Source organism: Lampetra planeri, chromosome 32 (genome assembly GCF_965212315.1).
Source record: "Lampetra planeri chromosome 32, kcLamPlan1.2.h2, whole genome shotgun sequence".
Lineage (NCBI taxonomy): Eukaryota > Metazoa > Chordata > Hyperoartia > Petromyzontiformes > Petromyzontidae > Lampetra > Lampetra planeri.
Window position 1 is genome coordinate 10,299,479 of NC_136138.1, and position 103,021 is coordinate 10,402,499.

The window sequence follows — 103,021 nt, forward strand, 5'->3', positions numbered from 1 at the left end:
AAATACAACTAAACTATGGTTTTGTTTCGATTTAAAGCTTTCGTGACTGCAGGGATTAATTTTCTTGGTTCTTTCGGTAAAGTCACGTAGAATGGAAATAATAAAATAATAAAAATAAAACATTAAATAATTCTCACGACGTTTCGGCCACAACGCAAGCAGCCGTCCTCAGGTGGAGAACAGGTCTGTCGAGAAGACAGAGTCTGAATGACACGCCCCAGGCTTGGAGCGACTATTTAAGCTGTTAAGTTTTAAATCTCACCAGCTACGGCCGACTGAGCCGCTCGCTGATTTTTCAGAATCGACCAACGCCACGAACGAATTTGCTCACCAACTGCAGGACACGGTCGTGGGTCTTAGTATCGATACACGGGGCGGCTTCGATTTAAATACAGCAACACCGCCAGTCTCCTTTCACGTTCAAGTGCGGTGCTGTGTAAGGGGCCGTCCATAAATGACGTCACGCGATTTTGGACGATTTTTGACCCTCCCCCCCCTCGTCACACGGCGGCACAAAAAGTCAGACACCCCCTCAAATATGACGTCACAAAGCTCTGCCACCCCCCTCCAAATAAAACATGCTTCAAGTCGCTTTAAACTATTGTCATTGTAGTGCGTATTTAATGTGGCGCTGCACTCCGATGTTGTAGGAGAAAACATGTATTAAAAAGTATATTTAATTAAGTAGAACGTGTTGTCTATATTCATTTAAAGTTGCTCATTTTGATGTGACGTCACATTTCTCAACCCCCCCCCCCTCCTCGTCACACATCGTCACAAATGTCTGCCACCCCCCCCCCCACCAGCTGCGTGACGTCATTTACGGACGGCCCCTAATTCGCGATGTGCGGTACCCGCAGAGACACTAAATCACCAACTCGTCGTCGGTCCGCTGCTCGATCGAGTCGCGACTGTCTTCCCACGCAGAGTCGGTCACTCGGGTCGTCTGACTCTGACCATACTTCACCACGCTGGTCCAGCACGCGCTGGTAAAGGGGACATCCCTCGGGAGCGGTACCGATGTTTGGTCGTGGCCGGATGTCGAACTCAGGTCGTCGGATTCACGGCTCGGGGCGTGCTAACCACTACACCACCGCCCCCCCCTCCCCCCGACGATCCACGTGGAAAACCACGACAACTCATCCGAGTTCATTCTCGCTATTCCCGTCTTCCCAGGTTTATACGAAGCCCTGGGAGGTTAGATGCATACCAACCGTGTGCCCTGTGTCAATCACGTTTACAAATCCGGTGACACGCGCACACGCACGCACGCCGGATTATTAGACGGGAACAAATTGCGTCTCGTCTCATGAGCAGAAGAACACGGCAATCACTGCACTCTTACTCTCTTAGCTTTTACACTCCCTGGAATCCCGCCTTCGTAATGCCTCACAGTGTACACAAAGACAAGGATCCCCCCGTATAGCCTTTAACAGGTTGTTGGGGCAAGTGCTGTTAGCGAGAAGCACCTGTGGAAGGCCGGCACGGCACACAAAGGGGGTGGGTGGCCAGCACCACGCCCGGCCGCCTTTCTCTCCCGACTGGCGATGTTTATACCTCGTACAAGGTACTAATTTGAGGTTGAGTCGACCTAGGGGAGGCCCAGGACCGGTTAAGATAATTGCCACTGGTGTTGGTGACCTTCTTTCACACCGTTCGTAGCCCTACCGGGTGAAGGACAACAAACTAAACACAAAAAGCAGTTCCAAATAAATGAGTTTTCAATTGAGATGATTTCAAAGTGCATCGCTCCAGTGGCGTCCTCATGTCGGAAGGAAGAGCGTTCCAGACGGCTGTGAGCGGACTCGGGTGGCCGGGTTCGTAGCGCAGCGCGCTAGCCACTGCACCACCGCTCCGGGCGACACACACAGGGCGCGTTACATGTCGTTACCTGTCGTTACATGTAGTGATACGTCGTTACCTGTCGTTACATGTCGTTATATGTCGCTGCTGTAAAACGGGGGCGCTGTATGAGCGCTGATGATGATGAAATCGTTTTGGAAAACACCCAGACAATGCACACCTGCCCACGTGGTCTACACGTCCGTGCACAGCCATGCTTGTCAATCCACTGCTGGATGAAGGCCTCCGCCAAGCCGTGCTGGTGGTGGGAGGCTATGCGACCATACTTCGCCACGCGGGTCGGTGCCGGTTGGTGAAGGCGGGTAGGAGCGCAGTCAACAGGAGTACAGTACAACAATGGATGGTTGCTTTACTGCCGTCTGCTGCCCCCCGGAAGAAGTAACGAAACCTATAACACCTGTTATGCACGGTGGGCGCCCATCACAAGCGTCCCCGCCCCCAAAACCTCCTGCGATGCCCTCACCCCATCCTCTGACTGCTGCTGCCCAAGAGCTGCCGGCCTCATCGCTCCATCTCTGCGGTGGTGGAGCTCTTCTCGGGAAGCGCCGATTTTGTCCACCCCCTCCCCCTCCACTGGCTGCCGTTCCGTCAGCAGTCTCGCCCGTTGGTGAGCATCATCACCATCATCACCACAATCATCAACCACCATCACCACTATCATCATCATCCCTCCCAACCACGATGCCTCCTTCCCAGAGCCCCGCGAACTTTCCTCAAGAGTCGCGTGGCGAGCAACGCGCCCGAGAGGAACGTCGTCTGGAAAGTGGCGACTCGGCAGAGTTCGCCGTGACGCGGCCGTGCAGGCGACGAGGACACGTGGCGATGGTGGCGGTGGTGGTGGTGGCGATGGTGGTGGTGGTGGCGATGGTGGCGGTGGCGATGGTGGTGGTGGCGATGGTGGTGGTGGTGGCGATGGTGGTGGTGGTGGCGATGGTGGTGGTGGCGACGAGGACACGTGGCGATGGTGGTGGTGGTGGCGATGGTGGTGGTGGCGATGTTGTTGGTGGTGGTGGCGATGGTGGTGGCGGCGGTGGTGGTGGCGGCGATGGTGGCGGTGGTGGCGATGTTGGTGGTGGTGGAGATGTTGGTGGTGGTGGTGGTGGTGGCGATGGTGGTGGTGCAGGGCTCGCGGTGCCATTCCGCTGCCTCCGAACGCAAGACCGCGATTACTAAAAGCAGCACCCATCAGAGTTTTGGTTAAGAGATATTGGCACTGTTAAGTGGTCTGGTTGTTCACGGTACATTGAGAGTATCCATTTCCCCCACGTGTCGTGACAACGCAGTTAGTTGATCGGAGTAAGTGTGGGTACTCCCAACTTATCCAAGACGCCTGGCCTGCGTGGAAGTTTAACAGATATCTGTCGAAAGGAGTTCTCCAAAGCTCCTTTCAGCGGAGGCCCGTCCGCCAGCAGTCCCGCGAGCAACGCATTGCAGGGCTGCGCCTCTATCTTTACCCTCTCATCATCACGAGACACGATCCTATACGGACATCACTTTCTGGTTGCTCCGAAGGAGAGCGGTTTCCCGAAACGTCGTGTTCATACCGCAGGTTCCTTGATACCGATAATACCAACTTGCGTATTCTCACAATGACTTCACTTAAAATCGACTGATGTATTCTACGATGCGTGGCGTCCCTGCAAGGCTCTAGGTGCTCACTCTGGGTAGAAATGAGAATGCACCGTGACACGTGCGACACTTCTGTTTGACGACACCGGCGAATCGCAGCCCAGCTCTCCCCTTTCGGGTCGTGCCGCGTGATGTCAGACGTTTCGCTCCGCGTGCTTGGCACCTACTTCAGGAAATTCACTACATCGGCAGGCTTACATCAAACGCCAGCAGCCGGCAAACCTTAAACGAAGGGAGATGGAGAGTTGCCGCCGTTCAAGTTTGCTGCCCGAAGAAGTTCCCTGCCAGCGCGTGAAGCGAAACGTCGGACATTATGCCGATGAACACGCTCAACACAAGAGCACAAGTGAACTTGGCTGGCGTTGTTAGATCCACGACTCATGCATTGCGCTTTGAATTATTCTCTACATTTTGTGTGTGTGTTGAACTTCTTTCGCACCGTACGTCGCCCACGGTGCTAATCGGCGGTGCGGCGGTGGGTGGGGGGGAACAAACTAAAGACAAAAAGCAGTTCTAAAGATTATAAGTTTTCAATTCGGATATAAAAGTGCATAGCTCCAGTGGATTCCTAATATCGGAAAAATGATGATGATCAAGGTGATGATTACGATGATGAACATGATTAGGACCACGACGATGATCACCACCACCACCATCGTCGCGATGCCGTTCGAGTAGAGGAAGCGGAACGTGTTGTCGGAGTTCAAGCGCGGCTTCGGGGAACGTCTCGAAGTGAAACCAACCGGGGGACACGTGACACTCAAGACGCCCTGCGGCGAACAGGGCAGCCACACGTGACGGTGGGGGGGAGGGGGAGCCAGCCTCGAGGGAGTTGCTCGCGACAGCTCAGTAAGCAGAAAGAAGGAAGTTGAACTCTCTCACCGCCCACTCGCAACGCCAGGTAGCCCCACGTCACTCGAAAGCCACCGCCAATATTCGGTTTCCGTTTGCAGGGGGAGTTGCAGCAGCAGCAGGGGCGGTGCCTACAGCTGCGGCAGCGGCACGGAAGAGAGAGAAAGGAGGTGGGGGGGAATTCTCCCATCCGCTCCGCCGTGACGCAACGGTGAAAACCGCTGCAGCGAACGCAGCCGTCTCTACTTTCGATTAGACGGGCTTTCCGACGGAGGGTTTCACCCGTGGACGATATAAAAGCCGAGGCAGGTATCATGGAGCTCTCAAAGCCAGCGAGAGGAGCTCAGTCGGTGGATACTTGGCGTGACTCTCCGCTAGCAACTCGGTTGAAGGCGACTCGCCCCGACTCATCGACACTCCGTGAACGCGATCGCGTCGTCGCCGTCGTCGTGGGTCACCGTCGCAGCGGCAACTTCTACCGCCAGCACTCACCAAGAGGATGGAAGCTCGCGGCTCGTGCGCGCTCCTGCTGTGCCTCGTGGCCGCAATGGCCCTGCAGGCGAACGCCAGGGCGATTGGAATGGACATCTGCACGTCGGGGTTTCTGAGCAGCGAGCACATGAAGCAACTCGTGAAGGTCGTGAATCAAGTAAGTGACGTCGCACATTGAATGAATGAGCGTCTCTGAGCCGGTTCGTCGTCGCGGTGTGTGAAGGATGGGCATTGCGTGGAGCGGAGCGCGCATCGCCAGAATCGTGACTTAGCCGAGCGGCAATTGCCACCGCTCCCCCAATTACCTCCTGCAGATAGCGGTTAATTGCCTCTTTTCCTGCATGAACGATCAGTCAGCCTGTATGGTGCAGCGCGTGCACTCCACGGGACACGTGCTCGCAGTACCACAGCTCGTGTAACTAACGCTGCGCTGTCACGTGTGCTGTGCAGGTCCCAGATGATCAGCACAACTTCAGGATCCTGCCCAACACGGATGAAATGCGTCACCACGTGGTACGTTGGCATTGCCAATTGCTCGGCTTCGCTCGTGTTCAACAATGCACCATCAATAATACATCGTCATCATCGTCATCATCATCATGCTGATGATTGTCACTTTGCTCACCGCGTCTCTCCCCTCTCTCCCCCGCAGCTGAAGCAAGACGAGACCAGCGTGTGCCTCTTCCGCAAGGCAGTGGCCGAGCTGTACGCGGCCGCCTTCCACGCAGCGGGAACTCTGCGGTTCATGAACAACACGGAAGCGAAGAAGGAACGAGGCACATTTCACAGCTTCGTTCGACCCAGCTGCGTGAGTCCAGAGGGCCACACCGCGCACTCACACAGACGCACGGTGCGTGGACCAGAGTTCAACTGGAAGGGATCTCAGATGTAGCTCTATGATGGCCACTTACGTGGGATGTTGAGCGACGGACTCCATCTGCCTCGACCATCCTGAGACAGTGATGGAAATTCCTTCTTTTTATGGCAGGCTTCGGTCGAATCCATCAGGAAACCACCATTTACCTTCAACAAAGCAGGTGCTCATGTTATTGAGCTCCAAGTGACGATGGGCTAAGAACGATACACGATTTTGGACAACTGCAGACTTAAGAGCTTCAAGGATTGAAGTTCAATTTTCTGATGTCTTGCACTGCTTGGCTCACATTTATTCTGTTCATGAGTGGCAGTGCCAGCCAATGCTCCGATTGTGACTCTGGAGGAAGTTACCCGAAACTTCTGCTGAATGAGAGTGAGGTTACGTTTGTGTTACACTTGACACTGACGTTGGATTCTTGGTTTTGTTTCAACAGGGAACGACGCAGGAAGGCGAACAGGACGCCAGATTCAAGAAAATCATGGCAAGACTCGCTGATGCCAAACTCAAGGTGAGCTTGACAAGTCCCTGCAGCAACAACGCGCACACGGGAACGCGTCCTTGAGGTTTTACGTGGTCAGTCAATTGCCTTGCGTCCATACTCTTTGGTTTTTTCGGTAAAGTCACGTGGTTAGAAATAAAATAAAACAAATAACGACGTTTCGATCGCAACACAAGCGGTCGTCATCAGGCAAAGGAGTCAGCCTCTAAAGGCAAACTGTTTAGAACGGTTTGTGGATGGGCGTAGCCCAAGTGTATCAACAGCACCAGGAGCATGGGCGGTGCACGAGTGCCAATGCAGCAACAATTCCAATGCAGCAGCAATGCCAATGTAGCAGCAATGCCAATGTAGCAGCAATGCCAATGCAACAGCAATGCCAATGCAACAGCATTGCCAATGCAACAGCAATGCCAATGCAGCAGCAATGCCAATGCAGCAGCAATGCCAATGCAGCAACAATGCCAATGCAGCAACAATGCCAATGCAGCAGCAATGCCAATGCAGCAACAATGCCAATGCCGTGACTTTACCGAAAGAACCAAAGAGTATGGATTCTTGCAGTCACAAAAGCTGCAAATCAAGATTGCCTGCCGTCCGTAAATACAATTGTCCGAACGGCGTGGCGGGGATAACTCGATGTGCTCACCGTGTCCGCCCGCGCGTTCTTCCCCGTCGACGCAGATTCCCTCGAACGAGGCGATGCTCCGCAAGGTGCTCCGAGAGACGGAGCTGCTGCCCATCGCGTGCACGGAGCGCGCGGATCGCCAGAAGCCGTCGGGCGGTCGGCGCAGAGGAGGAGGCGGCGGCGGCGGCGGCAAGCGGAAGCCGGGAGCGAAGAAGCAGCGAGGCGGAAAGCTGCAGCGGCAGGGTGGAGAGAAGCGGCCCAGAAAGTCCCGGCAGTGAGCCGCGCTCCGTCGCTGCCGCTGCTGTGCCAACACCCAGGACTGTGCATTCCAAAATGCGTCCGCGCCCGGCGAAGCACATCCAGTATACCTCTCGTTGTGCCTGCGTTTAACTCGGCACGTGCAGCGTGGGAAAGGTTGCCACCTGTCATGGTGTTCCCGGAATCGCCCCCTCCTTTTGAGGTGCAGCTGGACCGGCGAGCCCCTCGTTCGCACCGGGACATCGCACGTGGCGGTGTCGGGTCAGTGGCGCGGTGACCTCCGAGGTGGCAGCCCCCCGGCCCCCCCCCCAAGTCACGTGCCTAAACTTTCGTCCCGGACGCGATACGGGCCCAATGCTGCACTCGATGAACATTTTAATCAAAGCGAATTGTTTAAAAAAAAAAGTCCTATTTATTGTCTACGTTTAAAGTACAGTTACTATTTATTAATTGCATTGTTACTATTTATGACGTTTTGAGCCGAAGTATTTATTAAGCACAGTTTTTTTTATCAATTGCATTGTTCTTATTTATGACGTGTTGAGCCGATGATGAAACGTATTACTTGAAAAAAAATGTTGTTTAAAGTTTTTAAATTTCGATCAAATAGCCACGACGATATTTATATATTGATACGTGATCGGCCACGCGCCTTGCACTGCCGGTCACGCGCCTTGCACTGCCCAGACGCTTCGCATCGATGCAAAGAGAGCCCCCCCCCCCGGGGGGGCCGAGGAGTCGAACCCCCCCCCCCGCCCCCCGCGGGGGCTCCCTCCGCCCCCCAGCGGCGAGGCTCCCCCCGCCCCTCGGCGCTTTCTTGCTGTGGTTGTCCCCGCCTGATGACGGTTGCTTGTGTTGCGATCGAAACGTCGTGATCTGTCATTCTTCTACCCACGTGACTTTGCCGAAAGAACCAAAGGGAATGGATTCCTGCACTCACGAAAGCTTCAGATCAAGATCGCTCGTCTCTTGCCTCCCTCCCTCTCTCTCGAGCTCACGCGGTCACCCGAGCGCGCATCGCTTTAACATCATTCCTAATTCATTGCCTATTTATTAAGTACAGCATTACTACTATTTATTTAAGTTATTGAGCCGGAGGTGAAACATTAAAACGTGTTTTTTTTTAGTTTAACATTTTTTATTTAATGTACGATTTGTTTATTTATGTTAATTTATGATTATTTATGTTCATGTTAATTGCCGTATTTATTGTCGTAAACTGACCGCGACGGGTGTACGATCGCGCTGACAAGAGTGGTATGATGATGATGACGACGACGATGATGATGATGGCGATGATGATGATGATAATGAGTTGCTGCTGTTCGCGCTGAGCGTCACAATAAACACTGCAGCCGCCTCCTCTGTCGCGTCTCCTCCTCCCCGGTGCGAACATGCCGAGCGGTGCTCCTCCGTGTGGGACACAAAACTAGACAGTCGTCTATAAATAGACACTAGGCTAGGCAGTACTCTAGGCTAGGCAGTACTCTAGGCTAGGCAGTACTCGAGGCAGTACTCCAGTACTGCAGGAGCCTCCTGAGCAGGAATGTTGAGACTCAGCAAGGCTTTGGCAAATCAGAATATTTGTTTACAGCAGAGGAATCCGATGAGCTATCAAGCTCTTTATTCACACGTGTCCAGTAGGGGCACGGTGTCAGAACGTAACAACCACAACAATCAATACAAACACGCGCTAAGGGTGCAAAGTTTAGAACAGTTAAACACAAATTCCTATGAAGATATATACAAATACAACTAAACTATGGTTTTGTTTCGATTTAAAGCTTTCGTGACTGCAGGGATTAATTTTCTTGGTTCTTTCGGTAAAGTCACGTAGAATGGAAATAATAAAATAATAAAAATAAAACATAAAATAATTCTCACGACGTTTCGGCCACAACGCAAACAGCCGTCCTCAGGTGAAGACCTCAGGTGAAGACCAGACCTGTTCTTCACCTGAGGACGGCTGCTTGCGTTGTGGCCGAAACGTCGTGAGAATTATTTTATTATGTTTTATTTTTATTATTTTATTACTTCCCAGGTGGAGAACAGGTCTGTCGAGAAGACAGAGTCTGAATGACACGCCCCAGGCTTCGAGCGACTATTTAAGCTGTTTTGTTTTAAATCTCACCAGCTACGGCCGACTGAGCCGCTCGCTGGTTTTTCAGAATCGACCAACGCCACGAACGAATTTGCTCACCAACTACTGGACACGGTCGTGGGTTTTAGTAACCAATACACCGGTCGGCTTCGATTTAAATACAGCAACACCGCCAGTCTCCTTTCACGTTCAAGTGCGGTGCTGTGTAAGGGGCCGTCCATAAATGACGTCACGCGATTTTGGAGGATTTTTGACCCCCCCCCCCCTCGTCACACGGCGGCACAAAAAGTCAGACACCCCCTCAAATATGACGTCACAAAGCTCTGCCACCCCCCCTCCAAATAAAACATGCTTCAAGTCGCTTTAAACTATTGTCATTGTAGTGCGTATTTAATGTGGCGCTGCACTCCGATGTTGTAGGAGAAAACATTTATTAAAAAGTATATTTAATTAAGTAGAACGTGTTGTCTATATTCATTTAAAGTTGCTCATTTTGATGTGACGTCACATTTCTCAACCCCCCCCCTCCTCGTCACACATCGTCACAAATGTCTGCCCCCCCCCCCCACCAGCTGCGTGACGTCATTTACGGACGGCCCCTAATTCGCGATGTGCGGTACCCGCAGAGACACTAAATCACCAACTCGTCGTCGGTCCGCTGCTCGATCGAGTCGCGACTGTCTTCCCACGCAGAGTCGGTCACTCGGGTCGTCTGACTCTGACCATACTTCACCACGCTGGTCCAGCACGCGCTGGTAAAGGGGACATCCCTCGGGAGCGGTACCGATGTTTGTTCGTGTCCGGATGTCGAACTCAGGTCGTCGGATTCACGGCTCGGGGCGTGCTAACCACTACACCACCGCCCCCCCCTCCCCCCGACGATCCACGTGGAAAACCACGACAACTCATCCGAGTTCATTCTCGCTATTCCCGTCTTCCCAGGTTTATACGAAGCCCTGGGAGGTTAGATGCATACCAACCGTGTGCCCGGTGTCAATCACGTTTACAAATCCGGTGACACGCGCACACGCACGCACGCCGGATTATTAGACGGGAACAAATTGCGTCTCGTCTCATGAGCAGAAGAACACGGCAATCACTGCACTCTTACTCTCTTAGCTTTTACACTCCCTGGAATCCCGCCTTCGTAATGCCTCGCAGTGTACACAAAGACAAGGATCCCCCCGTTTAGCCTTTAACAGGTTGTTGGGGCAAGTGCTGTTAGCGAGGAGCACCTGTGGAAGGCCGGCACGGCACACGAAGGGGGTGGGTGGCCAGCACCACGCCCGGCCGCCTTTCTCTCCCGACTGGCGATGTTTATACCTCGTACAAGGTACTAATTTGAGGTTGAGTCGACCTAGGGGAGGCCCAGGACCGGTTAAGATAATTGCCACTGGTGTTGGTGACCTTCTTTCACACCGTTCGTAGCCCTACCGGGTGAAGGACAACAAACTAAACACAAAAAGCAGTTCCAAATAAATGAGTTTTCAATTGAGATGATTTCAAAGTGCATCGCTCCAGTGGCGTCCTCATGTCGGAAGGAAGAGCGTTCCAGACGGCTGTGAGCGGACTCGGGTGGCCGGGTTCGTAGCGCAGCGCGCTAGCCACTGCACCACCGCTCCGCGCGACACACACAGGGCGCGTTACATGTCGTTACATGCCGTTACATGTAGTGATACGTCGTTACCTGTCGTTACATGTCGTTATATGTCGCTGCTGTAAAACGGGGGCGCTGTATGAGCGCTGATGATGATGAAATCGTTTTGGAAAACACCCAGACAATGCACACCTGCCCACGTGGTCTAGACGTCCGTGCACAGCCATGCTTGTCAATTCACTGCTGGATGAAGGCCTCCGCCAAGCCGTGCTGGTGGTGGGAGGCTATGCGACCATACTTCGCCACGCGGGTCGGTGCCAGTTGGTGAAGGCGGGAAGGAGCGCAGCACGACAGGAGTACAGTACAACAATGGATGTTTGTTCTAGATTTGAAGCTTTCGTGACTGCAAGGATTCATACTATTAGTTTTTTTCGGTAAAGTCACGTAAGTAAAAAATTAGATTGAAAGTTAATTAAAGTAATAATGGAAATAAAATAAAATAATAAATAATTCATTATTTTATTTCCATTATTACTTTTATTAACTTTTAATTTTATTTTATTTCCATTATTACTTTTATTAACTTTTAATTTTATTTTATTTCCATTATTACTTTTATTAACTTTTAATTTTATTTTTTTCTACGTGACTTTACCGAAAAAACCTAACAGAATGGATGTTTGCTTTACTGCCATCTGCTGCCCCTCGGAAGAAGTAACGAAACCTATAACACCTGTTATGCACGGTGGGCGCCCATCACAAGCGGTCTGTCACGTGGCTATACAAACCTCGCTTCACTGCGACCTCTGCTTAACGATGATGATGATGCTGATGAAAAAAATTTATCAAAGCCACTTGAATTCGATTCACGGCTACCATCAGTGGCGAGTACTGTATGGGAACCAGGCGCTGACGCTTCACGTCACCAACCCGGACCACGGCACCTGCCCCCGACGACACTTGACCCATGAACTCGCACTCCGCCTGCCCCAAGCTGCACTGGGCAGCGTGCTCAAGTTTGGTCAAATGACCTCCAACGCCACCCGCGGATCCGCGCGGCGTGGGGAGGCCGTGACCCAGAGGCGGGTTGACAACGACGCTGGAAAAGGGAGCGAATTGAGAGCAGAAAGTAATTTTAAAGATCGATAATAATTATTATTATTACAACCAAACAGCGTTGTAACAAGTGAAGAGGTCATCATTAGCCATGTTCTATCGACTGCTGGATGAAGCCGTCCCCGTCCCCCAAAATCTCCTGCGATGCCCTCACCCCATCCTCTGACTGGTGCCCAAGTGCTGCCGCTCTCATCGCTCCATCTCTGCGGTGGTGGTGCTCTTCTCGGGAAGCGCCGATTTTGTCCACCCCCTCCCCCTCCACTGGCTGCCGTTCCGTCAGCAGTCTCGCCCGTTGGTGAGCATCATCACCATCATCACCACAATCATCAACCACCATCACCACCATCATCATCCCTCCCAACCACGATGCCTCCTTCCCAGAGCCCCGCGAACTTTCCTCAAGAGTCGCGTGGCGAGCAATGCGACCGAGCGGAACGTCGTCTGGAAAGTGGCGACTCGGCAGAGTTCGCCGTGACGCGGCCGTGCAGGCGACGAGGACACGTGGCGATGGTGGTGGTGGTGGCGATGGTGGTGGCGGTGGTGGTGGTGGCGATGGTGGTGGTGGTGGCGATGGTGGTGGTGGTGGTGGCGATGGTGGTGGTGGTGGTGGCGATGGTGGTGGTGGTGGTGGCGATGGTGGTGGTGGTGGTGGCGATGGTGGTGGTGGCGACGAGGACACGTGGCGATGGTGGTGGTGGTGGCGATGGTGGTGGTGGCGATGTTGTTGGTGGTGGTGGCGATGGTGGTGGCGGCGGTGGTGGCGATGTTGGTGGTGGTGGAGATGTTGTTGGTGGTGGTGGTGGTGGCGATGGTGGTGGTGGCGACGTTGTTGGTGGTGGTGGTGTTGTTGGTGGTGGTGCAGGGCTCGCGATGGTGGTGGTGGCGGCAGTGTTGGTGGCGGCGATGGTGGTGGTGGCGGTGGTGGTGATGTTGGTGGTGGTGGAGATGTTGTTGGTGGTGGTGGTGGCGATGGTGGTGGTGGCGACGTTGTTGGTGGTGGTGGTGGCGATGAAGTTGGTGGTGGTGCAGGGCTCGCGATGCCATTCCGCTGCCTCCGAACGCAAGACCGCGATTACTAAAAGCAGCACCCATCAGAGTTTTGGTTAAGAGATATTGGCACCGTTAAGTGGTCTGGTTGTTCACGGTACATTGAGAGTATCCATTTCCCCAACGTGTCGTGACAACGCAGTTAGTTGATCGGAGTAAGTGTGGGTACTCCCAACTTATCCAAGACGCCTGGCCTGCGTGGAAGTTTAACAGATATCTGTCGAAAGGAGTTCTCCAAAGCTCCTTTCAGCGGAGGCCCGTCCGCCAGCAGTCCCGCGAGCAACGCATTGCAGGGCTGCGCCTCTATCTTTACCCTCTCATCATCACGAGACACGATCCTATACGGACATCACTTTCTGGTTGCTCCGAAGGAGAGCGGTTTCCCGAAACGTCGTGTTCATACCGCAGGTTCCTTGATACCGATAATACCAACTTGCGTATTCTCACAATGACTTCACTTAAAATCGACTGATGTATTCTACGATGCGTGGCGTCCCTGCAAGGCTCTAGGTGCTCACTCTGGGTAGAAATGAGAATGCACCGTGACACGTGCGACACTTCTGTTTGACGACACCGGCGAATCGCAGCCCAGCTCTCCCCTTTCGGGTCGTGCCGCGTGATGTCAGACGTTTCGCTCCGCGTGCTTGGCACCTACTTCAGGAAATTCACTACATCGGCAGGCTTACATCAAACGCCAGCAGCCGGCAAACCTTAAACGAAGGGAGATGGAGAGTTGCCGCCGTTCAAGTTTGCTGCCCGAAGAAGTTCCCTGCCAGCGCGTGAAGCGAAACGTCGGACATTATGCCGATGAACACGCTCAACACAAGAGCACAAGTGAACTTGGCTGGCGTTGTTAGATCCACGACTCATGCATTGCGCTTTGAATTATTCTCTACATTTTGTGTGTGTGTTGAACTTCTTTCGCACCGTACGTCGCCCACGGTGCTAATCGGCGGTGCGGCGGTGGGTGGGGGGGAACAAACTAAAGACAAAAAGCAGTTCTAAAGATTATAAGTTTTCAATTCGGATATAAAAGTGCATAGCTCCAGTGGATTCCTAATATCGGAAAAATGATGATGATCAAGGTGATGATTACGATGATGAACATGATTAGGACCACGACGATGATCACCACCACCACCATCGTCGCGATGCCGTTCGAGTAGAGGAAGCGGAACGTGTTGTCGGAGTTCAAGCGCGGCTTCGGGGAACGTCTCGAAGTGAAACCAACCGGGGGACACGTGACACTCAAGACGCCCTGCGGCGAACAGGGCAGCCACACGTGACGGTGGGGGGGAGGGGGAGCCAGCCTCGAGGGAGTTGCTCGCGACAGCTCAGTAAGCAGAAAGAAGGAAGTTGAACTCTCTCACCGCCCACTCGCAACGCCAGGTAGCCCCACGTCACTCGAAAGCCACCGCCAATATTCGGTTTCCGTTTGCAGGGGGAGTTGCAGCAGCAGCAGGGGCGGTGCCTACAGCTGCGGCAGCGGCACGGAAGAGAGAGAAAGGAGGTGGGGGGAATTCTCCCATCCGCTCCGCCGTGACGCAACGGTGAAAACCGCTGCAGCGAACGCAGCCGTCTCTACTTTCGATTAGACGGGCTTTCCGACGGAGGGTTTCACCCGTGGACGATATAAAAGCCGAGGCAGGTATCATGGAGCTCTCAAAGCCAGCGAGAGGAGCTCAGTCGGTGGATACTTGGCGTGACTCTCCGCTAGCAACTCGGTTGAAGGCGACTCGCCCCGACTCATCGAAACTCCGTGAACGCGATCGCGTCGTCGCCGTCGTCGAGGGTCACCATCGCAGCGGCAACTTCTACCGCCAGCACTCACCAAGAGGATGGAAACTCGCGGCTCGTGCGCGCTCCTGCTGTGCCTCGTGGCCGCAATGGCCCTGCAGGCGAACGCCAGGACGACGGGAATGGACATCTGCACGTCGGGGTTTCTGAGCAGCGAGCACATGAAGCAACTCGTGAAGGTCGTGAATCAAGTAAGTGACGTCGCACATTGAATGAATGAGCGTCTCTGAGCCGGTTCGTCGTCGCGGTGTGTGAAGGATGGGCATTGCATGGAGCGGAGCGCGCATCGCCAGAATCGTGACTTAGCCGAGCGGCAATTGCCACCGCTCCCCCAATTACCTCCTGCAGATAGCGGTTAATTGCCTCTTTTCCTGCATGAACGATCAGTCAGCCTGTATGGTGCAGCGCGTGCACTCCACAGGACACGTGCTCGCAGTACCACAGCTCGTGTAACTAACGCTGCGCTGTCACGTGTGCTGTGCAGGTCCCAGATGATCAGCGCAACTTCAGGATCCTGCCCAACACGGATGAAATGCGTCACCACGTGGTACGTTGGCATTGCCAATTGCTCGGCTTCGCTCGTGTTCAACAATGCACCATCAATAATACATCGTCATCATCGTCATCATCATCATGCTGATGATTGTCACTTTGCTCACCGCGTCTCTCCCCTCTCTCCCCCGCAGCTGAAGCAAGACGAGACCAGCGTGTGCCTCTTCCGCAAGGCAGTGGCCGAGCTGTACGCGGCCGCCTTCCACGCAGCGGGAACTCTGCGGTTCATGAACAACACGGAAGCGAAGAAGGAACGCGGCACATTTCACAGCTTCGTTCGACCCAGCTGCGTGAGTCCAGAGGGCCACACCGCGCTCTCACACAGACGCACGGTGCGTGGACCAGAGTTCAACTGGAAGGGATCTCAGATGTAGCTCTATGATGGCCACTTACGTGGGATGTTGAGCGACGGATTCCATCTGCCTCGACCATCCTGCGCTAGTGATGGATAATTCACGTAATTTACATTCCTACGGGAGTCAGTCAAATCCATCAGGCAACCACCGTTGACCTTAAACAAAGCGAGAGCTTCAAGGGTTAAAGTTCAATATTCGCATATCTTGCACTGCTTGGCTCACATTTATTCTGTTCATGAATTGAGACTCTGGAGGAAGTGATCCGAAGCCTCTCACCGCCGCTTCTGGCAAGTCACGAGGGCGCTGCTGAATGAGAGGGAGCTTACGTTTGTGTTACACTTGACACTGACGTTGGATTCTTTGTTTTGTTTCAACAGGGAACGAAGCAGGAAGGCGAACAGGACGCCACATTCAGGGAAATCATGGCAAAACTCGCTGAAGCCAAACTCAAGGTGAGCTTGACAAGTCCCTGCAGCAACAACGCGCACACGGGAACGCGTCCTAGAGGTTTTACGTGGTCAGTCAATCGCAGTCCGTAACCGCAACTGGCCGACCGGCGTGGCGGGGATAACTCGATGTGCTCACCGTGTCCGCCCGCGCGTTCTTCCCCGTCGACGCAGATTCCCTCGGACGAGGCGATGCTCCGCAAGGTGCTCCGAGAGACGGAGCTGCTGCCCATCGCGTGCACAGAGCGCGCGGATCGCCAGAAGCCGTCGGGCAGTCGGCGCAGCGGAGGCGGCGGCGGCGGCGGCGGCAAGCGGAAGCCGGGAGCGAAGAAGCAGCGAGGCGGAAAGCTGCAGCGGCAGGGTGGAGAGAAGCGGCACAGAAAGTCCCGGCAGTGAGCCGCGCTCTGTCGCTGCTGCCGCTGCTGTGCCAACACTCAGGACTGTGCGATCCAAAATGCGTCCGCGCCCGGCGAAGCACATCCAGTATACCTCTCGCTGTGCCTGCGTTTAACTCGGCACACGTGCAGCGTGGGGAAGGTTGCCCGCGACATGCTGGTCAAACCAGAGGTGCATCTGTCCTGCCGAGTCTCTCGTTCCCACCAGGACATCGCAAGTTGCGGTGTTGCGTCAGTGGCGCCGTGGTGCCCCCCCCAACCCCCCCTGCTTGAGAGGTGGTCGTGAGATATTTTTTTGTAACTTTTGCGAGATTCGTGCCTGGGGCTTTTTTGTTTGTCAGCCTCAAAGGTGGCAGCCCCCCCATCCCCAGTCACGTGGCAGCCCCCCCCTCACCTCCAGTCACGTGCTCAAGGTATTGTCCCGGACGCGACACGGGCTGCACGCTAGCGATATTTTAATCAAAGTGAATTGTTAAAAAAAACATTGCTATGTATTGTCTATTTATTAAGTACAGTTACTATTTAACAGTTACATTGTTACTATTTATTACGTTTTGAGCCGATGTTTTTTATTAAGTGACTCTTTATCAATGACATTACTATTTATTCCGTTTTGAGCTGATGGTAAAACGTATTACTTGAACTTTTTAAAAGGTATAAATTTCGATCAAGTAGGCACGATGGTATTTATTTTTCGATTTAAAGCTTTCGTGACTGCAGGGATTCATCTTCTTGGTTTTTTCGGTAAAGTCACGTAGAAGGGAAGTAATACGGCTACTTGCGTTGTGGCCGAAACGTCGTGAGAATCATTTTATTATGTTTTATTTTTATTATTTTATTACTTCCCTTCTACGTGACTTTACCGAAAAAACCAAGAAGACGATGGTATTTATTATAAAAAGATATTTTATATGTTATATATTTATATATAAAATATGAAATGTTTTATATATTTATTAACAATCGCTGTTGTGATAATTTATGATAATTTAAGTTTATTTAATGTTAACTTTTGTATTTCTTTCTGTCGTGCGCTTTAACGCGACGGGGTGTTATTTTTTTTATCGCGCTGACAAAAGTGGTATGATGATGGTGACGATGATGATCATGGCGATGATGACGATGATGATGGTGATGATGATGATGGTGATGATGATGATGGTGATGATGATGATGATGACGATGATGATGATACGTTGCTGCTGCTCGCGCTGAGCGCCTCGTCACAATAAACACTGCAGCCGCCTCCTCTGTCGCGTCTCCTCCTCCTCCTCCTCCACCTCCGAGGTGCGAACATGCCGAGCGGTGTTCCTCGGTATTTGAACAGCAATAACCTTGCACGTGCAATCAATTAGGATCCGCGTGTCTCGTCTACTAAGTGCGGTCGCATCTTCACAGACGCCGAACCGCTACGGCGGACAGCCGGATCCAGCAGGTTGGGGGGGGGGGGTATCAATCTCACGTGGAGATATTCACTCTCCACGAAGGTTGTCCGTGCCTGGTGAAACGAAGTGGGAGGCCGTCCATAAATGACGTCACGCACCTGGGGGGGGGGGGGTCAGACATTTGTGACGATGTGTGACGAGCGGGGGGGGGGTTGAGAAATGTGACGTCACATCAAAATGCGCAACTTTAAATAAATATAGACAACACGTTCTACTTAAATAGACTTTTTTAAGAAATGTTTTCTCCTACAACATCAGAGTGCAGCGCCACATTAAATACGCACTACAATGACAATAGTTTAAAGCCACTTGAAGCATGTTTTATTTGGGGGGGAGGGCAGAGCTTTGTGACGTCATATTTGAGGGGGGGGGGTCTGACTTTTTGTGACGCCGTGTGACGAGTGGGGGGGGAGGGTCAAAAATGGTCCAAAATCGCGTGACGTCATTTATGGACGGCCCCTGGCGTCTCCAGGTTCGCAGTGCGGCGCTTACCCACTGCGCCACTCGCTCTGCGTGCGCTGCGCAGAGGCGGGCAGTCACAGGCGGAAGGAAATGAAGGTCTCGAAGCTGAACTGGAAGAGGTGCAGGCAGTCGACAGCACGGACGGCAGGGGGGGAGGACATATAAACGTATGGGCACAGCAGAGGAGAATGAGCGATCTCTCACTGAGCAAAGGTTGAGCACGGGAGAGAGTGCGTGGAGGGGAGTGGAGCGAGATGAGAGGGGAGAGGTAGGAGAGTGCGTGGAGGAGAGTAGAGTGTGATGAGAGGGGAGAGGTAGCAGAGTGCGTGGAGGGTAGTAGAGTGAGACGAGAGGGGAGAGGCAGGATAGTGCGTGGAGGGGAGTAGAGTGAGATGAGAGGGGAGAGGTAGCAGAGTGCGTGGAGGGGAGTAGAGTGAGACGAGAGGGGAGAGGCAGGAGAGTGCGTGGAGGGGAGTAGAGTGAGATGAGAGGGGAGAGGTAGCAGAGTGCGTGGAGGGGAGTAGAGTGAGACGAGAGGGGAGAGGTGTAGCAAACTCCCTTAGCCGACAGGCATTCAATTCCCACAGAGGTTCATGAAAGTTCATCAGCATGTTTGCTGACGAATAACCCGCAGCAACGTGTGAGTCAACAGCAAAACATATCGCACGAGAAATCTGTAGCCCTACCACACCGAATGTAGTTGTCATAAACACATCACACACACACACATCACACACACATCACACACACATCACACACACATCACACACCCTTCACACACACATCACACACACAACATCACACACACCACACACACACATCACATACATCACACACCCATCACACACACATCAAACACACATCACACACACATCACACACACACCACACACACACATCACACACATCACATGCACACACCACACATCACACACACACCACACACACACATCACACACCCATCACACACACACATCACACACACATCACACACACACATCACACATCACATACACACATCACACGCACACATCACACGCACACATCACACGCACACATCACACACACACACACATCACACACACATCACACACATCACACACACACATCACACACACACACATCACACACATCACACACACACACATCACACACACACGTCTCGCACAGCATCATCAGCCATGTCGTCGTCAGTTCTGCAAGAAGGGTCACCCCCCCCCCTTGCCCCTCTCGTGGTCACGTGATACCATGATCCATCTCACTCCTGCGCGAATATCTGATGTCGCGGCTCCATCTCCGTGGCGGTTGTCCCGTCCGGCGTCACCGCCCGTCCCGGGGCTGCGGATGCCAAACCTCCTTTCAGGTGCCGCGATGCCCCCTAGTGTTGTGCGTGGAGCAGAGATCACTTTGAAAAAGCATCTCTCGAAGGTAGCTCTGGGGTTTCCACTTCCAGTGGAGCCGTTCTGCGACACGGAGGGGCTGTCCTCCTCTCTCGAGAAATTCGAAATTGACGTTTCATCTCAACGACGCCTTCCACGCCGACTGACACGGAGGCGTGCCTTTGCTTGTTCCGCTGACAACGTGCGGCGGACAGATGGATGCACGTGTGTACGATGGACTTCTTTCGCGCCGTACGTGGCCAGCCGTGCTAATCGGAGGTGCGGGGTGCTCCAATCAGTTCGGGTGCAGGCATCCCGTGCCCGCGAGTGGACCATACCATTCCAAGATTATCCCATCGGCAAAATGCGGCTTGCTTACTAAATGGAACGTTCCATTTGCTAAACGTGGGGTGACGCACACGTCCGTCCGTACCTCCGGCCGCACCTTTTCACATCTCCCCAACACGTCAATGAAAAACAACACTCCGGGTTTTCTTTGCATTTTAATACCACAATTTTTTTTTCGTTGTTGTTATTCAGTTTAAAATGGCTACAATTTAGTGTCCGAGTTAACAAAGGGGATGACGGTGATAATAAAATCATCTGAACGCATATGCGTGCGCACGTACACACAACAACACCAACAACAACCGCCGTGCACCACTAAGTGGCGGTGACGTCACCACGGCGCCCGTGCCATGCTAGGTGCACTTTGAGGACTCGTGAAAGTGTCGAAGGCTCGCTGCCGGCCAGGAGGTGACGGAACAGAGCCCAGGTGCCAATGGGTTGACTGACTTGAGACGTCTGCCCGATATACCACCCTGTGCTCCCCACCGTGCCAACTTGCTGCGTTTTATCTGCCCGGCGCTCCGCTCCTTGTTGTGAGCGTCGCTTCTCTGCCCTCCGCTGCTGCTGGAGGGCGACTGCCTCCGACTGCCCGGCAGCGAACCTCCTCTGCCTTGTTCAGAAACAGAGATAAAGATCTCCCGTCTGGCCTTTAGCAGACTGTTTTTGGGGCAAGTGCTGTTAAGCGAGCGCCTCTACGAAGGCCGGCACGGCACGCGCGTGCGGTGCCTTGCGCGCTCGAATGAGCTCTACCGCCGATGGCTGTTGTACAAGCAGCAGAGTTACCGCGGTCATAACATTCGAGAAAATTTCTTTTTTACATAAGTGGGAAGGTTGAACCGCAGGGAAAACCACTTTTGACCAAACGGAAAAATAAATGAACACGAGTGCACACGCAGCAAAAAAAAATTATTCGGGTAAGGCGATGAGAACATTTCCGGGTTGCACTTTGTTTGTTTCTCAAGCATTGACGAACATGACTTGTACGATGCAACCTTTTGTTTACGAATGTTCATTAATACGATTGTCCATCTTAGAGATGCAATGATCCACTCCACCCCCCCCCCCCCCCCACACATAAACGCCGCCCTCTATCAAGTCAACGAAAACAAATTCACGATTCTGGGCCACATTTGGATTCAAGAATAGGACGGGTGGCTTTTCATTTTATTTCTTCCCCCATATTCTTACGTCATCATTACCGGCGGAGGCGCAGCCCTGCAATTGCCGACTCGCGCCACCCTGCTGGTGGAAGGGGCATTCGCGAAGAGTCAGCTCTTGACAGTCCGTCCGGTGGAGGGCCCTCTAGAGGGTGTTTTTGCCAACTCCTCCACCAGGATACGCAACATAAATTAAACAAGTCGGCAGTTTTGCTTGTAGATATGGTAACTTACATGCCTCTTATCAATGATAAAAACTGTCGCTGATGAATGCCGATCTTCAGAGAGAGCCACTCGACAGGATAATTTGACCGACTCATCCACGCTGCCCAAGACATCTCGGCAGAGGTTTGAGCGCGTAGCCTCACTTTAACAATAATAACAATTAACATGTATATGTAAGGCGCCTTCCACTCATGTCCCAAGGCGCCTTACCCCACCGCACACGCGTGAATCGATGTTTTGTTGGCCATCTCCTCTCGCGCAGTCTCGTGAGCGGAACGTTCCGTTTCGATCGCTGAATCCGTGCGTCGCCACGTGCCGAGTGCATAAGAAAATTGTTTGATGATGTTGCTACCACCGCTGCTGCATTGGCGCACAAACAACAACAACAACACGAACATTCAGCACGGTCGGTCAACAACGCGGCGGCCTTACGACGAAACGTATGCAACAGGCGACGTTTCAGGTAGTGGGACCGTCTTCAGAGTACGTGAGCAAGGGGCTCGTGTGCTCTGCATAAGGGACACTGCCTGAAACGTCGCCAAGAATATTCTGCCTCTGTTCAAAGTCACAGTGCTATTGAGGAACGCGTTGAGCATTTGGCTGCTGTGAATGTCCACGTGACAAGCCACTTCATTGGGCGATCATTTGTGGCCAGGTCGCTTCTGAAAAAATGCTATACCTGTCAAAATAAAAAAAATAGTATCGTCGTTTTAATAGTTTAATAGTTGGGGTTTGAGTGTGCGAGTGCACGTAATGGGCACGTGTTTCAAACGATCTGGACAATTTTGCGTCTGACATTCTGATCAGTGGACATGCCGCGATGACGTCACGTGTCTACTTGCCAACACAAGTGTGACGTCACCCGGCAGCTGTGCGCCGACGCTTTTATTTTGTGGCTCAAGAGCGCAGCGTGACGTCACAGCTGTATATATTTCATCTTCACGCCAATCCGTAAAAAAAAAAAACCCACTCGGATCGTCCAGAAATTTCGCATCACGGGGGCCTGATTTTGGGTTCAAATTTCCCGATGAAATGCGAAAATTAGAAATCGCCATGCCGAGGGTTCAACCATTGTGAACTGAGCTCCGTAGTGCATTTTGTTCAACATGCGAGAGAGCTCGCGTCGTGTTACGAGCCCGAGCGAGGGGCAATCGGAATACCGCACGGACAGCCACGCACGGCGCGCACAACACCACCACCACTAAATTGGCCGTGTCGGGTGGTGGCGGCTTTAACCACACATTTTAATTTACGCGATCCGACCCCAATCTTTTTTTTTTACCTGTATTGTGGATGACATTGGTCTCGAAAAGCCTGCCACGTGTTAAACTCACGCCAACCGCTGCCGCAGCGCGCCATTCTAAAAACGCCGTGACAATGAAACGAAAACATCGCGAACAAAGTGGTGGCGTGTGTGAAAGCCTACAGACTTCGCCGGCCGCCTTCACACGCGGGGGAAACCTTCGCAACATCAGTGGCCAGTGTTAGCACAGCAGCGGGACATCAATAATAAGAAGAATTATACACTGGTCAACACACTTTTTCTGGCATAAGGTATTCCAACGGTCTTAAGGTAATTTTGGGGTGCCGATTCCAAATCTGGCATCAGTTTTTGTCTATCACATCAGGTTTTTGAGATATCAAAAAATGCATTTTCAATAAAAACTGCAGAAGAAAAATATTAAATAAATGTGGATATCTACATAAAATAATATTATAAACACACTATCCTAAAAATACAGCACCATATTTTAACACTAAAGCAGTCACTGACTCGCAACAACTTGCAATCATAAGTGACAGAGTTAATTTCGGGTAAAATCAATGAAAATGGGGTATGCCGATAGCATAAAAATGAGATGTGATAGAGCAAATCTGAGATCAGATTTGGAATCAGCACCCTGAAATTAGTCTAAAACATCTGCAAAAGTCCAGGCCAGAAAAAAACTTTTTTTGTTGTTGACCAGTGTTATTGATATTATTAACAGGCCTTTGCCAATCTACTGCTAGATTAGTAACATCCCCATAACGTGTTGGTCATTGGGATTGTTTAACCATACTTCACCGCGCTGGTCAGTGGAGGAAGGTGAAGTCGGGGGGGTGGGGGGGGAGGAGTCCAGAAACCGGTTCAGACATCACTCGCCACGGGGTCGAACCCAGTGGCGCCTCCAAGTGGAAGTGCTCCAACTCGCTTCGCCACCACCGCTCTGGGAGGCTCGGCAAGCCGTGATCTCAACTCGGTGGCCTCAACTCGATCCTTAGCCTAGGCCAACATCGGCGGTGATTGATATATGGAGGACCGGTCCCACGCGACACACCCAGCGACCCCACCAATAGCCCACACACTCACCGGCGCGCGATGTCAAAATGTGTCCAGACAACCCCCACAATCGGTCCGCATGAGAGAGCTTCATTGCGAGCGGTGGGTGGACAAAAGCTCTGTAGACCGTCGTCATCGTCGTCGATGTTGTTATGACGCCAATGAAAGGTGTCTGGATTATCCTCGCTGGAGCCACATTTGGCAGAACGTCCAGCGATGTTTCCAGCCACGGCTTCGTAGTAGAGGACGCGCTTTACACGGACGCGGCCATCCCGGTGGTCAAAAACCCTCAGCAGCGAGGAGCCCGCGCCGCCGGTGGGCGGACACGCGAATGTTTTACTCTTCTCACTTCAGACGAGACACGGAACGATAGCTTCGGCTCGTGCGCGGGTCGCGGGGCTGGATTGCTACATCCCGGGATCATTCGAGGTGCCTTCATCCAACAGTGGAGTGACCATGGCTGAGTAATGACGATGATGACTTTACGAGCAGCTTCGGTGGGATTCTTTCGGTGAGCGACGTTGGTGACCCCCCCCCCCCCGCTATCTCAGAACCGCCACGTCGCTTCTCGTGGTCGTGCCGTGCGGCCTCTCCGCTGTTGTCGAGTTGTGCCGCGCTTGTCGTCGTTGTTCGACGTTCCACCATCGCGTCCACCGTCGGGGCGATCTCAGAGATCGACTCGTCGGTTAGGAGGCTGGTGGTCTCATCGCAGCCCCGGGCTGCGACAGCTCGCGCCGCGTCGATTCGTCGTCGGGCGGTCGTCGCCGTGGATTCTGCGCCGAGGATGGAGTCGGGTGGTCTGCTACGCTGCTTGTGGACGAAGGGGCATGGGCAGAGATTCACGCCAGCAAGGCGAGGGGAGGAAGGGGGGGATCTGGGGTCTGTCCGGGCCAGCGACCCATCCCAGAGAATATTTCCCACGCCCGGCACGCCGCATCCAGTACGCCTGTCGCTGTGTGACCGTTGGCCACCCAACGACCCGGAGAGTCTCGAGCAAGGAGGTCCCATCGCCGGGCCGCGGCGACCCTCGGGTGCTCGTTCGGCAGCGTCTAACCCCCGACCGGCGCCGGCGCGATGCCGGTGATGGCGACGCAGCTCGGCGACGCTAATCACCGACCGCCAGAGCTCGGCGAGACGACAGGGAACGGCAGGGGCTGGGTGGGGAGAGGGCGAGCGAGTGAAGGAGAGAGAGGAGAGAGAGAGAAAGGGAGGGAGGGAGATAGAGAGAAGGGGGGGGGGGGGGGATGGCCGTCGTTAGGGCTGGAGAGACGCGGCCCCGCCGCTGGACGCCGCGGGGACAGCGTCCGCGTTGTTGTTGGGGCCCTCGCTGGCGTCCAGCATCTCCTCGGAGAGGCTCACGGACATGTCCTGCGGCGTCGCCTCCTCCTCGGCGATGACCTCCTCCTCCCCGCGGCCGCCCCCCGCCTCCTCCTCTTCCTCCTCCTCCTCGTCGTCGTCGTCGTCGTCGACGTGGGGACTGCCGCCCGCCCCACGGCGGTGCCGGCGCCGCCGCCGCCGCCGCTTGTTGAGCAGCGGGTTGCTGGACTCGTCGAGCTGCTTGATGCGCACCTGCTCGTAGTCGACGCGCATCGTCGCCAGCGCGCTCGTCATCTCGTCCTGGAGGGCACGCACGCACATACACGCGCGCACAGACACGCACACGCATGCACGCACACACACACGCACACACATGCGTGCACAGACACGCGCATGCACGCACAGACACGCACACACAGGCATGTACGTATGCATGGCTTGCCTGGGTTAGCCGAACACGAGGGGGTTAGGGCTTTGGGTTAGGGGAAGGGTATTTTATACGTTGCACTTTTTGACTGCTTGCGATCTCCATGAGCGCCACCCGGGACCGTGATACACGGGGACGGCTGGCACGGACCCCCCCCACCCGCTCATTCCTCAGTTCATGACTCCCCGCGAGGATGGCCCGGCTCTACTTGTCACGAAGGGCACCCGCGGCCTGCGGGCGTGAGCTGCGTGCGTGCGCCACGGCACAGCTCACCTTCACCTCGTCCCACATCTCCCGCTCCTCCTGCAGCACGCGGCTCGTGTGCAGCGGGGTGGGCGGCACCTCCATCCAGCGCTGCGGGGCACGCGCACACACACCGCTCGCGTGAGTGGCCCCACGGGGTGCCAGGGTGATCGTCGTCATCGTCATCGACTCGGTTACTCTGACGAGTGCGGGGATAATGAACGCGGTGCGGTGCGAGCGCTCACGTTGATCCAGGGGTGGTTCATGAACTCGGCGATGGTCATTCGTTGCGTGGGATCAGTCTTCAGCAGCTGGCGGATCAGCTGCTTGGCTGTCGGGTGACAAAGCGGAACAACGTCGTGACGCGGCTCGGAGGGCTTCGCAGCCCGGAGGTCACCGGGTTTGACCTCTCCCCCGCGTAATAAAAGAACGGGCGGGTGGCCCCGGCGGTCGCCCACCACTCACCCTCCTCCGAGACGTCGGCCCACTCGGGGTTGGGGAACTCGTATTGGCCCATGCGGATTCGCTTCTTCATGCCGGGAGAGATGGCGAGCCCGTGGTTCGAGTAGAAGGGAGGAAATCCGCAGAGCCTGTGCAGAGGGGGGGGGGGGCGGGGCGGTGTCAGAGGTCACGGGGCGGTTTGGATTTACCGTCGTAACTTAGGGCGGTTGCCACCTCGGAGGTCCAAAAAAATACGTGGGACATACCGTGGAAGAAGAAAATAAGGTACGTAAATAAGGTGAGGCCTATGTGCGAATGCAGAATGTGTATTTATACTGCAGGAGGAATCCGATGAGCTATGAAGCTCTTCCTCACGGATGTCCAGTAGGGGCGGGTCAGAGCGTTACAACCACAAACAATACAAAACCACAATAGGATTGGAAAGTATAGGAAAGGTAAACAAATCACTTTAAAAACATATGCATTATTATTATTATCATCATGATCGTAATTACACTACTAACAACACCCGGGGCTTTCAATGTCCCGGTAAGACTTGCAGATTGGACAGGACAACAGCTGCCTCAACAAGAGCATGTTCCTGGGAAAACTAGGACAGGTGGCAACATCTGTTATTCTTAGCTCAGTGGATCTTACATGGTAACATGAAAATAATTCAGTTTTATTTGTATATATTTTTGAAGTGATTTGTTTACTTTTCCTATACTTTGTACTCCTATTTTGTTTTTGTATTTGTTTGTTGTTGTAACGTTCTGACCTGCCCCTACTGGTCATCTATCAGAAAGAGCTTTATAGCTAATCGGATTCCTCCTGCAGTATAAATAATGATTCTGATTCTGGTTCTATCGTCCAGGTAGCTGCTGTGACTGCTTTGTGGGGAGGGCAGCGGTGGTTGGCGTATGGATAGACTTGTCTCTCGTTTAGGAATGTGGAATTTCCACCATTCGCTCAAGTCTGCGAAATAGAATATGAGTACCTCCCCATGCTTCTTTGAGCATGAGGCCAATTTGAATGCAAAAAACAATCTCGATTTAAAGCTTTCGTGACTGCAGGGATTCATCTTCTTGGTTCTTTCGGTAAAGTCACGTAGAAGGGAAAAAATAAAATAATTTTAATCAAACATAATAAAATAAAAATTCCCACGACGTTTCGGCCGACTGCTTGTGTGGCCGAAATGTCGTGAGAATTTTTATTTTATTATTTAAGATTTTTTATTATTTTATTATTTCCCGTCTACGTGACTTTACCGAAAGAACCAAGAAGACAAAAAATAATGGTCACGTGCGATTGTTGAGAGTGTCTTGTTGCATCTGTAAAGGGGTAAATGGTGAGAAATGAAGAACAAAGAAGATGCAGAAAATAACCAAGAGAAGCATTACTCGAATAATGGGCCTGACAAACGCGTGAAAACGCACTGGCACCATCACCGCTATCAAACAATCATAACCGCTACCAATTAATCAATCAAATAAAAATTAACAAAACGTATAAAGGTGCTTGTACACGAAATATTGTGCACGGATGGCTCCCTTGAGTGTGTGAATTTTATTTAACTGCACGGTGAGAACTTCAGAGGCCCAGGATGAAGTTTCGCTCGCGAGAGCGGCCTGGGTGATTGGGGATCAAGCAGGAGAGAGAGAAAGAGCACGTGGACTCACAGGATGTACATGATGACTCCGAGGGACCACATGTCACACGACTTGTCGTACTTCTCAGGCCCCAGCACCTCGGGCGCTGCGCCCAGAGAGAGGGGAACACACGGCGAGACGGTGACGCGCGAGCGGGCGAACACGCGTACGTGCGTATGTTGAACTTCTTTCGCACCGTACGTAGCCAATCGTGATGATCGGAGGTGCGGGGGAAGGGCAACATGGGTTTCCCCCGAGGCCCCCCCCCCCCCCACGTACCCACGTAGTAGGGGGTGTAGCAGGGCGTGCTGAGCGAGTCGAAGGTGGTCGTCTCCTTGGCGAAGCCGAAGTCGGTGAGCTTCAGGACGGCGTCCGACTGGCGCGTTGTGTACAGCAAGTTCTCGGGCTGCTCGCTCGCCACCACCACCACCACGACAACAACAACAACAATGACGACAACAACAACGGATCTTCAGCTTCCCCGTTCTGCCTCTTTACCTGAACCCTTTGCAGGCGGCCATTTTTTTTAATAAACTTAAATCTGAAACGTAATATAACATGAAGTAATTGATTAAATATGGCAGGGGAATGGGTCACTATGGAATGTCTTGGTGACGAAAAAATGCACAAAAGTCAAACTCCATTGTTAAAGAATAACTGAGCGGATGGGGGTGGGGGGACGAAATCGACGCAGTTTACTCCATCACCTATTCTGCTTTACTTCAGTCACAATGTGTTAGTCATCGACCTGCCGTGTTTGCGCACAAAGACAAACACGGAACAACGGTTCTTCCTCTTCTTCTGCTTCACCCCCCCCCCCCCCGCTATAGGCGATCCGGGGCCCGGGGCCCCCCACTCATCTCCCCCCCACCCACCCCACCCTCACCGCCAGGGGTGCCCTCACCTTGACGTCGCGGTGAGCGATGTTCATGGAGTGCAGCGAGAGGATGGCCTGCCCGATGTCCCTCATCGTCTCCGAGGCCTCTGCGGCGAGAGACGGCGCAGCGCGAGCTGTTGATGTCTCAGAACGACTATAATCATTATTACTCCTATTACCGAGATCCCATTGTTATTATTGTTATTGCCAACATGTACGCGTGTATGTGGAACTTCTTTCTCGCCGTACGTAGTCGACCGTGCTCGTCGGTTGGTGCGGAAAAGAAATCCCACAACTCCGATTGGTGCGTTTGGCTACGCACGGCGCGAAAGAAGTTCAACGTGCATGCATATTTTACAGCCCTTTGTCAATCCACTGCTGGATGAAGGCCACCCCACTGCGTGTTGGACTTGGTGGCGGTCGTTGGAGCATGCTTCTCCGCAATGGTCAGGGCGGATTGGTGACGCGGGCGCACAGGACCGGCTTGGACATCGCTCGCCACTGATGCCAGCCGCGGCTGGGATTTGAACTCGGGTCGCTGGGTTCGTGACATATTGCACGCACCGCTGTGCCACGGCGCAGCGTGGCGCGGCTCACCTCGCTCCGTGAACGCCTGGTCGCCACGATCTTGTATCCGGCTGAACAACTCTCCTCCCTCCATGCTGCAGACACATCGCCACCGCCATCATTATCATCACCACAATCATCATCGATACCATCATCATCGCCATCATCATCATCGCCACCATTATCATCATGATCGCCACGACCATCATCATCGCTACCGTCATCATCATCATCGCTACTATCATTATCATCATCAGTTTAGTTTGCTGTCCTTCCACCGCACCTCGGATTAGCTCGGCTGCCTACGTGCGGTGCGAGAGAAGTTCAACATACACACATCTAGATCCTGCACACGAGGAGCAGATGTCACCGCTCCATCTCAGCAGTGAGCCACCCCCCTGCGGACGCGTTCCCCCTACTTTGACTGCTGCTCTGTCGTTAGCCTCGACCATTGGCCAATCGTTGAGCTGGTTCTTTCGGTAAAGTTACGTAGAAGGGAAATAATAAAATAATAAAAGTAAAACATAATAAAGTTCTCACGAGGTTTCGGCCACAACACAAGCAGCCGTCCTCAGGTGAAGAAACAGAGCTGTCGGAAAGACAGCATCCTAATGAACACCGCTAAGCTTGGCAGCGTATTTTTTATTTTATTATTTCCCTTCTACGTGACTTTACCGAAAGAACCAAGAATATGAATCCCTGCAGTCACGAAAGCTTTAAATCGAAATTTAATCGTTGAGCTGTTTTCTTGTCTGTGATGTTAGTTTTGTACGTATTCATCTTAAACTCCACTTGACGACCTCATTTAAAAATAAATAAGCTATTATTTAATTTCCTGATTGAGTAAACATCACGGACAGAGCTGAGTGGAGGGAAGGCCACGCTTGCCGATGCCTTAGAGAAAGGAGGCGGCTCACGTTTTCAGTTTTCATTTAGTTTCAGTTTCATTTATTCGGTATAGCCCTGTGAGCCATTCGGCTCTTGAATCGAGTGCAACCGCAACAAACAAAAAAACTAAAACATGAACAAGAAAACATCTTAAAGTGACTATGCGCAAACAGAAAAATCATGAGAGAGAGAGAGGGAGAGACATTTCGGATTATGAATTTATTTCTCCAACCCCACTGTTCAGAATGAAGAAGCAAAAACATCTTCGATATTGTCGCTCTGAATGAATTTTGGGGTCGGAGGAGGGGGGGCGATTCTGTTCCTCTTTTCCTCGATCCGGTCTCAGTGTCGCCGTTCCACCTCTGCGTGTGCATGAACGTGCACACGCGTACAAATATTATAACAGAAAAAAAAGAAAGATACGTAGGTGTACACGTTTAAAAGTTATATTTTAGGCTTTCACGACCAATATCGTGAGTAATACATCGTTTTTGCTGAAAAGCCCAAATTTAATCGCCAATATTTTCCCACGGGATGCTCTGTTGGGTGTTGGACGATTTTAGCTAAAAATTTACGTTTTACTTACACGACAATCTAACGCAAAAATAAACTCACTGTGAATCACGTGTCAATGTAGTAGGCTACTCCACAAAATAAAGCCACTTATTTAAAATTAAAAGGCGAGGGTACATTTTCGACTAACCTCACCTAATTTGTAACGCGCGTTGCACAACGATGACTAATTGTTACATCTCACACCGTGAAATCAACACTCTCCCCTTCCTGATATAAATTCAGATTTGCGTGACCAACATTGCCTGCCGAGGTGAAAATTGCGTGACCCTTAACCCCCCCCCTCCGCCCCCCGCAACAGAACACAACCTGGCGTGGAAATGCGTCGCGTTCAAAAGAAACGACACGCACGCACAGTGACCATAGCAGCGGCAACATTCGACGCATGCCGCGACTTGTTGCTCCGTAGCGAGGTGCCAATGTCGCGAGGGAGGTCTGACGCCGTCTGCGACGAGAGGGCTTGAGGAGTTTGCGAGCGAGAGAGAGAGAGCGAGAATTCGTGTCGTTTCGCGACTCCCCCGTTGAAGGAGGAGCGCAGGCCGCAGTGGTTCGCTTCGTGGTCCAGATGCCATCAAACACACCGACGGCGTTAAACAGAAACCATTCCTGCCCGTTGCCCCAAACGCCTAGACGGGAATGGCTTTTGGCGCCGTGCCTATTACATAAACGCAATTTTTCTACAAGCCTATTAATACTGCAAGAACAACAGCGATGGTTATCAACGAAAATCAGAGATTTTTTTCTCTCAAACATTAAGAAACACTGCGGCGGAGATTAAATTCCCTGCGGGACCAAAACTGCCGGAGCGGCTCCCGTTGCTGAGCTCACTGCTTGGTCAGAGGCCGCTTATCACTCGCTGCAGTGACGGAAGATGACTAAATTGTTTTTTTTTCTCTCGCTCGGCGGCTTCGAACAAATAAGGCAGCGGATAACCCGCGGTGCGCCAGCGAAATAAAAACAAAGCACCTAACACGGAGCCCTGCGTCCCGAGAGCGAGCGAGCGATGCACGCTGGAGGCCCATTGCCCGAAGCGTCAGCCGTCGCAATGCGTCGACCGATTTTGAACGAGAATCGTTGCTGAAGCGACACGTTGGCGCGACACTTGTGGCGGATCATCCCAGACGGATGATCAACAAAACGTTCCACCTCCGAAAAAGCTCCCGGCATGCAGAGCGAGACGTCTGCCTCAAACGACGCGCGGCGCGGTCCAGAATCACCGCGGCTACACAGCACAACTATTCCCGTGCCCCCCCCCAACAACAACCGCCCCCCTCCCCTCCAGGGCCGGATTAAGATGCTGTAGGCCCCTGGGCTACATGTACCGTGAGCCCCCCCCCCCCCCAGTAATATTTTCCAAAGGAAAACAAAGTTGAAGAAACATTTTTTGATTTAAAGCTTTCGTGACTGCAGGGATTCAGCTTCTTGGTTCTTTCGGTAAAGTCACGTAGAATGGACAGACCTGTTCTCCACCTGAGGACGGCTGCTTGCGTTGTGGCCGAAACGTCGTGAGAATTATTTTATTATGTGTTATTTTTATTATTTTATTATTTCCATTCTACGTGACTTTACCGAAAGAACCAAGAATAATTTTTTTTTTTAATATTTTTTTACAAGGCTAACAACAAATGAAATTCAGCGTTCGCAAATGAAATCACTTTTCACTTCATCTCTGGAGGGCCTCCAGCTGGCGGAGGCTGCAGCCCCTAAAGCCGCCACGCCTTGATCGGGCCCTGCTCCCCCACCCCTTCCACACACGCAGCAAAAGTGTCGCGGCGGCGGCAGCAGCGATCGTTCGCAGCCCCTCCGCGGCACTGGCGGCACGGCCACGCGGTGGGCACCGGTGGTGGGTGCAGGCCAATGGCAGAGCTAGGATTGAGAATAATATTAGGTGAGAATTATATTATATTATTATATTATTTTATTAGATAAGATTGTATTATTTTATTATATAAAATATTTTATTAAATTATGATATCATTTTATTATTTTATTTGATTATATTATTTTATGATGTTTTATTTTTATTATTTTATTATTTCCCTTCTACGTGACTTTACCGAAAGAACCAAGAAAAAAGAGCCAGGATTGTCAGGTAGGGGGGGGGGCAACCCCTCCAGCAATGAAAAATGATAGAGGAGTTGTTAGTAAGTTAGGAGTTGTTCGTAAGTAAGGAGTTGTCCCTTGCTTTTTATTCGATGCGTGTGTGGCGATGGCGCAGCATTCGATCGAGGGTCGAATTCGAACCGCTCTGTGTGATCGGCATTGCGCTCGCTGAAGGTGAATGACTTCAGGGAAGTCGTGTACTGTATACGCAACTGCGCACAATTCTGAGTCACTTATAACCGCTTTGCCGTTACTTATTGCCAATTGTGGACTCAGACTATTGTCCTATCATCTCATAGAGTCCCTGGCACGTAATAATATGCTACAATGTGGCAGTGGGGGTCGCAAAATGCCGATTTATTACTAATAAACCCCAATGATCCGATCGAAATTAGGGATTTCGATCGGATCATTGGGGGGTCACGTGCCACCCACCTCCCCACTGGCTCCGCCAGTGGTGCCGGCAGTCTTCTTAGTTCCTGTGGCCCATGAAAAGCAAACTGTTGGAGCTTCAGATGCAGTGATATATATATATATTATATAGCACGATAACAATAATAACTACAATAACTATTATAATTTAAATGTTGTCAGGATGCTCCTGCTAAGTATGTAGGGCCAATGATATATGTTTTTTTACGTATGTACATGTTTTTAAACACAAGAGAACACTGGAATACTTGGAGAACACCCACACAAAGACAAAGATCCCCCGTATAGACTGTAATAAACTGTTGGGGCAAGTGCTGTTAGCGAGCAGCACCTATGAAGGCCAGAACGGCACACGAGGGGAGGGGGTGGTGGGGTGGCCAGCACCACGCCCGGCCGCCTTTGTCTCCCCGGTGGCGATGTTTTTACACACCGCACCAGCTACTCATTTGAGGCTGAGTCGACCTCACGCACAACCCACACACGCGCACACAGGGGGACTCTGGCGCTCATGAAGCTCAGCCGTGTTCGAGCTCCATGCGGGGACGCAGTCGTCCGCGCTCTGATCCGCCGTGCACCACAGCGGCCCCAGTTCGATTCCCTGCACGACTAACATCAGTGTCGACGTCAGCCGCGGTGAAGTATGGTCAAGCAACCTCCACGACGACGTCGGCAGGACTTCATCCGGCAGTGGATTTGCCAAAAGACGGCAAACTAACATGATGCAAAGTCCATCATCAACGTTTTTGGGTTTAGATCGCGTTATTTATAAATGTGTCGTAACCCTCCACCACCCGACACGACCAATCAGTAAAAAAGTGTCACGTTGACAAAAGACGAAATAGTTCACTGCTTTAGCCCACCGGTGTGTTGAAGCGTGAAACCACAACAACAAAAAATTGTAAATGGTGTGTTGAAAAATTGTAAATGGAGTGTTGAAGCGTGAAACCACAACAAACATTTTTTGTAAATGTTGTGGTTTCACGCTTCAACACACCAGTGGGCTAAAGTAGTGAACTATTTGTCCTTTGTCAACGTGACACTTTTTTACTGATTGGCCGTGTCGGGTGGTGGAGGGTTACGACACATTGATAAATAACGCAATCTAAACCCAAAAACGTTGATTATGAATAATATTGGTCGCGAAAGCCGACGTGCTAAAATCATGCAAAGTGTCTCTGCTTTGAGAAACACCGCAAACCCCTTGAACGTTGCACGAACAAACGCTGCCTTAATCAGCGGCGGCGCAGTGAACGCCGCCACCGGAATATTTCCTTCGAGTTTCCCGCTCGGTAAGCGGCTGCTCGTTTTCGTGCGTCTGCAACTCGCTCCGTCGACGGAAAGTGAGACGACGTTCCACGTCGTTGTTGCTGGAAACGAAGGAAGACCGAGAGAGCGGCGTTGTTGCACGCAACTCGCGGCTCGCTCTGGGGGGGGGGGAAACAGCACGAGTTGACGAGATAAGCCGTGTGACCCCCCCCCCCCACAGTCGTGTGCATCTTAACCCCATTCCGTTTCATATTTTAACAGTCGTTTTTATTTTTGCTTCTGAAGTGGGCACGTGACAGCTCGGCCAGCTCGTCAATCCGCTGCTGGGTGAGGGCTTCCCACACGACGTTGTGGGTGGTGGTGGGGTGGGTGGTGGTGGGGTGGGTGTTGGTGGTGGGTGGTGGTGGGGTAGGTGGTGGTGGTGGGGTAGGTGGTGGTGGTGGGGTGGGTGATGGTGGTGGGGTGAGTGGTGGTGGTGGTGGGTGGTGGTGGTGGGTTGGGTGGTGGTGGGTTGGGTGGTGGTGGGGTGGGTGGTGGCGGGTTGTGGTGGGGTGGATGGTGGTGGTGGGGTGGGTGGTGGTGGGTTGGGTGGTGGTGGTGCACATTGGGGAGCAGGGAGTGGTCGAGCATCAGAAAGAGAGTGCAGTGCAACCGAGACTCCACTGCTTTCGCCAGCCCCACCCACGTGGCCCCGCAGCCTATCAACACCTGGCTTGTGGACAGGGTGCAGGGTACTTAAAAAAACACTTTTTAACACTTATGAGAATTTGCAACAACGCCACAATAAATGTTCCTCCGAGCTCTGGAGACCACCTGGAGAATATTCCAGGCACGTGTCGACAATGATAGCGAACAAGTGGAGACTCTCTGACTTTTTGAAGCTATTAACGTTACATTTGTTATCATGTTACAGTGTTATTATCCGTTCTCTTTCAATTAAAAACGATAGTCCCATATAAGTGTTAACATTTTTTTGAAGCACTCTGTATTTGATGCTTGCCACATCCCCCCCTGCGCATGGTAGAGTGCTCATTTTTTGGCTGAGTCAACCTAGGGGTGGACGAGGATGGCTAGGACACCACTTATTCACGGTATGGTGCACAAGCAGGAAATTGACCTGAAATGCAGCGTGAAGCTCTGACCACTACAAAGACAAAGATACCCCTCGTATCGCTTTAATCTGTTGGGGCAAGTGCTGTGAGTGAGCACCAATGAAGGCCGGCACGGCACACGAGACGGGATGGGTGGGGGGGGGTAACACCACGTCCAGCCGCCTTTGTCTTCCCCGTGGTGACGTTTACACACCATGGCACCAGGTAACCATTTGAGGCCGGAGTCAACTCATGGTCGAGATATTCGTCAGCGATGTTGCCAGCTCGGCATTGCCGACCGCTGTGTGAGCCCCCCCCCCCCCGCACGCACGCGCCACAAACGGCCGAACCCTCTTGAGGCAAGGCCCCCCCCCCCCCCTGTTGGCTCTGCGCAGCTCAATTGCCCCAAACTGCCACCCGTGACCGCTGCTCTCAGAGGGGAACGCTGCGTGGGCAAAAAGACAACCAACGCCCTCCACTCCTCCACCCCCATCGTGTTTCCAGTAAGCGATGGCGCCCGCCCGAGAGAAGGAAAGGCAAAAGTCTCTGCCTGGAAAATAACGCTCCATGGTGAGCCCGCGGCCCGGGCAGTGCAGCAGCTCCCAAATCCCGAGAAGCGTAGACCTCAAAAACCACACGCGGCCCCCAACCGCAGCGAGTGAGACAGCTCCAGCGTGACCCCCCACCACCCCCCGGCTCGCCATGGGGGTGGAGGGGGTGGAAGGGTTCTGCCAACAGTCAGCAGCGTGGCCGGCTTGGCCAAAGTTTGACGCATTTGCTGGTCCCAGGGGAAAGTGGGAGGGTTGTGGGGGGGGGCTTCGTGGGCAGGGACAAGAAAGCGAAATGAAATAGTCAAAGGTGGAAGTCATTCATAATAAACGTTTTTGGGTCAGATCGCGTTATTTATAAATGTGTCGTAACCCTCCACCACCCGACACGGCCAAACAGCAAAAAAAGTGTCACGTTGACAAAAGACAAATAGTTCACTGCTTTAGCCCACCGGTGTGTTGAAGCGTGATTGTCCGATGATGCTGAATGCAATTACCAGCGAAACGTCGTACTACTCAAAAATTGTAAATGTTGTGGTTTTAATGTTAAGAATTGGTTCCCCACCGCCCCACCCAGCCAGCATCTGCAAAATGTGAAGTTTTTGAATGTTTTTTTTTTATATTGGTGAAGTGATAACGACTTTACCCGTGTTGAGTTGAATTTCATTCTAAATATAAATGCAATCTCTTTGGGGTTTTTTTTTTGCTGCTCCATGAAAGGAATGATGTAGATCATCATTCCGTGCGGATACTCATATTCCCGATGTGTGTGTATTTTTGGTTTTGCTTGACGAATCTAATGATTCATATCCTATATGTGTACGTCGTGCGCGCCAATAGCACCATCACAATCGCTGCTGAGGAACCACAGACAAGCTGGGAGGGTGCCAGGTCGCGAGACGGAGCTAACAATTGCTCTTCATACTCTTTGTTTTGTTCGGTAAAGTCACGTAGGTGAAAACAAAATAAAATAAAAATATAACAACTAAATTAAACAGTGATTAAATAGTGATTTTATGTAGTTCTATTTTTATTTTATTTTGTTTTCAACTACGTGACTTTACCGGAAAAAACAAAGAGTATGGATCCTTGCAGTCACGAAAACTTCAAATCTAGAATTGCTCTTCAGTCCTCACTACAAGTCAACTCGTTTCCTAGCGTTACGTCACTGGGAGGGGGGGGGGATGTCCTTGAATTCCAGGGTCGCAAACATTACGCGAAGCGCAGAATTTCCCCCGTCACATAACGAGCGAAACATTTGGGTCTGAAAAAAATTTCACGTCCAGCTGAGTCGAGCGAAAAGGAGTTTCACAGCAGGTGGCGTGGCACGCGACCGGGTGTTGAACTCAAGTGACCGTCGATCCGAGTGCAGTGATGGCAACTACACAGCCGCTGTTCCCACCTCCCTCCCCCCTCCCCGCCGGATCATGCCAGAGCAGTCGCTTTCATTTCACGCCTCCGATTCCCTCGCACGGTTCGGCCACGTGCGGTGCGAAAGAAGTTCGACTTACACACGCGCAAGTAGAGAAAGGTCAGAGTGACTTTCCGCTCAAGTGAGCATTGATGCATCGGTACTCGTCTCCTGCTTACAGCCCTGCAGAGCGAGTGGTGGAAATTCCACGTTCATATGGCTGGGGCGCGTCTGTACAAAGGACAACCGCTGTTGATTCCCCCACAAATTGTGAGAGGATTATTATGAAACTCGGTTGTTTCACGTACGTGATTATTCCGTTGTTTAAATTTTTAAAAAACAGTTTGTGTGCGTATGTGCGTCTGCGCGCTTGTGTATGTGTGTGTGTGTCTGTGTGTGTGTGGGGAGCGGTATTATAGCGGTTAGCGCTACGCTGCGCTACGAACCCAGCTGCTGGAGTTCAATTCCCGCTCACGGCCAACACCAGTGACGATTAATTATCAGGACCGGTGCTGGGCCTCCTTCCCTAGGTCAACTCAGCCTCAAATGAGTACCTGGTGCGGCCGGGCGTGGTGTTGGCAGCCCACCCCCTCGTGCGCCGTGCCGGCTTTCATAGGTGCTACTCGCTAACCGCACTTGCCCTAACAGTCTGTTCAGGCTATACGGGGGATCTTTGTCTTTGTGCGTGTGTGCGCGCGCACGCTGCAAGATCTCGTGGAAATTTCTGATGCGTTTTTTGTTGTTTTAGGGGAAAAGAGATTAACAATCACGGATAAATATTTGGCGCAACGTTTTAGTAACGACGAGATCGAGATGTGTGATGCTCAATCTGAAGTGTACCACGCGGTGGAAACGTTGGTTATTTCATTGCGTAAAAAGTGTTTTACCGCAAGCAGTCGCAGCAGATTCCCCCCCGCCCCCCCCCCCGATTATCTCCGCTCTATATCTGCTCCACGATCTTCCTACTCGGGGGGGGGGAGGTGGAGGGTGGAGCGGTGGCACAGTGGTTGGCTCGCTGCACAAAGAACGTGGAAAACTTGAATTCGATTCCCGATCGCGGCAAGCATCAGTGCCGAGTCATATCGGAACCGGGCCAACCCTCCCCACCTCCCATTCGCCAATCCGCACTGAACCAGCGTGGTGAAGTATGGTCAAACCCCCCGCCCCCCCCATGAGCCACATGGGTGCGTGGGGGGAGGCGGTGGGGGTCTCCATCCAGCCTCGGATTGAGAAGGGCTGGAATTTGTTTTAGAATTAGAAAAAGTCTCCTTTGAACGAGACAAAAATTTTGTACAATTTTATTTCTACCTGTTTAAAAAAATATATTTAAAAAATGTTACGTATTTAAACTTCAAAGTTATACATGTGTATATATTAATTCTATATCACAGCACACGATAATTAAAAATAAAAGAGAGTATATCACTAATATGTATTTAATGTCAACGATATATTACATAACCTATTCGTACCGCATGTAGTGTTTGGTCGAATGAATTCAATAAAGGTACTCGCAGTTTAGCCGAGCAAAATATTGCAATCGGAGCAGTGAAAATCATGGGTTAGAAATCGTTTTATTCGGTAAAAAAACACACGTTTTTAAAACGGCAAACAACTATCTGTCACGCTTATACTCAAACTGAGTTCGTTCAACACTTCACCAAATTATAATTATTAAAAAACGGTATTCACGAAACGTTTTCAATCCGTCGTGTGCACGATCGCATTTTTTTTTTATCCACCGCAAGAATCGCTGCCTGTTATTCAGCAGTATTTAAAACTTTACGCTCGATCTCAATCTCATTCGTCGACTATTATTTCTTTCCGCCTTCGTTGCCTCTTGGTGCTTGGAACAACGCTACATCCCCGTCAACGATCGCCACTGCAGAGCGTGAGAGAAGGGAGGCGTTTCACGACTTCGTTTGTAAGCGCATATCTTGCATATTCCTGCTTCAACAACAATTTTTTTTTAATATATAACAAACAGGACGTCACACTCAAAACTCCTGCCAGAGTTCCGATTTCCAAACCGCAAGCGAGGGGCCCCTGACGCTAGCGGGAGGGGTATTTGCCACTGCTCCTTCCCACAAAGACAAAGATCCCCCTTATAGCCTCAACAAACTATTGGGACAAGTGCTGTTAGCGAGCAGAACCAGAATCTTTATTTATACCGGAGGGAATCCGATGAGCTACAAAGATCCTTGTTTTTACAGACGAAGGCCAGCAGGGCTATACCTAATAAATGAAATGAACTTGAACGGAGCCGTGCATCACGAATCGACGCAGGTCATCACGATCACGTGTCACGGCCATCGTCACCATTAGCACGATCGTCATCGTCGTCGTCGTCACCATTATCGCCATCGTCATCGTCGTCATCACCATTATCAGCAGCAGCAGCAGCATCGTCGTCACAATCGTTTCGCTATCGTCAGTGGAATCGGCACGGATCGGCATCTCTCCCGCAATGAGCCGCGTTTGTTTGTGTGCGTGAGTGGAGCCAGTGGAGCCAGAACCTTGTTAATCGCGCCGCAGTGCACCCCCAATGTTTAAACAGTGACTTAAAGTAACGATGTAACGACTGATTATAACAAAAAAAAATGGTTAAATATTGTGTAAAAATAATGACATATTTCGAAAAACGTTTAGAAAGCCGTACAGCACTTTACGTGGTACGTGAATGTTTTTGTGTACATTTGTGTACTGGATATGTTATGTGCTTGATGTTTGTGAAAATTGCGTATGTAACAATAATGATGATATTCACGTATTTGACTAGAAAAGGCCAAACGAGTCTCAAGACTGCGTTCATGAGGGTCTTGCATTGCTCGGCATGTTCGACCAATTCGATATACTGGGAATGCTGCGGTAGTATATCCATGTCAACGATACACTTTATGTACACAAACAACACAACGTGTTTAGATACTGCGACAGAGACGACATGCCCTGTTCACTATAGAAACACACTTACACGCTTAGCGCGCCCTACCTTACGATTGTAATACATTGTATGATTCATAATGTGAAGTTATACAACATTCAATTATTATGGTCACCAATAATCACGCACACCACCGCCGGTATCTGATGTGAGCAAGGCACGGCCTGTTCCCGAGCAGCCCAAAACTTCAAAATCGATCAAGAGAATCAGCAACACGGCCATTGGTATAGTCCCCTGTCCGTACGAACGCCAGATTATGAATATGCACGGGATGGCAACGAGTTTGTATCCATTGAGAGTAAAGTTAAGGCTCCGTGTCATATTCTTTGGTTCTTTCGGTAAAGTCACATAGAATAATAATAAAATATAGTGAAAAAAATGATGAAAATAAAATAATAATCAGAAAAACATTAATGTAGACTGTAGCCTGGTTCTTAATCGGAGTGAGTGTACTGGCAGTCTATAATGTAGACTCTAGCAATGGTTATTAAGTTTGGTGAGTGTACTGACAGTCTATAATGTAGACTGTAGCCTGGTTATTAAGCTGGGTGAGTGTACTGACAGTCTATAATGTAGACTGTAGCCTGGTTATTAAGTTTGGTGAGTGTACTGACAGTCTATAATGTAGACTGTAGCAATGGTTATTAAGCTGGGTGAGTGTACTGGCAGTCTATAATGTAGACTGTAGCCTGGTTATTAAGTTTGGTGAGTGTACTGACAGTCTATAATGTAGACTGTAGCAATGGTTATTAAGCTGGGTGAGTGTACTGACAGTCTATAATGTAAACTGTAGCCTGGTTATTAAGTTTGGTGAGTGTACTGGCAGTCTATAATGTAGACTGTAGCCAGGTTATTAAGCTGGGTGAGTGTACTGGCAGTCTATAATGTAGACTGTAGCCTGGTTATTAAGTTTGGTGAGTGTACTGGCAGTCTATAATGTAGACTGTAGCCTGGTTATTAAGTTTGGTGAGTGTACTGACAGTCTATAATGTAGACTGTAGCCTGGTTATTAAGTTTGGTGAGAGTACTGACAGTCTATAATGTAGACTGTAGCAATGGTTATTAAGCTGGGTGAGTGTACTGACAGTCTATAATGTAAACTGTAGCCTGGTTATTAAGTTTGGTGAGTGTACTGGCAGTCTATAATGTAGACTGTAGCCTGGTTATTAAGCTGGGTGAGTGTACTGGCAGTCTATAATGTAGACTTGTAGCCTGGTTCTTAATCGGAGTGAGTGTACTGGCAGTTTATAATGTAGACTGTAGCCTGGTTATTAAGCTGGGTGAGTGTACTGGCAGTCTATAATGTAGACTTGTAGCCTGGTTCTTAATCGGAGTGAGTGTACTGGCAGTCTATAATGTAGACTGTAGCCTGGTTATTAAGCTGGGTGAGTGTACTGGCAGTCTATAATGTAGACTTGTAGCCTGGTTCTTAATCGGAGTGAGTGTACTGGCAGTCTATAATGTAGACTGTAGCCTGGTTATTAAGCTGGGTGAGTGTACTGTCAGTCTATAGTGTAGAATGTAGCCTGGTTATTAAGCTGGGTGAGTGCACTGGCAGCCTATAATGTAGACTGTAGCCTGGTTATTAAGTTTGGTGAGTGTACTGGCAGCCTATAATGTAGACTGTAGCCTGGTTATTAAGCTGGGTGAGTGTACTGGCAGTCTATAATGTAAACTGTAGCCTGGTTATTAAGCTGGGTGAGTGTACTGGCAGTCTATAATGTAAACTGTAGCCTGGTTATTAAGCTGGGTGAGTGCACTGGCAGTCTATAATGTAGACTGTAGCCTGGTTATTAAGCTGGGTGAGTGTACTGGCAGTCTATAATGTAAACTGTAGCCTGGTTATTAAACTGAGTGAATGCACTGGCAGTCTATAATGTAGACTGTCATGCAAAGTAGCCCCATGCAAAGGGACCACTTCTCAACCACCGCACTCCGATTACAGACCCGCCCGCGGCCCCGTTCAACCTCCTATGCAAATTCTCGATCCGCAATAAAAGCTAATCTTCTAAGGGTTATGAAAACACAAACCCAGTTCTTGTTAAACGTAAACCAGCTGTTAACCTCGTTGTTGTCGCTGTTCCAACACAGCAGAGGATCGGCTGGCTGAGGGGCTACCGTTCTGCTGCTACATTCCTTGTGAATATTTGACGTTTATAGGAGTTTTATTTTTTTCCGCCGCTGTCGGGTTTCGTCGTTCCTCTGTACGATCAACGAATTCACGAAATGAACCCCGTCCAGTTTATTTCCTGTGCAACGAAAAAGAAGAAGGAAAACTAAAAACTTTTCCCCCACCACCATCAACGAAGCGACCGCCGGGAGTGAAATTTGTCTCCTCGATGTGCACAGACAAGTCAACGAGCGGCCAGCCCCCCTCGGTCGCTGCCGTACGCGACGCTGTTACACGTTGTCTAAAAACAACTCCACGGCAGGTGGACGTGTTTGTTTGTTGTTCTTCTTGGTTCTTTCGGTAAAGTCACGTCGAAGGGAAATAATAAAATAATAATAAAACATTATAAAGTAAAAAAATATTATTATTTTATTATGTTTTCTTTTTATTATTTTAATAGGGAAATAATAAAATAATACAAGTAAAACATAATAAAATAATTACTATTTTATTATTTCCCTTCTACGTGACTTTACCGAAAGAACCAAGAAGATGAATCCCTGCAGTCACGAAAGCTTTAAATCGAAAAGTGTTGTTGTTGTTGTCGTTGTAACCTCGTCGCGTTTGTCGAACACGCCGAGGAGCGAAGCGATGGCACAGCTCGTGTGGAGGTGTTGGGTGGATGATGATGATGGGTTTTGTTGTTGTTGAACTTCGGATCGTGAGAGGCCTGGGTAGACCGCGGCTCGTGATGACGACGATGACGATGACATATTTACGGGTGATTATTTTTTTTGGGGGGGGGTTTGTAACCTTGTAAACCAGCAACAAAAACAGCGTTCTTTTAAGCTGGCGACAACTTCAAGTGATTCAAACAGCGCCTTTTAGCGAACACAACACCGAGCGACGTTTCTCATCCAGATCGGATATCGCCGTCGCGTTACGCGCCCTGACATAAGGCGTCGAGTCACCGCCTAGAAAACAAACACAAAGGTCCCCCGTGTAGCCTCGGCAGGCAAGCAGCGCCTATGAAGGCCGGCACGGTACAAGACGGGGCGGGTTGGACAGCACCACCACGCCCGGGGCCGCCTTTGTCTCCCCGCTGTCGATGTTGTGCTGCAACACCGCCACGAAACGCGCTGCTGCTCGTTTCAAGGACAGAAGCCTCGCCGCAGAGGTCGCAAACGGGTTTTGATTCCTTACCCGTACCCGGCCGCACCAGGGTCGCAAATGGGTACCCGTACCTGTACCCGGCCGGGTACGGGTACCCGTTCCCTACCCGTACCCTACCCGAAATGAGTGACAAACGGTTACTCACCAGTGACTCACGGCCTACCCGTACCCGGCCGCACCAGAGTCGCAAACGGGTACCCGTACCCGTACCTGGCCGGGTACGGGTAGCCGGGTATCGGGTAGGGTACGGGTATCGGGTACCCGGTTGCGACCTCTGCCTCGCCGGCAAAAACGCACGCGAACAGAACCACGTCACAATTCGCCCGATGACGCCGGTTGATGTAGTTACCAGCGAAACGTCGAACTACTCAAATTGTAAATGTTGTAGATTTACTTCTCCAACACACCGGTGGGCTGAAAGTCGTAAACTGATTGGCGTTGTTGTTCACGTGACAAACCGTACCGGCTGTGTAGGGTGGTGGAGGGGTTACGACACATACTTACGCGATTGAACACAAAAACCTTTATTGTGAAGAACTCGTCTTCATTTCAAGCGTGGGCATACACCAGCAATTATATTATTAGCTAACAAAAACCCGTGCAGCATCTTCCATATGTGGAAAATTGCAAAAAAAACATTTGCATAGTATTACAGAAGAGGTTCGTGAACGTAAGTTCACAATTGTGACTGTAGGGATTCATCTTCTTGGTTCTTTCGGTAAAGTCACGTAGAAGGGAAATAATAAAATAATAAAAATATTACATAATAAAATACAATTCTCACTAAAATACAATTGTGAGAATTGTATTTTATTATGTTTTCTTATTATTATTTTATTATTTCCCTTCTACGTGACTTTACGGAAAGAACCAAGAAGAAAAAACTAAAAACTTATAAAGAGCAAGATTATGAAATATTAAATATAACCATCAAATAAAAGGAGCAACGTCAACTTGGAAACCAAAATGTCTAGATTTTCATAACGCAAACGGAACGTTTTTCCATTAACCTTAAAGTGGAATTAATTCCTTCGCAAACTAAACGACAGCTTAAAGTGAGACGTCGCCCTGCGTCAGCAGTGGGTCTACGTCACTGTGAAACAGAAAATATAAAATATACGATATAAATAAATATTTAAAAAATAATCTCCTTGATATTCTAAAACGACAACCTATGCATTATGGAGGATATTTTCACACCAAGTTCCAACGACGTTTTAACTTTTTTTCTTTCCCCGTTGCTGGAAAATGCCAACAATCACCGTGCAGCATCACGTGGTGGTCAGCCCTCGCTACGGGGCAGCTCCCGTAACCACGGTAGTTCGTGACAAACGATGACAATTCCCAATTCCGAGTTTTCTCTGCTTGCGACGACTCAAAACTCATCCGTTGATGGTGAATTGCCTCTTTTGCCGGGATCGGCAAAAGAAAAAGCTTACTGGAGTCGAATCACATTTTCCGCCAGATTTATGCAGAAATTATGCGTGTTTGTTTGTAAGAGATGATTGATTTCTTTTTTTGTAAACGCTGCTAGCAGCAAAACAACATGAGCTCGGGCACGTCGCGATTTTGTCCACAGCCTGATGTTATTCATAAAAGTCGATAACTCACAGTTGATTCATAGTTGACGACTGTAACACAATTCGCATTCATGCGTCGCGTGCTTCTGTGCCCGTCTGGAACGCTCTTCCGTCTGACATTAGGAAGCCACTGGAGCCATGCACCTTTAACTCATCTCGATTGAAAACTAATTTCTTTAGGCCTGCGTTTTGTGTTTAGTTGTGTTGTCCTTCCCCCGTGCCACTGATTAGCCCGATTGGCAAAGTACAATACGAAAGAAGTTCAACATAAACACATCGTAATGATCTTTTACTCAGCAGTGGCCATGAGCCTGTGTGAAAGTCCCTCCACTGCTTCTGTTATCTCTACCTCTCAAATTAACCCCGTGAGCCATGGTCTCTCCACTGCTGGATACATGCCTCTCCCAGCATCTGCCATCCCTCACGATCCTGCGATACGTAGAAATCCAGATAGCACCTGCACACGAGCCGATTCCGTCGCTCCATCTCCTCTCTTGTGATACTCTCAGACACGTCCCGTTCCTCGGCTTGGCATTCCCAAATCAAAACACATTCCTGCGGAGGGAGCTGGTAGGAACGTTGGTTTGCTCGGTCAATGGCCAGGGTCAATGGCGGCGTGCTGTATTCCGCAAATATGGCCGACTGTGAGGGCGGTCACAAGCCAGCGTGAGTAGGTTAAACGTTGAGTTGTATAAGGGCACCACGGGGTGACCAGCCCCTCCCCACCCAGCCCCACCCCTCCCACCCCCCACCCAGCCCCACCCTCCCCACCCAGCCCCTCCCCACCCTCCCCACCCAGCCCATCCCCACCCTCCCCTCTCCACCCAGCCTCACCCCTCCCATTTTTGGATGCACGACGGACGGACGGACACAATAATCCCTTGTGGGCTGGTGGAACCACCTCTGCTCTGAACCTTTCCCACCGCACCTCCCCTCCCACGGCCTCTGGTGCAGCCAGCAGTACGCACGGTCACACCACAACGGGCAGGGCTCACGTGGTGAGGCTAAATGTGGGTGGTACTTCCATCTCTTAAGACGTCTGGCCGGCATGGAACAGTAAGCCCTTCCGTCAGCAATTGCAGGACTGCACCTTTGACTTTTATTGATTGGATTTTTGCAAGGCCCTGACTATCACAAACTATATCTCTTGAGAACATGTTTTGCATCTTAGTTCATGCAAACCGGCTAGCCAGGCGAGGATATGTAACGAAATCGGGAGAATCTCAGTGGCACATTACGACGCAGAATCGGCTGACAGGCTCATCGCCTTCCTGAGCACCCCCTGGCATCTCGCAATCAGAATCTGTTATTTGGGCTGCAGGAGTCCGATGAGCTATGAAGATATTTTTCGCAGACGTCCGGTTGAGTGCCCGGTCATTCAGAATCGGCGCTCACACGGCACCGCACAGCTCATTACTTAGAGAGATTCCTTCGCCAACAGCGCCACATCACTCTCAGGGACTCCCAGTACGACACGGCCTTGGATGTAACGCTCGGGAAAGACGGCGCGGTGACTTCAGAGCCGGTGGCGGGGAACGTGCTGCCAGGCGGACGTGCGCCAAATTGCGAGTCGAAATGAGTTGAGAGACTACCCGCTTGAAGTTGCTCGAGGAGCTCCACGGAACGTCGGACATCGCGCCGAACGGCACGACCACGAACACCGATGCAGACGTCAAAACGAGTTTGACTGTGGATATTTTCCTCTCCAGAATCTGAATCTTGATTTAGCCTGGAGGAAAATGCAATCCGGCATATTGTTTTGGGACGTGTGTCCTTCGTGGCTATATATAAATAGTTGGGGAAATAAAATAAAAAATAAATTCCAGCCATTCTCAATCCACCTATGGACGAAGGCTTCCAAACGCGCTGTCGACCACGGGGCTGGTGTTATTCTTTTTTGTAACCGTACTTCACCACGCTGGTCAATGCGGGTTCGTGAAGGAGGGTAAACCCCTGCTTCTGACATTGCTCGTCGCTGACGTAAGCCTCGGCTTGGAACGTAACTCGGTTCTTGCCAGGCTAACAGCGCCCTGCGCGAAACCGCTACCGGCAATAATCGTTTGTGGCCACATGCAAAAGCCACCGCGGCACGAAGGGCTGCCCACACGTGCCCTGCCAGACATGGGGCGGCATAACCGAACTTTGCCCATGCTGGTCAGTGCGGGTTGGTGAAGGGTTTGTGATGAGGAAATACATTGATGATGTTAATAACAATAACAAGAGTGATTGGTCCACACCCGAGACAGCTGTCTCGGGTGTGGACCAATCAACTTCAAGGACAGTGCACATTATCAGAGTAATGTGTTTTGTTTGCATTATGACTGCAGGTATTGTGGTCTATGTAAACATGACTCCTTGTAAAAAAAGGTGTCAGTTTTGTTGCCAGATAGAAGGGTAAAAAAACAATTATCATATTTTTACTGGCAAATGAGGTTCCAATGGAATAGCAAGAGTCATTAGAAGGCCCATTTTTTTGTTTGGCAAACCGTCTTGGGAGAGGAGGAATACTACCCCAGACTTGACCCCACCACACACGACCTGACTGTCGATCGACGAACCGTGACTAAACAAATTATTTCTGCTGAGTGGACAGAGGCGAGGGCGACTTAAGAAATTTACACAATCATCTTCTTGGTTCTTTCGGTAAAGTCACGTAGAAGGGAAATAATAAATTAATAAAAATAAAACATAATAAAATACAATTCTCACGACGTTTCGGCCACAACGCAAGCAGCAAATCCTCATTTTTTTTATTTCCCTTCTACGTGACTTTACCGAAAGAACCAAGAAGATGAATCCCTGCAGTCACGAAAGCTTTAAATCGAAATTTGCACAATCATCTAAACTATGAACTGCATTTTATTTTACCAGGTAAGCCCCACTGAACTATTTCGCTCTTTTTCGAAGCGACCTGGCCACAAATGATAGCTCAACGAAGTGGCTTATCGCGTGGAAATGTATCGCAGCCAAATACTCTAAACGCGTGTCGATTGTAAATGTGGAGGGGAAAACTCGAGGACCTGGAGAAAAATCCACGCGACCATGGGGAGAAAGAGAGAGAGAGACCACGCAAACTCTAAATATACAACAGGCATCGGGGTCGTGATCGAACTCACGACCGCGGCACGAAGGGCTGCCCACGCCCTGCCAGTCACGACCTCCTGCATACCAGGCGAGGGAGTTAACATCTCTCCAACCTCGATTTAAAGCTTTCGTGACTGCAGGGATTCATCTTCTTGGTTCTTTCGGTAAAGTCACGTAGAAGGGAAGTAATAAAATAATAAAAATAAAACATAATAAAATAATTCTCACAATGTTTCGGCCACAACACAAGCAGCCGTCCTCACAGACAGACCTGGTCTTCACCTGAGGACGGCTGCTTGCGTTGTGGCCGAAACGTCGTGAGAATTATTTTATTATGTTTGACTTTTTTTATTTTATTACTTCCCTTCTACGTGACTTTACCGAAAGAACCAAGAAGATCTCTCCAACCGTAGCGGCGTGAAAATCTAAACATGCAAATCCGGCGTGCCGACCGCCACAGCGCGGCCGCGCGTGCGACGCACGGTGATTTGGAGGGTGGGGGGGGCCGTGATGGGCCGGTGAACTCACCACTCCATGACGATGAGCAGGCACGCCTTGCCCTGACTCGTGTTCTCGTAGACGTCCACGAGGCGCACAATGTGCGGGCAGCCCGAGGCGCGGGCGTGCAGCTCCACCTCGCGGCGCGCCTTCGACGAGTCGCCCACCATCTGGGGCACGGCGCCGGCGGACACGGCACGGAGCCCACGTGGGAGAGGGGAGGGGGAGGGGGAAGTCGGGTGGAGGTGGCAGAGGAGAGAGACAAGTTAGGGCCTGAATTCTCAGCGAGTTCGAAATGCGTAAGGTGGCCAGAACTAAGTTGTCGTGGAATGGAGGTGCGACGTCCCGGTGGCTCGCTCCAGCAAATAAAAAAAAACGTAATCTGGCATGAGAAACAAAGGGACCTTCAGCTTGTGACTACATGTTCCTGGAATCGTACTCCAAATTGTATAAGATAGGTTTGTTTATTTTCTTGTAAATCAAATACATTGGACATGTTTGTTGCTGGGGTTTTATGATTTGTTTTCCAGGAATCTGAATTGCAGATAACCCCAAAAGTGGATGAGTGCTGGTTCGTAATGGATGCTGACCCTAAGAGTCAACAAAGGTCGTTCTAAGACAGGGGGGAAATTCACCCGCGTACGAGCTTGGAGGAGGCGACTTTCCAATGCAAGATGGGGACTTGAAATCAGCACATGACACAGATACCGAGGTCTTTAAAGTTGACCAGAGATTAAAAGTTTTCCAACAGAGTATTCATGTCACATTGTGATTTATCGGCAACTGCCGAGTTTCTCAGCAATGCAGTCAACCAACTGGGGGGTTTTCACACTGGGCTGGTGGTGGCGGTCAGATGGCAGCAGACCAAAGGATCCTGAAATCTGTCTGTAGCGGAGCTCTGAAAGTTATCCCTTTGTACGTGTGTTTTTTTGCTCTAGGTGTTCCAATTTCCTCCTCCATGCTAAAGCGATGTAATGCGTGTAAGAATAAACCCATCGATTGTCATTGATTCCGACGCTCGCGACACACGCAGTGGCTTGACGAGGCGGTTTGTAAGTTATAAATGTTTCTCGTAAATTAGGTTGAGGCTGGCTGGCGTTGGAACGGCAGCCAAAGCAGAGATAATTCATCCAAGAGGAAGCTGACCGCAGGAGCTGGAGGGATGAGATCAGCTGTGAGGGATGGCAACAGTGTGGGGGGGGACCTTCATCCAGCATGGGACAGACAACGGCCAAACGACGATCAATCTCTTCCTCCGTATTCTTAGGTTTTTTCCGGTAAAGTCACGTAGGTAAAAAATTAATAAAGTAAAATAAAAAATAAAATAAAAATCACGACGTTTCGGAGGCAACACAAGCTTCCGTCTTCAGGTGGAACCGTCACAGCACGATAGCTGTATCCGTCTCACGACACATGCAGTGGATATATAGAGGGTATGCAAATTACTGTTGCCGTATTCTACTGATTACAAGAGGCTGCTGGAAAGTTAGATGTACCCCACACACTTACGCCCGTTGTCAGTGGGCATACGGATCTGATCACAAGCGCACGCACACACAGATACCTGATTGTAAAACGCACCCCCAACTTTTGTTTCAATAATACAGGGGAGAGGGGGAGAATATGCTCGTGGCAAATTAAAACAACGCCGTGTTATATTGTCAGAAGTGGGAGAAAGACAAGTGTTGAATGGTAATCAAGTAGTGAATACAGTTATCATTTTAATAGCCTCATTCATGATAATGGCATCCCACAAATTTTCACATTAATTATATACGAGGACCAAATCCAATATACAGCCGCTAGCAATCAAATTAAAATACTACAACCGAGCAAAATAAAATAAATGAATACACAAATTTAGAAACGGCATCAAAACAACAGGCACACACAACGACGAACAATTGTATCGGCTACCTCAATTGCAGTTTGTAAACGTCGACGAACAAATGCACCGCTTTTTGTGTTGCATTTATTTGTTTTTAGTTTTCTGTACTTCCCCACCTCACCTCCGATTCGCTGTTCACAGCGGTGTCTATCGCCGTTCTCCCCACGGGGGGGGAGGGCAGCATTGCGAGCTGAGTTCACCACTCACGGCGCTCGCCAGCAGGGGCTGCATGAAAGCGAGAGGCTCTCTGCGTGGTGGGGGCGGGGGGGGCTCTGCTGCCCGGTGTCTCGAACTTTGACCCCCGGCCCCCTACAGACATATACTGCCCGTCGAGATTTGAAGTTTTCGTGACTGCAAGGGTCCATAGTTTTTGGGGTTTTCGGTAAAGTCACGTAGGTAAAAAGTAAAATAAAAATAAATTAAAATGAAAACAACTAAATTAAACCACGACGTTTCTTTACCCTATATAATCACGGTTCTCTAAACAGCTCTCGTTATTCACTACAGCGATTTTGCTGTGGCGGTTCCACCTGAAGACGGAGGCTTGTGTTGCTTCCGAAACGTCGTGATTTAATTTAGTTGTTTTCATTTAAATTTATTTTTATTTTATTTTTTACCGACGTGACTTTACCGAAAAAACCATAGAGTATAAACTGCCCTGTATGCTGCTTTATAATAGTTAACATTCAATGCTGTGATGCAGTACTGTGATGCCGTACTTGTTATTAAAACACAAGAACTCGAGACGTGCCACTAACACTCTGTGCGTGGTCTTCAAGGGTGGAAAGAAATATGCAATAGGCGACGTTTCATGCAATGTGCCCTTCACAGGACACATTGTAATTCGGGGCCGTGCCGTCGCTGTGCGTATGTAATGCCCGTTACGTGCTCACACTCAAATGGAGCACTTCACCGTTGTGGAACTTGTTTAGTTTTACCACTGATACGAGCGAATAATTCCTAATCCGCTGACCGGCGTGGTGAAGTATGGTCGTGGGGGGGGGAGACCTTCATCCAGCAGTGGATTGACACCAGGGCTATAATTAATTCTAATGTCGTTATTGTTTCGCTATGCAGCCAACCCAACTGCAGTTTCTATTTAGAGCGCCGACATTTGATGGCACCGCCAAAACAGGTGGGATGCCTCCTGTAGCGTCACACGACCACACAGCCGTCAACACAGACGGTTCGCCCCGTATCCTTGTACAGGGAAATTCACTTTTCGGGTCCATACGGCGTACAGCCGTTTCAATACGGGCAAAACGAATTGTGTCTGTGTTCCTCCCTTGTGATGCGATTTTGTAGGATGAACGTTGAGATTTATAAGGCGGCACGGGGTGACCAACAAGGTCTGAGTTGGTCTGTAATAAGGTAGGGCACTGTGATAAGGGGTCGACAGGTATGCGAGCAGCAAGGAGAGGCTGGCAGACATCGCGAGAACTGATGAGTGCACAATAATGACAAGAATGAAGCAATTAGCCGGCCAAACGTGGAATTGTTGGGTCAACGTTCTCCAAACGTCTCGGACCACGCACAGACGTTGAGCCGACAACGTTGGGCCAGCATTGCCCTGTTTGCTGGGCCAGACCACGTACCGCCAGATAATGTGGATGCAGAACAACAACTGCGATTTCACATGCAGGTGATCAAGCCCACAGAACCGCGGCGCCAGGTTATCTGGGCTTGACCATCTGAACGTCACCGCTAGGAGTGTGCGTCGCCGTGAACGTCTCCTTCGTCTTCTTGGTTCTTTCGGTAAAGTCACGTAGAAGGGAAATAATTAAATAATAAAAATAAAACCTAATAAAATAATTCTCACGACGTTTCGGCCACAACGCAAGCAGCCGTCCTCAGGTGAAGACCAGGTCTGTCGAGGCGACGTATTTGTGGATCGGCGCATTGCGTCGCTGTGCGTCGTAAGGTCTGTTGTGGATGACCGCAGTTGCACACCAGTTGGGAAGTTGCCATAACTTACGGGAGAGTAGTCGTGTGTGTGTGTATATATAACGTAAGCGCTGACGAGAAGTGCTCAACGCTTCAAGCCGTTACCTTTTCACAAGAAATGAGTTGTGCATTATTCACTCGGGCAGACCACTCGCGAGTAGTAGTTAATACGCGCCGACTGGCACGCCGTCACAATGATTTACGATTACGGCCTTGCGTTTCCCAATTGATCCCTGCCTCGCTCACCCTTCTCGTGTCCAGGAACTGAAGTGGCACGTCACCGTGTGGAGGGGGTGGGGGTGGAGAGCATTTGATGTTGTTGGTGTCTTGGAGTAAAACTATCGCTGCACTTGCAATGCAGAGGTCACCGGTTCAACTCCATCCGATCTCCCAGCGCCGCAGTTAAGACAAAAAAGTTTTTTTTTCGTTTGAATCCACCCCCACCTTTGATCACCCAGCAGCTATAAATCGGTACGCCTCGCTGAGTCGATCGCCTGGTGGGGTACAATGTGGATCCTCACTCTAGCTCGATGCACTTTTAAATCTCGGCTGAAAACTAATTTCTTTAGAACTGCTTTTTGTGTTTAGTTTGTTGTCCTCCCCCCCCCGTACCTCCGATTAGCGCGGTTGGCTACGTACGGTGCGAGAGAAGTTCGGCAAACATACATATATACACACAGTGGAAGCCCTTCCACCAGCAGCAGCCTGAGCAAGTGGTGGCAGGGGCTTACACCGATATCGAGCGATTGAAAGCCATAAAGCGAAAACTTCCGTCCAAGATTAAAATCCCCAGCACGAGCGCTAACGGAGGAGGCGTGTGCCGATCGCTGGCGAGAGCACATTTCTGCACAACGTAAGAATAGCCCAGGACAAGCACGTGGCTAGTCAGTAGAGGTCAGCACAGTACCATTGAGCGAGGTTCCATCACATGAAATCAAGGCTCTCCGTGGTTTGCAGCTGCTTCGTTTGTTTGCCAGAGAGACGCGCAGGTCACGTGATTTACTAACGTAGCACGAGGCAGCAACGCCCGATCCACGTCACGTACGTTCTCTAATGACAAACGTGCCATGGTCATCATCAACTATGATGGACGAACAAGAAAAAGAAGAATCCATGTTTCTACTTCTGTATCTCAATGTCAATCCAAGCGTGCGTCTGTCCCTTCTGTGTGAGTCTTTTCCCATCGCACGCGTGCGGTTTTCTCTCAGTGCTCTGGTTTCCTCCCACGTGTATAAACACTCATTCATTGGCAGAAAACATCTTGACACACAGAGGACTGCAGAGCTTGGGCAAGCAGGAAGGCTTCACCATAGGCTTGTCTGTGGCTCCTGAATGATTTTGAGATGCTCTTTGCATGAACGCCGACGTCCTATATATAATGAAACATTATTATAATTCTTCTGGGTCCTTTCGGTAAAGTCACGTAGAAGGGAAATAATAAAATAATAAAAATAAAACATAATAAAATAATTCTCACGACGTTTCGGCCACAACGCAAGCAGCCGTCCTCAGGTGAAGAACAGGTCTGTCGGAAAGACAGCTAAAATAATTCTCACGACGTTTCGGCCACAACACAAGCAGCCGTCCTCAGGTGAAGAACATGTCTGTCGGAAAGACAGCAAGACAGCTGTCTGTCCGACAGAGCCACTGCTCTCGACGGTGTTTTGGTCAATTCATCCACGCCAACTGGACGTCTTGCAAGAGGATACGTAGCACAAATTAAACGAGCCACCAGTTTGGAATATGCTTAACGTTTGAAATTAATTTTTAAAAAATCTCAAGAGGCCACTTTGTCGCAGAAGGGATGCTGCGTTCACAAAGATATGGAACATTCCGTCTTGGTAAATGAATGAGAGCGGTTTTATTTGCTCCGTTCATCTATCCAACCTTTGCTCAAGATTTAGAAGCGGAAAATTGTGAGTTATGCTCACAATCTGAAAACAAAATAAGCAGCACACATTTCAAAGAACGATACATTCATTTTTATAGATATTTATACGTATATAAAAGCCCTGGACAGTGAAAATCAATGCGATGTGCTCAAAAAATACATTACACATGGAATACAAAATCAATGAGAGCAAGAGCATCACATCTCAAAAATCAAAATAAACACAACGGGATGTCTGTAAAGGAAGGTGTAACAGTCCTGATGCATAATTTATGGGAGAGGGAATGATCCATCGATTCATCAATTCAGATCCTAGGATCACCGTGTGTGCATCGAACCGCGTGGATATGAATCAATTTGTTATTTTTTTACTTTCCCGCGGCCACACCAAGGGTAGAGACGTAGAGTCAAGGATTCAATGGATGGATAAAGAAAAAGGAACAGGACATGGCAAGGGAGAAGAGAAAGAATGGGAAATAATCATAAAAGGGGTGGAAAAGGAACGGAGGCGCGGGAGCAGAGAGGGTCAGGAGAGATGAGGATCGGGCAGGAGCTTAACGAGTGTGGGGGCAAGGGGGTGCCCTGCCCCCCCCCCCTGGTGGCCAAAGCTACGAGTTGGGGTCACCTTGACAACTACCAACAGTGTCAAAAAACGAAAACGTATTTAAAAGGCGGTTTCAAATAAATTTTTACGAAATGCTTAATGATGTGATTCGACAAGAAGATCCACGATATATAATCGCCTGGGTGCGACCGTGCGAGACAAATCAAACATTGGGCCATACCTGACCGATTGCCGCACCTCCGAGCTGATAATGTCGTTACTACGCCACTGGGATCGGGAGAAAGAGGGCCTCAACGATGCGTGGAGCGGCGTCTGTTTTCACAGTGGGCGGGGCTGTTCTCACAGTGGGCGGGATTGTTTTCACAGTGGGCGGGGCTGTGTTTCATTGTGGGCGGCGTCTGTTTTCACAGTGGGCGGTGCTGTTCTCACAGGGGGCGGGGGATAGGGGAGGTATTCAGAGTTGTGGTGGCCACACACACAAGTCACGTGATTTAGGGGAGGCTTGAGCTGATGTTGATATACAGTAACTGTATAGACGTGTTGAATGCAATAATCTCTACGGCCACCAGAGGCATCACAGTCCACCACCATGTTAAATGCAGCAAAAGATGCAAACGCATAGGTTCTGTAATACTATCCAACGAGAGTTTGCATTTGGAAGCACGTTTATTTAATTCGGCACAATAACGTTACCTTCTGAGTCACAAAACGAGGTAGCGACACAACATGTGACGTGCCGATGCGAGATGATGTCATATGTGTCACCTATAGTGTGACAGGTGCATGCATAGTGTGTGACGCCATAGCCTTGAGCAGAGGTGGGACAAAGTCATTGTTATGCAAGTCCAAGTCGAGTCGCAAGTCATCAAATTCATGACTCGAGTCTGACTCGAGTCCAAGTCACATGACTCGAGTCCACATCTCATAGGTGGGACAAAGTCATTGTTATGCAAGTCCAAGTCGAGTCGCAAGTCATCAAATTCATGACTCGAGTCTGACTCGAGTCCAAGTCACATGACTCGAGTCCACACCTCTGGCCTTGAGAAACAAGGTTTACAAGCTATCGCTGGTTCTTTACAGCCGAGTTTTGAGAAACACTTTAATCACTCTACCTATCTTTCTATACGATAAGTCCCTAATATCAACACAACACACCCCATGTTACAGACAGACAGATGGACAAAGTCGGACATACCTGTCAACCCATACCCATACGGTTTACACCGCGTATTCTTGTACAGGGAGATTGAGTTTTCAGGTCCATACGGCGTACAGCCGTTTCAATACGGGCAGCATTGTGTCTTTGTGTTTCTCCCTTGTGATGATGGGGCTTGTAGGATGAACGTTGAGATTTATAAGGGCACGGGGTGACCAATGAGGTCTGAATTGGTCTGTAATAAGGCAGGGCACTGATAAGGGGTTGACAGCTATGGATTAGCATTGATCAACATTTGGTGGAAAGCGTGAAAACATTTATTTAATTGATCAGCGACTCTGAATCGCGGGGTGGTGGTGGTGAGATGTTAACTCTTTCGCTTGATATACAGGAGGTCGTGGGTGCAATCCCGACCCTGACGCCTGCTGTATATTTCGAGTTTGCGTGTCTTCCCGTGGATTTTTCTCCGGGTCCTGCGGGTTTTCCCTCCACATTAAGAATCAACGTCACGCGTTAAGAGCATTGAACCGCTGTAAATTTCCACGCGACAAGCCACTTCGTTGAGGTATCGTTTGCGATGACCAGGCCGCTTCTGAAAAAGAACTGCATACTAATAGGGTTTTCCCCCTTTTTTCTGGCAACAAAACTGACACCTTTTACAAGGAATAATGCTTACATTAACCACAATACTTGCAGTCAAATGCCAACAAAAAACAATACTCTGATAATTTATGCATTGTCCTTGAAACTGATTGGTCCACACCAGAGACAGCTTTCTTTAGAGCCCAGTCTCATACGGTGTTCGACCAGATGACGCCAAAAAACGCACAGTGGGCTTTACCTGGTCAAATAAAAATAGTTGAGTTTGTAGTTTGCGGCCGCTAGCTTCACGCCTCGGCCACCGCGTCGCGGGCGATGGGAAAAAATCCCTAAATATGGACAGCGCGACGGGCACGCGTCCGTGCCAGCCAACGAAGTGACATTGCCCGAGCCGCACGTCACCCAGCGCACGCACAACACACAAGCCTCCTAACGGCAGCGGGCATCGGGCAGGAAGCAGAAGGGCTCATCTCATCTCTTGAACGTCCGCCAAGCTCTTAGAGGTTTAACCCCTGCGCTGGCAGAATTAGCAGCAGCGGCAGCCGCGTGGGTGGGGGAGTAGCGGTGACGCCTGCTGTGCCACGTGGGGGGACAAGCTAAATGTGGATTATGATGTGGACGCTGCTGCTGCTACTGCTGCTGTGGCTGCTTTGCAGGCGACGTGATTCGACGAAGGGGCTTCTGTGTCGTTGTCTGTTGGTGACCAGGAAACTCGCCGCCCTTAATGACGCCGGTCGAGTTGATTTGGCTGTGCGATGTCCGACGTTTCGGCCCACGTGCCGGCCGGGAGCGTCGTCGGTTTCCGACAATTTACGAAGGGTCCCGTAGCAGAACTGCAAGCAGCTACAGAGGAGAATGATCGAAGTGGTTTGCGTTTGAATCATAGTCTTATTGTTTTAGTAAAGTTGATCCTGTATATTCATATTCTTAGGTTTTTTCGGTAAAGTCACGTAGGTAAAAAAATGTAATTAATAAAAGTAAAATAAAAATAAAATAAAAATCACGATTATTTTACTTGTATTAATTTAATTTTACGTGACTTTACCGAAAAAACCTAAGAATATGAATCCTTGCAGTCACGAAAGCTTCAAATCTAGAATTGATCCTGTATGCTGGAAGTCAGCTGTGGTGACTACGTGAATCGCCAGCACAGTCATTTCCTCCACTATAAATAAATAGTCTCATTCTGTGGTGCTCAGCACGGTCACCGACGATTTCTGAAACAAAGAAATCGCATCACGTGTGTTTGTTTAAATATAGGGCTGGCACAGCATAGCGAAATACGATCTCTGAGTGAGTCGTATTATACTCTTAGGTTTTTTCGGTAAAGTCACGTAGGTAAAAAATTAAAATAAATAACAAAAATAATAGAAAAAATAATAGAAATAAAAGTATTTCTTTTTATTATTTCTTTTTTACCTACGTGACATTACCAAAAAAAACTTAAGAGTATGAATCCTTGCAGTCACGAAAGCTTCAAATCTAGAATGAGTCGTTTTACTCGGAAGTGGAGAAGGAGGAATACAAGTGAACGAGGGCACACTCTTTGGTTCTTTCGGTAAAGTCACGTATAAAGATAAAATAATAAATTAAATAATGTAGTATGCTATTATTTAATGTATTATTTTATCTTTATACGTGACTTTACCGAAAGAACCAAAGAGTAATCCCTGCAGTCACGAAAGCTCCAAATTAAGATTGAACGAGGGCACACTTGCCCAACGGCTTAACGTTGAGCAAAGGTGACGCGATTCGCAAAGCGTTCCTCGAAGCGCGTCGCCAGAACGCACGGCGAGCTCCGACTTGTACAAAGTACTCGAAGCGCTGCGTTGCGTGCGTTGCGTTGCGTCACGGCTTCAACTTGCGTTCGAATAAATGCGATTGGTGACTAAAGAAGAGGCCGCGGGCGCGGGAGGGCCACGAGGACCGGAGTTGAGAGGCCGTGTCGGACTGCGAGAAGGGCTGCGTGCAGAGCGAGAGAGTGAGCGAGAGGTGGGGGTTTACATTAAGCAAAGTTATAAAAAAAATGTACGAAATGATGAACGAAGCAAAGTGCCGACTACACCGAGCATCTTCTTGTTTCCACTGATCGTAAAAATAAATAAATATATAACTAGAAAAGAGAGCCCCTCGCCGGACGGATCGCGGGGCTCGTCCCGTTGTTCTCTGTAACCCATCCAGAGGCCCGTTTTGTGCCGAAACAAGTCCAGACTTTTAGTGGCAGACCGGTGGCAGCCTCGTGCGTGGATGGCGAGGCTATGGCGAGGCTCACGTAAGAGCGTGCGCCTATTTTTTGCCTACGAGACCATGCCGTCTCGTCGGGCTGGGGAATGTGATTTTATTTTTAGTACCGGTCATGCATTACGTAATAACGTAGGCAAAGACGCAGCCCTGCAACTGCGCTTCCACGCCACTAGCGGCAGAAGCTGCCTCCGCCAGAGGCTGTTTGGGCGACTCTTGCAAGCTGACCAGAGGTCTCAGAGTACCCAAACTTCACCCCACCACACGTGACATACCCACGGATGAGACTGCTTCTGGGTGGACAGAGGCCGGGGGGAGGTTGAGAAACGTTGAGGCCGTTGTTTCAACAGCCGAGCAGGGATGGGATCGAACCGGTGACCTCTGCATTGCAAGTCTGGTGTTTTCTAACCATTACGCCATTTGTTAGTACTGCGCTGCATACACACACGCACACACATGCAAACAAGAGGAGTTGTTTTTTGCTACAGAGGAGATGGAGCCACAAAGATCATCTCGTGTGGCAGGTGCGCGAGGTGGATTATCAACATCGCGGGATCGTGTGGGATGGTGGCGGCTTGGGAAGGCCTTCATCCAGCAGTGGATTGACCATGGCTGCTGATGATGATGGAGGAGGATGATATGTACACAAATCATGGGGGGGAGGGGGTGAGAAGTCGTTCACACACCGCTGTGTTGTGAATTTGCTGAGCTGAGTTTGATTTCTGGCCACGGCTAACATCTGAGCCAGTCCTGGCCCCACGCAGCTTCACCAACTCGCGCTCACCAGCGTGGTGAAGTATGGTCAAACAATCCCCATAACTGCCACGGTGTGCGGAATCCTTGCATCGTGGATTCACAAAGAGCTGTAAAATATAATTGTTATTCTTTAACATATCAGATGCAACATGTAAAATAATAACAATGTTATTTTACAGCTCAACTTAAGACCGAAACAGGTAACCGTCTTCACAATTCCGGCTAATTGCCTGATGAAGGTGGTTGTAATTACCAGCGAAACGTCGTTACCAAATTATAAATGTTGTGGGTTTACTCTCCAACACACCGGAGTGCTGAAGTAGTGACTAATTGGCACGTTCTGTTTACGTGACAAACCTTCCTAACTGGCTGTGTTGGGTGGTGATGGGTTTAACGACACATTTATATTTACGCGATCGAACCCCCCCAAAAAAACCCTTTAGTATGGATAATACTGGTCGCGAAAGATATAACACGCACGCGGAAAACACGCGAATGTTGGTTTACGTTGGCCCAATGTCAACCAACGTTGACTCAACGTCAACCAGCGTTGCATGTTTCACTACGGGGCGATTGGGTCTGTGTACACGCGCCTGTTTGCCGAGCCGTCAAGCCCCAGTGTGGGGGGATATATCTCAAATCAATAATGCAGTAGCCATTTGACCGTGTCAGATGCCTAATTGACGCGTAAAGTAATTTAATCTGGGACGCAGGTGTTAACTTTAACTCCGCTGCTTACATATATATTCTTTTATTATTTCCCTTCTACGTGACTTTACCGAAAGAACCAAGAATAGTATTAGTGTTGTTATTGTCACTACTGCGCTTGGCTATATGCAGGAAAGCGTCATTAAATATATTTTAAAAAATCTCGGGAAAGGTCCTGCCAGTTTTTCACAGTAAAGGGCTGCTTCGTGAAATTCCAATTGAGCATTTTTTGCAGGTTTATTTTTCAGGCATTCGGATGCATGTGCCACTACCGGGTCCATTACATGTGGGGGTTGTTGTTTTTAAATCCTTTATATTAAGTTCACTTGCACGCTCGCTTGCTTGCTTACGACCGTGCAAATCTTTCGGTCGTTTTTTAACCCACTTCCCGTGATCCAACCGAGCTGACATTTTCCACACAGACTCGTTGTGCGTGACAATTAATGTTCGTGAAAATTTTTTTCCAAAATTTTACACTTTTTAGGACAAAAAAATTATATTTAATTACCAATTGCTTAATGGTGCCATGCAATCATCTGACCCATAGGTGGCAGCCATCTCAAGCCAGAGGACGAGAGGACTCTAGCCGCCACGCATATAAAGGATTTAGAGTGAAAAACTTTGTTTTTACGGGTTATACTTGTTTTTGGCATTAATCTATGGGAGAAAACTGCAGAACCTGGAGGAAGCACAAAGCCGAACGGGGTGGGGTGGGGTGGAGACAGATTCCACGCAGGAAGGCACCCGAGTCGGGAATCGAACCCAGGCCCTTTTCTTGCTGCGAGACAGAAGTGGCCACCACCGCAACCGCCCTGCAACCCATGTCCAGAGGAGAAGACGTCACCTCGGTAAAAACTTTCCACGCCGGAGGACGTCGCCTTTTATCGGCACGACATCCCTGCATGTGCCATCGACCCTATTGCTTAATCGGTGGTGCAGATTTAACCTCGTCGAGCTCTTACAACTACTCTCGATAACCAGCAAAGGGTACTGGAGCTCCGCACACTTGTGCCAAACTTAGTGTCACACTCCATCCATCACTAATGATGTTTGTCTGTTAAACTTTTGCACCGTACACGGCCAACCGTGCTACTCGGAGGTGCGGGGAAAGGACATCATGACGGGAGCCCATTGTTTCTCAATGTTTCCCATGAGACTTAAATCATTTGAGAACTTTACGATGACCCTGCCATAAGCGGGAAAGCAATCACACCTTTGGGTTGTAATTTGCGGGGGCTGAACTCCATGAATGTCGTTGTTTTTTGTTAATGTTTTATAGCTATAAGCACAGACTAGATTTAATATGCGCCACATAGCAATCTTCTAGCACATTATAGAACATCAATAGAATCTGCATAAGCCACGACTGATCTTTGTCGATTTTACAACGCACTGAGAATGTACTAAAGTAGCAATGACAAATATGCAATCATTATTTGGTCTTTAAAGTCGCGGTTCAGAAGAACTCACAAACACCTTGTGAAAGACCCAACGTCGATGATTCCCTGGATTTCATCTTCCACGAAGCTGCTCATGGCCCACCCTCAATCGCATCCACAGGACAAAGCGTGGCAGTAGATGCGTATAGCTGATGCCACAAATGGGAAGTAAAACAAAACTTTGCAGCAGTGCGCGACTGTGGTCATCCAGAACAGACCGTAACAATGGATAACGACGCGATGCCCCGATCCACAAATGCGAAGGAGACATCGTAACAATGTATAACGCCACTACTTCTGACGCTGCGGTTATCTGGGCTTGACCACCTGGATGTGAAATCGTAGTTTGTTGATTCTAGATTTGAAGCTTTCGTGACTGCAAGGATTCATATTCTTAGGTTATTTCGGTAAAGTCACGTAGGTAAAAAACTTAAAATTAATAAAAGTAAAATAAAAATAAAATTAAAATCACGACGTTTCGGAGGCAACACAAGCTTCCGTCTTCAGGTGGAACCGTCACAGCACGATAGCTCTATCAAGTAACTTGATACAGCTATCGTGCTGTGACGGTTGATACAGAAATCGTGCTGTGACGGTTCCACCTGAAGACGGAAGCTTGTGTTGCCTCTGAAACGTCGTGATTTTTTTTTAGATTTTTATTTTATTTTACTTTTATAAATTTTTATTTTTTTATTTTTTACCTACGTGACTTTACCGAAAAAAACCTAAGAATACATAGTTTGTTGCTCTGCATAGACATCAGCAGCTGTATGAAAGACAGAAGAAGAACAATAAGATGAATAAGAAGAACGTCACAGTTGAACACACTGCATTTGCAATCCAGAGGTCGCCTGATCAACCTCCCGGCACGGCAGTTCAAACACCGGGTCAAGTTTCTCTACTCTGTCTGCCACTATAAATGGACAGCACCACGGTTAGTCGACCGGCAGGTCACTTACGGCCAGGTAAAGCGTGGGTATTCCCGCCTCTTCCAAGATGCCTAGTTGGCGTGGAAGAGTAGGCCAACATTCTCACCAGAGGGTCTCTCTAGAGCTCCCTCTAGTGGAGGCCCTTCTGTCAACAGGGGGTGTAAGCAAGACATTTCAGAGCCGCACCTTTACAATTTCAATTATGGGATAACTATGTGCATATCCTAGATTTGAAGTTTTCGTGACTCCAAGGATCCATACTCTTTGGTTCTTTCGGTAAAGTGACGTAGGTGAATATAAAAAAATTAAAAGATTTAATGAAAAAGATTTATTTTAACTTTCGTGACTTTACCAAAAGAACCAAAGAGCATGTGCATATCATTTTGGGATCAAATCCTCTTCAACGATAATAGTAACGACGATGATAAAAAAATATATATATTACAAGGACATTGTCTGCATAAAAAAGCAACAACACATCAAGTTGATACACTCCACGACATTGTGGAGTGTATCACCGCGGAGAGAGAGAGATCTCTCTTTCCGGCGTGCACACAAAAATAACTTTGTGCCGCGCTGTCTCATTTTGGGCTTTGAGGCAGGTGAATTTATACTTGCTCAAGAGAAAAAAATCAATCCCCGAACGATTTTTTTGTCCGGTCTGATTAACAAGCCGTGATGTGATTACAAAACGAGTGAATAGGAAAGCCGCGAGCTTAATTTGGACGGAGAAAGGGGGAAGAAAAAACCGCATCGCATTACTTTGCTAAATCACGGTTACGTCTCCATCGTGAGTTGCATTGGGCGAGTCCCGGGATGATGAACAACGACAACAACAACACAAAGGGATTTCATCCCAAGTATGCCCGTTCAGACAACTTCAACTAAACAACAAACGGTCTCCTTGTGCGTATGACACGGCTCGCGGGAAGTGCGCTGGGATTCAACGTCAGTGCATTCCTGTCCCCTAACAACACAATGCCTCACCATTGGAACCTCATTTGGCAGTAAAAAATATGATAATAGTTTTTTTACCCTTCTATCTGGCAACAAAACTGACACCTTTTTTACAAGGAGTCATGTTTGCATAGACCACAATATCTGCAGTCATAATGCAAAAAAAAACATAACTTTCCTTAGAGCCTAGTCTCACATGGGTTGGACCAGATGACGCCAAAAGGCATGCGCCTTTTGGCGTCATCTGGTCCACTTAGCACGCAGGAGGCTTTCGCGACCAATATCATCCATCATAGAGGTGTTTTGGGTTACATCGCGTAAATATATAAATGTGTCGTTAAACCCGCCACCACCCGACACAGCCAATTAGTAAGGGTTGTCACGTAAACAGAACGTGGTCAATTCGTCACTAGTACAGCACTAGTGTGTAGTGTAGTAGTGTAGTGTATAGTGTAGTATTGTAGTGTATAGTGTAGTGTATAGCGTACTAGTACAGCACACCGGTGTGTTGGAGAGCCAAGCCACAACATTTACAATCTGAGTACGACGTTTTGCCAGTCATTACAACCAGCTTCATCAGGCGACAGCCAGATTTGTGGAGAAATCCTCCTGTGTTGTTCCTTAAATAGAGGCATAGATGTGATGACGTCACTTGTGAACCCTTCACGTGCGAAGGCTAGAGGGGGCGGGGGTTAATGCATGCGTGTACATGACAATGCGAGTATTCATGTCTATCATGCCTATCCATTGTTAAAGGCTCTCTCCCATCCTAAGCCGCCAGGTCTGTTGGGAATGTATAGAGCAGATAAGCAATTGGTCAGGACTGATTTTTATTTTACTTTACCAAGTAAGGCCCACTGAGCTACGTAGCTCTTTTCAAAAGCGACCTGGCCACAAACGATAGCCTAGCCTACCCAGGAGTCTTAAAGAATGGTGATAATTTAGCAAAACAGAGCAATTTACAGTACCGTACTGTATAAACTAAATGCGTACAGTACATCCCGGCAGCGTCCCAACGTACAGTATCGTACCTCGTACGCTGCTGCGTTTGCCTACCGCGCGAAATCAAAAATAATTTACAATTTTTGTCATATCGCTATTGCCATCGTAAGGTCGAAATATCGCAAGTCGGACCATCGTAAGTCGGGGACTACCTGTACACATTGGTGGTCACGTGTACGAACGTTGTGACGTCACAATGCAAATCGACGTCATACAGTCCACACACGTGACCTCGCAGCGAACACACCAAGCACGTGCTACATTAACGACGACGTGGGCCTGCCGTGAATTACAGCTGGGGGACTCCGATGTAGACGATTGATCAATGCAGTTTGTTAAAAGAAAAACAGTGGAGGCTTGTAAGATGTTTAACATCGACGGGCAGTTCATCACCATTGCTGTAGTCAGAGGGCAATATCGATTCATCCGTTGAGCCTCGAGTATTCTTCGTAATTGTTTTCCATAGCGTCACGCCCCAGAGTGGCTCTCAGCCGGTATCTTGCATCTGTACATTGGCGAATCTCTCGCGACATTCTGCACTGCTCTTCAAGCTCACCACACGAAAGGACGCTCAGCAGTGGAGTGAAACAGCTCGCACGTACGGAGGTTGCGAGTTCAAATCCTGGTTGTTGGAGGCGGGATGGGGGGGGGGGGTGACTCAGCTCATCATCCCCTTCGGGGGGGTGGGTGGGGTCGATAAAACGAGCACCACTTTTGGGGCAGAAAGTCAACGGCGGTCGTCCCATGGAGAGACTCGCCCCCCACCGCCAAGACAGCGAGGAATCTGCAGCAGTGGCTCAGGGTTGTGAACCAGAGATGAACAGGAGATCGATAGACTGAAGCACTGTACATTTCCCAAATCCTGAATCTCCATTCACAAACGAGTACTATATTGGGTAGTAATTGTCTTCGTTGGCACTCGTGAGCCAGAGGTGGACAATCCACAATGCTATGGCAGAAACCAGCTTATTAACGAATTCAAGTTATTGGAGTTACGTTAACCGGTGAAGAAATTGCCCTTTGTTCATCTCACGGCAAGCCGTGCATTACCGCGTGACATCACAGAACAACTTCTAAAGTACTCTTAGCCAGGGAGGAGAGATAGAGAGGGGGGGAGGAGCCAGGGAGGAGAGATAGAGAGGGGGGGGGGATGAGCCAGGGAGGAGAGATAGAGAGAGGGGGGAGGAGCCAGGGAAGAGAGATAGAGAGAGGAGAGGAGGAGCCAGGGAGGAGAGATAGAGGGGGGGGAGGAGCCAGGGAGGAGAGATAGAGAGGGGGGGAGGAGCCAGGGAGGAGAGATAGAGAGAGGAGAGGAGGAGCCAGGGAGGAGAGATAGAGAGGGGGGAGGAGCCAGGGAGGAGAGATAGAGAGAGGGGGGAGGAGCCAGGGAGGAGAGATAGAGAGAGGAGAGGAGGAGCCAGGGAGGAGAGATAGAGGGGGGGGAGGAGCCAGGGAGGAGAGATAGAGAGGGGGGGAGGAGCCAGGGAGGAGAGATAGAGGGGGGGGAGGAGCCAGGGAGGAGAGATAGAGAGAGGGGGGAGGAGCCAGGGAGGAGAGATAGAGAGGGGGGGAGGAGCCAAGGAGGAGAGATAGAGAGGGGGGGAGGAGCCAGGGAGGAGAGATAGAGAGAGGGGGGAGGAGCCAGGGAGGAGAGATAGAGAGAGGGGGGAGGAGCCAGGGAGGAGAGATAGAGAGAGGGGGGAGGAGCCAGGGAGGAGAGATAGAGGGGGGGGAGGAGCCAGGGAGGAGAGATAGAGAGAGGGAGGAGGAGCCAGGGAGGAGAGATAGAGAGAGGGGGGAGGAGCCAGGGAGGAGAGATAGAGAGGGGGGAGGAGCCAAGGAGGAGAGATAGAGAGAGGGGGGAGGAGCCAGGGAGGAGAGATAGAGAGAGGGGGGAGGAGCCAGGGAGGAGAGATAGAGAGAGGGGGGAGGAGCCAGGGAGGAGAGATAGAGGAGGGGGAGGAGCCAGGGAGGAGAGATAGAGAGATGGGGGAGGAGCCAGGGAGGAGAGATAGAGAGAGGGGGGAGGAGCCAGGGAGGAGAGATAGAGAGAGGGGGGAGGAGCCAGGGAGGAGAGATAGAGGGGGGGGAGGAGCCAGGGAGGAGAGATAGAGAGAGGGGGGAGGAGCCAGGGAGGAGAGATAGAGGGGGGGGGGGAGGAGCCAGGGAGGAGAGATAGAGAGAGGGGGGAGGAGCCAGGGAGGAGAGATAGAGGAGGGGGGGGGAAGTGGACGGGGCTGGGAGTGGGAGGAGAGATCGAGGAGTGGGGGGGGAAGTCACTTTCATGGGGCTCTTGATCCAACCACTCGGGGCACAGCGCTGACTGCGAAGAGTGTCCGCTGCGTGACAACAACACCAAACTTTTGAGTCCCACGTATGGATAAAAACATCCAAATGGAGTGGGGAACAAAACGAACTTAACATGTTTTGATTTAAAGCTTTCGTGACTGCAGGGATTCATATTCTTGGTTATTTCGGTAAAGTCACGTAGAATGGAAATAATAAAATAATATAAATATATAACATATTTGGATTTAAAGCTTTCGTGACTGCAGGGATTCATCTTCTTGGTTCTTTCGGTAAAGTCACGTAGAATGGAAACAATAAAATAATAAAAAGAAAACATTTACAAAAATAAAAATATACTAATATATTTTATTATTTTTATTATTTTATTATTTCCATTCTACGTGACTTTACCGAAAGAACCAAGAAGATAAAACATATTACTTTATTATTTCCCTTCTACGTGACTTTACCGAAAGAACCAAGAATATGAACTTAACATGATCGCGTTTTTGTGTGTGTGTGTGCAGGTCACGGTCAGCTGACTGAGAGCATGAACTCACTTGCACGTGAGAAGCCGGTGTTAATCGCGGTTGGCTTAAATCCAAATGTAATCTTAGCAATGCCCGCTCAGTGCTCTGAGCCATCGGGGTGACCTCCGCCAGGGACAGATCTCTGATTAGGACGGCAACTATTTACGTCCAACAAAACAGGGCAGCATTCATTTGAAACCACCTCGGTGGCACGTACGTACGTTGACCTTCTTTCTCAACGTACGTAGCCAACCTTGCTCATCGGAGGTGCAGGTGGAGGGACAACAAACTGAACACAAGAAACAGTTCTCATTACTCTGGTAGTGCGTTGTCTTTGAACTGTGCGCCTTTTGGCGTCATCTGGTCGAACACCATATGAGACTAGGTTCCAAAGAAAGCTGTCTCTGGTGTGGACCAATCAGTTTCAAAGACAATGCATAAATTATCAGAGTATTGTTTTTTTCATTTGACTGCAAGTATTGTGGTTAATGTAAGCATGATTCCTTGCAAAAGGTGTCAGTTTTGTTGCCAGAAAAAAGGGGAAAACCCCTATTAGTACAAGAAGCAGTTTTAAAGAAATGAGTTTTCAACCGCGATGCTTTAGAAGTGCACAGCTCCAGCGGCTTCCTCACATCGGAAGGAGGAGTGTTCCAGACGGCCACAGAAGCGCATCCGAAAGCGCCGCGCGATCATGCGGTGTGACCGTCTCCGTTCGGTGGCAAGCAGCCCAAAAATGATGGCACGATGGGCCGAGTTGATGCCTCATCAAACACCATGAACGGGCAGCCCACCCCCCTACCCCTCTCTCGCTCTATCTCTGTAGTGACGCATCCCCACGTGTCAAACATCACCCTGCTCCCTCCCCTTCATGGGCTGTGAGTCTCATTTCAATGCCAAAGTAATAGAGGGTGCTTAAAAAAAAATGTTAACAATTCTGAGAATTTGCAACAATACCACAGGAAATGTGCCTCCGGGCTCTGGAGACCACCTGGAGAAGATTCCAGGCACGCGTTGACAGCGATGGCTAACAAGTGGAGACTCGTTGACTTTATGAAGCTCTTAACATTACATTTGTTATCACGTTACAGTGTATTATTACCCGTTCTTTTTTCCCATTAAAAACGATAGTCCCATATAAGTGTTGACATTGTTTTGAAGCACCCTGTATTTCATTGGTCGCGGACCTGGATAGACCCCAGTGGGCAATGAAGCCCCGTGTTTTTTTGCCGGACATCTGTGAAACCTGCCGGACATCTGTGAAAAAAAAACTTCGTGGCTTCCCGGATTCCTCCAGTACAAATCAAGATTCCAATTCTGATGTGCTGTTCATCAGCCACGCCCAGTGTGACGTGGCTGAAGATGCAGATGACGTGTCCAGGTCAGCAACTTACAACAGCAAACAATACAACAACGACGATAGGAGCTCAAAATAGAGAAAATGGTAAGCAGGCCACGAAATATAAATAAATCATACATTATATGAGTCCGATTTAATCAAGCTTGGGCAAGGCAGCAAACAATAACAACAGAAACAGTCCCAGACCACACTCCAGCCTTAAAGCGAAAGCACCCCAATCGAATGCGTTTCAAAAGCAATTGCTAATATTTCAGAGACTTAATGCAAACTCACAATGGCCGCGACCACCGTCACCTGCCTAGAAACAAATGTGCAGCCTCATTCACGGCCCACAAACATCCCTCGTCACAGGGCGCAACGCCGGCAAGAACGCAACTTCGGTGACCTATAGCAGCGCCGCTTATTTGACCTCGTCTGGACGGGCCACTTGGCAAGGTCGTCTGAACGTCAGGGCCACTTGTTCGCTGTTTCCGATTGCTTGGAAGAGCAGCTGCGAACCCGTCGCTAGTCACGCGCCCGCCCTAACACAAATTAGCACTCTCGACAAACGGTCACGGAAAAGTGATAAAGATGAAAATTGTAAACAGCACTCGGCGCTTGGCCCGGCTTGAGCCTGCTTGATTAGAGTGGCAGTCGCCAAAGGTCCGGAAGCCTGTCATCGGGCTGAGAAGCGACGGGGAATTTAAACGATAATAGTTTGAGCGCAGCAGATAGATGTTGCCTCGATTCAGGGGTGGCCGGGTGGCACAGAGGTCACAGCGCCGAGCCCGCACGGCTGACAACCTGGGTTCGACTCCAGGTTGTCAGCTGGCCCCTGTGGTTGAACCAGCTCAGACAAGATGTGGTGACGAGTTGTTATGGTCTCAGACCGGTCACAAATGACTTCACGACAGCGACAACAACATAAAGTAAGGGCTGTCACGAAAACAGAGCTTGGCTCTCCAACACACCGGTTAGTGCTGTACGAGTGACGAATTGGCCACGTTCTGTTTACGTGACAACCCTTACTAGTTGGCTGTGTCGGGTGGTGGCGGGTTTTAATGACACATTTATATATTCTTTGGTTCTTTTCACGTAGGTATAAAATGAAATATACCCACGTGACTTTACCGAAAGAACCAAATAGTATGGATTCCTGCAGTCACGAAAGCTTCGAATCAAAATGACACATTTATATATTTACGCAATCTAACCCCCCCAAAAAACCTCTATTATGGATGCTATTGGTCGCCAAAGCCTACGTGTTAAACTCACAACAAAAAGCCATCACGTTACTTTTAGTTTTGCACTTAATTTTGGCTCAATTCCAGCATCTGAGAATTTAAAATATCGGTTGAACTCAACGTAGCGATGCACGTAGCGATGCTGGGTGGGGAAATTGCAATTCTCCGTTGCGTGGTCCCGAGGTTCCCTTCAAGGGATGTCAGATGCAGCTCTGTTGTATCATCTTCCGTTGGCCGTTCTCTAACACTCTGCGAGAGATCGGAATGGATGCTCTGTCACAGAGTCCGACACCGATAACACAATTGCATTATAATTTGGAGAAACAAACACGATTCAAGATAAACTGCTCTCTGCCACACGAATGTGGAATTCCCACCATTCTTGGCTCACGAATGGCAGCAAACGCGAGCGCGACCCAACACTCGACGGATCGGGGAGATTCCGCAGTTTCAGAAATGTTTCTCTAGGTTGTGGAAAGGCAATGCCGTACAAAACGCTCAGCATGCTGCACGGGTCGGCTGAGCGCCATCGCGTGCAACGCGACGCGATGCGGAGTCGCGGGTGATCGCAAGTAGTCGTTGGGTGATCGCGATTGATCGCTGGTGATTGCTGGTGATCGTGAATGATCGCCAGTGATCACGAGTGATCGCGATTGATCGTGATTGATCGCTGGTGATCGCGATTGATCGCTGGTGATTGCTGGTGATCGTGAATGATCGCCAGTGATCACGAGTGATCGCGATTGATCATGATTGATCGCTGGTGATCGCGAGTGATCGCTGGTGATCGCGAGTGATTTCTGGTGATTGCGATTGATCGCTGGTGATCGTGAGTGATTGCTGGTGATCGTGAGTGATCGCTGGTGATCGCGATTGATCGCTGGTGATCGCGATTGATCGCGAGGGATCGTGGGTGATCGCGAGTGATCGCTGGTGATCGCGAGTGATCACGTGGTCCGGGTTTCTTGAGCAAAACGCCAACCACGAGCCGCGTTCAGGAGCTCTCGAAAGCTGCTCACAGCTCCCGACCGCTCCCCGGAGCCGATTTCATCTCAATTATAATCATCACAATAAATAAACGGACTGTTCGCGTAAAACACAGCTGCAGACGTCCGCTGTCGGTGTCACACAAGCGACACCGATAACGCACGGAGCCGGCCATTACTGCCAGACATACAACTGACAGATTACAGAAAAACGCAACGCGACCGCCCGTAGCGATTGCGTGAGCGTGTTGGGGCTGAAACGGACGGACGGACCAAGAGAGGCGACGTTTCGTGCCAATGACTCCGTCCCCATAGCGCAACGAGACCAGTGGAGAGATCGAGTGGCCAATCAGAGGTTGGAGAGGGCATCGCACGCCCTGGTATGTTGTTGGCTACGTACGGTGCGAAAGCAGTTCAACATACGTACATACACATGTAGTCCGTCCCCAAGGACGTTGGCCTCCCTTGCATCGGGAGTCGCTATTCCCAAGGCATCGTGTATCACCGCTGTATCGCTGCTGCTGCTGCTGCTGTGGCTGTGCCTGGGTCTCAGAGGTCGCAAACGGGTTTTGATTCCTTACCCGTACCCGGTCGCACCAGGGTCGCAAACGGGTACCCGTACCCGTACCCGGCAGGGTACGGGTAGCCGGGTATCGGGTAGGGTACGGGTATCGGGTACCCGGTTGCGACCTTTGCTGGGTCTGCAATCCCCACTCTCTCTCTCTCTGTTATTCACTTTAAATGCCTGCTGCTTCGTGACTCGCAGATGGCAGTGAGGCGGTGGTCGCTGAGCCGTGAGCGTAGTTCCCTCCGTTACTAAACGTATTTGCCCGATCTCCCGCTCAGGTCACGCCCTCTCAGAAACAAAGCTGACTCTGATTCTGGAATTACACGATGCTGATCTATGGCGCATTTCGCATCCTCCTGCTGCATTTTGGCCCTCGACGAATGAGCAGAAAAATCAGACAAGCATCTCGATAAGTCGACAGCGGTGGCGTTAACGATAACGTGTGGATATGAAAGCTAGAGATGTAAATGGAGTGGGATACAAGCGAGGAAATCGGATGACTGAATGAGAAATGACGTAATGCTCTCAGGGAACGAAGGGCGATGCACGTGACATGAATATGACCTCACGCAATGACTCAGCACGGAGATAATCTCATGATGATGATGATGGTGATGATGATGATGGTGAAGCATCCATTCAGAACTGCCGCAGTGACGCGGTGTATTAGGGAACGAGCCGCGGAGTGAGATATCACAAAACCACATCTGAGATGCCTTGAACAAGAGTGACGCTGCACCTTACCCACAAGTGCTGCCAAAGAGATTTCTCTCACACGGCACTCGGCCAAAATGAATCGAACAGCGAAATTAAATTAAGTGTTTTTAGTGTGCGTGCAGTAGATTTGTGACCGGGCCGAGACTCACCACACGTAAGAACTCTGGTTTGACGAATGAGTGGCTGAAACTCAAGATTTCAAAAGCCATGACCTCAGCTGTCCTGGGCTCAGCACTCTGGGCTCGTGAGCCACACAGCCATCTCAATGAGGAGCATTTGAATGGGAAATTATAAACAATTCCCATCCCCCACACATACACACACCGCTATAAACATTGTGCTATCGTACGAGGAAACCATCTCGAAAGAAAAATGATGCGGGCAAACACATAAAGAGAATGCAGGTCATATAAATACTACCAGCGCGCACGCGCGCACATATATAATTTTACGATCTCGGTAGTGTCCTCTGTGTTTACTACGCAATGCAGTAAAACATTGACTGCAGCCTGGTTGATTAATACGAGGTACAATTACTACGTTTAGCAGAGCTACCAAGTACACGTCAAACATCCTTTTGAGATGCATTTGTTTTTATAGGCACGTGCGTTTGTGAATTTATGACGTAAAACACATAATGACCAATTTAATAATGAAGCGTTAACAGTAGCTTACGGCCCCTTTTAACAATCCACTGTGAGATGGAGACCTTGTTTGACCGTACAGCAGCGGCACGCAAAGTCCTTGGCGCATTGGGGCCTGGGGAGGGAACCACCCTGGATCAGTCCGGACGGTCACTCGCCCCTTGATGTTAGCCCCGGGGAATCGAAGTCAGATCACAGATCTCGGTTGTGCAACCCCCCCCCCCCCAACAGCTCCCCCATCGTGCCATCGCAGCTACGAGAGAGCTGTCCTAAAATAAACGTCGTCAATGCAGCAGGAATACGGTATGGATTCAAGTTGAACGTAATGAGACAGAGAGAGAGAGAGAGAATACGGGAACATATCTACATGTGAATGATCGATGCATTATGGATGCCATTCAATATTTTACCGCAAATAACACGTTCATCGGCGGATTTGCCGGCAGCAGCGTTGAACTGTGCAAGGCACATTCATTAAAGTCCCCTTTTTACAATGATGTTAAGAACATGGAACAAAATGTGAATGGTGCGCAAAGACGCACGGATGGACGCATGCTGGGCATCACGCTGAGAGACAATAAGATGATCACACGCCGTGGTGAACCAATGCCGATCAGAGAATCCACGTTGATTTGGTGCCGCGGCGGCTAGGAGATGTTAACTACCTCGCCTGCTATACAGGAGGTCGTGGAGTCGATCCTGGCCCTGATGAGATGTTTACTACCTCGCCTGCTATACAGGAGGTCGTGGAGTCGATCCTGGCCCTGATGAGATGTTAACTACCTCGCCTGCTATACAGGAGGTCGTGGAGTCGATCCTGGCCCTGATGAGATGTTAACTACCTCGCCTGCTATACAGGAGGTCGTGGAGTCGATCCTGACCCTGATGAGATGTTAACTACCTCGCCTGCTATACAGGAGGTCGTGGAGTCGATCCTGGCCCTGATGAGATGTTTACTACCTCGCCTGCTATACAGGAGGTCGTGGAGTCGATCCTGGCCCTGATGAGATGTTAACTACCTCGCCTGGTATACAGGAAGTCGTGGGTTCGATCCTGACCCTGATGAGATGTTACCTACTTCGCCTGCTATACAGGAGGACGTGGGTTCGATCCTGGCCCTGATGAGATGTTAACTACCTCGCCTGCTATACAGGAGGTCGTGGGGTCGATCCTGGCCCTAATGAGATGTTAACTACCTCGCCTGCTATACAGGAGGACGTGGGTTCGATCCTGGCCCTAATGAGATGTTAACTACCTCGCCTGGTATACAGGAGGTCGTGGGGTCGATCCTGGCCCTAATGAGATGTTAACTACCTCGCCTGCTATACAGGAGGACGTGGGTTCGATCCTGGCCCTAATGAGATGTTAACTACCTCGCCTACTATACAGAAGGTCGTGGGTTCGATCCTGACCCTGATGCCTGTGCTGTATATTTCTCAGGGTCCTCCGGATCCATTCCCTCCCACACTTAGAATCAACATTCATTTAGATCATTTGGCTACTGCTTTAAATGTCCACATGATGATAAGCCACTTCGCTGAGCCATCAATTGTGGCCAGGTCGTTTCTGCAAAAGAACTACACGGCTAAGTAGTGGTGCCTTCTTTTTTTCTTTAGTGCTGCCTAACGGTGTGTGCGACTTCACGATGATATTGGTCCCGGTCTAGCACGGCGTGTAGAGTTTGTGCTGCTGTTGTTAATTGTAACCATGTTTTGATGTTACTGAGCCCTGTCGTTTTTGGCCGTCATGGTCGTTTTTTCCCTTCGATTTTTCTTTCCAGGATTAGCTTTAATAGCTGGTATTTGTGGTCGTCTCGGGCAATGTGGCCTAGGCAGTAACACTTCCTGCTAATGATGGTCTTCAGCAGTTGCCTGTCAGTGCCCATATCTTGCAGAACTTGTGTATTGGTGGTTTTGGCTGTCCATGGGATTTTCAGCATTCTTCGATACAGCCACATCTCGAAAGCTTCGAGCCTTTTTGTTGCTGTTGTTGTCAGTGTCCACGTCTCTACTCCGTACAGCAAAATTGACCAGATGTAGCATTTCAGTGTGCGCAGTTTCAGTGATGTACTCAAGTTGCGGTCTGCAAGGAGTGTTTTCCATTTAATAAATGCTTGCCTTGCTTGTTCAATTCTACCAAGGTAAGTGGTGCCTTACCCTGGTAAAATAAAAAAAAATAAAAAAATAAACGTAAAAAAGTGAAATAAGTGGAGGCTCGGGAAGGACACGTCTTTGCTGGAAGGGACGCTGACGACAAATGAGACTGGCAATGGAACGGGGCCCCAGAGTGTGACCGTGACGGAGACGGAGGCACGAGAGATCCGCTGACCGTGCAGCAGCGATGGTGAGCGTGTGGCATCGAACCGGGGGGGCAAGTCGGTTGTGTTTCTAACGACTCCGTGGCGGCCCTTCCCGGCATGCATCTGCCATGCGAGGTGCTGTCAGTTCGAGCGGAGAAGAACAGGTCTGTCAGACGCTGTCTTTCTGACAGACCTGTTCTTCACCTGACGGCTGCTTGCGTTGTGGCTGAAACGTCGTGAGAATTGTATTTTATTATGTTTTATTTGCATTATTTTATTATTTCCCTTCTACGTGACTTTACCGAAAGAACCAAGAAGAACACTCTGACTGTGCCAATATCAATACCCCATGGTGCACTCTGCGTCAATGAGTGCATTGCAGCGACATCAAAGGGCGGTGGTTGAAGAGGCTGAGACAAAACGCGTGCTCCCTTTTTGTTTGTTTTTTTCTATCTTCACGCAGCTGTTGGCTAACTGCACTCCACGTCTCGGTTTAGATTCACTGCCAATGAAAGAAATGCATCCTGATGTGTACCCTTTGGTTCTACCCAGCACGATGCTGGGTGCATAGAAAACAAACTCAGTGTGGTTCGGTCTTAACTCTCACTCTCTCTATACGACTGATTGGCTGCGCTTTACCTCGTATCCCTGAGCCGAACAGATGTAATTCCACATCCCTATGGCAGGCACGAGTGAGTGCAAATGACAATAGCTTTAAACATCCACAAAGTGGCGGTGTGCACATTTTTATTGAACCCAGAGTTCTGTGGTTCGAACCCCCTGACTGGGATTTGAACTCGTGACCTGCTCTAATGCAGTGATTCTCAACTCCAGGCCTCCCCATCCCCCCCCCCCCCCCACGGTTTCCGAATTTTGCTGACCACCAATATTCTCCATCGATATGTAAGTGAGGCCACTTCGCGCTGCATTCACCTGCTGGTTGGTAATCACACGGGGAGGGGGTGCCATGGCGTGGCCGGACGGTTACAAGGATTGGAGTCGAGAAACACTGCTCCAACTCACTGCCCCTCACCCATGCAGGATCAGAGGCTGGAGCGCTGATCCTTGCACCACCGAGGACCCCGAGTTCGAATCCAGGCAGATGCCTGTGATTAAACCTGTGATTAAGCCTGTGATTAAACCTGTGATTAAACCTGTGATTAAACCGGGCCCTGGCGTGCGGTGCGTTGATGGCACTCAGCCCGTTCACCAAAAAGACCGCACAAATCCACCCACCATTGTGTGCAGACCAGAAAGGTCACTTTGCCGAGGATCTCGGCGGTAGTTCGGCGACATCCACTTCCGTGGGCCGTTCTGTATCACGCGAACGGGCCCCGGCGCTCCGCGAGAGATGCGAGGAGAATGCGAGCGGAGATTCAAGAGCCGAATGGCTCACAGGGCTATACCTAAATAAATGAAACTTGAACTTGACTTCGTCTATCCGACGCGACGCGCGCACGGGAATCGCGACCTGAGTTGGAATTCAGGCCGTGGCTAATATGAGAAAGTCTTTTCAGTTCCTGAATTCTGTTGCTGCAGAAGCTCTCAGAAAGAGAAGACCCATTGACTTTAACCCCGATCCATAGCAGTCAGGAGGCTTCCCTCAACACCGTCAACGAGTTTAAATATTTACAGCCCCGAAGGGGAGAGCTGGCACACCGACTCTCCCGAGGTATTTTGTCTATTTCCCTTCGATTGGTAATAGAGTCCCGGCTGTCACGACACTCGTGACGGTTTGCTCTTCGTGGCGGCCCCTGTGGTAATTGTACTTACTGTATTTACTTAACTTGTTTATATCCAGGAGAGCCACACTAAGTCCAACGGCAACGCGGTTTTCGCGATGCAATCGGGAGGGAAACGACGGAGGAGAAATAGAAAATAAAAAATTCTGACCCGGGAAGTCACGCACACCGTTTGGCGAGCGGCCACCGCGCCAGCTGAACCTCTGCGCGGGACCGTGGACCGACGGCTTCCACCGTGAGTCAGAACACGTGGTGCAGGCCGCGCGCGTGCTGGGAAACCGTCGCCTTTCGTGGGAGATTCCCCGTCGTTGTATCTACTCGCTCGCTCACTCGCACGCGCGCGCGTGAGTTGTGCACGAGCGTTGCCGAATTTGCCCTCAACGGTGCAGCGGACACTGGGCGCATCGATCGATTGGATCGGAGCGCAGATCCTGGCGGTGCGCGTACTCAGGAAAGTCGATGCTGAATTAAAAGCAGGGAAATTCTATTCTCGTGACCGCCCGTGTTGCTCTTATTCTGCAACGTCGCTTTCTTCCGCCCTTCGTGTTGTCGGTAGAAGCCCATCTTATCCGCGATCCTACTACCCGCGACTCTCTCTTACCCGCCGTAGGTTTTTTTTTAGGGTCTGCAAAAGCTCAAATTATCTGTCCCCCCTATGCTTCGTCTTGTAGATGATGATGATGATTATCCGCATTTTATATTATTTGCACTGACAGACAGGGCAAAACAACACCGCGACGTCGCTCTCTCGGTGATACGCCAACGCCACAACTCAACGAATGTCCTGCGGCCTCAAAATTAAACAAACGAAATGAGCCCTCACTGTTCCGAGGAATGCGCGCTGGCCTTTAAATAACAGCCAGCGACAATGTTTGAGCAAGGGCCAAAGACAACAGCTGGAATCCCTTACCTGTGGGTCTCTCAGGGGGCCCGCTCTGGAGTCAAATATGGCCTTGAGAGAAAATAAACAAATGAACAGATCCATTCTCACCCCACCGCCCCCCGTCCACCCCCCACTGTCGCCATCCTTCCCCATGGAGTTTCCTTCCTGTCCTTAAAAACAGCCAACCGGACACAGCACATCCGTCCCAATCGCCGGTTTGTCTACACTTTGTCCGACGTCTGTTCAAGGACCGATCCCGTTTGTCTTCTGACGGAGGGTCATGCGATTCGTACAAATCAAGATTGAGGGTTTCTTTTTTTTAAGGTACATTTTAAGTGTTGGAGCGGCAACCTGAGTTGGAATTCAGGCCGTGGCTAATATCAGAAAGTCTTTTCAGTTCCTGAATTCTGTTGCTGCAGAAGCTCTCAGAAAGAGAAGACCCATTGACTTTAACCCCGATCCATAGTAGTCAGGAGACCTGGCACACCGACTCTCCAGAGGTATTTTGTCTATTTCCCTTCGATTGCTAATAGAGTCCCGGCTGTCACGACACTCGTGACGGTTTGCTCTTCGTGGTGGCCCCTGTGGTAATTGTACTTATTTACTTAACTTGTTTATATCCAGGAGAGCCACACCAAGTCCAACGGCAACGCGGTTTTCCCAGAAGTTCAATTTCTACTGGGAAGGTCGTGAGAGATGGCACTGGTGAGGGGAGGCCTTCACCCAGCAGTGCATAGACAATGATGACCATGATCATGATGGGGCACCACGGTGGCGAGATGTTAACCACCTTGTGTAGAGGAGGTCATGGGTTCGATTCCAACCCTGTCGCCTGCTGTGTATTTGGAGTTTGCACGTTCTCCCCGTGGTCGAGTGGATTTTTCTCCGGGTCCTCCAGTTTTTCCCTCCACGTTTAGAATCAACGGCTGATTTCAACTTTGCACGTGACAAGCCACTTCCTTGAGCTATCATCTGTGACAACCAGGTCGCTTCTGAAAAAGAGCTACAAGGTATTTCGATTTAAAGCTTTCGTGACTGCAGGGATTCATCTTCTTGGTTCTTTCGGTAAAGTCACGTAGAAGGGAAGTAATAAAATAATACAAATACAACATAATAAAATAATTCTCACCACGTTTCGGCCACAACGCAAGCAGCCGTCCTCAGCTGAGGAATTATTTTATTATGTTTTATTTGTATTATTTTATTACTTCCCTTCTACGTGACTTTACCGAAAGAGCCAAGAAGAAGCTACAAGGTAGCTCAGTGGGCCTGGGGAAAAAATACACATAGTTACTTAGTTGTTCTTCATTGCTTAAGGACTCCTCCCGCAAAATATCAGCTTCCTTTCCACTACTTACAAACCTGGGCAAGCAGCCTTGCTATGGGGCAGTGGTAGCGGTGGTGATGATGATGGTGGTGGTGAAGTATTTTTAAATCCTTTATATTAAGTTCACTTGCTTGCTTGCGCGCTTACGACCGTGCAAATCTTTCGGTCGTTTTTTAACCCACTTCCCGTGATCCAATCGAGCTGATATTTTGCACACAGACTCGTTGTGCGTGACAATTTATTTTCGTAAAAAAAATTTCCGTAACTTTACACTTTTTAGGAAAAAAAAAATTATATTTAATTACCAATTGCTTAATGGTGGCAGGCAATCATCTGACCCATAGGTGGCAGCCATCTCAAGCCAGAGGACGAGAGGACTCTAGCCGCCACGCATATAAAGGATTTATAGTGAAAAACTTTGTTTTTACGGGTTATACTTGTTAGAGGTGCGATGCTGTGTCATCCGCACGGTAAGCTCACAGGCATCTGCAAACGCAGGTGGACACTGCAGGTGGACATTGCTGGCGTGTGTAAATGCTCTCTTGCATGTTTGTATACCTTGGGAGCTGGATAAAGAGGGAATCTCATTAATGTTTCTGGGGGTTTATACGGGGGGAGGGGTGGGAGGGGGCTCATAAAGCTGACGGGCCATATCTCACGCCTCCAGTCAATAGGGTCAAAGGTCAAGACCAGATTGTTGTACTGTATTCATATTCGTTAACGACGCTGTATATTTAGAGCATATGTACAGTTTAAGCATGGTATAGTTACACGGTATTTTTTCGTTAATATGAGAAGTATCATATATTAATATGAGAATTATCTTATTCATATAAGAATTATCTTATATTAAAGCATAATTATTTCATATTAAAGCATGCTACCATGTTGTTAATACGTCAATCTTCTATGTACACACACACTGGTAATTTAAGAAATAGACATTTAAGGATAATTATATTGCAAAATATATATGATCCTGCTGAGCCAAGGTGTTTCTATACCACATTGCTTTTAGGCGTAGCAATGTTAAAGGGGCAGCCGTCGAGTCATTAGTTAACACTGTGATTAAAGTAATGCGACATAAATCAGATTGTGTGACATGCCATTACTCTACACAACCTAAATTACATCACGTGCAGTCTCCATCACTAATCCTGTGGCGTTGTGCACCTGGTACTGGCTGCCTTACCCCCGGTGCCGCCACGGTTTACCACTGATTTACTACGCCCCATAAAGCGATATATTTATTACTGGTAGGATCCTCCTGGTTACACCAGCCCACAGGGGATTATTGTGTCCGTCCGTCGTGCAGGGAGGGGCTGGGTGGGGAGGGAGGGGCTGGGTGTAGAGGGGAGGGCGGGGAGGGGCTGGGTGGCGAGGGTGGGGCTGGGTGGGGCTGGGTAGGGCTGGGTGGGAGGGGTGGGGCTGGGTGGGGAGGGGCTGTTCACCCCGTGGTGCCCTCATAAAACTCAACGTTTAACCTACTCACGCCGGCTTGTGCCCGCCCTCACAGTCGGGCATATTTGCGGAATACACCACGCCGCCGTTGACCCTGCAGGCCATTGACCGAGCAACCCAACGTTCCTACCAGCTCCCTCCGCAGGACAATGTGTTAGTGAATGCCTCTTGAATGTGCATTAAGTGCTCCGTGAATCAATCTTATTTGCACGGGCAATTGATGCCCTTCGCAGCTGCACGGGACGGGACGTCCTCCCTTCGTGACGAACGACAAATCCTGAAATTGTCGTGCACAGCGACACCGACGACGACAACAAACACGCGAGATTTAATTTTAGGCAAAACTTGCAGCAGCGTAACGGCGTAAAACAAAATTACACGTTACGTTTCTTTTTGTAGCCCAAAAAAAATCATCTAAGAGTGCCGCGCAAGTGCGATGCCTCGTCAAATGTACGGGGGCCACGTGCTCATCGGCAGAATGTTCATTCAGCGGAAAATGTGAATGAACGGCGGCAGAGAAGGGAACGTCGTCTCTGTCATCAGCGCCACTGTTGCTGCGTTGTGCTTCTGAGTAATTCCGCCGCTCTGTGTGGATGCCATCGCCGAAGAACGCGAAGGTAAATAAGTGATATTAAAAAAACTTTTATTTAAACACGCTTTTATGAAATGTACTAGTAATGGCAGAACTCCACGACTCCAGGAAGTGGCCCCGAAGCTTGCCATGACGTAAGCGACCGTGGCCAATTACAGCCAACGCCAGTTGAGCGTGGACAATTAGACCCAAGCCGAAACATAACATATAAAAAAGAATGTTTAAAAATACAGATTTTTTAAATGATATAATATAGTATTGTCTTCAATATGACATAAGTATACCAAGTTTGCAGTCGATACCACATTGGGAAGTGGGTTAAAATTGAGTTACAAGATTTGAGGATACGACAACGACAACAACAACAGACAGAGTGAGTTAAAAGAAAGCGTGTAAATACAAAAAAGCCACGACACTTCGCAATGTACAGGGGTGTCAGCTGGATGGCGCGGTGATGTATTGCCCCGTGCGATGCGCCTAACGGCACGAGTTCGATTCCTGGCCAAGGCTAAGGGGGGTCAGTGAACGGGCGACTGATCAGCCTCCTGCCTTCGCCCCAATCTGCACTGACCAGCCCGGTGAAGTATGCTCAAGCACAGTGTAGCCAATGCCGGATTATCCTAGTAGCAAAAGTAGCTACATATGCTACGGGACCCGCACTTTCAAGGGCCCCGCGCTAAATGCTTTCAAGCTATGAATTCCGGTTCAGTGATTCTGCACTTGAGCTATTACTACAGTACTATACCGCCATCAACTTTTATGAACGACTGGGTGTTTAAGATGAACGATTTGTCGTATTATCTGGCTGTATAGCAAATGGAAAACTACATTGACTTTACTATGCAAGTAAAAAATTCGTGTGTTTTAATATCCATGATTCTTTTTTTTATTTAGGGCCCCTTTATAACATATGCTACAGGCTCCGCATTAGCCTAATCCGGCACTGAGTGTAGTCAAACAACTGCCTCCATCCAGAAGTGGGCTGACAAAGGAATGGAATATTCTAATTATGATTCTCGGATTGCCGTTATCCAGTTTCGCAAATGTTCTTTCCTGTCGTCCGTGTGAATGCCACCTATCAATGTCTCTCCGATCTACCCTCCTGGCACCGCTCGACTTTGGAATTCCCATCGGTTTTTTTTTCTTTCACCAAGTTCCCACCATCGCTTGGCAAACTCGACCCACTGCGGGGAGAAGAAGGCCCCACCACGAACGTTTGTCGTGACCTCTCACGGCCTTGCGACGATGTGAACACATCTTCTTGGTTCTTTCGGTAAAGTCACGTAGAAGTGAAATAATAAAAATATAAAACATAATAAAATAATTCTCACGACGTTTCGGCCACAACGCAAGCAGCCGTCCTCAGGTGAAGAAACAGGTCTGTCGAGAAGACAGCGTCTGAATGACATGCAGGTCTGTCGAGAAGACGCTGTCTTCTCGACAGACCTGTTCTTCACCTGAGGATGGCTGCTTGCGTTGTGGCCGAAACGTCGTGAGAATTATTTTATTATGTTTCATTTTTATTATTTTATTACTTCCCTTCTACGTGACTTTACCGAAAGAACCAAGAAGATGAATCCCTGCAGTCACGAAAGCTTTAAATCGAGATGTGAACACAGGTTTGCATAACCTCGCTCGATTCACAAAATGCGTCAATTCTCATCGGCAGGACTGCACGGATAAACTTTGCAGTCGAGTTATTTAATCTTGTCCACGCAGTTCGATCGTGTTGGCCGACGTAATGAGTATGTCATCAGCAAGTCGAAAACGGCGAATTATTTCTCCGATTCAGTTTTACGACTTTATTTACCCAATCCGATTTCAGAAATACCTCTTCCTAAATGTCGCCGTGAATAAATCATCTCGACTTGAATGCAGCTGCAATTTGCTAAACAGTCATACCACGAGCACTCTTTCATCGCTGCACACTTTGCATCGTAAACCTTGCGGGACTGTGTTCGGCAACTTCATCATTCATAAACCGTGCTCATTCCACTGCTGGATGAGTGCACCTACACGTACAAGAAGTACACGTACAGCGCTGTCATCTTTTCAACCTGCTGCTGGATGACGCCCTCCCCTACGCAGTACAAGTCATGGTGAGTGGTGGGGTGGGAGGATTATGTGACCATACTTCACCATGCTGGTCAGTGTGAGTTGGTGAAGTGTGTACGGCACAGAGGTACCGTACATTCTGCCGGTCGGGTAACCATCACGAATGCTAAAAAAAAAATGCTACAAATGAAACACCTGCGATTGCAGATGTCACGTCATGATGAACAGATGTTCTGCTGCTGAATCTCCCGGGTCCCCGATGCTTCGACCCCATGGGAGGTGCTGCTCTCATTTCTCTCTCTTTCGCGATCGTACCTCGCCGCGGGAGGCAGCGGTGTAAATCAAACTCGGGGTTTGCTGCGGTTTAGAATTGGACCGACACAGCGGAGCAGTGGACGGGGGCTGAGACGGGGAGGTGGATACATTGGCTGGGGGTGAGTGCACCTGTGATGGTTCTTGTCAACCCTAAAAAAGAAAAGAGTCATTCTGCTCCAGGTATTACATTTTATACCCCCCCCTCTCCAAAAACAATTATCATCTGACCCGGGTGTCTACTGAATGCAAATGATCCGGTGATGCTGTTGCTGCTGCTATGGCAGTAGTGAAGAAGCACAAATCGCAGGACAGACACAGCACGTTCGTCAATAACACTGCCATTCATGTCTCTTCTCGACAGAGCCCCATAGAGAGGCTTGGCCCGTCTATGGGACGTCAAGAAGGACCATCGTCCGAAACGTTACCCGTTGTATAATTGTCTTTTGAAGGCCGTGTTATTGACGAATTCGATTCAGGTTATTTTTGTAGTTATTGAAACCAACGGTGGTGTAGGTGGCTGTGTGGATGGTTACGTGGGTGGATGGGTAGGTGGGTGGGTAGATCAGCGGGTGGATGGCTTAGTAGGTCAATAGGTCAGTATGTGGGTAGATAGGTGGGTGGGTGGGTAGGTAGGTGGGTGTGTGGGCGGTTCGTAGGTTGGGTGAGTGGCTGTGTGTGTGATTGACAGGGTGGTTTGGGGAGGCAGCTGGGTAGTGACGTAGTAGGTATGTAGGTAGGTAAGGTTGGATTGGTAAGTCGTTATCTATAAATGTCGGTGGATATTATAGCCTCCTAGAAAGATAAAAACACACCACGTTTAGAGCCCACGGAGGCTTCCTGCCTCCCTGTCGCGCGAGGGAGACCTGGGGGTAAGAATGAACCCCAGAGAATACCATGTTGCCCTACTGAGAGCAATCTTAACTCGGGAACCCGACACAAACGCAAAACACGCACGTGTCCACGTGAGAAATCTCGTGATATCATACACCGTGTACAGTTTCATATGCCTTCGAGTGCTGTTTGCGAGCACCCATTAAGGTCAATTGTTAGCGGGCGAGAAGGCTTAGTGCTGCAAGGTGAGAGCAATGGTTGTCGGGGCGCTGTGTGTAACGACTGCAGTGTGTGTGTGTGGAGTTTGCAGCACGTGCAGTGAGTGTGTGGTGGATGCAAGTGTGTGTGTGTAATTCGTGCAGCAGCGTTCACAGCAGTTGTGAAGCAGTGGTTGTTAGCGTTGCCTGTGTCTGTGTGTGCGCATATTGTGTGCAGCAGTGAGTGTACAGCAGTGGATGCATCGGTGAGCGCTGTAGTACAACTTAGCGCGCTGCGCTACGAACCCGGCGACCCGAGATCGATTCCCGCTCGCGGTCAACACCGGTGACGATTATCTGAATCGGTTCTGGGCCTCCCCTAGGTCGACTCGGCTTCAAATGAGTACCCGGTGTGTAAACATCGCTACTGGGGAGACAAAGGCGGCCGGGCGTGGTGCTGACCACCCACCAACTCGTGTGCCGTGCCGGCCTTCATAGGTGCTCGCTAACAGCGCTTGCCCCCAGCAGTCCCGTTGAGGCTACACGGGGGATCTGTTGCTGCTGTTGCCTTTGCACGATCGTGCAGCAGCAGTGTGTGTGTGTGTGCTCGAGCAGCAGTAGCAGCAGCGTGTGTGTGTGTGTGTGCTACAGCAGCAGCAGCAGTGTGTGTGTGTGCTCCAGTAGCAGTGTGTATGTGTGTGTGCTCCAGCAGCAGTGTGTGTGTGTGATCCAGCAACAGCAGCAGTGTGTGTGTGTGTGTGCTCCAGTAGCAGTGTGTGTGTGTGATCCAGCAACAGCAGCAGTGTGTGTGTGTGTGTGTGCTCCAGTAGCAGCAGCAGTGTGTGTGTGCTACAGCAGCAGCAGTGTGTGTGTGTGTGCTCCAGTAGCAGCAGCAGCAGCGTGTGTGTGTGCTCCAGCAGCAGCAGCGTGTGTGTGTGTGTGCTCCAGTAGCAGCAGCAGTGTGTGTGCTCCAGTAGCAGCAGCAGCGTGTGTGTGTGTGTGCTCCAGCAGCAGCAGCGTGTGTGTGTGTGTGCTCCAGTAGCAGCAGCAGCGTGTGTGTGTGTGTGCTCCAGCAGCAGCAGCGTGTGTGTGTGTGTGCTCCAGTAGCAGCAGCAGTGTGTGTGTGTGCTCCAGTAGCAGCAGCAGCGTGTGTGTGTGTGTGTGCTCCAGCAGCAGCAGCAGTGTGTGTGTGTGCAGCAGCAGCAGTGTGTGTGTGTGCTCCAGCAGCAGCGTGTGTGTGTGTGTGTGCAGCAGCAGCAGCAACGTGTGTGTGTGCTCGAGCAGCAGCAGTATGTGTGTGTGCAGCAGCAGCAGTGTGTGTGTGTGCTCCAGCAGCAGTAGCAGTGTGTGTGTGTGCTCCAGCAGCAGCAGCGTGTGTGTGTGCAACAGCAGTGTGTGTGTGTGTGCAACAGCAGTGTGTGTGTGTGCTCCAGCAGCAGCAGTGTGTGTGTGTGTGTGCAGCAGCAGCAGCGTGTGTGTGTGTGCTCCAACAGCAGCAGCAGCAGTGTGTGTGTGTGCTCCAGCAGCAGCAGCAGTGTGTGTGTGTGTGCTCCAGCAGCAGCAGCAGTGTGTGTGTGTGCTCCAGCAGCAGCAGCAGCGTGTGTGTGTGCTCCAACAGGGTCATGCAGGGGTTGTGCGGCAGCCGAAGCGAACGGGAGAGGGTTTAAGGCGGCTGGGCGATCAGGCAGAGCGCGACTCGGCCACGCGTGGAACCACCCACGGACATCGCGAGACGCGTGCGTGACAGCGTGCGATTATAATGACGGTGTTGTGATGGTTGGTGATGGTGATCGTGCGTGATGGGAGACGCTGACGATGGTGTTATGACGACAGTGGCGATGATGGTGACGTTGATGATTGTGTGCGATGGTGATGATGATGATGGTGATGATGATGATGACCCATGGTATGTGTTGGACTTCTTTCGCACCGTACGTAGCCAGCGGTGCTGATCGGTTGGCTACGTCATCACTACATGGTATGTGGCGATGACGACGTTACGTGTGATGATGTTACGTGTGATGGTGGTGGTGATGATGATGATGTTACGTGTGATAGTGGTGGTGATGATGATGTAACGTGGTGGTGACGGTGGTTAATGATGGCGGTGATAATGGTGGTGATGGCACACTCGCGCACAAAATCCAACCCCCTCCCCTAATTAATCGATGTTGTCTGCCTTTACCCCCGTGATCCCATCACCACCGCGACCACCACCATCACCACGACCACCACCGTCCAAGTAACTCAATACAGATCGACACTCAACATCCTTCAAAACTCTTACTACCCACCACTCCCTCTAGCTACAGACCCCACTATGTTGATCGGCGAGTGTCTCCACGAAGCAAATCCTCTCGCCGTCCCCCACCGTGTGACCCCCACAGTCGCGAGCCATCCCCAACTCACCTTCACCGCGTATTTGTGCCCCGTCGCCTTGCTGGTGCACTCCAACACCTTCCCGTTCACTCCGAGCCCCAGCACTTGCCCAGTGACCTGATAGTCATCGGTGAGCGCGTGTCTCTTGGTCTGCAGCGATGGTCTCGGTTGACACTGCAGCTGCTGCTGCTGTTGCTGCTGCTGTTGAGCGCCTATGCCCTGGACGTTTTGATTGACGTTGGTCCACATCGCTGATGAGACGAGACGAGGGCGCACAGAATCGCGCGCACGCGGCGCATATCCCGACCTAAGCCAAGCAGTCTCACTCGCTCGCTCCGTGTGTCTCTCTCCGTCTCTCTCTCTCTCCGTGTGTTTCTCTCCGTCTCTCTTCACTCCCTCGGCAAGTGACAAGTGCTGGGCTGATCCAGGATCCGGGCAGCCAGGGGCGGAGTGGGGCGGGTGGGGGAGGAAGAGAGGTGGGGTGGGGTGGGGGGTGCGCGCTTGACGCTGGACTGTGCCCGGGTTTCGATTCTCGACGTGGAGCAACTTCTCTTGAGCGTGAGTCGTGACGACACGCGCACAGCACAACAAAGACAAAGGTCCCCCGTATAGCCTGCACGGACTGTTGGGGCAAGTGCTGTTAGCGAGCACCTATGATGGCCGGAAAGGCGCACGAGGGGGTAATGGGCGGCCAGGACCACGCCCGGCCGCCTTTGTCTTCCCAGTGACGATGTTTACACACCGCACCAGGTACTCATTTGAGGCTGAGTCGACCTAGGGTAGGCCCGGCATCGGTTCTGATAATCGCCACCGGTGTTGGCCGCGATCTGGATCGAACTCGGGTCGTCCAGGGTCCGTAGCGCAGCGTGCTAACCGCTGCGCCACCGCTCTTACCGTCGCACATACAAGCACACACACACGCACACACACACGCACAGACACAGGCACGCACACGCACACGCACAGACACACGCACACACAGACACACACACACGCACAGACACACACACACGCACAGACACACACACAGACACACGCACACACACGCACAGACACACGCACACACACACACAGACACACACACGCACAGACACACACACAGACACACGCACACACACAAAAGCACACACACGCACAGACACACGCACACACACACACGCACAGACACACACACAGACACACGCACAGACACACAAAACAGACACACGCACAGACACACGCACGCACAGACACACACAAGCACAGACACACGCACAGACACACGCACATACACACGCACGCACAGACACACGCACAGACACACACACGCACAGACACACGCACAGACACACGCACGCACAGACACACGCACAGACACACGCACAGACACACAGACACACGCACGCACAGCCGGGAGTCGCCCAATAGCGTAAGAGCGTTGTAATCAGCTGATTGCTCAACCCCTCTCGAATACCCACCTCCCCACTCTCTCCCCCCTCTCTCCCCCTCTCTCTCTCTCCCCACGCTCTCCCCCCTCTCCTCTCTCCCCCTTTCTCTCCCCCCATCCACGTTCCATCTCTCCTCTCTCTCGCTCACCCCCCTCCACACATCACTCCCCCTACCCACCCACCCCTCCCCTCCTCGACACCAACCCAATTAACCCAACCACGAATCATCCACGCTTCTTCCGACACAAATACAAACCCCCCCAATCCCCCGTCTGTTGGGTGTTCAGTTCAGGCTGAGTTGACCTAGAGGTGGGGGGGAGCCCAAAACCGGTTGAGATAATCAGTCACCGGTGATGTTCGCCGTTGGCAGGAATCGAACTGCGACCGCTGGCTTGGTATCGCAGTGCGTTGACCATTGCACCACCGCTCTCTAGATGAAAAAAAAAGCCCCATGCTGCATTCATTATAAAGACATTCCCCCTAAATAGCTGTTGTACACACGGTAGGGGCAGGTGCTGTTAGCGAGCACCTATTAAGGCTGGCCACGGCACACGAGGAGGTGGGTGACCAACGCCACGCCCGACCGCCTTTGTCTCTCCATTGCTGACGTACTTCCACACCGCGCTGCGCGCACGAAGAAACTAACGTGCACTGCACATTGCATCGGCCTGCGCAAACAAAGAGTGCACACGCATACACACATGGCAGTGCAGCCCCCTCGTACACAGCACCACATCGCTCTCCCGACAACAGTCAATCGGCAGTCAAGCGCCATCACCGCAGAGTGTCTGTCCTCGTCTGCGCATCTCTGAATCTGTTGGCTGTGCCCATCATCGCTGGCTATGATCGTGGTGGTGATGCTGGTGATGATGGTGGCTGGCTGCGTTATCGCGGGCGTCCATGCCGTTACGTAAGCCGCGCGCGGCTTTTGCGTGAACTCATCGAGAATTCGCTGCGTGAGCTCCGAGTCGTGACTCGAACGCGCGCGGATTTCGAATAACACAAAGAACGCTTCGCGCACCGGCACAATAACATTGCACGTGGCCTTAAAGGGGGGGGGGGACACATTTTTTAACAGGCGACGTTTCGAGCAATTGCCCTTATGCATGTCGCACATACAGAGACCGGTAGATTTGAGTGGTTTGCATTCATTTGTTTGCGTGTGATGATCGGGAGCTGATTGTTAACGTGGAGGAGGTCGCGCTCGCCACGACGAGAGGGCTTCAGGGGAGAAAGTTGGCGACGTTTGGAGATTGCTCCTCGTCCGTTGAAGAGACGCAGCCTGGAGTGACCGTTACTCTGCGGCCCGTTGCATGGGTTGCATGGGGGTTGCATGGGGGTTGCATGAGTTGCATGGGGGTTGCATGGGTTGCATGAGCTGCATGGGGGTTGCATGGGTTGCATGAGTTGCATGGGGGTTGCATGGGTTGCATGAGTTGCATGGGGGTTGCATGGGTTGCATGAGTTGCATGGGTTGCATGGGTTGCATGAGTTGCATGGGTTGCATGAGTTGCATGGGTTGCATGAGTTGCATGGGTTACATGAGTTGCATGGGTTGCATGGGTTGCATGGAGGTTGCATGGGTTGCATGGGTGTTGCATGGTCACATGGAGTGGGATGCGAGTTGGGGACTTGCGCTTTACACCAAAGCGGTCCAGTGAGAATTGCATTTTTAAAAAAATGTTTCCAGATGAGCAAGTTTTAAATCGGCGCATGCATAGTTACTCTCTATCAGTAGATACCGAGTGACAGGCGAGAAACCATATTCTTGGTTCTTTCGGTAAAGTCACGTAGAAGGGAAATAATAAAATAATATAAATATTAAACAATAAAAATTCTCACGACGTTTCGACTGCAACACAAGCAACCATCATCAGGTGTGAAATCCACAGAAAGAAATATGATAGAATATGAAAGAATATGAATGCCTGCAGTCACGAAAGCTTTAAATCAAAATGTAGGCGAGAAATCCTTCACTCATCGCTGGCTCTGTGACGCGTGTGCTTGGGTTCAATTGCGGGCTGTTCGGCATCATGTCCGACGTTTCGCTCCACGCCCTGGGAGTTGTTTCGGTTCGTCGTCGAGAAGCACGTGGAACGCAACGTGGGGCAGATGTAATACGCGTGTCCGACGTTTCGCTCCGCGTCCGTGTCCACGTGTATGCACACATCAGGGAAGCTATACACCACCGCTGGGAAGGCCTTCGCGTACAACGTGACTCTTGCCACTGCTGCTGATGCTGCTGGTAATACAATGGCAGCAGCAGGAGCAGACGGGCAGGTTATGAATTGTGACACGGGGAGACGCGCCTGCGATTTAAGATATGCGTGTGGTGCATACATATAGTGTACTGTATGTGTAGTGTTTGTGTGTGTGTTTGTAACGTGTGCGTGTGCTGGGGGCTGTAGTGTAGTGGTAGCGTAGGGTGCTACCAGCAGCATCAGTGACGATTATCTGAACCGATCCTGGGCCTCCCCTAGGTAGGCTCAGCCTCAAATGAGTACCTGGTGCGGTGTGTAAGCATCGCCGCTGTTGCTCGACTGTAAACATCTGCACGCCCTCGTGTGCCGTGCCGGCCTTCAGAGGTGCCGCCCGTTAACAGCACTTGCCCCAAAAGTCTGTTAGGGCTATACGGGGGATCTGTGTCTTTCTCTGTGTGTAGGGTGTGATGTGTGTGTGTGCATGAGCAAGGCTGAGCTGCGCCGCGCTCGCATTACCGTAGCTGACGTGTTGTGCCGGGCTGCGGGCTGGTGACTTCATTGCGTGACTGTGTTCAGCGACAGATGAGCGAGATAAGGGGCCCCTGAGCGTTGCATACACACACTCACACACGTGTGTGTGTGTGTACACGTGTGTGTACACGTATGTGTGTACACGCGTGTGTACACGTGTGTGTGCACGTGTGTGCACGTGTGTGTGTACACGTGTGTGAGTGTGTATACGTGTGTGTGCACGTGTGTGTGTACACGTGTGTGTACACGTGTGTGTATACACGTATGTGTGTACACGTGTGTGTACACGTGTGTGTGTAAACGTGTGTGTACTGGTGTGTGTATGTACACGTGTACACGTGTGTGTGTGTACACGTGTGGCGGTAGTGCAGTGGGGAGCGGTGGCGCAGTGGTTAGCGCGCTGCGCTACGGACCGCAGACAACCCGAGCGACGTCACCGCCAATGAATGGCGAACGACGGCCGATGTTTAAAAGCACGCTCTTCGCAAGGATTGCAAGTCTTCGCTTGAGAGAGTGGCGATGCATCTGACGGCAGCTGTCAATCTGGTGCGCTCGTTGCAGAAGCCACGTGTGCTGAGGGGGGGGGGGGGTCTGCAGGTGAGTGCACAAGTCAACCGGCCAATGCAGGAAATAGAAGCAGTCGAGAACCTGATCTGAATCTGCGGTATTGCTTGGAGGGTTGCCATTGTACAGACACACGTGCACACAGAGAGATACAGACGATGCAGAGTCATTATGTCCGTGCGTGCGTGTTGTGCGGTGCCAATTCTCGGCCACAGATAACGTCGGTTGCCAATAATATCCGAACCTGTCCCGGGCCACCCCCACGTATAGCAGCAGCACGTTGCGGCGTGTGAACAAACGCGATTGGGAGACAAAGGCGGCCGGGCACGATGCTTGCGGAACGCACCAACCCGTTCGTGTGCCGTGCCAGCAGCCTTCATAGGTGGAGCGCCGCGGTGGCTTAAGAGATGTTGACTACCTCGCCAGGTATACAGGAGGTCGTGGGTTCGATCCCTACCCTGACGCCTGCTGCTGTGTATTTGGAGTTTGCGTGTCTTTCTCTCTGTCATCATCATCACGGTGGCTAAGAGATGTTGACTACCTCGCCTGGTGTGCAGGAGGTTCGTGGGCTCGATCCCTACCCTGACGCCTGCTGCTGTGTATTTGGAGTTTGCGTGTCTTTCTCTCTGTCATCATCATCACGGTGGCTAAGAGATGTTGACTACCTCGCCTGGTGTGCAGGAGGTTCGTGGGCTCGATCCCTACCCTGACGCCTGCTGCTGTGTATTTGGAGTTTGCGTGTCTCTCTCTCTGTCATTATCATAATGGTGTCTAGGATATGATAACTACCTCGCCAGCTATACAGGAGGTTCGTGGGCTCGATCCCTACCCTGACGCCTGCTGCTGTATATTTGGAGTTGGTGTGTGTATCTCTCCCCGTGGTCGCGTGGATTTTTCTCCGGGTCCTCCGGTTTTTCCCTGCACATTTATAATCAACAAACGTGCGTTTAGAGTATTCGGCTGCTAAACATTTCCACACGATAAGCAACTTCGTTGAGTTATCATTTGTGGCCAGGTCGCTTCTGCAAAAGAGCTACATAGCTCAGTGGGTCTTTAACTGGTCAAATAAAATAAAAAGTTTAGTTTAGGCACTCGCTGTCCGCACTCACCCCAAGTCCCACGCCTTGCGGGTCGTGTGGTGGTGGTGTGTGTGGTAGTGGTGTGTGTGTGGTGGTGGTGGTGTGTGTGGTGGTGGTGGTGGTGTGTGTGTGTGTGGTGTGTGTGGTGGTGGTGTGTGTGTGTGGTGTGTGTGTGTGGTGGTGGTGTGTGTGGTGGTGGTGGTGGTGTGTGTGTGTGGTCAGTGTGTGTGGTGGTGTGTGTGTGTGGTGTGTGTGGTGGTGTGTGTAGGGGTGGTGGTGTGTGTGGTGGTGATGTGTGTGTGTGGTGGTGGTGTTTGTGTGGTGGTGATGTGTGTGTGTGGTGGTGTGTGGTGGTGTGTGTGTGGTGTGGTGGTGGTGTGTGTGTGTGTGGTGTGTGTGTGGTGGTGATGTCTGGTGGTGTGTGCGTGTGTGGGGTGGTTATTTGACCATACTTCACCGCGCGGGCACGTGAGCGCACTTCCACGTGAGACGCCTCGCGTCGCTCTTCCAGTCTGACGGAGGAGACGGATCGGATGGGATGATCAAGTCGCCGCGGGGAATTGCAGGCGGGTGCGACCGGCTCATCGATTGAGGATGAGAAAGGAAGAGAGCCGAGGTGAGGTGGGGGGGGATAGCTCGTCGGGGCAGGACACGTGGGTGAAATGGTTTTATCCAGGGCGCAGTTTCTCACCGAGCATCTCCCAGGGTGTGGCGGTTGTGTGCGGCAGACGCTTGCACTCTGAGAAGGGGAGACACAAGAAGATCAGAACGTCTCTTGAGATGTGGTGTGTTGTGTGTGTGTGGTGGGTTGTGTGTGTGTGGTGGATTGTGTGTGTGGTGGGTTGTGTGTGTGGTGGGTTGTGTGTGTGGTGGTTGTGTGCGTGTGTGGTGTGTGTGTGTGGTGGGTTGTGTGTGTGGTGGTTGTGTGTGTGTGTGGTGGGTTGTGTGTGTGGTGGGTTGTGTGTGGTGGGTTGTGTGTGTGGTGGTTGTGTGTGTGTGTGGTGGGTTTTGTGTGTGTGTGGTGGGTTGTGTGTGTGTGGTGGGTTGTATGTGTGGTAAGTTGTGTGTGCGTGACCCGGTTTCGATTCCCGCTCACGGCCAACACCAGTGACGATTATCCGAATTGGTCCTGTGCCTCACCTAGGTCGACTCAGCCTAAAATGAGTACCTGGTGCGGTGTGTAAACACGTTGCCACTAGGGAGACAAAGGCGGCTGGACGTGGTGTTGGCCACCCACCCTATCGTGTGCTGTGCCGGCCTTCATGGGTGCTACTCGCTAACAGCACTTGCCCCAACAGTAGGATTTGTTGAGCAGGCTTGACCACTTTATGCCAACCAGAAGCTGGAAACCGGTCCAGATTAAAATATACTTAAACAAATGCCGCTGTCTAACGTGAGCCCGGAAGCCAATGGACTACAATTATATTTTTTATGTGTTGGGGGATTAAAAATGATGAGATGGGTTTAATTATTTATTACCCAGAATCTCTTTCAGATTATTTCACACATCACGTGCCGTTCTGCACACTTAAGGGCGCGGGAAATCCAAGGGTATTAATGACGCCCGCTGCCAGGGTCTTCTTCCATATCTGGGCCAGAGTTCAGTACGATTGTGTAGTGGAGCTACCACAGATCGGCCTGCCTTGGCTGGCACAGTCCCAGTGGCTTCAAACAGGTCCGTGTTGATTTTAATAAAATTGGGAGGTTTGTTCAGAATCGGTTCAGATATTACATGGCAGTGATGTGAGCCTAAATGGGGAATTCAACATAGATTTCCGGATTCGTAGTGAGCTAACCACAGCGTTACCGCTACACCCCAAATGAGGAATAACCTTGTGACATTATTCTCGTATTTGTTTACCCAGGGGAGTTTTCAAGATGATATCATAAAGATGCGTTTTTTGGGAGATAATTGTATCTCTACTTGTCAAATGCGGACAATTCAAGGCCACGTTGCAACCTACTTGATGTACTGCTTTCACGCTGCCATAACGATGTTCCTGCCAGTATCTCGCGGATAGTAATCATTTAGTTCAGTGTTCTTCAGTGCGGGCCACTCACGGCCCTTGGTGGCCTTTAGTGCGGCCTCTGACACGCGGCCCCCGACGATACACAAAGAGTGAAAACAACCCCCATCACCATCATCGTCGTCGTGCTGGTGTCAAACCCCAACAATGGTTTAAAATGTGTGGCGGCCCTCACACTGACGATGACGGAGAAAGTGACGCCCCCCCTCCCCACCTCTAAAAATGAGTGAAGAACACTGATTTTAGTGTAGATCGTGCCAATGATTTACCCATGACAGTCTCACCGACCAGGGTCGTGCAATCGGAATGTTCGGGCAATTCCACGATCGGCTGCTTGGCCTCTCGCGTGCGGAGTGAACCAGAGACAAGCCAGCACATGCGCTAGGGAGAGATTGGTGGGGAGGGGAGTCAGTTGACACTCATCACTGGTCACCTCCTGGACCAACACGTCGCGGCCTCGGGCCCACCGTCGCTTTCGCTTCCCGAGAAGACGACGCGATCAGGCGCGTGCAGGGTGACTTGGCGGTCGTAGGCTGTGATGTCAATGTGATTTTTAAAAAAAATAAACATGAACTAAATGTTTTATTTTATTTTACCAGGTAAGGCCCACTGAAGCTATATAGTTATTTTTTCAGAAGCGACCTGGTCACAAATGATAGCCCAGCGAAGTGGCTTATCACGTGAGCATTTATAGCAGCCAGATACTCTAAACTCGTGTTGATTCTAAATGTGGAGGGAAACCCCGGAGGACCCGGGGAAAAATCCACGCGGCCACAGAGAGAGAGACACTGCAAACTCCAAATATATAGCAGGCGTCAGGATCGGGATAGAACCACGACCTCCTGCCTACCAGGCGAGGTAGTTGACATCTCCTAGCCACCTTTTAACTCACCCCCTCCCTTCCTCCCCCTCCAGCCCGCACGCCACCAACCCCCACGTTCCACACTCACGAGGAATCCGATGGGCTATAAAGCTCTTTTCACAGATGCCCAGAGTCAGGGCCCAAGACACCCGGCCAGATTGAACTCCACAGCGAGCGGGCAGCCTCCGCTGTGCTCACCACGCATGCGACTCCTCCAGCTATTCACAAACGCCTGCTTGATGACGGTCTTCGCCGCCGCTGCTGCCTTTCAGAATCCAATCAAGCCAACAACAGCTGTGACGCTTAATGCTCGGGCACGCACGGGCCCGTAACACGGGTATAACAGTGCATCGATTCTCAGATAATATGGGTTGATAATTGTTTTTTTTACCCTTTTATCTGGCAACAAAACTGACACCTTTTTTACGAGGAGTCATGTTTGCATAGAGCACAATACCTGCAGTCATAATGCAAACAAAAAACATAACTCTGGTAATCTATGCACTGTCCTATTTATTATCAATTATCAGTTACATTATCAGAGTTATGTTTTTTGTTTGCATTATGACTGCAGGTATTGTGGTCTATGCAAACATGACTCCTTGTAAAAAAGGTGTCAGTTTTGTTGCCAGATAGAAGGGTAAAAAAACAATTATCATATTTTTTTACTGGCAAATGAGGTACCAATGATGCTATGGGTTATTGAGCTCGAGGTGCTGCCTGCCACAGGACCGACACTTGCCCAAAGCGCGCGTTGCAGTTAGCGGGTTCACGTTTTCTTTCGTAAGATTCGATACATGAATCAGGGGCATGACTGAAATGCAAAATTCAATCACCAGGAGATGAATCAATTAGCAGGCTTTGAATAATTCCACCCCGATTTTCATCCTTAACGTTACACGCTTTGCAAGGCAAATTACCGTACTCGACTCACCGATGCTGGAGGTCATACTTTATGTCGTTCTTTCTGCTTTGTTATGAGACAATGTATACAACCTTAGGCTGACCTTCCGAGCTGTAATTTTTTTTCCATCAGAGGAGGCTATAATAGATATAATTTAGATGTTGCTGGCTGTAAACACATACTCCACTATATCTGTACCAAATGGAATCTCCGTTGCTTTTCTGGATCGCAAACTTTGAATTTACACATCCATCAGACAGCCCTCGCCTGAGCATCATTATAACTGTTCGTCAGCAACTCGGCCACGATCGCCGTACATTATGCCAGCACGTGTCACCGTCACATTACTCGCTCAATCAGTTGAACACGTAGTAATAGGCTTTCGCGACGAATATCATCCATAATAGAGGTTGTTTTGGGTTAGATCACGTAAACATATAAACGTGTCGTTAAACCCGCCACCACCCGACACAGCCAACTAGTAAGGGTTGTCACGTAAAGAGAGCGTGGCCATATTCTTGGTTCTTTCGGTAAAGTCACGTAGAATGGAAATAATTAAATAATAAAAATAAAACATAATAAAATAATTCTCACGACGTTTCGGCCACAACGCAAGCAGCCGTCCTTCCTTCCTGAGGACGGCTGCTTGCGTTGTGGCTGAAACGTCGTGAGAATTATTTTATTATGTTTTATTTTTATTATTTTATTATTTCCCTTCTACGTGACTTTACCGAAAGAACCAAGAAGATGAATCCCTGCAGTCACGAAAGCTTTAAATAGAAATTTAAATCGAAATTTAAATCGGCCGCCCTGTTTAATACTGCGGTTGTGTGTATGAACCGTAAACACGCCACTGGTACTACTGCTGCTATGCACCGTCCGCTTCACTCACAGTCTCGATTAAAAACTAATTTCTTTGCAACTGCTGTTTGTGTTGAGTTTGTTGTTCTTCCCCCGCACCTCCGATTGTCACGGTTGGCTACGTCCGGTGCGAAAAAAGTTCAACGTACACACACACACAACAGTGGACGTGAAAGATGCCGTGACGTCATTCGCAAGAATTGGTGCCGATGTGTGGTGACGGCTTCACAGCCCAAAGTGAAACGATTGGGATTATAAATAGCGAACCATCGCCCCCCTCTCCCGCTGCCGCGAAAAACTTGGCGAGACGCGCTGCTGAAAATCAGCAACCTTGTGACCTCAGTTCGTTTCCCGGTCATGGCGAATACAGTTTGAGTCACGGGTGATACTCTGAATCGCTTCCTGAGCCTCACCAATTCACGAACCTGCCCTGCCTGACAGGCATGGTTGAAGCACGGTCAAACAATCAATCAACGCAGAAGTTGGAAGGCCGTCGTTCAACAATGGGTTGACAAAGAGCTGCGAATTTAAATGATGTATATAAAATCTGTACGCATATTTTCCACGTGCTGAAATAAAGAAACTTGTCTTTGTACACAACGATGCCAACGTCATCCGAGAATTTGACTGCCAAAAATACATGTAGTTAGTTGAGGCATTTACCCGATATTCATGAAGACACATTTACGATGCACGTGACGGCTTGGGCAGTCCCTCATTCACAAGTGGATTCACCATGGCCGATGAAAATTATGATGATTAAACGGTATATAACTATTAACCACCCATTCTCGCTCCACCGCTTTCCCATAGTAGCAGAGCCAATAACGCTGGCACTACAATAACTCATATTGGCGCATCTGTTCACAATAACTTTAGGCGTTCTACGTTGCAGGCAGGGAACACATATTTGAGAGGTTTAAATGCAATCTGGTCATTGAGTCATCGCCTGCCAAAAAGTCTAGCAAATGGTTTAAGACCGAAACTGGAGGATTTCTCCACAACTCTGGCTGCCGCCTGATGAGGCTGGTTGTAATTACTGGCGAAACGTCATGCTCGTATTGTCAATGCTGTGGGTTTACGCTCCAACACACAAGCGGTGTGCTGTACTAGTAGTGAATTTGGCACGTTTTGTGTACGTGATAAACCTTGCTAATCGGCTGTGTCGGGTGGTGGCGGGTTTAACGACACGTTTTATCTTCTTGGTTATTTCGGTAAAGTCACGTAGAAGACCTGTTCTTCACGTGAGGACGGCTGCTTGCGTTGTGGCCGAAACGTCGTGAGAATTATTTTATCATGTTTTATTTTTATTATTTTATTATTTCCATTCTACGTGACTTTACCGAAAGAACCAAGAAGATGAATCCCTGCAGTCACGAAAGCTTTAAATCGAAAAATAATAATATTATATTATATTATTATTTCAATATATTACTGTATTATGTTATTATATAAATCTAAAAATTTTATTTTTTTATTATATTATTTTATTATATTATTTTATTATGTTTTATTTGTATTATTTTATTATTTCCATTCTACGTGACTTTACCGAAAAAACCAAGAAGATGAATCCCTGCAGTCACGAAAGCTTTAAATCGAAGGCCGCACTTGGCTGACTGGCTGCTGCTGCTGCTCTCAGAACCTCGTGGTTCGAATTCCGTTGACGTGCAGGAGGTGACAAGCACACGTTGAATGCATTCTCTTAAGTGGGGTATCATCATTATTATTATTTAGCAACTGACAAAACCCAGGGGATGTATAATGTCTTGGAAAGAATGAAGGAGGGTCCAAACCCGAGCAAGCAGTTGCGCCAATTGGTTACACGCAACTATATGCTACACTGAAAACGACTTCATTTGACCAGGTAAGGCCCCAACTTAGCTACGTAGTTCTTTTTTTTCAGGAGCGACTTGGCCATCACAAACGATAGCCCAACGAAGTGGCTTACCGCGTGGACATTTATTGCAGCTCAAACACTCCACGAAACGCGTGACGTTGATTCTAAATAGTCGTGGCGCAGGAAAAAGAAAGAAACCCCCACGCTCTGCCCGCAGCACACGAACCGTGACCACAAGGAGATGATTGGCCAGCCGCTTCGTAACTCTGACACAGGTGGCAAACAAAGACAAAGTTCCCCCGTGTAGCCTGTGCCAGACTGTTGGGGCAAGTGCTGTTAGCGAGCAGCAGCTAGGAAGGCCGGGCACAGGTGGCACACGCAGCGTGGCGATGCTGTGGCGACTCCCCTCGGAACCCGTTCTGAAACTTGAGTCTGGTTTTTAACATTCACCCAGTCATGGGCTACGATGCACATCCCGCTATTAATAGAGGCACGCGGACAGCCGCCCTCGTCTCAATCCACTGCTTGATGAGGGCCACCCCACGGCCTCCAGGGCATGGACTACGAGGTGGTGGGGGGGGGGGGTGACCATACTTCACCACGCTGGGGAGTATGGGTTGGAGAAGATTAGGCGTAACGACACGGGAGCATAGAAGAACAGAACAACGGATTCATCTTCTTGGTTCTTTCGGTAAAGTCACGTGACTTTACCGAAAGAACCAAGGAGATGAATCCCTGCAGTCACGAAAGCTTTAAATAGAACAATGGATTTTGCTGCACTGCACTCTGCCTCCCACAACGTGGCACCACGCAGCCTATAACACCTATCATGCACTGCGGTCGCCCATTCAAAAGCGCTATCCAGCCGCAGGACTGCTTAGCTTCTGAGGTCTTAACGAGATCGGGGCGCAAAAAACCCCGTTGTTGTCCTGTACTTCTGTGCTCTCGCATCTATACCGCTCACCTTCACCAACCAGCACAGTGGATTTGACAATGGGGTTCCACGTGGACATTTACAAACATGCCCGTGGCATACAGGGCGCGACATAAATTAACTGGCATCATTAGACGTGAGTAAGACGCGGTGTGGCGGTGTCAAATACTAGAAATTTGAAATGGATTTTGAATCGGGGAAAAAAATGCCCTAAGGCTGACATCATTGCTTTCTGGAATTAAACTTCAACTGCTTAAATGTCACCAGCAAAAAAAAGATTATCCACTGCGGTCGAAATATCCCCTTTCCTGAAACGTGAATCCGATGCGGTGTTTTTTTAAAAACCAGTGGTGAGGGTTTCAGTTCACAACTTACGTGACCTGGACTGGTAGTCGTCACAGGAACGAAGCGTTGCTGTGACTACACATACAAGACAAAGATCCCCCGTATAGCCTTAACGGACTGTTGGGGCAAGTGCTGTTAGCGAGCACCTATGAAAGCAAAAACGGTACACGAGGGGGGGTGGGGTGGCCAGCACCACGCCCGGTCGCTTTTGTCTCCCTAGTGGCGATGTTTACACACCACACCAGGTACTCATTTGGGGCTGAGTCGACCTAGAGGAGGCCCAGGACCGGTTCACTGGTGTTGCCTGTGAGCAGGAATCGAACTTGGGTAGTCGGGTTCATAGCGCAGCGTGCCAACCGCTACACTACCGCTCCCCACTGACTACACACACACTCACACAGCCGATGACTTCGCTGAACAAAACCACATTGGTGCTGGAAAAAGCGGCACACAATTTTCATAAATTACTCATCGTTGACAAATGTTCAGAGGTTGGGCTATGATGCAGGCAGGAAGTGGCTTGGCATTGGAATGTCACAGGGTCTTGAACATCCCTCAATGTCGTCTACCCTTCAACCAGGACACCCACGGAAGAGCCGAACAACTCATTGTGGCGAGATGTTAACACCCTCGCCTGGTGTTCAGGAGGTCGTGGGTTTGAGCCCTCCCCTGTCGCTTGTATATTTGGAGTTTGCGTCTCTCTCTCCCCGTGGTTGCGTGGATTTTTCTCCGGTTCCTCCGGGTTTTCCCTCCATATGCGTTTAGTATTTGGCTGCTACAAATTTCCGCGCGATAAGCCACTCTGTTGAGCTATCATTTGTGGCCAGGTCGCTTCTAAACAAAATAGCCATATAGCTTCAGTGGGCTTTACCAGGTAAATCTACGTGCGGTTCTCAATGAGATTAGATGTTTGCTCGGGAAAAGCAACTGTAAATTCAAAAGTCGGGTTTAGAAATCATCATGCTCAAACGTTATCCACTCACCTCCTGTTTAAGGCCTCCCCCACACCATTACCATCACTCACGGGCCTCCTGCACATGAACTGGTCTCATCACTCCATCTATGCGGTGGTGACTCCTTCGGTTGCCTTTCCATCACCAGCTTGTCCGTATGCCGTCATCCCTTCCAGACGTGACCCAATGCCGCTGACTTTCCTTAAGTCAATGTATCTATCACCGAATTGAAATCTTTACCTTACCCATAGGCTGCTCATTCTCTCGCCCATGTTTCTGCCCCACATCGTAGCAGGTAATGTGTACCGAATGAAAACGTTTTTTTTTCCTTAAGTCATGGCGGCATGTTGCTTTTCATTATCCCATTCGGATTTCCATTAAAGGGCGTCAGCCTCCAAAGGATGCCCTGGGGACCGCTGGCGATGCGTTACGGCCCCTGGGGGTTCATTGTTATCTGGTGTTGGGGCCCCGTTGCTCGATTCCAGGCCGTGACGAGGTGCTGCCCCCCCCTCCTCTACCTCCCTCACGGCTCCCTGCCATGACTCAACCCACTCTCAGGCATTTATTTTTGGCAGCGTTTCGAGATGCGATTGCATTTAGGCGCAAGAAACATTCAAATTGTTGCTGGTGGCTGTTGAAAGGCTTGGGTTGAGGACTGCATCCGTTTCCACCCAAATGTCATTGTATATCCACTCATACCGGAAATCTCATCCTCCAATTTCAGTCACGAGTACGTCATTCCACTTAACCTGGATTTTACATTTTAGATACGAGCCGACACCAGTTCACAGGTCCACTCTTACCAAATATGCCGCAGGGTCTTTAACGTCTCCGCCTTGCAGTTTATGGCAAATTTTGCCAAATGTTTACACACATTTTAAGCTGACCAAGGAATCATGATTGTTGACTTTGTGCGTGCACGAGGCTGTTCAAACACTCAGGACATCTCGCAGGGCACGCGTA

The 103,021-nt window shown here is 50.0% G+C and overlaps 3 protein-coding genes across 4 annotated transcripts; 2 read left to right on the forward strand and 1 right to left on the reverse strand.

Moving 5' to 3' along the window:
* Positions 1 to 4,064: 4,064 nt before the first annotated feature.
* On the forward strand, positions 4,065 to 7,020 carry LOC144729448 (uncharacterized). The gene is made up of 4 exons (XM_078609747.1): positions 4,065 to 4,993; positions 5,287 to 5,349; positions 5,489 to 5,644; positions 6,147 to 7,020. Exons 1-4 carry the CDS (start codon positions 4,844 to 4,846, stop codon positions 6,273 to 6,275), a joined length of 498 nt encoding a protein of 165 aa, XP_078465873.1. The 5' UTR covers positions 4,065 to 4,843; the 3' UTR covers positions 6,276 to 7,020.
* A 7,481-nt stretch (positions 7,021 to 14,501) lies between these two features.
* Positions 14,502 to 17,748, forward strand: LOC144729449 (uncharacterized). Its single transcript, XM_078609748.1, has 5 exons — positions 14,502 to 14,944; positions 15,238 to 15,300; positions 15,440 to 15,595; positions 16,039 to 16,113; positions 16,282 to 17,748. The coding sequence occupies exons 1-5, from the start codon at positions 14,795 to 14,797 to the stop codon at positions 16,501 to 16,503; spliced, it is 666 nt and encodes a 221-aa protein (XP_078465874.1). The 5' UTR covers positions 14,502 to 14,794; the 3' UTR covers positions 16,504 to 17,748.
* Positions 17,749 to 20,277: 2,529 nt separating this feature from the next.
* On the reverse strand, positions 20,278 to 88,014 carry LOC144729450 (MAP kinase-activated protein kinase 2-like). Of its 2 annotated transcripts, XR_013587705.1 has the most exons (11): positions 87,561 to 88,014; positions 49,090 to 49,229; positions 29,389 to 29,453; positions 28,819 to 28,898; positions 28,194 to 28,320; positions 27,945 to 28,020; positions 26,290 to 26,414; positions 26,070 to 26,155; positions 25,855 to 25,935; positions 23,868 to 25,454; positions 20,278 to 21,877 (listed from the first exon to the last, which is right to left on the reverse strand). XR_013587705.1 is itself a non-coding variant. In XM_078609749.1 (10 exons), exons 1-10 carry the CDS (start codon positions 87,777 to 87,779, stop codon positions 25,092 to 25,094), a joined length of 1,362 nt encoding a protein of 453 aa, XP_078465875.1. In that variant the 5' UTR covers positions 87,780 to 88,014; the 3' UTR covers positions 20,278 to 25,091. The 2 variants fall into 2 exon arrangements, 1 of the variants encoding a protein (XP_078465875.1); XM_078609749.1 differs by having other exon boundaries at positions 20,278 to 25,454.
* Between the last annotated feature and the right edge of the window lie 15,007 nt (positions 88,015 to 103,021).

Coding starts and splice junctions, on each gene's coding strand:
- LOC144729448 (XM_078609747.1), top strand. CDS start 4,844: ATGGAAGCTCGCGGCTCGTGCGCGCTCCTGCTGTGCCTCGTGGCCGCA. Junction 5,350..5,488: donor ATGAAATGCGTCACCACGTG/GTACGTTGGCAT, acceptor TCTCCCCCGCAG/CTGAAGCAAGACGAGACCAG. Junction 5,645..6,146: donor GCTTCGTTCGACCCAGCTGC/GTGAGTCCAGAG, acceptor TTGTTTCAACAG/GGAACGACGCAGGAAGGCGA.
- LOC144729449 (XM_078609748.1), top strand. CDS start 14,795: ATGGAAACTCGCGGCTCGTGCGCGCTCCTGCTGTGCCTCGTGGCCGCA. Junction 14,945..15,237: donor TCGTGAAGGTCGTGAATCAA/GTAAGTGACGTC, acceptor TGTGCTGTGCAG/GTCCCAGATGATCAGCGCAA. Junction 15,301..15,439: donor ATGAAATGCGTCACCACGTG/GTACGTTGGCAT, acceptor TCTCCCCCGCAG/CTGAAGCAAGACGAGACCAG.
- LOC144729450 (XM_078609749.1), bottom strand. CDS start 87,779: ATGTGGACCAACGTCAATCAAAACGTCCAGGGCATAGGCGCTCAACAG. Junction 49,230..87,560: donor GGCACAAATACGCGGTGAAG/GTGAGTTGGGGA, acceptor GCCGTGCCCCAG/ATGGTGGGCGACTCGTCGAA. Junction 25,936..26,069: donor TGAACCACCCCTGGATCAAC/GTGAGCGCTCGC, acceptor CGTGCCCCGCAG/CGCTGGATGGAGGTGCCGCC.